Genomic DNA, 144179 nt, shown 5'->3' on the forward strand with positions numbered 1-144179 from the left:
GAATCCGTAGAGAGCATAGCCAGGCAACTTGATCCTGCAAATTCGGATTATTTCCTGCAGCGTTGGTTTTACCCCATGTTCAATCGTCTCCTACTTCGGTCCAGACAGAGTAGATCAAACAACATAACAAGTTCTGAAGCTCCTAGTTGTAAGGGACTACGTGGATCACCAGATCAAGTGCAGAAGACTGTTATTAAGCTAACGCGTATGCTGATGATTAATGAATTACGTCATTACAAATACTCATTGCTGGCACACCTTTATATTCCTTTCGCTAATCAGCTTTTCATCTCTTACGCACGCCTTTGTCCCATTAGCATTACCCTCAATGTTTGATTTTATGCGATCTAGTGTCTTACATCTATGATAGGAGTCAGAATTCGAGCATTAAATTCGATATCCCTTGCTCCTCGACAACTATTCAGCTTTTCCACTCGTGTCTTCTAGGATGGTAATGTGTCGAGTCACGGTGTAATACCTCGTTGATCTACTGATGACGTCACTAGCTCAGTTCTCGTTTTCTTCAGATTCCTATATTCCCCCATTGAAGAAACTAGAAACTATTTCGTATGGATTTAGTGGAGTCACTACCCCTTCCCCCTCCCCCCCCCCCCTCCTCCACCCACCCCCCCCCCACACCCCCCCCCACACCCCCCCCCCCCCACACCCCAGCCTTCTTCTCACAGTCCATTTACCCGCAATCGTTGATAATGACTTTAGACTCAACCATGCTTTGTTTTAATCGTTCCCAATCATTTATCTCTTTTTTCGGCAACCTATATCACCCTGCACTACTTCTTGTGATCCTTTACTGGTCCTTTATTACTCATATCGCCGCAATATCGACCGCTTGTATCGACCACTTGTATCCACCACTTAGGCATTGCAATCTTTCGACTTTTCTCTCCACTTCAAAAAGACAATTTGAAAGAAATAAGACAAAGGAAGAGAACAAGCAGAATTCAAACACACAACAGTATGAATATCAAGCAACCCCTTATACCACCCTTATCGCCCTGTTCTGCAGACGATGAACTCCAAATTTTGCTGTTTTCGAAACATCTCCCTATCAGAATTGGAAAAGTCCCCCACTTGCCAACAATATCACGGCAAGTATGCTGACCATGCATGACGTGATTGGACTCTATTCCCATGCACCGTAAAACGCTCTTACATAGCAAGCCCATTTAAACTCCTACATGTTGAGGGCCTGCCATTTCCCTATTGGTAGAAAACAACCTAGCTAGGAGGGAGTTGTCTCTACGACAAACGATTCGACCATGACAGGTCAGGGTATGCTTGCTTCGTATGTGGATAAAGGACAGGAGCAGAATTCTAGGAAACCCTAGCCATAATTTATCCCATGTCACGTGACTGTTCCCTTGGATCGGGCCAATCACTGATCTGTATGAGCGGGCAATAAATCAGTCAAACGCCAGCGTCCAAAGCCCGTCGTCAGTGACAACCCTGACATTGACACTGAACGCGTGAAGTCTACGGGATTTGAACACGGTGAATGTGTGCAGACAGTGCAATGTACATGTACATGTACATGTGAACGCGTGTTCGAAAGTGGCCAATCTCAGCTTTTCTTTTTCTTTCCTTTCAAGTGTTGCTGCACACCAGGGCGACTTTTCTCCTTTAGTTTTGATTCTTTCAGGTTATAGTCTTCAGTAATGTTAGGCTGAGAGTGATTAATCCATTATGGCATGGTTGTTTGGGCAATGATGGATTTGCATTCAATGTACTGAGGCAGTCTGCGGGATCGGAGCATTCTGCTTACCTGCAATGTGAGTTTCTTCATCTTCTTTCAAGGCTGCCGGAAGGACTGATATTTGGGTCATTGAATCGGAAGTAACAGTCAGCATGCGTTTGTTAACTGGGTTTTATCTTATTTATCTACGAGGAGCGCGAATTACCTTCGAAAATTCTTTCCCATTCCTAGCAATTACACGCATCCATGGTTGGCGTGACAAGTGACTAACAAACCTTGCGGGTCATTGGAGAGTCTGCTGAGTTATAACCCCGTTGGACTTGTACTTGCAAAGGCTCATTACTCTCGCTGATAGGTACCTTTTACGGGACCTTCAGTGCCGTTAATTATCTTCTGATGTCCCACAAAAGACTTGTGCATGACTCTGGCCATTTATGCGTGGGAGAATCATGGCAGACAGTCTCGCCGGAAAGATGATACCGGTCGATACTTCCACAAGTGTTATAAACCGTCAGAAAAATGCAATACCGCCTCCGTTCGTATGGTAGAAACGACACATTCATTCTGGCATCTACTTTTCGCCCTTTGACTGCTACAGGGAGGTGCACCAGCGCACAAAGGATCAGCAAAAAACGTGTCATTTGTTACTGAGAACAGCATACTGAAAACAGCATCACAAGTCGGGAATCAATTCTCCAACTTTCATGATTGCAGGCAATCCTATAGGATTGAAATTAGAAAAAAACTCTTCTAGGATGAAGAATTCAAGTAACATAGCGCTGCTTGGTGCTATGATTATGAGCGCAAATCGATTCCTGCTACAGTCGGGGCAAAAAAAATCCGGCCAATGCTATGCTAAGCTACCGGTACTTCTGAAGTAGCTGTATGGTGCATGGACCGCACTGGACTCCACTGCAGCAGCAGGCTAGGCAGAGTCACGCAGCACAGACTGCTCAGTGCTATGCTGGTACTGTAAATGCATGCCTGCCACCATGTTGTCTGATGATTGGTTTTTGCCGTGAGACTCTGAGTTACAACAAAAAGTAGCCCTATTAATTTTATATCCTTTTGTGTTCCTCTTGCGTACTACCCTCTGCCCATTCCGGGCATTTAAGCACTATTGCAGGTTAAGGCGCACAGCCTCTGTGCATGCCACCAATGCACTATGCCACCTACTGACTGTATGAAGAACCGCCGGTGAACGCGTACCGTACAGGTGCCACAAGTGCATTGTATCCATGGCATTGGCCGTTTTTCTTTAGCGACGACTGTGTATACATTGTAGATCCTTCCGAGCACACTATAGCCAGTATAGGTCAGAAGAGCAGCACATGAATGTACATTTCGAGTTAAACAAGGGAACACATACAGCATGACAGCATGACTCCTCAGGAAGGAGTGCGCGTTGGTCAGCCTCTGTGTCTGCTAGCAATTCAGGGTCCTATCATCCAGTGAAGAGTAAGTCGAGCAGATCCATCTACGAGTCCCTAGCTTGGACACAATCATCAGTTTTAATTCGTGTAAGCTCGTGTCAAAGGAGCCTTGTTAGCGTGAAAACCAGCTGCGATGTAAACTACGCAAAGCCAGGGAAATACCATTGGTTGGCCAAAAGAGCAACGCGCTCAACTTTTAGACCGATCGCAAGAAATTGCATCTGTACAGATGTTGAAACTGCTCCTCTTGTGAATGTCTGTCCATTATTGACCTCTATACTGTGCTGTCTGGTTATTCCTGAGCTCTATGAAGTACTGATAACGAGCGAGTAGACCACTGTGTACCTGAAGTTATGATTTTGCTTTTGTCCATGCTGATTATTGGTTTGCCCGTATTGGGCGGGAGTGTTGCACAGCAAAGCGATGATACAAGTGTGTCTGCCGGTACTAACGTCGAGCGTTTAAGATCCCTGGTGGAGCACAATGTCCGATGGTCAGTGAGCTCTGGAAAGTCACACGCAGTGGTAGATAGTTTGGACGTTTGCAGCGTTACCCCAGCACATCCCAACAACATCTACTGTACGTTTCCCAACCTATTGACTCATAACGTCTGTCTGATCTACGGGACATACCTATCTGCTGTACAAACGCTTGGAACGTGGAGAACGCTTTCAGCTCAACAAAAAAAGGAAGGCTTCATTCTCTATTTTGCCTTTACTCTTCTTGCGCCAAAATTCGCATATCTGCAGTCACTTAAATGCGAAGGAGTTATTCCAAGTCAGTATCTTACTATACAAGCTGCTTTCAAGCGCATAGCTCGTAGTATTCTGTCCATTTGTCCTGAAGACAGTGAAGTGAGAAAATCACACAGCCAAGTGTCAGCTACGCTAGCACCCCAGCTTTCAAGAATCCCTGATGAGAGCTGTTACACGATAACTGTACCTGAAGAGCTCATTCTCTTAAAGCATCTTGCCTTAGGAATGTCTCGAATCTCCAATCTCATAGACTCGAAGGGCATAATGCGTTTTAACGCGCAAAGCGACTTTGTACCTTTGCCATGTTGGGAAACTGATTTGCTGGCAGCCGAGAATCTATACTACCAGCCACTGCAGTGGGATGTTGATGCTGACTGCATAGCAGTGTTAAGGAGCACCATCACGCATATTCTTCGTGCAGTGTGGAAGGCATTTCATCTTTTACTAGTTCCAGTGAAAATGCCTGTTGCTTTGTCGTGGCTCGGTCCCAAAATATTTGCTTTCATTGATTCCTTATTGGGAATATCCTTTCAACTTGATCTTGCAAATTCGGATTATTTCCTGCAACGTTGGTTTTACCCCATGTTCAATCGTCTCCTAGTTCGGTCCGGACAGAGTAGATCAAACAACATAACAAGTTCTGAAGCTCCTAGTTGTAAGGGACTACGTGGATCGCCAGATCAAGTGCAGAAGACTGTAATCAAACTGACGCGTATGCTGATGATCAATGAATTATGTCATCACAAATACTCATTGTCTGCACATATTTTTATTTCTCTCGCTAATCAGCTTTTTATTTCGTACGTGCGCCATTGTCCCATTGGAGCTTCCTTCAATATGTGATTCGTTGCGATCTATTTTCTAAAGTATGTCGGAGATGAGTGTCAGAAGTCGAGCGGTAAACTCGATCTCCCTTCCCCTTCGACAAGTATTCAACTTCCCCCACGCTGTTTTATAGATTTGCAATTTATCGAGTCACAGCATACCACTTCGTGCATGTATTGAAGTCGCTAGCCCAGTTTTCTTCTTCTTCATTTCCTCATTCGACTTCACAGTGACACGGGAAATATTTAAAATTTCGCATGTAAATTTACAAGTATTTAGTGCCCTCTCTTTTCCCATCGCAGGCAATTTATGCCCTAGCTTTTAATTCATTTTATGCACAAAAAAACGCGTTGTTTTACCCCCCCCCCCGCAAGCCGTCCGCGGCTTCGGTAAAAAATATGATTACAAATACATGCGATTGTTCAGTAAATAGATAATATACTAATCGGCCCGGATAGAAACCATCCCTGCCGAATTATCGGTAAGGCCCTCATCAGACTACGTACATAGAAAATCCAGTACAAAATCACATAAAACCTAAAAGGCAACATTTTTCCATGCCTGCATTCAGACTACACATTTTGCATGCAATATACAATTCTGCATACTTTCGCGTGTTTCCATGATACGACAAGTTGCGCACGGTCTGCTCATATTCAAATACACTGCTGCCAACAAATGACAGCGTGCAACAAAAATCTTTCCTTGCAAGGGCACACTTTCGGCCATAAACACTTTCGGCCATAACTCTTGAACGGCTGGTCAGATTGGAACACAATTTTCAGAGAATTTGCAGCTAATCATGCTCTTTCAACTGACGTAGCACTCAATACGAATTTACAAATTCGATGTTTCAGCGAATTGTTGGGTAGTCTGCCACCTTAAGGTAGCAGCCTCCCCATAAATTTCATATGGCATTCAATTGACCGTAAATTTGGTGTCTCTAAATGGATTTGAGTCAAATTTTCACCACACACTCCTGCCACTATGGACATGATTTAGTGCCACGGTGTGCGAGGCAGCCAGGAGCCAAAAAATGCATTTACAATTTTTTAAACATTTACGTACCCATTCTGTCCTTGCGCGGGATCCAAACCTAAAACAAGTCCAGAAGGAGCCATGGGTGGTGGGATAGGCCCCTCAACGTGGCCGTGGAATCTGTCACAACGGAACGAGTGGGCTTTCTCTCACAGACTCCCACAGACGCAAGTCAATTTTTGATTTTTTTAGGTTTAGCACGTGCTACGAGGTCGTACCTTTAGCCTAGTTCACATTCGACCCAACGCCGACGGTACGGGACGTGAGGGCTTGTCGGAAGGGCTGGGGTGAGCTGTAAGGGTTGGTTCATATATCGCCGGTACGCGCCGGGAGTCACCGGCGGTGGGCTTCTTGCAACCTCTCCCGGCGCATTGCGATTGTGTGAACCAGTGCAGTCGTAACAAAATCATACGGTAAAATATCGCAAGGGACCGCCGGCAAAGTTGGACAGTGTCCAACTCTTGCGATCTGCCCCGGCGCCGATCCCGTACGATTTTGACCAAAAGTGGTTTGTGAACCGTTCGCGCCGGTGATCGCCGGCTGCCGGGAGCCAGACTTTGTCAGAATATCAAACCAATACTTGTCCTAAATTTTCCTAAATTGAAGCTAGAGAAGAGGTCCGTTCGCCATTCTTGTAGTCGCTTCAAGGCGGCAAATAAGTCAGGATACCAGCCCGTCCTTCTCGGATGATCTGCTTGACCATTGTGCAACTTATGAGACAAATACAATTGAAACAAATATAAAATTATAATGGATACATTGGCAAGTTCTTGTGACTTCATCGACGTTTGCAAGCATAATTTCGACACAATCGCTTACTAGACTGCAATATAATGTGTAGAAGTAGTTTCATGATCTCCAGTAAAAGGTAGCACCGAGTGGCCATCACCGAAAGACCTTGAACTACAGAAGAAACATAGAATTCAAACTTCAATTGGCAAACCTGTCGTAGCATTTTGGCACATTCTCTACTACTTTGTAGTAGATTTGGTACTCGAACCGTAGGCGCAACGGATCGGGAGCTTGCTCACCGCCGATGTCTTGCGGCGCCGATTTTGCTTATGTGAACCAACCCTAAAATCCTGTACGATTCGTACGACACGACATGCAGCAGTCGTTGCGACGTTCAACGTCGAACGGCGCGAGTCATAAGGCACGGTTCGTGACGGGGTGACTTTCGGACCTAATTTCTCGTTTTTCGGGACTTCTTTTCAATTATTTCTCCTTGAAAGAAGCGGAATCAAGTTCGCAATACCAGTTTTTCATGAAGACCAAAAAATTAGCCCTGAAAGTTGTGGCATTCAAATAATAGCCCCAGGAAATGATAGAATAGTTCGTCTGTCACGCTTCTAAACTATCCCTAAATACAATAAGTGACATGAGATCTTATGTTGCTAAAATTCAACTCAAGTCGTGCTAGCCATTCTGTGAGTTATCATGGGAAGCGCAGTGTTCGAAATGCTAAAAATATCCAAGTACGAATCGGGAGTAGTCGGCGCACGACGCCGTCTCCTGTTCACACTCGAATTGCAGCCTTTTTGTACGCTTGCGTCCCCGTCTACGCCCGTCTACGGTATGAAAAGTTGGATCGATCCAACTCTTCCCGTCGCGTCTTTGTGGTCCACTTCACAACAATAACATACACAGAAGTCTCTGCTGTGAGCACGGTGGCTCGGCAATGGCTTTATTATTGATATTATTATATCTCCTTCCTGATTTTTTTTTCTTTTCTTTTCTTTTTTGAATTATTGTACGCATAGGGCCTGATATCATAAGAAAAATTAGCACAAGACACTGCTGCTACTATAGTCGCACAGCAAAACACACAGAAAACGACAAAATGTTACAATGAATGTAACAACACCCGTCCAAGCTAAAGGACCGACATCCCTGCCCCAGGACGGCATCTCGAACCCCCCACACACTCACCACACGGTCATCATCCAGCTTCAGTTCAATCACTGTATTCTTCCCCTGCAGACTCAACCCCCCTGTCACTAGCCATACAATCTGAAGCTGTATGTAACCATACAATGGCCCACGACGCACACACCACCCCTACGTTTTTTAACTAAAAAAGAAAAGCAGTCGTAACTGCAACAGCCACATGGCCAATAAGAAAAACCAATACGATAATATATCGATAAACACACACCCAGAAGTCAGGGGTGGGAGGGTGGGATACAAACTGCACCAACGAAAAGCCACTGCGAAGTGACAGGAATGCGGTCCAGCACAACATTTTTGCGGACGCAAAAAGTTGTGGGGAAATCCCAAAATCGGTGCGATTTTGCATGAGCCCAAATGTTCAGGTTACCCACAAAGACACAAGATTTCCAACTCTCTTTGGCCGTTGGAAAGCGTACCTTCCCGATCTGTACGGTAGTACGGTTGCGGTCCCGTTCCTGGTGTTCACATTGGACGCCGTCAGACCGTCCCGTCGCTTCCCGTCGATCCTTACGTCGCGTCCCGTCGCGCCCCGTCGAATGTGAACTAGGCTTTTGATACAAAATCCAGTGCCGGGCCCTCCACAGCAAGCCATTTCCACAGCGCTGCACACCAAATCCAGGATATCCTCAAAAATCGGCAAAAACTATCACTCACGTTCCACTACTGCCTAGTACTGAATCCTACCTGACTTCTTGATACGACTCAAACTTGCCAAATTAACTAAATCAACGCCAACTACAAAAATGTACATATGTAATGTACATGTATCTGCAACCTCACGAGGGTTCTGGCAAAAGCTGCTGCTGCGTGCATTTGCAAGGGCACATTTTCGGCCATAACTCTTGAACGGCTGGTCAGATCGAGACAAAATTTTCAGAGATTTTGCAGCTATTCATGCTCTTTCACCTGATGTAGCACTCGATATGAATTTACAAATTCGATTTTTCAGCGAAGTTTTCGGTAGGCTGCTACCAAGGTAGCAGCATACCCATAAATTTCATATGGCGTTCAATTGACCGTAACTTTGTTGTCTCTCAATAGATTTGAGTGTGTGGTGAAATTTTCACCACACACTCCTGCCACTATGCTGGCCCTCTGGACATGATTTAAATGTTCTTGCGCCTCACTGCAAGGCATTCCAGGCCGGATGGAGAGCTAATGATTATTATTTTATAGAAAAGAATAGAACCAAGGAACTATAAGTAACACTATGATGTCCACTAAAGCCACCATTTTCTAAACCATCAGCTGGTGCAATAACATTGCACAACACTGACCGACAGTTCTGGCGCTCAACCACTATCTGGCTATGAACTTTAGCACTCAAAAGCCCTTCAACTTGGAATATTCTAAGTTATTATGATAACATAGGAGGTGAAAGTGAGCGCAATCAAAACAAGCACACGCTGATAGGCTCAGTTGTGAAGGACGTTGGTGGATGTACATGCGTGTCGATGACGATACTGGCAAGACCATTTGACATTACGTTCAAACGACGTTTCGACACAAGGCAACATACCACACAACCAGCGCGGCTCTAAATATTCAAAGATCAGATGGAGGGGAAGCTAAGCGAACATGAACTATGAAAGTGTCGTGCAATGTTATCGCATGATCTGATTGTCAAGAACTGGTGATTTTATTGGACATAATAGCGTATCTTGTAGATCCTTTGTCTTTTCTTCACTATAAACAAAACATGTGTATATACTTAGAGAGAATTGCGGCAACTAGACAGCCTGCTCGACGCAGCGTTTCAAAATGCGACTGGCATTCCGTAAAGCAAGTACCTATTGTCTTTCCTTATTCTTTTCGAGCTGGTTATGTGAATATAGTAAAAAAAAAAAAAAAAAAAAAAAAAAAAACCTATCTAAGCGTCATTCTGAGCGTCGCGTATATGCGACGCTGGCGTGCAGAGGGTTAACCCGAGGTCTGTCCACGGGTTGGAACCGTGTGCCAAAGTGTAACCGGCTACTGCGGGTTGAGGAAAAGAATGTTCTGTATTCGTTTTGCACAGGGTTATTATGATGTAAAGGTGTCAACTAGATAAGCAAGGCACCTATCTAAGCGTCATTCTGAGCGTCGCGTATATGCGACGCTGGCGTGCAAAGGGTTAACCCGAGGTCTGTCCACGGGTTGGAACCGTGTGCCAGAGTGTAACCGGCTACTGCGGGTTGAGGAAAAGAATGTTCTGTATTCGTTTTGCACAGGGTTATTATGATGTAAAGGTGTCAACTAGATAGGCGGGATGGTAGGTTATAGGCCGAAGGGCCGTGGATAGAGGGGGTAGGAGTGTGAATAGCAGGTAAAACTGTTACACAAAGATCCTGCAAAGCGTATCTTCTGGAAGAGGTAAAAGCGCACACATGCTCCATACTCTGGTGTGGCTATTGTCTTGCACCGGAGACTCCATCGTGCCCGAATGTTACTGAGGAATTAATGTTCTTGGTCGCCAGCGGTGAAATCCCAAATCTTCCCAGGATTGGATTTAGCTAGAACCTGGTGAAACGACGAACTCGTATATTAACCCTCCTGTGTGTCTCTTGGGTAACCAGTTGAGTGCAGTGTTGGGTGCCCTGTTGGGGGCCCTAATGTTCAACCTACTGTCACCATTTCACTGCAACTCTTAGCAGTGATACACACGAACAGTCGTCGGCTATACCACGTACGGCGATTGTTTCCAAACTTTCCCTACTGGCGCCCTACTGGGAGAAAAATGGAAAACAATCGTTGTACGCGATGAAGTGGATGTTTAATGAAATGATCTCATTGTTAAATTGGAGCTTCAAAGTTTTTGAAAAAACTGTTCTCTAGTAATACTGATTTCACTTTCAACCGAATGCCCTCCATGACTTGTCCGTGAAGCATACCTGCCACGCATCGCACTGTGCCGACAGCAGAACAAGCCACACTAAAAAGTCCAGGTATCCTGCGTGGCTTACACCACATACCATTGACTCTTTGGTATTCGAAAGAAAACGGTTTACCGAAAGCAAAGAGAGTCGACGAAAAGAGCTTTTACTACGAGTAAGCGAGCGGTGTATGTGACCACAAACGAAACTTTAAAGATGCGTTATGAATGGGAAAATGGCAGCAGGGAGAATAGAGACGACTCTTATGATTGGCGTTACCCAACTGGATTTGACTTAGCCCACGATCGAAACCGGAAACATTGACTAGAATATTTTACCCACACAGATGGTGCTGTTGAACACCTTTGCTTGCTGTTCAGTATTATTCAGTGAGTACACGATTATTGTTGTACCGGGATTCGACACAGGGTGTGCGTGGGGCAACATCAACGCTGCCAAACTTATCTTGCCGGCCTTCTGCAGGTTTCTGCTTCGGAACCAAGGCAGCTCAGAGGTGATGAAGCGTCACGCGTAAGGGTCATGGACACGAGAGAGAGGATGCCAAGGAAGGATGGTACGCACATTCTACATCCCAACAGCACAAAAATAGACCGAACTATAAATGAACATGACGGATATGACCTGCGCGGAGAATCTCCGTAGAAAAATACTCTGCTAAGCCAGTGGCCAGTGGAAACTTTAAACTGTCACCAAGCACGTACGATATCCGAATGTGTCGCTCACTCTCATAAGTATGCGTCCTCGTCTTCTGCTGGCTTGAGCAGTTTCTACGCAAATTTTCGAATGAAAACCAAATGAAATGTTAGCATGAGAAGCTCTATATGTTACAACCTGCTCTACGACATGAGGTACGGATTCCAGGGCAATTACTTGTACTGTGAAGTAAAGTGTAGGAAGTGCATCGAGTCGACAACGCACTGGTGATTTGTGTAGTACACCGTATTCAATACTGAGGGTTCCGCACATTTCCTTTGAAGCCCCCCCCCCCGCCTGCCATTCTGTTTCTATTGTTTTCTTATGCACTAAGCATATGGGGGGCTATTGATACGCTCATTGAGTCTCCATTGCAACCCGAAAAAAAGTGTAATTTCCAAATTTCTTCTACTGCAGTGGATGCTTAGGAAACGAGCTACTAAAGGCTGTATGCAGAATAGCTGCACTAGTCTGGCTGCAACGAACAGTCTATTTCGCAGCACTGTATCTACACGGTCACGTTTTTCGTACTTTTCGGGTTACAGATAGTCCCAACCCCTTACTGGTCGCAGCGCATAGCTCTTTCGTTTGCCTGCTCATCTTGTATTGTAATCTCAGGGCCTACTAGTGAAGAATTCAAGAGCGAACCAGTGTCTGCTCCAGCGCCGGGTGAGCTGGGTAATCCACCCGGTTGGGCGGCGCTTGGACCCGGTTGAAAATATAGCACCAGGTCACCTGCGACCCGGTTGGTACTTTACACTTACGAACTCCGAAAGGACTGACTACATGGCTTGTATTATTATTATTATATTATTATTTTATAATAGCTATAAAGAGAACAAATTCTGCTGTCATCGCCACACTACAACAAAGTCATGAAGGTTTACCAAAATCGATTTTCTTGTCACAATCATCAGTGGAAAGCCGTGACTGAAGAATAACCATGCCAAATCAATAATTTATATACATTCAATAATGTGTTACGAGAACAAAACAAAGTGCTAAAAATAGAATGAGGGAAGGTGAGACAAAGACCTAGACGATCAACGGCTAATTATTCAATGAATTATTACAGTACTGGATGTCAAGCACCGGCGAAGACACTGGGAACAGAAGATTTAGCAACAACAGGAACAACAACAATGACAACAACAACAATGGTAACAAATTACCATCAAGATCAAAGGAGGAGTCAACGAACAGAGGTTCAGCAACGTGAAGCGAGCCTGGGACCGATCGGTGGTGATGAGGAGAATGACACGGAGGACGACACTGAGGACGAGTTGGAAGATGAGACGGGGGACGAGGTTGCGGTTGGTGGAGACGAGGAATCGGATGGTGATTGTGATCGTAAGAAGTCTGCCGTTTTTCTTCATCTGATGTCTCACCCTAAGTGTCTGCAGGTGTATGATGATTTTAGTTTTTCTGTTCTTTGTCGTGCACGGTACGCTAGTCAGTTGAAAGTACTTGAGGCTGTTTGTATTCGTTTGCATAAGCCTGATCTTTGTAAGCAGAAGAAACATGTAGTTGCGTTAAGATTGTTTTCGTAGGTGCACAGCATGATTGTTTGTCTCACTACACAGTTCTAGCGTTGTAATTAGTTCCTCACCCCTGTTGCACTTAGCTCTCACTTTACTTCTATTGTCTCACCTTCCCTCATTCTATTTTTAGCACTTTGTTTTGTTCTCGTAACACATTATTGAATGTATATAAATTATTGATTTGGCATGGTTATTCTTCAGTCACGGCTTTCCACTGATGATTGTGACAAGAAAATCGATTTTGGTAAACCTTCATGACTTTGTTGTAGTGTGGCGATGACAGCAGAATTTGTTCTCTTTATAGCTATTATAAAATTGTTGTCTCCGCGTCGATTATTTACATATTATTATTTATTCTTCTTTTACTAGGGAATTCCCAACAGGCGTCGGCGCCTTTTTACAGGGAACCCTAGGTATAATTTGATGGATGAGCGAAATTCAGCTGGTGAACTAGACATGCGGCAAGCCGGTGGAAGTGTATTCCACCTGGCAGCGCCCAAATAAGAAATTGCACTAAAGCCATATCGGGTGTTAGCGGGGGGCAGAACAAGAGCAGCAGAGACTTGGCCACGGGTGGTGGCTGCAGTGCGAGCACCATGGGCGCGCAAGGTAAAGCGGTCTCGCAGAAGAGGACTAGCAAGTCCATTCAGGCAGCGGTAAACAAATACATAGGTTTTGAAGTTGAGGCGTTTCTCAAGGGCGTACAAGTTAGTATGACTGTATAGAAGAGTGGTGGGAGTCATTCTATCCAACGAAAATATTCTCTTTAATGCTACGCGGCTGGCAGTAAGAAGCTTGTCATATAGGGTTTGTGATAAGCAATGAATATATGCAGTGCTGCCAAACTCAAATGTGGACTGAATGATCGATAAATAGAACAGTCGTTTGCCAAAAATGCTGATATTCTGCTTTGCATGGACAAATGCTCCGACCTTCCTATTGACAGTTGCACATACTGCATCCACTTGGGTTGAGAAAGACAGATGTTCGTCAACCAGTATTCCTAAGTACCGAGCGTAAGCAGATGGGGCTATGAAAGTGCCCCGGCAGTTGACTGCGGTGCCAGGTGGCAGCTCCTTGCCCGGTCGCCTGAGCAGGACAAACTGAGTCTTGGACGGGTTTAACACCAGTCCCTTCTGATCTAGGTAGCGATCCAGAGCGGCAAGGTCAGCACTCAGCTGGGTTGTGATGATCTGGATGGACTTGTGCCTGATATAGAGTGTGATATCATCGGCATAAAGTTGATTCAGTATGTGTCAGATAATTCTTCTTCTTTCGTAATTTTCTAATTCCTGTCCTCTCTTTTCTAAATGCAGCTTATCCATTCGCCTATTTGTCATTGAGCCTAGTTCCCATTTATTGTCCGAATTAAAATAAACCAACCAACCAGTTAAAGCATGTGACGTGGCTGGTGAGACAGCGCCAGGTACCTATCCAAATAATAAATTCTACTCCTACCACTACTACCGGTACTACTACATGTGAACCCGGCTCCGACCCGGTTGTAATGGTTGCGCCAGGTACAGGTGTACCCAGCTGTCCTACAATCCTAGAGCAGACACTGCGAACGGCGATGTTTATGGAAATATGTACCTGTCAGTATCTTGAAACTCGGGTATTGAGCCAATAATAAAAGTAGAAAGGAAAAGGACAAATGGAAACGAGTTAGGAGTAACTCTCCACCACTGTTTTCGTTGCGCTTGCCTTCCCCTCTTTGGTCTTTCCATAACCTTGAACCTTCCAAGTTGGAAGGCTGTCGGTTAGCGCTACGGAGATGTGTTGAAGCTAGGTGTCAGGACGTCGAATGTCTCAGTACTCTGTCAGTTTTGTGCCTAGTTGTTGCACTTTCTGACTGTATAATAGTATCTAGTTACAGTGGTGGAGAGTTACTATTAACTGGTTTCCACATGTCCTCTTCCTTTCTACTGTCAGTATCTGTTATTAATTTACAATAAAAAATGAGGAACAAGGAACTACAGGTTACGCTATACCGGTAATGTCCACTAACACTACCAGTTACGTCATGCGATAACATTGCACGACACTGACCAATGGTACTGACATTCTACCACTAACTGGCAATCAGCTGTAGCAAAAAGTGGATGCGCACTCCAATAGACATCCAGCTTGGAAGGTTATCAGTAAGAAATAACATGGAAGAGGAAGGTGAGCGCAACCAAGACAAACACAAGCCGAAAGTCTCAGCTGTGAAGGACATTGCCGGATTGACATGTATTGTATTTTACCGGTTGTAAGTCGACCCCGGTTATAAGTCGACCCCGTATCTGGAGGTCTCAATTCTGCATTTTAGAGTTTTCACCCATCGAAGCATTACTAACCACTCCCTGCCACTAACACATCAACAAATCAGGTAAACACTCCTTATTGGAGGGTATACCGTCCCAATCCTTTAAAAAATGCCATTAACCCCTGCACCCGTCAACATGCAAGCACCTCCAAGTGCACCCGCACGCCCAGCTTGGGCACTCGTGCACTCATGCAGACAGACACAAGCGCACACATGCACGCACACGCCACTGGTGTACCCATGCTCTGACACGCAGACACCCGCACAACGTACAGCTCACTATGGCGTGCACAAACATACAATAGACACATTGGGTTGGGGGTTGCCATGATTTCTTTCGGACAATTCAAATATTCAAGAATATGCTCTTTGATAATAATTGATTGAGTAAAGATGCATGCCTGAAACTAGCATCCGCCCGCCAAGGGCGCCCAAATGGCCATCGCGGCCCGCCGCGGGCTAAACTAGCATACTGCCCACCGAGGGCGATCGAATGGCTTAACTAGCCTACTGCCCACTGCCCACCGAGGGCGCGCAAATGGCCGCCGAGGCCAGCAAACTTTACCTGATGTATATTTAGTGTATCTCCGTATGTAAGCGTACGGCATCTGTTGCATAAAAGCTGCTGCTGCTGATTTCAAGGGATTTATAGCAACGACAAAAGCGAGAAGAAGAAGAAGTATTCAACCTCCAGGTGTGCACCGGAGAGAAAATCCTATTTATTTGCCGGCTCTTCTTCAAGGGATTTATAGCAACGACAAAAAACGAGAAGAAGAAGTATTCAACCTCCAGGTGTGCACTGGAGAGAAAATTCTATTTATTTGCCGGCTCTTCTTTTACTAATAATTATATCCCAGGTGTGTACCTGAGAGAAGAAGAATAAAAATTAACTATTGTTGAAAAAAAATGAAAAAAAAGTAACCTGTCACAGTGGTGGGATTCGAACCCACGCCTCCGGAGAGACTGGACGTTTTATAGCCATGTACTGGGCTACACGGCGGCGGGTTTCGCCCGACCACTAGTGATAGCGTACACTGAAAGCAGAACTATACTATTGGTCCTTATGTATGCAGGTGCCAAATGACACCGTTGGGCTGTTCTAGAAGTACTGAAAGTGCTGGCCGTTCTAGGGCTATGTGAAGGAATTGAATGTGCTGAGTGTGAAGTATGGTGCAGGGTTGATTCGTGAGACAGCTCATCAATAAGTAAAGTGTGTGATGTTGTGCTAGTTACACGTGTACAATGTTCTGTAATAGCATTTCAGATTATTATTATTATTGTAGCCTGTCAGATACGTAGTGGGAGCAGCAATGGTGAGAGAGGGCAGGAAATATATTCACCGTGCACCATGTTACACATGAACCTTACATCCTTCTTGTTACTCCGATACCTGTAAACCTTCAAGCTCATAAAATATCTGCTGAAACGAGGGCCGAGTACGTGGTTCGTCGCTCATGCATTTCTCAGCCAGGTGACGGTACGGGTAGGGAGTGGTGGGAGGAAAGACTGGCGTGTTTCCATCCATGATCTCTTGATGGATGTCCTCCGGGAACTTCAAATGTGCGTAGGGAAGTTGACGAGTAGATATCTCCCACAGAACTACGCCATAACTATAAAAGAAAGAGACCATACGAAAACCCAGCACACGAACATGCAAACACACACACACACACACACACACACACACACACACACACACACACACACACACACACACACACACACACAAACACGCATACACACATAGGGGAACAACGACACACAAATCCTCGACCACTGTTCTGGTGTTCCAGAAATATGGAGTATTGGAGTATTTTTAATGGAAAAGGTTCATCAGACGTTTTACGTTCTCCAGAGTAACGACAAAATAGGCACTCGATTTTCCTGGCAATACTTACTCTGCAATGCCCAATAATATTACTTGTATATTATAGTACACACACTCTTCAGCCTCTAGAATCGGCCACACCCTCGTGCAGAAGACATGTAAGTATATACAGGAGAACTCGAACTCGGTACAAATCAGTACGCTATTCTTAATAGGCAGGCATAGGGGGATGGTCTAAGATAATGATTGAGAAACAGAGGGTACCAGGTCTAAATCCTGCTTGGAAGCGGAAGGATTTTTTTCCAGTTGTGCTGTGACCCACAATTAATTAGAAACTGGTGACCTGGCACGAGGGAAACATGGATGCAGTGAATGGGATTTTTGGGGTTTGATTACATTGTGGTGGGTCTGATCTACTCACCTCCCACCGCTTAGGAGCTGCATCTGCGCCTTGACCCAAGAGGGTGGTGGAGTTCCTGCGGATGTGGAAAACTCTCCCTTTGGCCGAGACTCACGCGAACCGTGAAATGATTAATTTTTTTCTCGTGGGTCTGGCGATTTTTTCTCTTTTCAGGCAGTTCACTTCCCCAACTGATCCTTTTATGTTTATATTCTAAAATAACCTGCTTGAAGACGAAAAACTCATCACGGAAATGAATCCAACAGACTTCGAGCTCTTCACCACAAATCATCAAAAACCAGGACTCAGAAATCCACGAACAAACGTCGCGTCCTCTTCAGCTCACATACAAGCAACCTGCAGAACCAGTTTTAATGTATCTCCTAAAAACTATGCTAGTACCTTTTAATATTCACAGGTTTGAGGGAAAGACATAAACAGGTACACAAACGGGAGAAGTGTGAAGAAAAGTGGACCGTCACCACCAGGATTCGAACTAGGGACCCTCGCTTGCAGCCAGCAATGTTCTAACCACTGAGCACAGGTGACCTTTTAATAAATTTAGAAAGAAACGGATGTTACAAAAATAATATTTCTTATTGCTGTTTGTGCTGGGCATAAACTATCGATAACATGTAACAATTTGGTTATTTCTTTTAAAGTTAAATCCTTGGCTATCCACCCGAATGCTACCTTTTTATACCTTCTTCTGTAATAATACAATTAGGTAAAACGGAATTAGTTTGGATGTGTTCGTTGAGTTCAAGCACCGCTTGGTAATTGGATTGGACAAACATAATCTAAGATCACATCAACTTACCTATACACATCTGATTTTTCCGTGTAACTGTTCTCAGACAGTGTCTCTGGAGCTCTCCATCTGTCAGTTCCAACACGGCACGTCATTCCAACTCGTGATGGCAGCTGTGAGGCCGTGAAACAGTGATGTAGAGTACTGTCTGAGTCTTCTGTCCTCATTGTATCCTGACAATGATGATCATTACGAGATTGCGATTGTCTCTCATTGCGCGGAAGTGGACAGGCCGTATCACTATCCCTTTGGTGTATTGTAAGATGTGAAAGGTTCTGGGATTCAGAATCCCTAGATTGAATCAGTGCCTCTTTTTCGCTGTTGCCTGCTGATGCATGATCGTGAAGAACGCTTTCTGCCTGAGCGTTGGGTTGGCCACCGGTAGTGGATTGCTGCCCTGATTGCGAACGATCTTCGCTTTCCATAAGGTTAAGATATCTGGTGAATTCCAAGTCTCCGATTTTCACCACCCACTTGTTACTGACGAAGAGGTTTGGACTCTTTAGATCACGGTGAATCTGTGGAGGATTAGAGCTATGCAGATATCGCATACCACGAGCGATGTCCAGAGCAAACCGGAGCATATCCTCTTGTTCCAGTTGGACACGTGGATTATGCAGATTATCGTAGAGGGAACCTCGTCGCAAGTACTCCATAACCAAGAATGGGCACTTGTCCGCTGTGTCCTGCCCTGCTCCAATAAAGAGGACAATATTAGGGTGGCATACAGATCGCAGTGTCTCAGCCTCCTCCAAGAAGGTGTCAAAAGGCGATGTACGCCATCGCGTTCGATTGAAGCACTTGGGAAGTTTCTTGACTACAACATCTATGTCACTGAGCTTTGCAACATACACCTTGCTGTAGGTCCCCGATGCCAGTCGTTTGTTGATTTTTAAGTCCCTCCATTGAATTCGCGCTCCCCGATTCAGTTCTGCAAGTTTCCTCAGGGACCTTTGGAGACGAATATGTTGAAGTTGCAACTCTCTTTCCGTAATCCTCAAGTCGCGACGCTTTCGAATGAACTTCACGAAGAACGCAATGCACAAAGAAAGTACGAAGAAAAATATAACCGCCGCCATCTGAGAAAGGTAGACGGTCGGTGTGCGGCAGTTGTCGGCAGGCAGGTATCCAAACTTGCAGTTGCAATACTTCTTGTCATCTCTATCCAGCTTGCATGTACCGTGGCCATTGCAGTAGCTGTCCATACATATAGTATCGCATTTCCAGGCTCCAATACCTTGTGTCGTTAAATCACCAGGACATCTCGTACAGTTCACAACAATACTTGATGAGTAGTACCCTATAGGACAGGGCTCACAGGAACGGTGTTCCGAGTATCCATAGCCCAATGGACAATTTTCCAACCTGTTCAATGTCAGAAAGGTTAAGCTTTGTCTTGCCTGAATTTGATCAAAGGGATCGTATTCACGCCCACCTGAGAAGACAAAGTCATCGATCACATGTTGGCCAAAGATGGTGAAGTTGAAAAAGTGTAAAACCTCAACTGTGGTTTTCGCTTCCTGGCCACGGAATTGAAAAAGGAATGCATCATTCGTGGGTCGCAGACGTTTTGAAACCGTTCCGTAAGCAAAAAAACCGCCTAGTAGTAAAAATGAATTGTTCAAGTAGGAAGACAAAGAATGGAAGAACCGCAAGGGAATTTGTTGCGACAAAGGAATCTTGCGGAGATGAATGAAAGAAAGGCTCTTAATCGACATCACCAACACGTGATCAGTCATTGCCAACCTATCTCCAACGTCACGTGTGCGGTTGATGCTTCTTGGACTTTCTTCATATCCTACGTTTTGGCCACCAAACAGAATGATGTCATCACCATACGTAGTTGCTGAATGACCGTACTGACGCGGCAATTTCTCACCGAAAACATTATCAGTCAGTTGGGTCCAAGCACCCGAGCATGACTGCTCACCCGTCATCTGAAGTATCCAAAAGTCGTTGTGAACATGTGTCTGGTTTTTCCCACCCTGTATCACCAGATGTGTGCTCTTGTGTCTCCATGCCACATGGTCTTCTCGCGGCATTGGTTTGGGCTGGGATTGATGTGTTGTAAGGCGTCGCCAGTAGACTGTGGAATCTCGAGCTTGGCTATCAACCTGGATATACAAACACCAAGTAGAACTAAGGTACTCGTAGCTTTTGTGTATTCTCTGTGAACCTCCAAAGAGAATTCCCATGAATGGCTGTACGGATGTGAATGTGCAACCCCATCGATTATAGAGCAAAGGCGATGGTGAGGGATACTTGGCGATCACTGTTGATTTTCCTAATCGGTCGTATAAAAGGTGCCAAACAACAATGGGGGATGGTCTCTGCGAAGGAGTAAAGTGAATATCATAACGGGATGTTGTTCTTTCTGGACAGTTCGAACCAATGAAAATGTATATTGAAATGTTTTGGGAAAGGGGTAAGGACAGAGGACGTGCTGTACTGCACCCCTGGAAACCTGAAAAATAACTTCGAACATCAATATATGGCTTCGGCGTAATCGATAGCTGAGACGTGTTCGGTTGACAATTGACGCACTGATGCAAGGTGAAACTTGTCGTGCTTCTTATTCTTTGAAACACGATGTGGAATTCGTCGGTCTGGTCGGACCACAATGAAAACCAAGGGATGTCGTGCGGATAGTTCTCGATATATATGTCTGTAAGTTTCCCTTTAGCTTCGCAGTGAACTGGGTCATTGTCTTGGGTTGGCAGTGCGCATATGTACAGGATAAACGGACCATGCGGAACAGAGTATGCCACAATCAGTGATCTGAAGGCGCTGAAATAAGCAGCCTGTAAGGTATTGAAAAACTCCCTCATCATACTCCTATCGCCCGCAGTAGAGTAGGTAGATGGAAAATTGGATTTCAGTTCGATCCATGTGCCTTGTTCAATATTGAAGATCCAGAAATCGTTCAACATTCGTACCTTGATTATTTGAGAAGATCCATGTGCTTCCACTCCACCGAACAGCAATAACTGGGAATCACTTATAGATATTAGAGTTGGGCTTGCTCGGGGGCTTGGAGAGCTAGTACCGTTATTTGCTAACTGATGCTCCGATTTTATCCACTTTACTGGTACCGATGGGTCTGATATGTCGATTGTGACCTGGAAGATATCCGTGGAGAAGCGAACACATTCACTGTCGCTGAAGGTATTACAATGTGATCCTCCGTATGATATGAGTGTGAACATGGACGAAGATGTATTGGTCGGGATAGTAACAAAACCAGGTGAGAATGCCCATGGAACGTTCTCGCCAGTTGTGGAGAGTACACTGGTGATGGTTGTAATACCATTGTAAAGAACGATGAACTTGGAGCATTGACCCGCCCCAAAACCATAGAAGACTAAGATTCGCCGATCCGGTGATGTTGTCACACTGGGCTGAATCGTCTGCTGACAAAGACATCTAGGGTGGCCACCTGGTAAAGTAGCCAAAAACGTTTTGAAATTCCAGCTCTGCAATGTAGTTTCGGTTGAAAAGTAAGAACCAAATATGGTACAGAGTGAAACGTTGTCGGTATCCAAAACAAATTCCACAACACGTTCCAGGGGCTCGTTGTGGACGTTATCCTTGATAAGTACAGTGGTTCGCGGACTGAAAGCTAGTCTCAGTGGAACGTCGCCATAAGGATAGGACGGATAGATCCTACTGCTAAGGCTTTCACTGGCATCTGCAGTAAGTGATTCAAGGGGTTCAGGTAGTGGGACAAAGTCTAGTTCGATAGAGGTCACCGCTACCCAAGACGCCAGCGAAATGCAGATGATTGTTATCCGTCCGTCCATACCTGAATCCGCCTTCTCTCTTTCCAAGCTGGTTTCACGTTCAGAAGTGCAGATCCACCGTGAATGTAGAGCATAGAATAATATGCTCCTCAGTTCCACAGCTTGAGAAGGAGATTCTCTTACGATTGGCACGACTGAAGCAATAGGGAACCAGAATTGACTGGTCCTTTTGTGAAAACTTATGATATGTGCTGAGAAGATTGGAGACTCGCTAGAACACTATTGCAGGACTCTTAGCTGGCTTTGACCCTAGAATACAAGGAAAACAGAGCAGAAAATCCTTATCGCTGTTGCTGTGCGAACCAGCTCCTCGTCTCGTACACTCATTGAAATGCTGCATGCTGTGTATTTCACGGTACGTTCAAATTTGATAGATTAGACCTACTAGACTGCGATAGAGATTTCGTGGAACAGGCGGCGAAGCCTGAATCCACGCCATCTGTTCTCGTCTGGCGCTTATTTCAGACTGTTGACAATAATAAAATGACCCCAGTTCTGTGGTACGTGTTCAGTACAGTATTTCTCCTGAAAACGAATAGATTGTAATCAACAAACGCCAGGAGTAACAGATGGAGGTCGCCTGGCACCATCTGTTGTCGTTATAGACGCGACGGGAGGCGATTTACACGACGGCAGTGCATCCCGCTGGAAAGAGAAGGCCCCGAGAGCTTGCCGTGATACGGGAAAAAGGAAAATCGATTCATATGACACACGTACAGTACGTCAGTACAACACCGTCCACGGAATGCAGCGGTATGCATGCGTGAAACATTTCACCATCGGTCAGCCAACACTGATCCTGATGCCTGGCCCGACCTGCGGGTTAAGGGATTCTGGGCCGATAGCCGCAATGCACTGTTCCATACAAGGGTGTTTTATCCCCACGCGTCTAGCTATCGGTCCAAGTCCTGAACGGCCAATGTAGTACAGCGCTTTCAAAGCAGCTGACGCCCGCAGCCACGGCCACAACTCGACATCAAGCCAACACCAGGCTCATTCTGCCGCTGGCCAGGACGAATATGCGCTCGCCGACCGTTCTTCCGTGGACCTGCGCTGAACACTCTGCCAGCCAGTGTTCGTTCCTGCAAAGCCGTGGCCGATTTCGCAGCAGCCGTGCACCCGTACACTCTCAGGCCATACACGTTTTTAGAGAAGAGAAACAGTGATATGCACACACACACACATACACACACACACTCACTTGTACTGTACTGTACTTGTTGCTCACTGCCAAAACTGGTCACGTGAGTCCCACCGGGAGAGGGGAGAGAGACTCAAAAGGAATCTTGGAAAGATGACTCAATTGGTTATTGAACCGCCCAACGGCCGACACCACCTGAAATCCCTAAAACTCTGGGTGGACTTGAAAATGATTCCACTTATGGGCTCACCACACCTCAGTAAGTGGGTGATGACAAGGTGCAGAGAAAGGATTGACGGCATCAGGTATCCGTCCCGTGATCCAACTGCAGTTACCCTGCAGTCACACACACACACACACACACACACACACACACACACACACACACACACACACACACACACACACACACACACACACACACACACACACACACACACACACACACACACACACGCACGCACAAGGACAGTATGTATAGGTATTTTAACGAACGATCTTTTCCTGTTAGCTCTGCTTGTCCAGTACATGAGATACAACGTCTTTCTTGTTGTTTTTCCTTCTACATGTAGCTGCTTGCAGCATGGAAAACGACAGTACCATGGCCTTTTCAGATTTTCATTGTACCTATTTGTAGTACCTCCCGGGATCAGTATTTCCACTTGAAATAATATTCACCGAAATGCCTCATTCTTAGCATTCCTTTATTCGCTTCCATGTAATTGGGCGTATTGCCCGTTTGGGTTTGCGAATTCAAATAACATAAAACAACAACACCAACAACAACAAGTCCCTCCCCTGCCTCTGCCCAAGGTTTGAAGGCGAGAAGAAGCGTGCTTACGGTGAACGTGTCAATGAAGTCGAGCATGGCTCCTTCACACCGTTAGTCTTCTCCTCCTGTAGTGGGATGGGCTCGGAAGCAGCCGTGGTAGTCAAGAGGCTGGTGCACGGCTTGGCCACCAAACGCAACGCTGCCTATAGCCGGGTTGTAGCTTGGATGCGGTGCTGCTTGGTATTTACTCTTGCCAGGTTTGCGATCCATTGCGTCCGCGGATCACGCTCTGGTCGCCGTCGTCACTTCGACCTCGCGCCTGTCGACCTCGTCCAGGCTGAAGCGAGTGTGGCTCGACATTAGACAGCCATTTACCTCCATTCTACCTGTTGTATAAGTACTTTCCGGCGTGTACTTACCGCCATATTGCCAGGTGCGTGTTTATCACCTTAGTTATGGATAAAATACTCAGGACGGCATGCATCCCCCCCCCCCCCTCCCGGCTCCCGGCTCCCGGCTCCCTCATGGCACCGGAAACATACTAGGATAAGCGGCGAGACACGTTCACGCCAAAATATGAGCATATGAGGTATGTATAATATTACCTGAAGCCGAGTGAATTTGGACGAATATTCACTAGCATACAAACCGAGGCGAAGCCGAGGCTTGTACATGTATAACTAATGAATATTCGCCCATATTCACGAGGCTGAAGGTAATGTTAGACTTATACCTCTCCATATTCACCCTCTAGTCCCTAAAACCGAACAAACGAGTCCTGTTGGTCATGCATGCACATGTTCGCAGAACTAACGTAAGTCGTTGTTGCTTCAGTATAGTAAACCGACTGGCGTGTTCTTGCATGAATCGGAGGGTGGCGTGTTCAGAATCTTGTTCAATCGATCGTGTACACGTACTGGTGCATGTGGCATGGGAGGTGACGACCTTGGAGAACACGTTCGTGCCAATCACCATGGAGAACACGCTCGTGCAGCTTTGTGGCGGGCGCCACACGCGAAGATTTGACCAATCCGAGAGAGGTTTCGTTTCACGCTAAGATTTGACCAATCCGCGATCATCGCGCCAATTCGGGAGTCGGTTTATAAACAGCGAGCCAAGCGGTTCTACCCTCACTTCTTCTCTTTTCAGGCAGCGCTTCGGAGCTGTTGTGTGCCCTAGGAATATTCTACGCTAACATCCGTGAACAGGGCTGTTCTGAGTACAAACGAATTCCTGGCTTGCCGCTTGATCCGCAATTATCGGGCCATTGACATGTTGAGCCTCCAAAACCTTGTTTGCTCGCTGGAATGCTCCGTCTGTGAAGATGCTCACTGTTGGTTGATGGCTTGTCTGACATATCCAAACTCACATATCCAAACTCACCTATCCAAACTCACCTATCCAAACTCGCACATCCAAACTCACATATCCAAACTCACCTATCCAAACTCACATATCCAAACTCACATATCCAAACTCACCTATCCAAACTCAAATATCGAAACTCACATATCCAAACTCACAAAGCCGGCCACGACCGTCCAACCGCTCGCGGGTCCATTTTATGGAACACCCTGCCATCCGACGTGCGTGGTATTACCCAGTACCACCAGTTCAAACAAGCCTGCCTCCCGTTCTGTCTTGCTAGCAGTAGCACCCACTTCTGAACACTACAGGAATCTTTGAACGTTTGCGGTACTCCACAGTACCAGTCATGTGTTGTTTACCACCTCCCCGTTGTTGTATTCTAACGTTAACGTTATTCATTGACTGAGCGTTCTTTGCTTTGTACTACACCCTGCTATCGTGTTAGGCTATTTCCTACAATATTTTACTGTTTCCATTCGCTTCCATGTAATTGGGCGACACCGCCCGTTTGGTTCTGCGAATTCAAATAAAAATGTACCTACCTACCTACCTACATATCCAAACTCACATATCCAAACTCACATATCCAAACTCACATATCCAAACTCACATATCCAAACTCACATATCCAAACTCACATATCCAAACTCACATATCCAAACTCACATATCCAAACTCACATATCCAAACTCACCTATCCAAACTCACATATCCAAACTCACATATCCAAACTCACATATCCAAACCCACATATCCAAACTCACATATCCAAACTCAACTATCCAAACTCACATATCCAAACTCACATATCCAAACTCACATATCCAAACCCACATATCCAAACCCACATATCCAAACTCACCTACCCAAACCCACCTATCCAAACGAGTACAGTCTTTGAGTTGTAGACGTCCACCCACTACTGTACATGGACTCAAGTACTCGAATTACACGCTCGTGACTGATATCTACCTGCTGTCAGAATATGCTGCTTATCGCGTCTATAACGAAAACAGATGGAATCAGTTGACCTCCATCTGTTACTCGTGGCGTTTGTTGACTACAATCTTTTCGTTTTCAGGGCACGTACATGTACTGAACATGTACTGTAGAACTGGGGCCATTGCATTATTGTCAATGGTCTGAAACAAACACCAGAACAGAACATATGGCGTGGATTCAGGCTTTTCCACCTGTCCCGCGAAATCACCATCGCATTATGTCTAATCCAAGCGATCAAATTTGACCGTTCCGTACCCTGCAAAGCATGCAAGACACTTCAAGGAGCGTGAGAGACGGTCAGCTGGTTCGCACAACAACAGCGAGAAGAGTGTTCCCCTCTGTTCTCCTTGTATCCTAGGTGCAAAACTAGAGTCTTGCAATAGTGTTCTAGCAAGTCACCAATCTTCTCAGCACTTATCATTGTTCCTCTCTAAAGACCCGATGAGTTCTGCTTCATTATAGCTTCAGTCGTGCCAATCGTTAGACAATCCGCTTCCCTAGCCGGGGATTTGAAGACTACCTTAGTGCTCTTCAATCACGGTGCATCTTCATTTCTACCCGTGAAACCAGATTGGAAAGATAGATTCAGGTATGGACGCACGGATTACAAACTGTTTGCTTGGAATCTTCTGCATTTGGTTGACATCTTGGGTTGCTGTGATCTCGGGCGAAGTAGACGTTGTCTCGCTACCTGCACCCCTTTCAACACTAACTGCAGACGCCAGTGAAAGCCTTAGCAGTAGGATCTATATGTCCTATCCTTATGGCGACGTTCCACTGAGACTAGCTTTCAGTCCACGAACCACTGTACTTATCAAGGATAACGTCCACAACGAGCCCCTCGAACGTGTTGTGTTATTTGTTTTGGATACCGAAAATGTTTCACAATGTATAATAATGGGTTCTTACTTTTCAACCGAAACTACATTGCAGAGCTGGAATTTCAAAACGTTTTTGGCTACTTTACCAGGTGGGTACCCTAGATGTCTTTGCCAGCAGACGATTCAGCCCAGTGTGACAACATCACCAGATCGGCGAATCTTAGTCTTCTATGGTTTTGGGGCGGGTCAATGCTCCAAGTTCATCGTTCTTTACAATGGTATTACAACCATCACCAGTGTACTAACCACAACAGGCGAGGACGTTCCATGGGCATTATCACCTGGTCTTGTTACCATACCGATCAATACGTCATCGTCGATGTTCACACTCATATCATACGGAGGATCACATTGTAACAACTTCAGCGACAGTGAATGTGTTCGCTTCTCCACGGATATCTTCCAGATCACAATCGACATATCGGACACATCGGTACCAGCACAGTGGATAAAATCGGAGCATCAGAGAGAATATAACGGTACTAGCTCTCCTAGCCCCAGAGCAAACCCCGCTCTAATATCTATAAATGATTGCCAGTTATTGATGTTCGGTGGAGTGGAAGCACATGGATCTTCCCAACTCATCCAGATGCGAATGTTGAAAGATTTCTGGATTTTTAATATTGAACAAGGGAAATGGCTAGAACTGCCATCCAATTTTCCAACGATTTACTCTCCTGTGGGCGATATGAGGATGATGAGGGAGTTCTTTAATAACGTGCAGGTTGCTTATTTCAGCGCCTTCCGAACACTGATTGTGGCATACTCTGTTCCGCATGGTCCGTTTATCTTGTATCTGTGTGCAGTACCAACCCAAGACATTGACCGAGTTCACTGCGAAGCGAAAGGGAAACTTTCAGAATTGTTGATAGAGAACTATCCATACGACATCCCTTGGTTTTCATTGTTGTCTAGCCCAACCGACGAATTCCACATCGTGTTTCAAAGAATAAGAAGCACCAAAAGTTTTGCCTTGAAGCCATGCGCCCATTACAAACCCAACAGGTCCCAGCTATCGATTACGGGAAAGCCAGATGTTGATGTTCGAAGTCATTTTCCAGGCTTCCAGGGGTGCAGTTCAGCACGTCCTTTGTCTATACCCTTTTCCCAAAGTATTTCAATATACATTTTTATTGGTTCGAACTGTCCAGAGAGAAGAACAGCCAATTCTCATATTCGCTTTACTACTTGGCAGAGACCATCCCCTATTGTTGTTTGGCACCTTCTATACGACCGTTTCGGAAAATCAACAATAGTTGCCAAGCATCCTTCACCATCGCCTCTGCTTTATACTCGCTGGGGCTTCACATTCACATCCGTCCAGCCATTCATGGGAATTCTCTATGGGGGTTCACAGTTAATAAACAAAAGTTATCATTACCCTAGTTCTAATTGGTGTTTGTATATCCAGGTTGATAGTAAAGCTCGAGATTCCACAGTCCACTGGCGACGCCTTACGACACATCCATCCCAGCCCAAACCTATGCCGCGAGAAGACCATGTGGCATTCAGGCACAAGAGGGCACACTTCATGATACAAGGTGGAAATAACCGGACACAGGTTTACAGCGACTTATGGCTACTGCAGATGACAGATGAACAGTCGTGCTCGGGTACGTGGACCCAACTGACTGATAATGTTTTCGGCGAGAAACTGCCTCGTCAGTACGGTCATTCAGCCACTACGTATGGTGACGACATCATTCTGTTTGGTGGGAACTATGTATTCAGTGAAGAAAGTCCAAGAGGCATCAATAACACAAATGACATTGGAGATGGTTTGGCAATGACTGATCACGTGTTGTTGATGTCGATGAAAAACCTTTCTTTCATTCTTCTCCGCAAAATTCCTTTGTCACAGCCAGTTCCCATGCGCTTCTACCATTCTTTGTCTTCGTACATGAACAATTCATTTTTACTACTAGGCGGATTTTTTGCTGACAGACCGGGTTCATTGTCTCGTGGAGACACGAGCGCTGCATTTCTTTTTCAATTTCGTGAAGTCGGAGCGATCTCTACAGTTAGAGTTATACACTTTTTCAATTTCGGCATCTATGGCCAACATGTGATCGATGACCTTGTCTTCTCAGGTGGACTTGGTTACGCTCCCTTTGGTATATATCGGGCAAAACAAAGTTTATATTTTCTGACATTGAACAGTTTGGAAAATTGTCCTTTGGGCTATGGATACTCGGAACACCGTTCCTGTGAGCCCTGTCCTGTAGGGTACTACTCGTCAGCTATTGTTGTGAACTGTACGAGATGTCCTGGTGATTTGACGACGCAAGGTATTGGAGCCTGGAAATGCGATACCATATGTATGGACGGCTACTGCCATGGCCACGGTACATGCAAGCTGGATAGAGATGACAAGAAGTATTGCGACTGCAAGTTTGGATACCTGCCGTCCGACAACTGCCGAACACCCGTAGTCTACCTTTCTCAAATGGCAGCCGTTATATTTTCCTTCGTACTTTCTTTGTGCGTTGCGTTCCTCGTGAATTTCATTCGAAAGCGTCGCGACTTGATGAATACAGAAAAGGAGTTGCAAATCCAACATGTTCATCTCCAAAGGTCCCTGAGGAAACTTGCAGAACTGAACCGTGGAGCGAGAATGCAATGGAGGGACTTAATAATCAGCAAAAAACTAGCATCTGGGAATTACAGTAAGGTGTATCTGGCAAAGCTCAGTGACATGGATGTTGTAGTCAAGAAACTTCCCAAGTGTTTCAATCAAACGCGTTGGCGCGCATCGCCCTTTGACACCTTCTTAGAAGAGGCTGAGATACTGCGATCAATGTGCCACCCAAATATTGTACTCTTTCTTGGAGCAGGCCAGGACACAGCGGACAATTGCCCATTCTTGGTTATGGAGTACTTACGACGAGGTTCCCTCTACGACAATCTGCATGATCCAAAAGTCCAACTGGAACAAGAGGATATGCTTCGGTTTGCTCTTGACATCGCTCGTGGTATGCGATATCTGCATAGCTCTAATCCTCCACAGATTCACCGTGATCTAAAGAGTCCAAATCTATTGGTCAGTGACAAGTGGGTGGTGAAAGTCGGAGACGTAGAGTTCACGAGATATCTTGCACTCCTGGAAAGTGAAGATCGCCCGCAATCAGTGCAGGAATCCACTAGTGGAACTCAACGCAATGCTCCTGGGGCGTTGGTCCAACACCAGCATGTAACAATGGCAGACAGTGGTGAAAGGGAAACACTGTTTCAATCACCGGTTCCTGATTGTCAAAGCCCCTCACATGCAATACCTCAGAGCGGTAGCGGTGTGGAAAGTCCACTTCTGTGCGATGAGAAAGAGTCGCCATCTGCAAATTCATTATCTGCAAAGGCTAATCATGGTTTGGATACCATGAGAACAGACGACGCCAGGAGTCCTCCACATCACTGTTTCACGGCCTCACAGCTGCCATCACGACATGGAATGACGTGTGGTGTTGGAACTGACAGATGGAGAGCTCCAGAGACACTGACTGAAAACAGCTACACGGAAAAATCGGATGTTTACAGGTAAGTGTACAGTTCAGGTTGGTGTGTGTGTGAGTTCTTTCTTTGCAGTTAAAATTGTTATGCACTTCCAGGGCATTGAATTTTTCAACTTTCTTTTGATATTGGCATGATTACTGGATTTTATGCTGACCTTTAATACAAACTTCCAGTCAACTGCCCCATCATGCAGGTGGTTTATACTGGGCATATAAACCTCATACCTCACACAAACCCCATAATAGACCACCACCATACAAACTCCTTTTTAGAAACAGGAAGAAGTTGGCGGTCAGTTTGTATGAAGGTCAGCATAAGTATGATACATATCAATAAGCAAGAAACCAAGGCGAATACGTACAACGAGAAACCGCTGAAAGTATGACATAGCATAATCGCCGAATATCTCAATACTCTTCGTCAGTTTTGTGCCATTTTGTCGCACTCGCTGACTGTATAAGATCTGGTTACGTTGGTGGACAGTTAGTCATAATTCGTAACATTTTGTCCTCCTTTTTTCACCATAATGTAACAAGATGTTGTTTTCTTGGTTTTTTTGTCGATGCAGTATACTTTAGTGAATGCACTCGCATCGTGGTATGACATTCTGGTTGTTTTTGACGAGGTTTTCGTTCGGAAAATAGCCAAGTGTTTACTTCTTGATAGTGTGCCGCTGTCCTGTTTTTCGTTCAAAACAAACAACGTAAAGCCACAGTAGGCAGAAAACACAACACAAACCAATCTTCCTCTATCGATTTCTTTTACTTTGGTGTTATGATTCGTCTCATGAACGCTTTCGTTGAAACACATCTAACATACTGGGCACTAGATTTCTAGCCAGGTAGTTGTTTATCGATATATGAAATGAACGGATATTCCTGTACGTGTGAGTGCATTTGTGTGGGTGCTTAAGTATGTGTGTGTGTTGCGTGGTTGTTTTCGTCCCTCCCTTCATATTGGTCTCTACACACTGATTATGGTAAAGTGAAATTAAAAATAATAGTTTGTATGTATTTGTGTACTTGTTTGTCGTATGTTCTTTTTCTCTCGTAGTTACGGGGTGGTTCTGTGGGAGATATCTACTCGTCAACTTCCCTACGCACATTTGAATTTCCCGGAGGACATTCATCAAGAGATCATGGATGGAAACACGCCAGTCTTTCCTCCCACCACTCCCTACCAGTATCGTCACCTGGCTGAGAAATGCATGAGCGACGAACCATGTGACCGGCCCTCGTTCCAGCAGATAATTCATCATATTGAAGGTCTACAATTATCAGCGTGACAAAATAATGTTGAGGTTTATGTCTAAAAGTAGTAGTCCAATGGCTTCCAAAAAGAAACAATGTCTTTCGGTTCGCGTTTATCTTGATTGCGCTCACCTTCCTCTTCTATTGTCATCTCCAACTTATAACCTTCCACACTTTGTGCTGCAGCTGATTTCCAGTTAGGCGTAGAACGTGTGTCGTGCAATGTTATCACATGAGAACGTCAGTACCGTTGGTCAGTGTCGTGCAATGTTATCACATGAGCTGATTTTAAAGTAACCGATAGTGTAAGTGGACATTACCGGTATAGCGTGACTTGTAGTTCCTTCTTCCTCATTTCTTCTTATAAATTTAATAACAGGTACTGACAGGTACATATTTTCATAAACATCGCCGTTCGCTCTTGAATTCATCAGTAGTAGGCCCTGGGATGACAATACAAGATGAGCAGGTAGACGAAAGAGCTATGCGCTGCGACCAGTGATGGGCTGTGACTGCCTGTTACCGGGAAAGTTCGAAAAACGTGATAGTGTAGATACAGTACTGAGAAATTGAATGTTTGTAGCAGCCAGACTAGTTAGGCATAGAGCAAATTTGGAAATTACGCTTTTGTCGGATTGAAATGGAGAATGAATGAGCGTATGAATAGCACCCAATATCGTTTCGTGGACTCGTAGGTCTCTGCATGAGAATTGCCAGTTCGCATCTGACAGAGATGCCTCGCAATCACACTGTCTATCTACTGCTTACAAAGCTGCATAATGCCGTTCACTTTTTCATTATATTTTATTTTACAATGTACTATTATTATTTTTGTTCGGCAACGCAGATGATGATGATGATGATGATGATTAGTGCATAAGACAAAAATACAAACAGAACGGAAGGCGGAGAGGTTTCAAGGGAAATGTGCGGAACCCTCAGTATGGAATACGGCGCACAACACAAATCACCAGTGCGTTATCGACTCGATGCACTTCCACCAATTTACTTCACAGCACAAGTAATTCCCCTGGAATCCTTACCTCATGTCGTAGTGCAGGTTGTAACATAACGAGCTTCTTATGCTTACACTTCATTTGGTTTTCATTCAGAAATTGGCGTAAAAACGGCTCAAGTCAGCAGAAGACGAGGACGCATATTTATAAGAGTTAGCGCCACATTCGAATATTGTAGGTGCTTGGTGACAGTTGAATGTTTCCATTGGCCACTGGCTTAGCAGAGTATTCTTATACGGAGATTCTTCGCGTAGGTCGTATCCGTCATTTTCAGTTCTAGTTCGGTCTATTTTTGTGCTGTAGGGATGTAGGATTTGCGTACCATCCTTCCTTGGCATCCTCTCTCTCGTGTCCATGACGCTTACGCGTGACACTTCACCTCCTCTGAGCTGCCTTGGTTCCAAAGCAGAAATCTGCAGAAGGCCGGCAAGATAAGCCTGGCAGCGTTGATGTTGCCCCACGCACACCCTGTGTCGAATCCCGGTACAACAATAACATTGTACTCACATAATAATCCTTAACAGCAAGCAAGGGTTTTCGACAGCACCATCTGTGTGGGTAAAATATTCTAGTCAATGTTCCGGTTTCGATCGTGGGCTAAGTCAAATCCAGTTAGGTAACGCCAATCATAAGAGTCGTCTCTATTCTCCCTGCTGCCATTTTCCCATTCATAACGCATCTTTAAAATTTCGTTTGTGGTCACATACACCGCTCGCTTACTCGTAGTAAAAGCTCCCTTTCGTCGACTACCTTTGCTTTCGGTAAACCGTTTTCTTTCGAATACCAAAGAGTCAATGGCACGTGGTGATAGCCACGCAGGATACCTGGAATTTTTAGTGTGGCTTGTTCTGCTGTCGGCACAGTGCGATGCGTGGCAGGTATGCTTCACGGACAAGTCTTGGATGGAATTCGGTTGTAAGTGAAATCAGTATTACTAGAGAACAGTGTTTTCACAAACTCTGAAGCTCCAATTTAACCATGTGATCATTTCATTACACATCCACTACACCGCGTACAACGATTGTTTTCCTATTTTCTTCCAGTAGAGCGTTATCAGGGAAAGTTTGGAAACAATCGCCGTACGTGGTATAGCCAACGACTGTTCGTTTGTAATACTGCTAAGAGTTGCAGTGAAACGGTGACAGTAGGTTTAACATTAGGGCCCCCAACAGGGCACCCAACAGTGCACTCAACGGGTTACCCAAGAGCCACACAGGAGGTTTGAGAGTTCGTTGTTGCACCAGGTTCTCGCTAAATCCAATCCTCGGACGATTCGGGATTTCACCGCTGGCGACCAAGAACATTCATTCCTCAGTAACATTCGGGCACGATGGGGCTGAAGGACAATAGCCATACCAGAGTATGGAGCATGTGGGCGCTTTCATCTCCTCCAGAAGATACGCGATGCAGGATCTTTGACACACGGTTCCTACCCGTGGACAAACCTCGTGTTAACCCTTTTGCATTCCAGCGTCGCGTCTACGCAACGCTCAGAATGGCGCTGAGATAGGTACCGTGCTTTATGGAGTGCCAATCGCACTTTGAAACGCTGCGTCGAGCAGGCAGTCTAGTTGCCGCAATTCTCTCTAAACTATGTACTCATATTTTGTTTATAGTGAAGAAAAGACCAAGGAACTACAAGTTACGCTATAATGTCCAATAACACAACCAGCTCTTGACAATCAGATCATGCGATAACATTGCACGACACTTTCATGGTTCATGTTTGCTTAGCTTCCCCTCCATCTGATCTTTGAACCTTTAGAGCCGCGCAGGTTGTGTGGTATGTTGCCTTGTGCCGAAACGTCGTTTGAACGTAATGTCAAATGGTCTTGCCAGTATCGTCATCGACACGCATGTACATCCCGATCCGCCAACGTCCTTCACAACTGAGCCTATCAGCGTGTGCTTGTTTTGGTTGCGCTCCCTTTCACCTCCTATGTTTAATCATAATAACTTAGAATCTTCCAATTTGAAGGGCTTTTGAGTGCTAGAGATCATAGCCAGCTAGTGGTTGAGCGTCAGCACTGTCGGTCAGTGTTGTGCAATGTTATCGCACCAGCTGATTGTTTAGTAACTGGTGGCTTTAGGGGACATCATAGCGTTACTTGTAATTCCTTAGTTCTTTTCTTTTCTATAAATAATCATTGGCTCTCCATCCAAGGATATATTTTGTCCTTTGATGGAACAGCCTCTTTTACGGGCAAGCAAGCACGCAATACATCAAAATTCGATTAGGATGAAAAAAGAGGAAAATGAACACAAAGGGCACTGGAACTCAACTACCTATTCTTCCGGGTCCAACAGGTCAGGGTGGCAGGTTCGCTGTCCCAACCGCTCGAAGTATGTTCCGGTGTGCCACAGGGCTCAATACTTGGTCCTCTTCTCTTCTTGCTTTATGTAAGTGACTTAACTCGCGTTCCAAATACCTCCCTGTACGCCGATGATACTACTCTTGTGGCATCTGAACTTTCTCTGCCCATGGCATGTAATTCTTTGCAATCGGAAATTCGCTCAGTGGTTGAATGGATGCGTCTCTGGAAACTTCGACCTAATGCTGGAAAGACTGTCCTATTGTGCATTCCACCTCATTCGCGTTCTGATCTTTCCTACATTGACCAGAACCTATTCCACTTCCCTGACAACCGGACGCCTATCTCAATTATTAGCCACCACAAACACCTTGGAATCATCTTTGACTCAGGCATGAGTTGGTCCCACCATCCGGAGTATCTTGAGCGCCGGACAAGTTCGGCTGTTGGTGTTCTATACAGTCACATGAGCCTTTTACCACTAGTATGTCGTCGGAGTTTCTACGCCTCCTATATCTTACCCATAATTTTATACTGTAGCATTGTGTGGTGCAGTGCTGGAGCAGGAATACTTACGCGGCTTGAACTAATGCATCGCAGGATGCTGAGAGCGATATTTCGCTTCCCACTTGACACCCCATTAACAATTCTGTATTCCCAATACAAAACCTGTCCTTTACAAACCATAATTAACCGACTCTGCTGTAGATCTATACATCACATTAAACTGCTGAAGGCCCCAATGCATATTCAAGATGAGCTTTAATAACTGGTTTAACTCCGAGTTACTCCTCTTCGTCAAGTCGTAATAAACTAAGATTCCCTATTTCCAGAAATAACTCAATGAGTCGCTCGCCTGTTTTCATTAGCTATTGTCTCTGGGACTCGCTTCCCCAAAACTGAAATCATGTGAAAACAGTTCTGCCTTTGTTCGTGATCTCTCGGACCATTTTCCGTCAACCTAATAATACAACTTGATTTGCAGTCCAATCTCTTCTTTTTTGTTGTTGTTGTTGTTCTGATTTGCACTTGTTTTTCTTTCTTCTTCTTTTTTTGCCATGGCTGGCTATAATCGACCTCACCTACTCCTTGATTGGCCTTGGCCATGAGTGCGTGCGTATTAATAATAATACGTTGGGGACAGTTTAGCTTGTTGGAGCTCTGGTTGCTGACCGCCCTTGGGCTTGCAACTCGCTTCAATATTCTTTCAATTTTAGCCCCTTTCTCTCGCTCTCTCTCTCTCTCTCTCACTCTCTCTCTCTCTCTCTCTTCATTGTGTAATCCGTATTGTCTTTCCTAGTTCCCAAGTCTGTGTCCTAAGCGTATGCCACCTCGTCGAAAATGGAGCGGTATTGATAACCGAGAAGCCCTGGAGTGCCACTTCAAAGCCATCTGGCCAGATAAGCTCGGATACAGGAAACGGCAGCTTGCTAATTGGACAGAGCGGCGACCAAACGATGCTATAACCGAGCAGTGTCTTGCTGGCCAGATATCCCTTATTAGCCGAAAGTATCTCTCTCTGGTCGAACAAGAAGCCATTGCTCAGCAGCTCGTGGAGCGAGGGGAGCTTCCTAGCGCGTTTCTACAACGTTACCACGCAACGAATCACCAGGGAGAACCGGAGCCCTGCGGGTCCAGCGCTGCTGGCGCTACTACTAGTACTAGTGCTGGCACTACGCGCACTGATGATGCCCAGGCGGATCCTCGAGCCGCTGACACTGGTACTGGTGCTGGTGCTGGTGCTGGTGGTGCTGTCAATGATGTACATGTGCCTCCACCCAACTTTGACGGTGAGTCAACTGTCACTGGATCAACGTGTGAACACGTTCCTGCCTTGCATGCTGATGCACTTGGCGCTGCGGACGGTGGATCTGGTGGTGTGTCGTGCACTGCGGAGAGCCCTTGCACAGACTGCAGAGCACAGACTAATCGTAGCTTATCTGCTTGCCTAGCTAATGCATGTAGTGCTGGTATCATTGACTCTAATGACAAGCAGCTCGTGTGGGCGGTCAAGCATATCTGTGTATGTATCAAGGCTGCTGGGGTGGAAGACACTGGTAGGGTCCTTGGTGGGCTGGTAGCCAGTGTACAGCGTTTGGGTGTTGATGAGAGGCCAAAGCTTGCAGTCCCCAGAAAAATCCCATACCTCCGTCTTTCAGCTACTGTCGCAAAAATCAACTGTGGCATCCGTCAGCTGGTTGCTGCTAGTGAGTTTGACCTGTCCATAGAGTTCTTGAATCATGTTGCGTATGCTGCTGCTGTTCTCACCCTACTGGTTTGTGGTATCCCGCCGGTTCCGGCAGCGCGCATGAGTTCGCCGCAGCCGGAGGTTCCGGGTTGGCAACGCCGGTTACAGCGAAAGGTTGACGCCCTTCGGAAGGATGTCTCTAGACTGACAAGCTACCTGGCATCTGACAACCCGCAAATGTACGAGCGCTACCCTGTGGGAACTCGGCACGCTGCTGCTTCACTTCTAGGAACAAAGAAATTGGAACTTCTGGCCCTTGCGGGTCGAATGCGCAGATACAAAGCTGATATGAAACGAAAGCAGGAGAATCAGTTATTTCGCTACAATGAACGTCAATTCTATCGTAACCTGTGTGCCAAGAAGGATAGTGACCCCGAGAACCGTCCATGTATGGATCAATTGGAGCAGTTCTGGAGAGACATTTGGTCTCACCCTTACCCTGTGCGTCGTCAGGCCTGGATCCAGCGTGAAGGCACGTACGCAGAGGCCATCCATGCCCAGGAATCTGCTGTCATTACTGCTGACCTTATGTCTGCTGCGACCTCCAAGATGCCACACTGGCGTGCTCCTGGTTGTGACCAGATCCCACCATTCTGGATTAAAAAATTTACTGCTCTCCATCCAGCTCTACTTCGAAATTTCCAGCTGCTTCTGGATGGTGAGCTGGATGCCCCAGCATGGTTTTCACTGGGCCAGACGGTCATGATCCCAAAGAAAGGAGACCTAACCCAGCCGCAGAATTGGCGACCAATCACCTGTCTGCCAGCCATGTACAAGCTATTCACCTCCGTGATTGGTGAGTTGATGTGGATCCATATCCAGACCAATGACATTCTGGCCCATGAACAAACTGGCTGTACTCGTAACCGAGGAGGCTGCACTGACCAGCTGCTGATCAATGCTATGATTACCCAGGATGCTAGGCGTCATCACCGCACCTTGGCAATGGCTTGGTTGGATTTTAGGAAAGCGTTCGACAGCCTATCGCAGGAGTGGCTAGTCGAAGTCACACGTCTGTACAAATTCCACCCCAAGATCACTTCGCTCTTGTCTGTGCTCTCATCGCAGTGGCGTACCCGGCTGCGCTTGGGAGCTGACATGAGTGAGGCAATACCGATCCGGCGAGGCATTTTCCAAGGTGACTCGTTATCCCCTCTGCTCTTCTGTCTTGGATTGAATCCAATATCAGGTGAACTCAGCAGAAGTGGCTTTGGATATGCGTGCGGACTTCAGCGGACAACAACCGTATCCCACTTATGGTACATGGATGATGTGAAGCTGATGGCCGCAACCAGTAAGCAGCTTAACTCAATGATCAACATAGTATCGTGCGTTGGGAAATCCATTGGAATGGAGCTTTCTCCAGCAAAGTGTGCTAAGCTTGTGTGCCCACATGGTGCTGTTGATCCAGATCAGCCAGCAACTGTCACAGTAGATCAAGCCTCCAGCATTGCCTCCTTGGCGGACGGCTCCGTGTATGCCTACCTTGGCATAAGGGAGTGTTTTGGCATGGCGGAACAGTCTGTTAAGGTGGCCACCACCAAAGAGTTCAGGAGGCGATTGCGGCTGGTGACCCACACATCTCTCAACGCCTGCAACCTCTCTCGTGCTATTAACTCTTATGTCATCCCAGTGCTGTCGTATGGCTTGTGTATTGTGCCATGGACGAAGGATGCCATTGCAACCTTCGACAGGAATGTCCGAAGTGCGCTCCGCGCAGTGGGAGCACACCACCCACGATCTTCCACCATCCGCTTTCACCTGCCGAGATCTGAGGGCGGCCGAGGGATTGTATCGGTTGAGCACCTGCTGGAGAGGAAATACATCCGCCTGTCTAGGTATCTCCAGGCGCACTCTGACCTGCCGCTGATTGCTGCGCTGCATGCTCATCATGAAAATCTTCCGCCTACAAAGTCGATCATCTCCCGGGCGGCCACGGCAATGGAGCACTTCAACATCCTGGACATTGGCAGAGGAGTGGCGGTGTATTGGACATGCCTCTCTCATTCAACTTCTTAAAGTCTCCAACATTGCGTCCATCCACTGAGTCATCCGTATTTGCTGCTCAGGATCAGGTGGTTAATACCAGGAACTACCAAAGATCGGTTATTGGCGACACTTCCGTGGTGGACGTGTGCCGTTTGTGTGGAGGTCCGGGGGAGACTGTTGACCATATTTTGGCATGCTGCCCCGTGTTGGCACGGACGGCATACATTACTCGCCATAATCGTCTTGCCGCTATAGTCCACCGGGCACTCTGTCATCGCTACAGACTGGTATCTCCTGCTCCCCCTGGCCACTTGCCACACTACGTCGAGGATAGTGAAGGCCGTAAGTTAATGTGGGAAATGCCAATCCCTACAGATAGGATGGTTGGAGCAAATCGGCCGGATCTTGTGTGGGACGATGGCAAGTCAGTCCAACTTATTGATGTCAGTGTGCCACTGGATCATAGAGTAACACTAAAACATGCTGAAAAGAGAGCGAAGTACTTGCCCCTCGCAGTGGAAATTGGGCAGATTTGGCAGCGAGAGGCAGTGTCCGTAGTGCCCATCATAGTTGGTGCTCTTGGTGGCCTGACGAAGGAAGCGGCTACCTCAATTAAGCAGCTATGTGGAGAAGAGCGGCACCTTCATGAACTGCAGCAGGCTGCTATCCTTGGCTCGATGGCCATTCTAAGATCTGTTTTGGGTGCAGCATAGGGCTCTTCGCTGTCCCTGGTGGGCTTTTTATGCTCTGTATGTTATTGTATTCGTTTTAGTTTGTAACACTGTGGTATTTCTGTGGGTATTCGTATTTGATCTTTCTGTGGGTGCGCATTGGAGGTTGTGCCCAGTGATGAGCTTTGCCGGCCTGAATTTTTCGCCAACTTCTGATGCTCCCCTTTCTGCAATACCTGTTGCCATGATACCTCTGAGCTTTAATGCCTGTGATGGTACATGCGCCTTTCTCCCTTCCTCTCTCTCTACCTTACTTTTTTCCATATATTATTCCGTGCTGCTTACCTTTGGCTATGATAAGTCCGGTGAGTTAGTGTAATACCTCCAATTTTTATTTTTATTTTCAATTTGGAGTGGAATAAAGACTCATAATAATAATTCAAACAGTAGTTTGGAGGCGGTGGGAAAACAGTTTCGTAATAAGTATTCGCATGCAACGACGCAAATCCACACAATTCAGTAGACACTTCTTTTCTAGCAAACGAAGGGAAAGAAAACGTTTGATAGAAAAGAAGTGTCTACTGAATTGTGTGGATTTGCGTCGTTGCATGCGAATACTTATTACGAAATAATAATAATAATAATAATAATAATAATAATAATAATAATAAGGAAGGAGGAGGCCACCCGGTTCCTGAAGCTGCTCGGAACTAAGCTCTCCACCAAGCTCTCGCAGCCTTATCCCCTCGTGATGGGAAAGCTGCGGACGGACCTGGCTTTCAGCCTTGTCCGCGACTCCGTCCTGATGGTTCGCCGTGCATTCCGTGCACCTGGTCTGGCGACGGATGTGGATGCTGTTTCTGTGGAGGCCCGCATTCCCGCCACTACGTGACGCTAAGTCCTCCTGGGGTTTGCCGCTCTCCGGTCCTCTTTCATCCCGTTCTCCCCTCTTTTTTGGGGATTCTTTGTACTTCGTCTTTCTTGTTTTTCTTGGTCCTTTGTTTTTTGTAGGACAGATTTTTGGTGTGCTGATTTCGGTCGTTGTTGTGTCTGACTCTATTCCCAATATCTAATTCTGTGGTTGGTTCTCCAACTCATTGGGTTTTGTAGTTTCCATCATGAGTTTGATTCCATCGTGAGTTTGATTCCATCGTGAGTTTGATTCCATCGTGAGTTTTGGTTCTATTTGCTATTTTTCGTTCCATTTTTGAGCTCATATTTTATTTTCCTGATTTCTTCTCCAGTGTATGTTGTATTGCATTTTAATACATTGTGTTAATTTTTGCCCGTAAAAGAGGCTTGCACTTCAAATAATAATAATAATAATAATAATAATTGTAGAAGAGAAAAGGACATATCGATACGAGTTAAGAGTAACTCTCCATCACCACAATAATAATAATAATAATAATATGAAAAGGAACGCAAAGCGCAGTGGAACACGTGGAACACAATGAGCATGGTACCACCAATCGGAGAAGACCTCGTCGAGAAAATGACCAAAAACCCAAACAAACAAGAACAATAGATGTGGTGAGAACAAACAATAAAAAACAGGAAATTAAGATACCGTACACTGTTTGTTCTTTTGATGGTGTTTCCCAGCCTACAACGCAACGCTGGGAAGCCATTATCAGCAGTGCTTCGACCCAGCTGATCGAGCCACTCCGGATGAGGTCCCGTTCATAACGCCTGTCCACCACACAACACTGATTCTTATGACCGAGGTGAGCATACAGGATAAGAAATAATAATAACATGCACATGAGTCCACTCTCGCGTTCGCACTCTCAACAAATGAACATGTACATGTAAATGTGCATTTACATGTTATCGCCAAAGCCCGTTGAGTTGTAAGATTTCAAAAGAAGAATTCTTTTACATGTACATTATACTGGTAGAAGGTAAGCGGTTCTTCTCATTTGCTTTGAGTTTTTTTCATTTGCTTTGAGTTCCTTACATTTGGAAATTGTTTTGGATTTTAGTTGCATTTCTATCATTAATAAAGATGAGTTTTGCCCGTACAAGAGGCTTGAAAAAAAGAAAGAAAAAACGAAGGTAAGCGGTAGGATGTGACGGTTTCAAAGTCAGCTAACATTGAGTACACCATCACCAATGGTGGGGTTTGTGAAAGAACCTCTTGCTGTTGTGATAAGTGTATATGGTCGGGCACAGAGCGCAACGGTGCAATGGTGCTGTGGTCAATGTAAGCAGAATAATCATGCTGTCTATCCATAGTTAAAGCTGAATGAGGATTTATTTCTAATTTTTAAAATTTAAAATTTTGTGATTTGGAGTTTACTCTGCTCCAATGGATTAGAAATGCCCACTGCGGTTAATAAGCGAATCAGGGAAATGATGTTGCCCCCAAAGGCAAAAAAACGGGAAAATTGAAGGAGTTCATGTATAACCAAGGACGAAGGACGTTTGTGTGTATATTTATGCATTAATGTTTCTGGGGAAAACTGCTTAAATAATACGTGCGGGTACGGCACGAACAAATTTAATTTCAGGAAAAGGTAACCAAATGACTTTGTTGTGGTCTCGTTGCTTCTGGTTTCGTTTCCTAGGTCGGCGAAAGCGTATCACTTGCAGGGGACGTTCAACCTCCAAACGTACAACACCCGAATTCCTTCCTGCTGACCCATGAGCCATTGAAAGACACGGTGGTCACCAGTGAATACTGTAAGTGCGTTCTTGGTGCATAGGTGCACGCGCTTTCGCCGCTGTACGTGTAGTGTGTACTTTTAAAAAATGTCAATCAGGTTTGTCAGCCTGTGCTCCTGCGAAACTAAGACAGCTTTTACAGAGGCGCAATGCTGCATGCTCCTCCATTCGAATTCGTCGTGGCCTCTCACCTTCGCGATATGACGCCTGTGTGTGCTACATAATTATTATGCTCAATACTACACGATAGAGAGAGAGGGGGGGGGGGGGAGCTGTGTTGCAACTGCGAGTTTCACGCAGTCACGATCATCAGGCAACTACCTGACTACTTGAAACTCGGAGTTGCAACACAGCTTCCCCTGTTTAATTTGGAAGGCTAAGCCCTATACTATTATGGGTATTGAGCACTCTTCGGCCAGTGCAGCACGCTACATGAACATGCTTATTCCTATACAAACCGAAAATTCACCTTCAGTACCAGTACCAGTTGTGTTAGTATCGCTGAAACCGTTCAAGAAGTGCTGATGTCGTCTTCTACGCGACCCACCAAAACAGCACAGACGTAAGGAGTTGGTTACTCCCAGACTGGAGCCCATGCGTAACATCAGTTGGCGGGAAAAGCGCATGCTCCAGCGGGCAGCAATCAAATTCCTTGTAACAGTAGACCGGCTCTGGAATTTGTAAAAGTTTTGATACCGGGGGGTGTACCCAGTGTGCTGACAGCGCTCAACACCATGGCGGAGGCAAAGTGTAATACAGAACAGAACAACAAGGACAATCAAGGCTTGTTTGCTGCGACTTCAAGTTTCATGCTCTGTTGCCTGATGATTGCAAGAGCAAGAAACTTGAAGTCGCTGCAAACATGCGTTGCTTGTCCTTGTTGTTCTGTTCTGTAAACGTTTTGATAGTACCAGCCTTGACAGAACTTCGTTCATTCGCGCCGTCGGCATAGTTATTTTAAAAACTAAATGGACGATTAATCGTTTGATTCGGGATAAACAATCAATAAAAGAAATGAGACTCGAGTGGAGATCCGAGGGTTAATTTCGAACAAGAGCTACAAGTTACGCCATAATATCTACTAGCACCACCAGACACTTTACAGTCAGCTCATGCGATAGCATTACACTGCACGGGCCAACGGTACTGACGTTCCTCCTCCTCCTTATGTCATTTCTGTAACTTAGAACCCTCGGAGCAGGAAGGCTGTTGGAGTGCGCATCCAAGATGTGCTACAGCTGATTGCCAGTCAGTATAGAACGCCAGAAGCGCTGGTCAGTGTCGTGCAGTGTAATCGCAGGAGCTGATCGTAAAGTAACTGGTGGTGTTTGTGGATATTACCGTACTGGCAATATTATATGGTCGCAGTGAGGCCATGAAGCGTTACATTGGCACATGTTTACCGCACGCAGGGCGTTACATGCAAAGTCTCACAGGAGCCGTTACACAGGTTTCTATATTGCCGCAGTCCCTTTTTTTTGCGATTGCAGGACTTCCTGCTGCGTCCAGTTTTGAACTTTTCACCACGCGGTACACGTGCTTTCACAGTTTTCAGCCGTTTTTGCAATGAAAAGATCGCCGCACCCCGCCGGACGCGCGTTACGAATGCAACGAAATTTGTCGCACTAGCCTGGTCACGCGTTACGCATCACCCCCTGCGTTACGCGTTACGCGGCAACATATATTGCCAGTACGGTATAGCGTAACTTGTAGCTCTTTCGTTCTTCTCATAGAATTTAAAAAAAAAGGATTAGAATTTTGCCGTTTGCGCTACATTGAACGATAATTGTAGGCAGCCCAAAATATTCCCTCGGTGTGGTATCTTTTCCGCGATAGGTTCTGTTTACGGGAGAAGGAAAAATTTAAGATTTGAGCCAGAGCACGCCAAAATATGACCACAGACCAAAAATTCGATTTTCAGTTTTTTGTTCAAAAATTAATTAACACACCTAATGTTCACTGTCTGAAAGTTTTGGATTGATCCGACATGTCTAAGTGTTGCTACAATGGTATTATATGCAGCACTGTTGAAATGGTGAAATTCTATGTACAGCAATGGGATTGTCATTTTGCACACAATTGATATGCCCCTTGGTTCATCCTTTCCGGGTCAGTTCCTCTGTCCAGGGTCTTATAGAATGAGCTGACAGGTACTCAGCCACATCCAAATTGTCTATAGGCAGCTGAGCTAGGTGTCCGAAATACCCCCTGTTTGAAGCACCACTGGAGAACCGCCAGCGAAAACACAGTCAACATCTGTAGATGGCCGAAGAAGTTGGCACTCGATGTCCTCTCCATCACACTCCACCTGTACTTTCAGATAGACAGTATACTGCTGCACACAGTGTTCCTCAACATACTCGACGTCGCACTCATATTCCCCACACCAAAGCCCATCTGCACACGGTTTTCTCCGCTCACCAGAGAGTACTGCTTTCGCTGCATACTGCTCATGCTAGCGATGTTCCGCATAAGGGTCCTCAAATTATCGACTTGAGCAAGTTCAGGGAGCAGCAGAGTCCAGTGATTGTTTTTACACTTGCAACCAATACTGGCATTGTCCCGGATATGTGCAGCGATGTCCATTCTGGCCAAATCATCGGCCGACTCACCTCCCAAGTCAGTGTCGATGCCAATCGCTTGCCAGGTTGTCATCAGAGTAGAATTCCTCGTCATTGCAGATCGTGGGACTACCAGCATCAAATCTTTTTACGCTCGATGAAAGTGTCGCCCTCAAATGACTCGTCGCTGTAGCCATCATCGTCTTCCTTCTGTTTCCGACTCGAATCCTCAAAATATTTTATCCTGCGCATGGAGTGCGATGATGTCGTCTTCTTCCGCTCCGCAGTACATTACTACTACTAGGCTCTTCTGTCGATACATCGATGACGATCAGTTTTAGGCGACTCAGCGCAACATGGAATACAAACTCTAACAAATAAACTTACTTGCAACAAAGAATTGCATCCGGAACAGTCCAGTCGACCGAGGAGAACAACAACAGCGACTCGCGTTGGACTGCACTTCGTATTTTTTGCCGCGGAATTCAAATCGCGATTATCTCGACTTTTTCAAAAAAAGCTGTGGTCATGTTTTAGCGCGCTCGGGCTCATTTCAACTAATACTTGGGTGACAGCACAAGCCGAACGTTGTGTCAGAAAAGGAAATCCTACTCAGGTCTCGTACAATAAAAATTGGCACGGTACACGCCGACTGTCAAAATTAGGTGAGCGCTAACCATGTCTAATACACAAGAGAGAGATTTGAAGCTTTGTTACAACTCTGAGTTTCACGTATTGCTATGATCATCAGGCAAACCACTTGACTAGCCATGTCTAATACAAATTGCACAACGCCGTGGAAAAATAACACGCAACTTTCATAAACTTTTTCCATAGTTTACCCAAAAGTAAAAAAGCAACTATAAGAGGCTAGAGAAGGCTCTTCGCCTGAGATTCACGGAAAAACATTTTCAAATTTCATCTCCATCTTGCCGATAAACTCAAAAATGCATTGAAAATGTAGTCAAAATTACCCCTAAAAAGAGTTATGCCGCCCCAGCCATTTTAATTTAGCCACATTTTGCCAACCTCAATGAACATAGAATGGCTTTTGACTGCTCGTTCTACTAGTCGCATTCAAATTTCGGCGGTAATGAGCCGATACTGTCATGTAGAAATCGTAATAATTATAGTACTTCTGAAGTACTAGTAGAACCTAGATGGCGAGCGGAGGAAAACATTTGCAACATGGAAATTCTGGGCACACGTTATGCGATCGAGTCCTCCTACTAAACCAAACCAGCTAGATTGTGCACGTCTGACTGTTCAAAATCTGATGTAGTTGGAGGACTCGATCGCATAACTTGTGCCCACAATGTCCCATGTTACAATTACTATAACCTACTTGTAAAGGTAAAAGCGGAGAAAAGGTGCTCATATCGTACGCACATGTCCCTTCTCCTTTATGAAAATAATTCTGTCCTCATATTATTAGAGAGGTTAAGATGCACTTTATTTCTGACGTGATATCAAAGTTCAGCTCTTATTTGGCTCGCGAGTCGAAAAACAACGCAGCTCACGTAGAAATTTGGAGTTCCACGCCCAATATGACGTGAAATTGCGCGTCACGTCGGAAAAAAATGCGCCTCTTTTAAAACCTCTCTATTGCCTTGAAAACACAGTTAGAGAACTGGTGCGTGTTGTCAGTTTTGTGTGTCTCCTGGCTTGACTAGCTGTCCTTTTCATGTTGCGGTGTTGTCTTCAGGTATTCTCCTGCTCATCGACTGCCAATCAGTTGATCCGTCTGAGCTTGATCGACATGAAATGGATCTGATCGTCACCCAGCTAGGTGATACGGAAGGAGGAAACACAGCAACAACATTACCACTCAGTGTAGATATCTACTGTAACCAAACAGGGAGCACACTTCCGGCAACAGTTTCTACGGAGAACTGCATTGCTCCAGCGATCAGCAAGCAAGCGCAGGAGAATGCCATTCGACTGTCAACCACCCAATCCACCAGAACCACTGGCTTGGACTCCAGCCATCCTGACAGTCCCCTGCAGTTCGCAGCTACGACGGGAACCACTACGACGTTCTCCAATGCAGCCGTTTTGCCCTGCTATAGCGCCATTTTCTACACGTCTATTGCTGCGTCCTATTGCATTGTTCTTTTCCATTGAAAGCTGCTGTTGGCTTATCTTCACCCCTTCATTCCTCCTTCGCCCATCCCCTTCTCTTCCCGATAATTGGTGCTCTTCGGCATCGCTTCCCTCAATGATCGACAATTGGACCCCCACACCTCTGTTAAGTCCATCAACACCGACAATGACAAGTTTTAGTTTATAGTTTCTCCATACCGTGATCCATGAACATCACCTCTTATCATCTGTCTCATTGTAAATAGTTCCCCCTTAAACACACATCCATTCTCGTTCTCTCGGCTCTCAAGCATCTTCTATTCATAACAACATGAAGCCTCTTGTACGGTAAAATAATTTGCAGATCGGCATGCAAACTTGCGTGGGTGAGCAGTGTATACTTCTATAGCCAGTATCCAAACATCAGATTCACGCCAATGGCGTCCATATTCTCCGTATAGAGGTTATGCATTTGATGTCATGGTGGCATTGGTGGGTGACTAGCAGATTCCCTCATGGCCGCTGAATGCGGCATGAGTCGGTGGTATACCTCACAACTCACCCCACGCTAGCCCCATGTACCGTATTTTCCCGAGTATAGTGCGCACTTTAGATGTGTCCCCTTATTTCTATTTATCGCCGTGGTTGACAATCACCCACTCTCGTAACATTGGCCGGTGTTTCCGCCGAGTCTTGAGATGTTGTAATAAATAATAAATAATGTGCTATTTTAGGCCCTAATTCGCATGTGCGCACTATGCTCCGAATATGAAATGCATGTACTTCAATGAAGATTGAAGTGCGCACCCCCAATGAAGATTGGGGGTGCGCGTTATACAAAGGTGCGCACTATACTCCGGAAAATACGGTATGAGTTTTGTATCTTGTAAAAAAATTGCTGAATTCCTTTATACTCAATCTGCGGACAGCATGCTGTTTCGTGAATTCCTTCATGGTAGCCAAGTATATGGTGCGAGTCTCTCGCTTCAGCTTGTGCATCGCTGCTAAAAAAATATTAATTCGACGGGTTCGCGTACCGGGCAGGTCAAGAACAAGGAGTCGTACAACTCCCTGGTCAAGGCCCACCTTTCCGCTTCTGTGGGACGCCACCACCACATGATCAGACGTCAGATGCGGCTCCTAAACGTTGGGGATGGATAGATCAGATCCACCAACCAGAGGCCAAAGGCCAAAATCCCATTTGCCACATCCATGTTTTACTCATGCCAGACCACGAGTTCCCAATAAACTGTGGGTCGCAGCACGTCTGGAAAAAATCCTTCCGCTTCCAAACAGGACTTGAACCTGGTACCTCTCGTTTCTCAATCATGGTCTTAGACCAACCCACTGTGCCTGCCTGCATCGCTGATTCGCTGCGCCACAGCTTCCAAAAACATCTGAAATAATGATGCTATCGCATCACCTCTAGTCCTTCAAATTGTTTGAAAGCCTGCCATTGTATAATACCATTAGTCGATAAATCAGTTTCCAGGCTGTTCGGGAAGGTGCGAGTCCTACTTTCAAGCACGGACTTCTAGAACATTTCAGTAGTTAATAATAATAATGTTCTCCATTGTTTTAACTGGAAAACTTAGCCAGTTATAAATGTAAAAAGATGAGAAAACACGTGAGAACGAGTTATGCAGCAACTATCCACGACCGTAATAAGATGATAGAGAGTCAGAACGTGCGGTAATGAGGCACAAAAATGACAGGCTACTGAGACATTCAGCAACTTGAGACTAAGGGCGCGTTCGAATTGTCTTCATCAACTGTTCTAACACATTTTATAAAGATATCAGTTGAAGTGTCCCATTAGAACGGTTTCTATCATTTTAGAGTTTTTCAGTGGAATTGTCATGGCGATGATGACGTCCGATCAGATCGACCATCTCCACGTATTGCGTGACGTAGCTATTCCAAACTCTTCGAAACTAATCCACCTTCCCATCGGATGAGTTTCGAGGAGCTTCGTTTTTCTGAAGAGGCCAATAAGGCTACCTCTTCAGAAAAACGAAGCTCTTCGAAAAGTCAAAGAGTGACAATTCGAACGTGCCCTTAGCTCTAACACATCGCCAGTGCGCAAACCAACAGCCTTCCAACTAGGAAGGTTCATGGTTACGTAGGACTGAAGACAGGTAGGTGAGCGTGGCGAAAATGTGCACAAGCTAAGAGCCACGGCAGCAAAGAATGCCGACTGTTACAGGACCATGACGAGACCAATAACATCACAATGCGCTCCAAGTTAGACTAACTACAATTCGAAGAAGCAAAGCAACACACCACCCAACTTGGGTGGGTAAGCAATATCAGAGATAAATGAAGGGGAAAGCTTGGCGAAAACGAAATGTACAAAAACGGACGCCAATATTTCACGGTACTACTCATGCATGGCACGTGGACGAGCTTACTACTGTCACAAGTACTAGTAGTTCCAAACGATGTAAGTTTAGCGGTGTTGTTAGTGACGGCTCATCAGGTGTGCAACATTTTAACTCGGATACTGAGCCATTGATGAATTTAACAAAGAGAAGGAAACACATGAGACCGAGTTATGCAGCAACTATGCACGACTGTAACAAGATGATAACGAGTCTGAGCGGGCGATAATAGGGCACAAAACTGACAGGCTGCTGAGACATTCAGTGACCTGAGACCTAGCTCCAACACATCTCCAGGTAAGACCCACCCAAGTTGGGTGGTGTGTTGCTTTGCTGCTTCGAATTGTAGTTACACTGGGGATGTGTTAGAGCTAGGTCTCAAATCGCTGAAAGTCTCAGTAGCCCGTCATTTTGTGCCCTATTCTCGCACTTTCGGACTCGTTATCATCTTGTTACAGTCGCTATCGCTATTACTATACCAAATATTATTAACAAGCAATGGCTGAGCTTTTGGGAGATGTCCTGTAATGGCTGCTATAATAGTGAGGTTTTGCATTCCGAATTTCGGTTCGGCGTTCTTCGGTCATTTGTCGAACATCAAAATGTCGAATTTTCGCACCAACGTTTGTTTTGCAAGTCGAAAATGATGTGTTTTCATTTCGTGAGCCCCAGCATCAGCAACGTCCGGTCCCGTGCTCCTTTTCTTGCTTATTCCAACGAACTTTGATCGCCCAAAGAGTCGAGGGCCAAACCTGCCTCCTCAGTCGCCTCAGAAAAACCAACTCCATGGCCAAGTCAAATGTTATGCGTGTCGCCATAGTCTTTTCAGCCACACAGATGACGGTGAGAACACTCCAGGCGAAAGAGAGTCGACAGGCAGTGGAGAGGAGCAATCAGAGGTAGCTGACGATGCTATGTCGCCAAAGACGCCTGCCAAGCGATGCCGAGATAAGAAACCTCTTTGAATAAATCACTCGCTAGCCCTCTTCTACAAGAAAAATGCATCCGAAAAATATTTTCGGCAAAGTGAGCTTTTTCCGAACAAACACTCCGAATCTTCGTGTGCATTTTCGACCTCGCTCCCGCGTGCCGAATCTTTTTGCCGAATTTCGGAATGCAAAACCTCACTAATATCTGCCCTTGTTTTTCGGATGACATTTCATGCTCCTTCTCAAAAAGGATCTGATTATGCATTCACTCAGCACGGCCACGCCAGTGAGACGTGGGACGTGTACAGACAGTGCATGCTGCGCAATGAAATCCAGTGGCGTCACTCCGTCGAGTAGATCTACGCGCCTGGAGTTGCGCAGCCCTAGACCTGCGAACACCGTGCAGCGATATGGTGCAAGCTTTACTTCTGACGCGACTGGATTTCATTGAGCAGAACTGCACTACAAAGCTACATGTAGTAAGTAACCTGTACGGACGACAACGCAACTGACGACCCTGCGCATGAGATTTCTAGCAACACATTTGCGTTCACACCCGTCCGGCCGGGGCTTCATTCATAACACTGACTATAAAAAAGTGGTTCATTTTGAGAAAGACTTTGAAAACAGTCGGTCGCTAAAACTAGTAAAAGGGTTTAGAGATTGGTGCTTTAGAAGCGGGTACAGACTCTCTGCAGTCGAAATGTGGTGGTCTCTGCAAATCCTTGCGCTATGGACATTCTCGGGGTGCGTGAGCTCCGTGCAAGTGCCGAAGCGAAAGAACATTTTGTTTCTCGCTATCGATGGTGAGTCGAACAAACCCTTGTGTGATTCTCGTCTTATCATCCCATTCATTCATGACGGGTTCTCCCAGCTTCTCCGTGAATGTCTGAGGCTTTCCATTGACTCGTGATTGCCGTCGACATGCAGTGGCGTGCACCGAGTCTTGAAAAGGGGGCTTCTAGAGTTACTAATTTTTTTCTGGAGACCCACTGTATATTTATGTATTTGTGCACATGCGCATCCCCCGAACATCCCGTCGGAGATAACGGCGAGGGCTAGGGAGGAGGCTAGGGGGGAGGGGGGACTCAAGATCAGGGGTGCAGGGCGCCAATGAACACTGGTGCTGATGAGATGCGGGGCTCGTCCGACTGCTAATGCTATCATCAGATCATGCTGGCACAAACGCGTCTGAAAGGGCACCAGGTACAGGTGTAGAAAGGACAGAAATAAGAGTAATGAGGAATGGAGGGAGGGGACGATGTTACATGGAAATGTTGGTACATGTATAACCCGTAACAGGATAAAACGGGTATGGGTTACCTTTTACATACCAGCAGGTCAGCTGCATAATGCCGTTTATTTTTATTTTTTTAAACTTTTTACTATTATTATTTTTTCGGCAACGTAGATGGTGATGATGATGATGAGGTCGTCCACATGTATTAAAGGAGGCGAAATCGCCTGTTTGTGGTGCGACGTTAAATAAACTTCTACAACAACAACAACTTCAAAAAGTAAATGTACTCATATACATAATACTCATAAAAAGGACACACTTCAGGCTCATTGCAAACATCTTGAAAGTTTTTGTCTTCACAAGTATACTTTCAAGCCTTCTCGTCAGGTGAAATACAGGCAAGGGAAAATGAACAGGAACAGTGGATTAAATACAGTAAGAAGGTGGTAAAACAGCACAAAAAAGAAGATAGCTAAAGTAAACAGCGAAAATTGCAATAATGACACAAAGGTGCAAATGCGAGAAAACTCAATAAGCGTGACATGTAGTGCGACAACAAGAGACAACCACTGGACATACATGTAACTAATGTTTGTAATGAGCCTGAAGTGTGTCCTTTTTATGAGTATTATCGCATTTTTGTCTCAGAGGAAACTGTTTACTCATATACATGTTTGTCATATTGAACCCGTAAAGGTTTGATAGGCCTAGCCGCCCGGGCTACATGTATACACTAAAGTCTATAAGTATAACACTATGTCTATGATACTTCACTACAAGAAGTGGTCCACTCCATGCAGGCATGTTTGTTTCATCAAAATACTGCTTACATTCGACGTATCTTTCTTTCTGTTCTTATGACGAAGTTTTCGGCATGTATTGGCAATGTTCCACATGATTTCAATATAGAGTTTTGGACTTTGCTTCGATGGAAGCTCGCGGGAGAAAAGCGAAGCCCCGCGTCCTTGAGTCGCGGCCGGAGCAGCGCTTCGTTCTGAAGAAGCGCAAGTGGATCATGGACGCACATTTTTACGTCTTCCAGTCGACAACGTTTTTGACGAACATGTCTGCTGCGCACATGAGCGAGAACGAAAGGCTGTCATCATTATTTGAGTCAACAGTTAGAAGGAGATCTCGTCAATTATATCCTTGAACTAACTTGCATCGTGCGTGCTTCACTCAAATTTCGAGACGAAACGGATTTCTTGAACGTCATCGCCAATCCAGGAGCGAACCAGAGCTAGAGATCGATCTCTCTGTGGCTACTCTCCACTGAAGAAAGAGAGAATAATGTATTTTGAACTGCATGCAAAGCAACTCTCTCTCACTTTGAAATAAGGACATAGTCACTGTACTGTAAACCGCCCGTCGATCGACGCGTATGCAGGATAACCAATCCAGTTCGAGCGTAGGCACTCTTTTCCTTTGGCAAGATTGCCCGAAAAAAGGTGGTTTCCAGACACCAAAAAACTCATACGGTGCATGCGCCTGACATGTAACACAATTTATGCTGAACGTCTATCTTACTGGCAAATCGCCCTGACGCAGGTCACCAGGTCAAGGGTTTTCGTGACCGTTGCGTGCAAAATAGTCGACTGGAGCGAGCCGTACTCCAGGGCCTAAGAGAAGGGGGGATGGAGCATGGCAAGGGGGGGGGCACACCCTGTATGGCCACTTGATTCTCCTATCTCTATCCCAGGATAGATCCAAAGCAGTAGGAGCAATGCTGACAGAAATGGACAAATTTCTCAAAATAATACGTGCCTGGCCACACAACACTCTCTATAATGTATGGTTCTGGCAAAGAGCGCACCATCTCACCACCACTATCAGTTTTCACCTTGTGGATTCAAGGCTGATGGTTTAAGATTACAGGGAAACCTGTCTAAGGGGATCCCTCAAGGGACGAGAAAAAGTGGTTGCCGTGGCCAGGTGGTCTTCTTATCCAGTTTCAGTGGGTCACGTGACCATATCCACATGGGATACATCATTTTGATCAGTGTATCACAGTGCACACACCTATGCTACTCTACCACGACTCATGTGCCTGGGGTTCTCAAACCTGTCAAGTGTCGTGCATACGCCATGTATATCTACACTTCCTGGACTGATGTGTAGATCTACCATGCATGGTGCGCCATGCAATGCGTACATTAATTTTACATGTACTAGCACTGTGCAATGCGGTCGCGGGTGGGTGGTCGTCGGTCGCGTTGAGCGAGTGGTCGCCTTATCCGAGCGGTTTTGAAAGTGAATGCGTCCGTGACAAGGAAAAGAGGTCGTCATGGTCGAGTGGTCGCCATATCCGAGTGGTCGCCATATCCGAGTGGTCGCCATATCCGAGTGGTCGTCATTACAGCTTTTACTGTTCCAATAAGGTCCTTTCTTCTTTTAAACACCAGTATTAGAAGTCCGAAAATAAGTACCGTACCAAAATAAGTCCACACCCCCTTCATTCTTTTGACTCTGTTGAAGTCAAGTTGAGCCCGTTAAACGTACTGCCCGAAGTAAGTACCAGTACTGTTCTCACATGTAACAACGGGTCTAGTTGTATTTCCTATGCCTGATTTGCTATATCTCCGTCTGCCTGTAGACCTGCGACCGAGCCTCGGTAGCTATGGCGTCAAGGAGGTCATTTCGCCAAACATTGATCAGCTTGCAGCCAAATCCATGCAATTCAACAGAGCTTACTGCCAGGTTGCGCTCTGTTCACCATCAAGGTACAGAAAATACCTTTTATTCCCGTAGCTATGCAAAAGACGTTACTTCAGTAACGTTAGGCGCTAGCCAGGGTCCACACAGCTTTAATTCCTGTAGCTATGCAAATGACGTTATTTCAGTAACGCCTGGCGCCAGCCAGGTCCACAGCTTTAATTCCGTGTGTTTCTGTGTTTGTTCTGTCGGTATGCCTGGCGCTCTCCCGTACCTGTCCCGTACCGTACCATCAAAGACAGCTGGCCACAATATTCAAATAGGTCTTTCAAATGCAAGATCATAACGTGGAACAACTTGGAAGAATGAGTATGTATGCGGTGTGTATCGGGGGAACGCATGCAGGACGATAGTGCGGGTTCGAATCCTAGGTTATGTCGTGAAAAAAATAGGAAAAAATAAAAATTTATAACATCCCTATGCTGTTTTGCCTAGGTGATCAGGGTAGTAGACGGTGATGAGCTAGGCAAGAAAAGCATAGCATAGGGCTCTGAGCTTCCAAGCTCTCTCGTTGATACCTGTTTGGGCGGCTGATGTTGCTGGTGCCGCTGCTGCTTTGGTGTGGTTCCTGTTCCTATTTTGGTGATTGTTGTTGTTGTCTTTCTTCCTGGTCAAGTTGATTTTGATGTTGTTGTTCCTGCTGGTTTTGCTGTTGTTGGTCGTGGTACATGGAATGATTTCGCCAGTGGTGTGTCGGTTTCCCAGAACATACTATAATGCGACTGTTGTGCCTATGTGTATGGTTATTTGTGTGTGTGTGTCTGTGTGTCTGTGTGTGTCTGTGTGTGTGTGTGTGTCTGTGTGTGTGTGTGTGCACGCGAGTGCATGCGTGTGTGCGCACATAACTATTATGTGTATGTGATCATGTCGGTCTGTGTAAGTATGTGGATGTGTCTTGTGTGCGTGGGTGCATGTATGCGGAACTGCAACTAGGACTTCTCTGTTGACGGGACGCCGCCCTGACACTACTCATGTCTGGCTAATCGACAATGATGAGTACTGGAGGAATCAGGTCAACGCAACCACCATTCCACAGTATTTCAAGGAGAATGGCGTAAGTGGTCAAATGCCTTTGCGGATAAACTCATATCTTTCTTATCAGGACGTCCAAGTAAATGATACCAGCACACCGTCGATGAGGTCTGGTTCATTGTTTGAAACTTCTGAGCAATGCCTAGACCAGGACTGCGGGGATAAGCGACATCTGTCATCGAGGCATGCTCCAGAGAAAGGAGCAGGCTAGCAACAAATCGTTCACATGACGTTACTCTTGTGCCTAGAGCCGACGTCATGTGCCTCAATGTTTCCCCCTTCATTTTAGTGAATGCCTTCATTGGCTTACTTACGGACCGAATTGAAGGAACACATATCGGTAAAGTCTTCCGTTCCACAGGACACCAGGGTATGACCAATGCACTGAATGCACTGGCACGTGCAAGAAGCCGCCTCACAGATCAAGGGAGGTGCTCCAGTCTGCTGGTTGCATTAAGTCCTGTGGCGTGCCCAGAGCTTTGCGTTTTTCTTCGTTACAGTTGCTACTGGAGAAATGCAGTCAGGTGGTGTCTGGGTCACCAGGACTGCTCCTTGTGGGAGCAAATCTTCTGCAGGAGGTGTGATGAATACGCTGCTCTTCTTGGACATTTTCCATTTGTGATAGTGGTACTCTGATGTTTTCACAGTTGAATAAGCCTCTTATACGGCCGATCACAGAATATGATATCACTGGCCTGACACGGCAACTAAGGAAAAAGAAAAAGAAAACAAACAAACAAATTTAAAGAAAAAGAAAATGAAACCTTTTTCCGGGCACGTCTGGGTACCAGTCACCATTTTTGACCAGTCTAGAGTCTCAAGTGATTATTATTGGCTTTTCAAAAACAAAGTTCCCTGAAAAACTATTGTTTGGCATAAAAATGTTTACTTGCATACAGCTAGTTTGTATGTTCTGTGATTCTTTGATTAGAGAGTTTTACTGTAAAAGGAAAACCACGCTAGGAATTGTTTGTACAAGACCTGGCAAGTGCTGGGGAAACTCGAGCTAGTCATGCTGAACCATAACAGCGGTTGCTTTCAGGTCTTTGTGAAGTTCTGTGGGTCAGAGATTCCGTTGAACTTAATACACCGCCACATCCTTTATTTTTTTTGTGAAAGTACCGTATATTCTGGATTATACGCGGCACCTTAGTCACTAGTAATTCGCCCAAAACGTTCGGTGCGCATTACACTACAATAGTCAAATTAATGGTGATAAACAGGGTACATGCCTGTGTTTGTTGACAAAAATCCAAGTGCCACTTATGCTCCAGTACGGCTTTTACTCCAGAAAATACTGTGACCGAATATCATGTGTTTTTCTGTCGTGCCTGCCTTCTCCTGTTCTGCACTCAGTACATCTCGATTGGGATGGGCAAGATATTTCATCCGGGCGCACCGAGTGGCAATGATGACGTAGCACACTCCTGGAGTCCCGAAGGCCTGCCATATTACCACTGTAAGTCACTCACTCATGGTTGTTACCTTCCTCACTCAGTGACCAAAGCTGAATAATGGCACCGTCGGGACGTAGCAGCTGCGAGACTTGCTGCAAGCTGAGTGCAAGTGAAGTTGCCGCACTTTTTTCTTCTTCTTTTTCACGGTTCGCGTGAGACTCGGTTTCTCTATATAGATGCCGAGTTTTCCGCATCCGTAGGAACGCCCCCACCCTTCAAGAATCAAGGCGCAGATGCAGCTCCGCACTGATTTAGAAAATGAAATTTTTCCTGATATGCTTTATACAGCTAATACATGGTAGATGCCTGTATTTCGGGACAAATACACCGAGTTAGGCTTGTGCTCTGGTAAGGCTTATACTCCAGACGGTGTGATTACTGTGTGCTTCCACGTATCAACCTAGTTTTAGTTTGCATACGGACACTATGGCAAGAGCACTTTATATTGATCTGCTCCACGTGATTTTCCATCTCAATCCCTCAAGCCTTTGAACGTGCCACTCTAGACCACAGTTTCCTAATTCTGCAGCCAGAGTAAGCAGGCTCCTAACCGGACTGAACTTATTTTGGGCCTTTCCCAGGAAATCTTCACAATGGTTGGGTACTGTTCCGTGTGCACGCCTATTCTTGCATGTTGCGACTGGGATAAGTGATGTTCATAATCATCTGTCTACCTGTATGCTTTTCGTGCATTTCTGCAGCTCCCGTGGAGCATCAGTATGGACCGAACAATCATACACGTAAGAGTCGAGTAGTGGGTTCTATAAGTTGCCATGGCGACAATTTCTTAAAGGGGAAGTTAAGGCAAAAATTAAAATTTCACCAGTTGTAGTCTTCGGGGTGCTGAGTCGAATGGTCTTGGTCCGAGAAAGCTGAGACGCTCCCTTCCTACTTGAATCCCAATCGAACTCGCACACTTCCACCGAAACTGGGTGATTGCGCCCTACTAGATGGGGATTTGTATGCAAAATGTCACTAAAAGCGCCATTTCGTTCTTATAAAAGCACGGATGACCGCGATTGGCCCATATGTTGTAGTCTTTTGGACGCTGAGTCGATTGGTTTTGGTCCGAAAAGGCTGCGATGCAGCGTTCCTCCTTTATTCCCAATCGAACATGGTTGAACAAGCGGTCACGTGCTCCTGCGTACACCAGTCACCTGGTCACCGCGCCTGCAGGGTACAACTTACTAGCCTGTTTGACCTTTTTTGGGTGTAGTCCTGTCACTCGAGTTGAACTCGAGTTGAACCTTGGTGTGAAAGTTGTCGCCTGCTGGCGTGGTGACCAGGTGATTTTGGCACCCAGGAGAACGTGACCGCTTGTTCAACCATGTTCGATTGGGAATAAAGGAGGAACGCTGCATCGCAGCCTTTTCGGACCAAAACCAATCGACTCAGCGTCCAAAAGACTACAACATATGGGCCAATCGCGGTCATCCGTGCTTTTATAAGAACGAAATGGCGCTTTTAGTGACATTTTGCATACAAATCCCCATCTAGTAGGGCGCAGTCACCCAGTTTCGGTGGAAGTGCGCGAGTTCGATTGGGATTAAAGTAGGAAGGGAGCGTCTCAGCTTTCTCGGACCAAGACCATTCGACTCAGCACCCCGAAGACTACAACTGGTGAAATTTAAATTTTTGCAAATCGCAACTTTCGCAACTTTCTTCATTTTTGCGAACTATTTCGCAACTTTTCCGCAACCTTGGCGCAATTGATTCCATGACATGGGGTCAAAAGGTCAAGTCACCTACTCACCTACTACATATCGGACAAATGCATCCTCGTACTCGCTCATTTCTCGCCTGCCTTCAGACTGATTTCAGAGAAACAGTAGATCAACGGTAGTTATGATAATGTGCATTCCCTTTCCCTTGCACTGGAAAGATGTAGATCACAGCAGGAAGGGGTGTAGATCTATGAGTTTGCTGTCGCTGCACTTGTGCTATTTCTGCTCCCTATTTGTAGGTTTTTGCACAAGAACTCTCCAATTTTAGGTTGCCATATTAGCAACCTTTGAGCTTTTTCTGCAAATATGGATGCGATTTCAGCAACTAGCACTTGTTTTGGCACGGTTGCGAAAAGCATAAGGTGCGACAAATTATGGCATCTTTGGGAAAGGGCTACTTGAGAAAAGCAGCTTTAAATTCCTCAAGCATCTGATACCGAAATACTTTTTATGAAAAATCGCCTAAATGCCGATCATGAAACATTACAAGTATTAGAATATTTGTAACGTGTCATGATCGGCATTTAAGCGATTTTGCATAAATGTGTGAAGTTTCGGATAATGGCCCGAGGCAGGGACAGTTCTGGCGGTGATAGTCTTCATCCAGACGGGAAAACCAAACCCTAACACATCAGCCTCTTTTCCTTTTCATCCCGTCACCCAAATGGAAGATCAGGTAGTTGTTGTGCCTTGTGAAGGAATCCATGTTAGCTTGTTCTTGTTTGAACCGATGTAGGGCTGAAGGCAGGCTTCATCTAGAATCACAGGTGTGGAATTGTGTTTTTGTTCCGCACAGAGTCAGGAATTTTGCTGCTCCGCTAAACCTAACCAATGGGATCGATGCTGCCCAACAGCTAACCTTACACTGTCTGTATCGTGTGCACTATCCCTGTTTCTTAGGTATGTGGTGGGCGTTTGAAGGGTTTGAGGACAACCAGCTACCGGACGGTCAGATTGCTGACAATGCACTCAACGTTCTCGAGCAGTTGAGGACGAATGAGACCGAGCATGGAGAGGAACGACCATTCTTTCTAGCTGTTGGCTTTCACAAACCAGTAAGTGGTGTGGTGGGTGGGGGGGGGGGGGGGAGGGGAGAGGGAGGGTTTTTTATGAGTGGAGGGGGGGGGGGACGCGTCTATAATAATTATGTGTGTGTGTGCGCACCTCTGTGTGTGTTTAGGCGTGTTTCGTTAAGACTCTTGTCTGCTGTCATTGCGATAAGATAAAACTGGTTGCTGTATATCCAGCGCATTTTTAGATTTTGTGTACTGGCGACGAGCTCACATGGTGATGGTGGTGTGTGTGTGTGTGTGTTTGTGTATGCGTTCATCAGTTTTTTGGATTACACAATCACATGTATCTGGTGATAGTTTTGATCGGTTTCATTCAGATTCAAATCCGCTATCACCAGTTAAAATTTACCCTTTCAGCGCCAAGGGGGTCAGAAAAATTCAATTTTTTCTGATTTGAGCCGAACTCCAATTTTTCATAGCTCAGCTGTATATCCACGGATCTTTACAAACGATGGTTTCTGGAAAGATATAATGGCCAGGCAGACAGCTGTGAGCAGAAAATGCAGCGAAAATAGTCTTCCTCGCGAGGGCGCCTGAGCGAAGTCCGTTTTCTGCATTTTCGTAGCATCTGCACTTTCTCACGCGCGCGATCGATCGCAGTGCAGTCATCTTGCGACGCACGAAATTCAGACAAAGTTGGCCCGAAAGCCACTGAAAATCTCGATGTTTTGATACTCAATACGCATGGGTTGCCGCGAAAGAAATAGAGAAACCCCCGATGCGCATACGTCATGTTTTCTACGCGCGACAATTGTTTGTCCGAGCGCGCGCACTTCAGGCTTCGCCCTGACGATATCTATCCCCACAGACACAAAGCGATGTGATAAGTCGATAGCCAAGGTCTTCCTGAATACGTAGAGTGGTCGTTTGTAACTCTCCTGTGTGTAGAAGTGGAGATACGAATTTATTTGTACACCCATACCCATTCTGGGCGACTAAAGTCGCCCGTGGCACTGAGAGGGTTAAGGGAGAATCTGGTGGTGCCAGCAATGCAGATTTGTACGCGTCTCTTGCGACAAGCGCATACGTAGTAGATGGTACATGGAAAATGTGTAAGGGCGTGTATGTGTATATGTGTATGTGTGTATGTTCTTCTTCATAGCATGTGCCGTTCTATGCGCCAAAGAAGTACTTCGACATGTATCCACCTCAGCCAAAAATCAGCTTACCCGTGAACCCAAACCCTCCCAGCAATCTGCCGTACGTTGCTTGGACAACTTGGGCTTCGTTGTTCAACTGGGACGACATACAGGCTATGTTCAAGGGCCGAGAGGATTGCATCACAAACTACACAATCGCCTACAAAGAGGAGTGCCGTATGCCGAACGATGATATACAGGGTATGCGTAGAGGGTAAGTCCTGACGTGCGTGTGATCCCTGTCCAGGGACTTTCCCTACAACTGTGGAAAAGGTGAACCGAATGACTAGCCGGACAGTCCCCGCCCCCCCCCCCCCCCATCCCTGCCCATCAAACCTTTGGTATGTTAAATCGAAAATGCCATGGCCACTCTCCAGGCAGCTCCAAACAGTCAGATATGACATGTAAGGTTGTAACCGCCAATCAATGTGTGTATATGTCTGTGTGGGTGGTTGTTTTTGGGTGTCTGTGAGAGTGTGCATGAAAATATACGTGCGTGTGGGAGGTGTGTGGGTGGATGGGGTGTACGTTTGTACGTATGCATGCGTGAGTATACATTTCATGCTAGCGTTTGAGCCCGTTTGTATGTCGACAGGTTACTAAGTTCATAAAGTCCTTCGGCTAGCAGCTTTTTGTGAAGCTTGAGGTGGTTCAAGCTGTATCCATTTACATTGCAAGTTGGCTTTCGTAGAACCCCGTGGCGCCACCCACTGGGTGCATCATTTGGACACTAACAATGCTGCTCAGTTGAATCTGATAACATGACATTGTGGCAAATTTGTGCCCGGCACGCAGGTCATATCCCTGAATTATCAAGTCTTGGACTGCAAAGCGCCCCAGTGCATAGTTTTCTTACACGATCAAACTTCCTGCAGCTGCACTGCATATTTCACAGCCGGGGCAATTCAGTTGATGATTTGATTGTATTGACAAGAGTTTGCAGCAACCTTGCCTTGAAGATGGTTTAGGGTGTTCTTTAGTGTGATTCTGTAGTTTAGGTTACGGTGTTGTGCATGATTTGATGTTATGACCTGGATGCCCTGTTGATCTGGCATTGGCTTTGTTCCTACAGATACTATGCAGCCATGACATACACCGATGCACAAGTCGGGAAAGTGATGTCGAAGCTGACCGAGCTTGGCTATGCTGATGACACTATTGTTGTGCTGTGGGGTGATCATGGCTGGCAACTGGTGCGTACCGTGTTTGAAACCCTATACAGCCAACTTTGTGAATAACGATCCTAGATTGTGCTTGAAAACATTGTCTCTCTCGCGAGTTGTCGTTATTTGTGAGGTTGAACGTATTCTGTGAATTGTTCACTTAGGGTTGAAGATTGTGTTGTTCGCCTTGAGTTTGCTGTTATACCCAATGTCGTAATCCAGGAGCAAGGGGGGGGGGGGGGGCATGACTGAACTTCAACCTGCATGGTAATATCCTGTTCAACACAGTGAAGCTAACTTAAGGCGAACGCTTAACCGACAAGATGTGGTCATTGTGTACAGGGGTTCTCTTAGATACACCCATCTGACTGGAATAAGAAAAGAACCGTTGGTCTTAGTTGCCCTCGTCCACTGGGGCAGACAGTTTCCTTGACATGTTTTACTGTCTTTCTCGGAACATCGCATGTCCAGTTTTGATATCTGTCTTCAGTCAAACCAGTCGAGGAAACCATGTCTTCCAGACAAGTACATGTTCGGTATGACCATAATTGTAGTCCAGATTACCACGTGCTGTAGACCACCGTGTGTTCCATGGCATGTTCAACCATGCAAAGGACAGTCTTTCCTTTTCGTATTGGTATGTGTGTGTGTGTATATGTGTGTGTATGTCTCTCTCTGTCTCTGTCTCTGTGTGTGTGTGTGTCTCTCTCTCTTTCTGTGTGGATGTGCGTGTTTGTGTGTGCGTGCGTGTATGTGTGTGTGTACGCGTGTCTGTGTTTGTGTGTGCGTGTGTGTGTGTGTTTTCATGCAGGGTGAACATGGAGAGTTTGGCAAGTTTACGGTGGGCTCTGATCACAAGTTTGACTTGTTCTTTTTCCTGTTAGGACTCTCTCGCCAACTGGATGCTTTGCAATAATTCTTAACTCGCAGCTACTGCACGTCTGCAATTTTTTGGCCCATTCAAATTTCGGCCTCCCAGGGCTGAAACCCATTTCGGCCGCATCAAAAATTAGGGCTCCTCTGGGACTGTTGGTTGCCCTCTCAGAGTGGTTGCCTTGACACTTTAACTGTGGTGGTGAAGCAGTGTTGTCAGATATATTCAAAACCTGCCTGCGCTGTCACCCGTATCCTACTGTTTGGGAGTGTGATTTCATTTTTTTTCAATGTACATATCGCATGGATATACATTGATACCTGTCTAAGACGACTGCTCAAGGGACCTTCAAAACGTGGTCCCTGTTAACCAGCTGTCCCCTTATCCAGGGTCTTTTGACTGGAAATAGCATCCCTTGGTCCTGACTTTAGTAGTCTTCTAAGGCAGGTGGTCACCTTATCAGAGTGGTCACCTTGACAGATTCTCCTGTATGAAATCGTCTTACTTCTTCCGTTAACAAAAACTTCGTGATGGATTTTTGAGGGGCTGATTTGGGCACAAACTGCCGTGAAATGAGTCACAATCACTTTCTTGGCCTTCCCTGGCATGCCATGAAAGAGGTACGATGCAAGGAAAGCAACCTTTCACAACAAGCCGAGCAGAATCGATGGTTGCGCTGTGGAAACATAGGTGATGACAGTCATGGCGAGCGAAACTGAAATACTACTTCTCCAAGGGGATATTGCGCTGCTTGGCCTCTCTACCATTTTAGCACTAAGTAAGTTGGAGAGTGATAGAGAGCGATAAAACGGACCAGCGAGCCCACACAATGAGCGAGTGAACAAGGAGCTGCTTCGATCAATGAAAATAATTCTGAACTCAAGTTCTTGTTAGACCTGCGCAAAGCCCAGATTCGAATGCTGATCACCATGCATTCTTTCAGAAGTCTGTAGTCTGATGCGAGTCTCGGGGCTAAAGAAAGTCAACTGGACTTGCTAGCCGCTGCCGTTCAGTGCTGGCAGGGGTATCCGTTAGAGAAAATGGTATCAGTTTGGCTGTGCCTTTACTCCTCGTTTCGCGTAACCAGGGAGTCGTAAAATATTTTTCACGACTCCCTGGTGGAAACGAGTAATCGCCAACGCGGCGGATCACGCAGCTTGAAAGCCAACTTATTTGAACGACGGCGACATCAAGGTCAGCGAAGTGTGATCAAAGAAGCCGAGGCAAGGCTGAAACAAGCTGAACAACGACTCGAGAGAGATGACGACTCGCGTGCAGCAGATGACGACAGCGACGCAGGTCAAAAATGAGTCGAGCGAAAGCGACACAAACTAAACTCTCTGCTCATTCCGCCAACAGTTTCTCTTGTAAAGACGCTGTATATAGGCTGAATCACCTTCGTCCAGGGATTTGGAGTTGATAAAAACTGTTCCCGACCTGTCCTAAGTGTTATCATATCCATCAAAATCCATCATGAAGTTTTTGTTAACCCTTTCAGCCCTGACCGGAAAATCACCTCCCACTGGGCCAAAAATGGCAATTTTTGAAAATGCATATTCTGGTCCAAAATTGATTGGAGATGTTGGGTATGGACATATGCACTGTGAATCCAAAGACATTTTGTAGGATTTCATTGTACGAGACTCATAATACCATATTTAGATATGCGACTTTCGGCGATTTTTCCTCGAAATTCATTCAATTTAGGCAATTGACGACAAAGATCAGACAAGCAATGGCAAGCAGTGCTATAACTGGTCAGTGTTGACTTCAGAATGGAGAAATGTCATATAACATGCTTAATATGATCCTGGTGTTCTACGGCAACCTAGACTAGAGTACAGCAACTCGTTTTATACGGCGCTTGCATCATATGCGACTTCGCGATCCAGAATGGGTCTTTCTTTTTCTTGGGCGCCTCGTAAAGCTTGAATCCTCCAGCAGCCCTACCTACTTCAAGACAAAACCATATGATGGACAGTGAGGATGCCGAGTAACTGGAGTAGCAACCACAGCAACTGCATCAGCTATAATAGCAGCCGGTGCAGTGGCAGCGGTTGCCTCACTGTGCTCGGCACATCCCAGGGTGATTCATCTCTGGCCGCACGCGTATGTACGTACGCGGCACAGGTAAAGTCATATTGATGGAGAATGCAATGCTGCTCATTCTCTGATTTAGACACTCACTGGCAAGACAATCCAGCTATCAAAATAGTCTGAAGCATTCCCTAAACAGCCGAGTGCATACTGCGTACCGGTGTACGTACGCCGCATGAAAATTCAAGAAACAATCGGCTGCGCAATTTCTGATAGTGGTTCAAAATTGCACAATTGTTGACTATTCTGGATTATTCTGGATTCATATTAGATAGCAATCTCCATCTTGTAGGTGCCTGGCTCTGTACTCAACATACAATATTTACATGTATGCACATCTCTATTGTGATCTGCATGCATGTCTGACCAGTACACTTGACTTCAAATTCAAATATTTTCAAAAATCTGACCTTCAAATTTGATCGCAGTTTACTTGAGGAACTTCAGCAAACGGGCTCACGACAGATAGCTCCTGCTCAGAACACCATGCCTAGGTGTCAGAGACTTCAGCATCGCTTTCCAAATCTCTTTGGTCTCCAGCATCCCCTGCGTCCGAGTCAGCTGCGATCTTTTTGAATAGCAGCAAATTCGTAATCCTCAGAAAACGACTCCGACACAATTTCGCTGTCTCCAGAATCATCCTCAGAGTCATTACCCGCCTCACACTGCTTCACAGGACTCCTTCCATCGACACAGAGTAGTTGAGCTACTTACCTTGCCGAGAAACAGCAGGGCAAGATGACGAAAACGAACTTTGAGCAAAACAATTTATTTGAACGATATGCCAAAAATACGCACTCCAAACTCGATGCTCGCGGCTGTTCTGCTGTGCAGACTGGCCACATACGCTGCGTACACGTCGATCAGGGTCTTCAGCCCACTGAGGAACAGTTCCAGGCCCCACTGATGTTGAGGCATCAGTACAAACGCGACGTACACTGAGGACGTATATATACGTCGTCAGTGGGGCAGGTGCACACCTCATGACGTATATATACGTCGACAGTGGTGAAAGGGTTAACGGAGGAAGTAGTTATGTTCCGACGGGTATGTTCTCACCAATCCATGCAAGTAGATGGATCAAGTAGAACTGATGCGGTGTGAATTCCTCTAGTACCCATGTGCCCAGCAGGGATTAATGCCTTCCAGTAGGTTTTCCTGAGTGCAAAGCTCAGGGTTCTTCTCGTGTCCTCTAGACGGCGACCATGAATTAGTTGGTTGTCAGTTAGTTGACGGAAAGTGCGAGCTCTAGTTTTCAGAGCAGCCACCATCATCTCTGCAGATATGACATCATAGGTTGAAAGAAATATATTCGAATAACCGACAAGGAGACAAGGAGACAACAGTCGTAAAATAGCGATAAAAACAACTGTTTATGAGTGCACAATTAGCTTTATTTATCGCTTTAGAAACATTTTTGTTCAGTTTTTCTCATAGGCTGTTCCCTCTTGCTTTTTTCTCTTTTGTATCTTTTTTCGGCAGAACTTTGAGGATGCCACACGAGTTCCGTTTTTGCTGCACGTACCCGGGGTAACGGAGAGCGGTATGCATAGCGATGCACTGGTGGAACTGATTGACATCTACCCGACTTTGACGGATCTTGCCGGATTGCCGCAGCCTGAATTGTGTCCTACACATTCGCATGTAAGATACAATGTTTCGTTTGTTTTTGCATGTGGGGGAAGGGGGTGTGGGATGCTCGAATGTGTGTGTGTGGGTGCGGGCGTGGTTGGGTGTGTTTATGTGTCCATCTGTGTGAGTGTGTGTATGCGTACATTTGCTTGAAGTGATGCGCTCAGTGCTCCTTTTTTGGCCTTTCCCATATTAGTATGCAACCATGGTGTTTACTCTTCGCAACGTGCACTCAAAACCTTTTAAAAGCAAGTGCCAGCAGGTAAAGTGACGGCCCATAAATAAATTCGTGCTAGCAACAAGTTAAATCTCTCCCTTTCCTGCAATCAACTGCAGCCCAAATATTGCACTGATGAATGTGCTTGATTCAGCATGGACAGCAACAACATCTCCCCACTAGCAGCAAGTCAATTGAAAAGGTTTGTTTATGCTGCGAAGTTTCACCCGCCCGAACATTGTTGCTAATTCGACCAATGAAATACATACCGACCAGCAAGTCTGCTTGAATATCATATCTTGTAATACTTTTCGGATTCAACGCACTGCTTCTTAGCATTTCCTCAACCACTACTCGGAGCATTTATATCTTATTTTCCTTTGCTGCAGAACATCTCCGTGTGTGTGGAGGGAATCAGTGCAGCACCGTTGTTGAAAGATCCCAAGCAGCAGTGGAAGAAGGTTAGATATCCTATTTGACTTGTGCACTTTTATCACCTCCTTTACATTCAACATTTCTCGGTGATAATGTGCGAAATAGTGGTAGCGACTAGTGTGAATGAAGACATTTTTGTAGGGTATCAATCTGCTCTGAAAGCGTGTAAACCTTGCGTGTCTAGAATGTAGGTGCTTTTGTGCTTATGCTTCCTCGTACGTACGAGCATACTGATGCTTGTGTTGATGTAGTTGTCTGAGAGCATGTGGGTGAACACCCTGACCGGTGTGTGTGTGTGAGTGAGTGAGTTTGTGTGTATGTATGTGTGTGTGTGTGTGTGTGTGTGCGCTTGGTACAGTAGAGGTTGGTTGCATTTTTGAGTGCTCTGACCTCAAGTCGTTTGTGTCACGTAACACAGCCCTGTCCGTGTGGTGTAGACCAGGGCAGGGCTGTGGTGACCTCCGCCAGTGGCCTTGCAAGCTACTGCGGAGTTGTTGTTGCGCACTCACTGCACAAGTAGTCGGAAAGTTCATTTTGAGAATTTCGAAAATTTGAATTTGGAATGGTGAGGAGGACGACGACGAAGTCCAACCAGACAGAGAGGAGAAAGGAAGGAAGTGGTGGTGGTGGACGTGGAGCTGCTCTCGCTTTCGCGACGTGGAATGTTCGTTCCCTTGTCGAGGACTCTGGAGACGAGCGGATCTGCAGAAAGCGGCAAAATAATAATTTGTCGATCGATCGTAAATTGGATTTCTTGGTCGCGGAGCTTCTGAGATATGTTGCTATCGCTGCGATCCAAGAGACAAAGTGGTTCGAGTCCGATGTCTGGAGAGCTGATGGATATACGTTCTTGCACTCAGGTCGTCGTCTACCAAATGGCGATGGTCCTGCGCGTAGGAACGAAGGTGTTGGAATTATGCTGAACCCAGGGATGACGGAAGCTTGGAGACGTGCTGGTGAGCAGTGGACCGCCGTAAGTTCGAGATTGGTTGTGGCCCGTCTCAAGCTCGCGGAGGCGGGGGAACTTCGAGTGCATGGCGAATGGCAGAGAAGGAATGATTTGTATGTGACAGTTGTGAGTGCGTACGCACCAACCAGTAAAGCTACTGCACCCGTCAAAGATCATTTCTTCACAGATTTGCAGAGGGTGGTCGATGGTGTGCCAGCCAGTGATGTTCTGTTGCTGCTTGGTGACTTCAATGCTAGAGTTGGCAGCAGCAATGACGCAGGAGACGAATGGAGGGCTGTGTTGGGGAGATACGGTCACGGTGCGCGGAATGATGCTGGTGAGCGGCTTCTGATGTGGTGTGCTACCAACGGGCTGTCTGTAATGAACACCCATTTCCAGAAACCTGCGTCGAGGCGTGGGACCTGGATGCACCCAGCTACGAAGCAAACCCATCTCATAGATTTTATCATCATGAGGCAGCCACACCGTCGCTTTTGTCTTGATGTCAGCGTAATGCGAGGTGCCAACTGTTGGACAGACCACCACATGGTTCGCAGCAGGATTCTACTTGATCGTCCATTGTGCCGCAGGCCTCGCCCTGTGCCGAAACCCGCACCTGTTGCTGTCGGAAAGCTGGGTGACCCGGCCGTTCGCAAGAGCTTTGCTGAACAAATTTCAGACAAGCTCCCTGATACTGCTGATGCGGACACTGCAGCTGACCAATGGCAAGCAGTGAAGGATATAATGTGCAGTACAGCAGAGGATGTCCTGGGACCACGGCAACGCAGGCAACCCGACTGGTTTAAGGCGAGTGAGACTGTGCTTCTTCCGCTGATTGATATCAAGAATTCCGCTGGAGATGTCATGTTGCAGAAGAACACCGCGTCTTCACGCAAGAACTTTCGTCAGACACAACGTGAGGTGGAGAAGGCTGTAAGGAGTGCCAAGGAAACTTGGATTGAAGACATCGCATCCCAAGCTGAAAATGCTGCTAACAATTGTTCTGTTCGTTGGGCTGCAGTCCGCAAGTTGCAGACGCTCCATCAAGGCCGCCGTCCAATGCAGCCGTCTGCTGTGTATTTGGAAGATGGCACGTTGAGTGATGGACCCGAGGCTGTCAGTGGAAGATGGCTGCAGCACTTTCAGGGTGTCCTGAACGTTGAGAGTGAGTTTGACGCAGCTGTGGTCGAGATGATGGCGGATCGCCCTGTTATTCCTGAGCTGGACCAGCCACCCACTGTTGCTGAGCTGGAGGCTGCACTGCGGACCATGAAAGCGGGTAAAGCTGGCGGTCAGTCGGGCATTCTACCGGACATGGTCTTACATGGTGGCAAAGACCTACACAGTCGCATCCTGACCATCATGCGTAAATCCTGGCTCGAAGGCACTGTAGTCGATGATTGGCGTGATGCAGTGGTTGTGCCCATCCCCAAGAAGGGAGATCTACACCACTGTGATAACTGGCGCGGCATCAGTCTGTTGGACGTTGTCGGCAAGCTGCTTGCCCGTATTCTGCAGGACCGCCTCAAAGCTATCGCTGAAAATGTCTTGCCAGACTCTCAGTGCGGCTTCAGAAAGGGACGTGGCTGCGTCGATATGGTGTACGTCGCACGGCAGTTGATGGAGAAGACGTTGGAGCATGATTCAGATGCATATGTCCTGTTCGTCGATCTGAGAAAGGCGTATGACAGTATCCCGCGTGCAGCGCTGTGGCAGGTTCTCCAAAAGCTTGGTGTTCCGCCGGCAATGCTCCGCATCATTCAGTCACTCCACAACGGCATGACTGCTTCTGTTCCCGTGGATGGCAAGCTGACTGACCCGATAACTGTGCGGAATGGATTGCGTCAGGGCTGCACTCTCGCACCAATGCTCTTCAATTTGTACTTCTCTGCCGTCGTTTCCAGTTGGAGGTCCAGTTGTCCGGACGCTGGCATATCCTTTCGATATAAAGTCGGGAGGAAGCTAGTAGGTGACCGAACGGCGAAGGGCAAGCTTCTGTCATCAACGGTCACAGAATCCCAGTTTGCTGACGACGCTGCACTCTACGCAACATCTCGGCCTGCCTTCGAAGCGATGACTTCCAGCTTCATCACATGCGCAAGCAGCTGGGGCCTGACGGTCAGTGTGAGAAAGACCAAGGGTATGGCTGTGGGTGAGTCTGCTGATCGCCGTGACGTTGTTGTTGGAGCAGACACGATTGAGGTGGTGGACCAATTCACCTACCTTGGCAGTGTGCTCTCCTCGGATGGTCTTGCCTGTGCTGATGTCCGCTCTCGCCTTGCGAAAGCCTCAGCTGTGTTCGGAGCCCTCAAAGCTCCTGTCTTTGATAACCAGACCCTGTCGCTTCGCAGCAAGAGGCGTGTCTATGAGGCTGTCGTCCTCACGACCCTCTTGTATGGTGCGGAGACGTGGACCACCAAGGGAGGCCACCTCCAGAAGCTAAACACGTTTCACCATCAGTGTGTTCGGTCCATTGTGGGTATCGGCCGTCGTCAACAGTGGGATGATCGGATCTCAACGGCCACATTAGCAGCTACATTCAGTGTTGACCCTGATATCACCCGCATCATCCGTCGCCACCGGCTTCGTTGGCTGGGTCACGTCGGCAGGATGGACGACTCACGCGCACCGAAGCAATTGCTGTTCGGCGAGCTGCCTGCCCCCCGTCCTCGTCACGGCCCGAAGAAGAGGTGGCGAGATGTGGTATCGACTGACCTGGCGGACCTCGGCGTGACCACCTGGCTTGAGAGTTGCCAAGATCGTCCCGGCTGGAGACGAGTTGCGAGTAGCACCCCACCGCCACGGCCCGCTCCTGATCCTCTTCTATGTGTCTGTGGACGCCCATTTCGTCGACCAGGAGACCTGAAACGACATGCCAAGTTCTGCGCTCGTGTTCTCACTTGAACTTTCCGACATTCGCTATCATTGCGTACGCAATGGGCAAGATCAAGGTCAAGGTCAAGGTGTGTGTGTGTGGGTGTGGGTGTGGGTGTGGGTGTGGGTGTGCATGTGTGTGTGTGTGTGTGTGTGTGTGTGTGTGTGTGTGTGTGTGTGCGTGTGTGTATGTGTGTGTGTGTTTGTGTGTGTGCGCGTGTGTATGTATAAATCTTTCGCTTTGGCTCAGCCACGCGGCAAAGATGGCCTTGTCACCCACCCCCCACACCCTCCCAGAGAGAGTGCACTTTGCGGACCTGCCACAGACCCACCCACCTCGTGGCCCGAAGTGGCGTTGGAGGGCTGTTGTGCAGCAGGATTTCCATGCAAGAGACCCACCTGAGGAGCACTGGTGCGACCTTGCACAGGACAGTGCGGAATAGAGGCAGTTGCACGAGGCCAATGCGGACGGCGGTGAAAGAATGTCGCTGCGTATGCGGTCGTGTCTTCTCCTGCCCTGTAGATTTGAAGAGACATTCCCGTTTCTGCTCTGTCTGACTCCGCTCTCTTCATGATTGTGGACGGGTGTTCAAGGTTCAAGATATGTGTGTGTGTGTGTGTGTGTGTGTGTGTGTGTGTGTGTGTGTGTGTGTGTGTGTGTGTGTGTGAGGTTGCGTGTGTGTGAGGTTGCGTGTGTGTGAGGTTGCGTGTGTGTGTCCATTTCTATCTGTGCTTCCATGTTCATCACAGGGTGCCTTCTCGCAGTACGCCCGGCCTAACAGTGGAATTTTCTACATTCCCGATCACAAGTACCCGAATCCACCCAGGGAGTCCGTCATGGGCTATTCTATACGAACTGACAAGGTATGTGGCATGGGGAAAGGGGAAGGAGGAATTGGAGGTGACTGGCACTATACGCACGTCATTCTCTCCTACCAATGCGCTGATTATCTGCTGATCCCGAGATCACTGGCCGGGCTATGATAAGCCTATCATCTGTACACTATCCCCCCCCCCCCCGCACACACACATACCCTTGTTTGGTGCCTGGAGCACCCGCTTCGCGGCCAGTTGGTGTTGTCAAGTGAAGTAATAAAACCTTAAATCTTTCCTGCCCGCCGCGGTTGTCCGATTGCAGAGTGCAAAGACTTACAATTCGGACCAGCCGCAATCAGTAAATTAATGTCTGCAGTACCCTGCAGTGGTAAAAGGGTTAATTAAGATGGAGCACTCAGAGTGGGAGCCTGGGGAGTGTCTCACTTCCAAGAATGACACAATTGTTTCAATCGAATCTCCAGTTTACTCTGTATTGATAGTAAGCACGGTTTTCTCAGGAATGACCGGTTTCTCATCTAGGAATAGTTTGGTAATTTAGAGACACTTTCCAACTAACTTCCTCGCTATGGTGTTGTGAATGTTGGCAAGGAGCGCAGTGTGGAGGTGGACAATTTGAAATATAGTTCCAACCAATAGGAATATTTGACTGACCACTGACACTTTTCAAGAGCAGCCGTTGTACAGTTTACCATCACATGAATTTGAGTGACAGTAGACTGCTATCAGCAGAATTCGTGTCGGTGTATGGTGCCTGTGTGTGTATGTGTGTGTGTGTGTGTGTGTGTGTGTGTGTTTGTGCATGTGTTTTCACTCTGTCCCCAGTGGCGCTTCACTGAGTGGGTTCGTTTCAATCGAACGCTGGCCATCGCAAACTGGACAGATGTCTGGGGCACCGAACTGTATGATCACTCGACTCCAACGACTAATTTCAATGATGAGAATGTGAACCGTGCGTACGATAAAGGCACAGAAGGAGTGATTGCACAGCTCAAGGACATGTTAGTGGCAGGTTGGAGAGACGCCCTGCCTCCTAACTACTCGGTTGATGACTAGACTCTAGTGTCTCTGACGGTCTTTTCTACATGTTCTTTCAAGTGTGCGTGCACGTGTGCGTGCATGTATGTGTGTGTGCTTGTGTGTGTGTGTGTGTGTGTTTGTTTGTGTGTGTTTGTGTGTGCATGTGGTTGAGTGTGTGTAGCCGTGTTTCCCATTGTGAGCGTGTCTGGTGGTGTGTGGCTGGGTGTGAGTGTGTGGCCAAGCATGTGTGTATGTGTCCATGCTCATTGTGGGTATAGGATTGTGCTATTTCTCTTGCCCATCTCTTTCTATCTATCTCCGTCTCTCCTTCTCTCTCTCTCTCTCCCTCCTTCTCTCTCTCTCTCTCTCTCTCTCTCTCTCTCTCTCTCTCTCTCTCTCTCTCTCTCTCTCTCTCTCTCTCTCTCTCTCTCTCTCTCTCTCTCTCTCTCTCTCTCTCTCTCTCTCTGTCTCTCTGTCTCTCTCTCTCTCTCTCTCTCTCTCTCTCTCTCTCTCTCTCTCTCTCTCTCTCTCTCTCTCTCTCTCTCTCTCTCTCTCTCTCTCTCTCTCTCTCTCTCTCTCTCTCTCTCTCTCTCTCTCTCTCTCTCTCTCTCTCTCTCTCTCTCTCTCTCTCTCTCCTTCTCACTCTCTATTGCTAGCGTCTGTGTGTCTACTCGTCAATGGGGTTTATGTTGGTCTACTTTAAATTACTCACCTTTCCCTTAGTCACCATGTTGCAAACAAGAAAATTGGCAAACTGGTATTAATTCGCTTGGCAGAACATCCTCATGTCATGCTTCTGCTTAGTAAGATACACCCGGGAAACAGACACATGCTGCGTGTTCCTTCCGACTCAGTGACCCAATTACCGGTCATGCCTGCAGCCCTTAATGTATTTGCAACTCACACTTCAGGTTACCAGTATGCTGCAAATCCGCAGCCTGCTTGAGTGCATTGCAATGCAAGTAGCCAACATCAAGTGTTCTCAATCTGCCAACGATCCCCAGGAAGGCTTGTTGGCGTTGATATTTCTGATGCAGGTGGCGAACCACAGCCATATGGATTGGAATGGGTAGAAGGCTCAGAAACGAGAGCTAACAAACAAGTCTAAACAGGAAACATTCGCAACTTCTGTTCTGCATCTGTCGCCTTGCAAGCTGCGAAACACGCTCTTACTTCGCTTGACTGAACATTGCACGGAAGCATGCTGATTTCAAGTGGTTTGTTTATGCCGATCCCACCAAACATTATTATTTTAATATCAGTGGATATACAGACTGTATCTAAATGAAACTCGAACTCCAAATTTCTAAATTTGCTGCAGGACGGTAGCTCTACCTTGCGCGGCAATATTAATAGAAACACAGCGCCTTGAAACATGCGTTAAATTGTCAACAAAACCTGGTTAATCAACCACACACTCTCTATTCTTGTGAACCCTTTAGAGCCTAAATTATTTCAAGAGACGCATGAAATTCACAAACTCACATTTTCATCTGACTGTAATTTCGATATCCTTTGGAGTATTCCAACAATCTCGGGCTCTATGGAAAGCTCTCTCCAAGACAAACACAGCCATACCCAGTTCGCAATTGATAGAGTCGTAGGAGTAACGCCGCAGCGCGATCTGAGCGCTCCAATGCCAGACCTGCGAGCGCGGTACTAAATTCTCAGCCATTTCAACAATATCGATCGCAGAACGGTCAATTTTTTTGCAGGAGAGAGCTTCAAAATGCAGCTTGAAAATGACGTATGCCAGTCGTGCACGCGTCGCCAGCGAGTCAGGGAAAATCCCTTGCTGGCGTTTCAAATTTTACGCCGCGCGAGCCGACTCGCCCACGCGAATTTCGTTCGAGTGTCATAACTCTGCGCCATGACCTCGGATCGTCTTCGGGTTTTTTTGAGCCGACAGCTGAGGCTTTTCTGATACGATTAGACCTTTCGTTTAAAAATAGACTGCAACATTTTTAATGGTGTTTCTAGTAGGTCTTGGCTGATAATGTTCACAAATTTAGCAGACTCTGCTCGAACATCAGTTGTGTTGGCCGCAACATACAAGAGTTTGGCCGGGTTTTTCTGGAATTTGGCTCCTCTCCGTTACACACATACCACGAAAGTATTAAGCCTGCCAGAAAAGGACCAAAATCTGCCATATCTTGGGCCTTCATTATCCACCAGGGCGTGCATGGTTTCATTCCATACCGGTTTTGTATATGTTTTCACTAAACAATTAGATGCATCTGTAAGCATATTTCTTTGGCCGAATCCAACAAAGACATGCATGAGAGGGGGGGGCATTATAGCAAAGTGTGGTTTTTGTTTAAAATGAAATATAATACAGGAGAAGGATTGGCTGAGATGGGAAGGGAGGGGACACTAAAATAAGCGAAGTTGTTTCAAAATATTTCCCGCTTGAGTACAAAGTCGAATGAGAAAGTGAAGAATATGAGAACTGGGCTAGTGAAGTCATCGATAGATGTACGAGGTGGTACACTGTGATTCAACAAATTTCAATTCGATAGAACATAGTGGGAAAGCTAAGAATTCTCCGGGAGCATGGGAGATCAGATTTACAGCTAGACTTCTGACTCTTATCTGGCTACACTACAAGTAGATTGCTTACGATCAAACATCGAGGGAAATGTCAATAGGACAAAGGCGTACGTAAGAGATGAAAAGCTGATTAGCGACAGAAATAAAAGCGTGTGCAACAAAAGAGTACTTGTGATGACGTAATTCATTTATCATCAGCATACTTGTCAGCTTGATTACAGTCTTCTGCACTTGATCTGGTGATCCACGTAGTCCCTTACAACTAGGAGCTTCAGAACTTGTTATGTTGTTTGATCTACTCTGTCTGGACCGAAGTAGGAGACGACTGAACATGGGGTAAAACCAACGCTGCATGAAATAATCCGAATTTGCAGGATCAAGTTGCCTGGCTATGCTCCACAAGGATTCCAAGAATGCAACAATTTTTGGATCAAGTTCAAAAAATTCGAAAGGTGATTTCCCTGAACCTAGTGTAGCATCAGAATCATAAATTAACATTTTCCACACTGCACGAAGAATATGCGTGACACTTCGCCTTAAAGGGGCACTCCGGCTTCATTTTCGACGCCGAGTTTTCGATGCCAAGACGAAGGTAGGTGAAAGAGAAGACCCCTCGAACAAGAACGAGTCTCCAGAAGCGATCGAGTCGAGCAGGAAGACGACTTTTGAATTTCGGCCGAGCGAGCGCTGATGACGTAATGAGGGATTAGCTTGCCAGTGGAAATGCATCTGCGCACATACATTTCACCCACTTTTTTGCCAATTTTCAATCGAAGAAGAGGTTGTTTGCTATGTTCTCCCAACGCCGTGAGCGATCCCGTCTTCTATACCCTTCCAGGTACCCTGAAGGTCCTCCAGAGGAGAATTTATCTCCATCAAAGCGTTGTTGATCCGCTAAATTCGTCTCGAGACATATTCACCCAGTGCAGTGCTGATAAATGTAGAATGTTGAATCTGTGATAATTGTCGACGATGGAGAGAGAGGCTGATAGCCGCTGTCGCAGGGAGAGTGAAGCTGCTGGAAGTAACAACAGGGAGCCCGTTTGTATCACCTGAACAACCAGACTTCAAAGCAGCTTGACCAAATCGGAGGGTGCCTCGTTGCTTATCGTGAATATTACACCGACATGAACTTACTACAAGTATACTGGTGAGTTTTTATCTTGTTTTGTTCGTATGCTAGTACCCTGGCCTGGAGTTCTCGTTAGCAAATTCCTATTCCCTGGCGTTTTCTAAACATTCCGTGTAGGACTGAATACGTGATCAAGTATTCCAATTTGGGTAGATGTGGAATTTGGACATGTATTATATTTAAAAAAAAATTTCCAAATAGAGCGTTTGTAGAGAAATGGTTGCCCAAATACAACAAAATTTATTCTGCAGTTCTACAACTAACTAATACTTGTACTGAAATCCAGTCGAAGTAAAAATGATTCTTCATGACAGTTGGGGTCAATGAAATCTGATCCAGGCATAACGAATGGTGACGCCTGCCACCCCGGGAACGAATGCCCATTTGGTGGGGGATACCAAAGTACTCGAAAGTAGTGCGTGTTTCAATGTGGCATGGAAGTTTTATATGATCTCTGGTCAATGCAACATACGATAGCCATCATGAATTGCAGGCCTCGAACGCAACTCCGACCAGAATTGGCAGTTCCCTAAGTTAGATGCTTTATAATTCCATGGCCCCAGCTGTAGTTATAGAGGGTTTTTTGCACATTATTCGTATAGTCGATAGGTTTATACTGATGGCCACAAACAACGGCAGTTCAAACTTCACTGATGTGTTCATGAGCTGAGAGATTTCTCTCCACTATTTCTGTTGTGCACACAGGTTTGTCCAATATGTATTGACCGTATTGGGTATGGTACCTGCTCTGAGAAGGGAATCGCTGGAGCCACAGTCCAACTATACAGGCTTTCAAGAAACAGAGAGGAGCCATCTTTGCAAGCTGATACCTGATGTGTACCGACAGAATTCTCACAAGATAGCTTACAGACTACGCCTGGTGTATACTTCATAGTACTCCTTCGACTACTGTCTAGAATCAAGTCGACTGAAGCAAGTTCAAACATCTCTGGCTTCAAACGAGCCGTCGATTAGACAAAAAAAACATTCTCTCATATACTAGAGCACTCTGACAACTCACGACCTATTCCTAACGATTGCCACCGCTTATAAATATGTAGAGTACTGATTGGAATGTGCTCACAATCTCAACAATCCAGTGCTATAATTATTTGAACTATGTGTTCCTTCCATAAATGTTGTATCCACATATAATCCACAGTGCTGCAAAGTTTCAGAGTTCTCAGGGTATCAAACAAAATTATTTCAAATACAGTGAAATAGTTCGTGGACATTATAGCGTAACTTGTAGTTCCCTGGTCCTTTTCTTTGCTATAAATTAATCCTTTGCTCTCTAGCCACCGGCGAGTCCAACAGTGAAATTGTTAGTTCATATTTATGTGGGGGGGGGGGGGTGAACATATTTCTTATTATAAGGGATCTGCAACTGTAATACCACAGTACAGTAGATAGCAAATATGTAGAAACAGAAATGCATGTTCCCATCATTGTACATGGACGGGCGCAGCAGGCCGAAGCTATCAGCCAGAACAGGATTTACAATCGCCTAGAGATACTTGAGCTATTCCAGTATTCTCCGTGAGCTGTCCCATTCCACAATGGTTCATGCCACCATTATTTCTGGTAGTATCCATGTGCATAATTCCAAGAACATCTCGGATTCTTCAGCAATTTGTGCCACGGCAAAAGACAACGCTTGACTCGGTCACTGGGGCTGTCCAACTTCGCATCACAAATGAACTTCAATTTCTCATCTGGTTCAAGTATATGTACTGCCATGACTTGACCATGCTTCATCCACAGCTGGGCGAAGATTGTGGCGTTGAATTCCATAGCGCACCTTCTTGCTGCCATGCAGGAATATGTTGAGAGAAGTGAACATATTTTTACTAAAAAAACAACAGCCACTGAAGAGGATAACAATAGCAATAGCCTTGGGTGAATTTCCTGCAGGTACACGTTGTTGGTAGGTCTACTGGTCGGTCTCCATATCGTCAAGTTCAGAAATCACCTGTACTACACATCTTGTAGAAGGGATCCTGATCGAAAAATTTTCTGATCATAAAATTCACTAAACTGAGGGCGAGACAAATAGTCAGTACTCCCCGATTCCGTCTAGCTGCTTTGATCAAGTGATGCTAACAAGCTCCCCGTTGTTACTTCCAGGAGCTTCACTTTCCCTGCGACAGCGGCTATCAACCTTTCTGTCCATCGTCGACAATTATCACAGATTCAACATTCTACATTTGTCAGCACTGCACTGGGTGAATATGTCTCGAGACGAATTTAGCGGATCCACAACGCTTTGCTGGAGATAAATTCTCCTCTGGAGGACCTTCAGGGTACCTGGAAGGGTATAGAAGACGGGATCGCTCACGACGTTGAGAGAACATAGAAAACAACCTCCTCTTCGATTGAAAATTGGCCAAAAAGTATGTGAAATGTATGTGCGCAGGTGCACTTCCACTGGCAAGCTAATCCCTCATTACGTCATCAGCGCTCGCTCGGCCGAAATTCAAAAGTCGTCTTCCTGCTCGACTCGATCGCTTCTGGAGACTCGTTCTTGTTCGAGGGGTCTTCTCTTTCACCAACCTTCGTCTTGGCATCGAAAACTCGGCGTCGAAAATGAAGCCGGAGTGCCCCTTTAACACTGCTATGCAGTCAGCATCAACATTCCACTGCAGTGGTTGGTAGTATAGCTTCTCGGCTGCCAGCAAATCAGTTTCCCAACATGCCAGAGGTATAGGGTGATCATATACACTAAAACGCAGCTCGCCCTTGGAATTTAGGAAATCAGAGATGCGAGACATTCCTAAGATAACATGCTTGATGGGAATGAGGAAAGCAGTGAAGAGGACACCGGGGTCCATAACATTGTGGCAGCTGTCATTTTGGAATCGTGCGGGTTGTGGAGTTGGCGTAGATGAAATTTGCTTATGTGAATTTCGCAGTTCACTGTCCGCAGGACACATCGATAGAATGTTGCGAGCTATATGCTTGCAAGCATCACGAATGGTGAGATTCTGAGTTTGGAGAACTCCTTTGCATCGAAGCCTCTGCAGATATGCAAATTTCGGCTTAAGAAGAGTAAAGGCAAGATACAGAATGAATCCTTCTTTCTTCTGCTTGGCTGAAACCATCGACAGAAATGTCGTTAAACTGAGACAGACGAACTGTGTCACTAGGTTGTCATACGTACAGTGGATGTTGTTGGGATGCGCTGGGACGACGTCGCACATGTCAAACATATTTACCATTGCGTGTGACTTGCTAGAGGTCACTGCTTGTCGCACATTGTGCTCCCTCAGTGATCCTACAAGCACTGTGCTGGTACCAGCAGACACACTCGCATCATTCCTTTGCAGTGCAACACTCCAGCCCAGTACGGGCAAACCAATCATCAGCAATGACAAAAGTAACATCATTACTTTAGGTGCACAGTGGTCAACTCGCTCGTTATCAATACCTCTTCGGCTTCAGGGTTCAGAAATAACCAGGCAGCACAGTATGGAGATCAGTAATGGACAGAAAAGAGGACCAGTTTCAACATCTCTACAGATGCAATTTCTTGCGATTGGTCCATAAGTTGAGCGTGTTGCTCTTTTGACGAATGATGTTTCCCTCCCTTTGCGTAGTTTACATCGCAACTGGTTTTCACGCTAAATATGTTCCTTTGACCGGAACTTACACGAATCAACTGTCATGATGATCGTGTCCCGGCTAGAGGATTCGTAGACGAATTTGCATGACTTACGCTGTGTTGAATGATAGAACCGTTGACTGCTAGCAGACACAGAGAATGACGAACGCGCACTTCTTCTGGGACAGTGATACTGTCATACGGCATATGCCCTGTTCCTCTACGATCATCGGTTTATTCTTATGCTGATCGTCTGACATATAAATAATGGCTATTATGTGTCTCGCAAGGCTGTTAGATGTAACATGATTCGATTTCCAGTTATAGTCATAGAACCATGCAGGGACATTCCTGAGTTTCTCATCTCTGGGAATATTTCAATTATAGAGGGTAATATTCAGCACTGAACAAGGGGGGGGGGGGGTAGGTGATCATAGCAAGAAAGAGAAAGGAAGTGGATGGATTTGATTTATACTTGGATTGTACCCAAAGGTCATAAAATTTGCAGAATGGATGCCCGAGTTCCGACATGTTACGTGTGGTGTTGTTTTCAACAGCAAATGCACCGTTTCTGCTGTTCCTTAGTGCTCTGGTGTACCTTCCCGCAGCAATCAAAGGTTAAATGTACTTCAAGTCGATGCCAGCATGCATGTGTGGTTTGCACCGTTCATACGGAGGCGGTGCTAAAACAATTTTGGCGGCTTCGAGCGCATGCATTATCACTTTGCATAAATATCGACCCCTTTCATATTTCCGGCGAGACCCTCTGTCATGATTCTTCCACGCATGATTGACCAGCGTTATGCACGAGTAGATTGTGTGAAATCAGAAGATACTTTATCGGCACTGTGCAGTTCCCGTAAAATACACCTCCCAGCGTGTAACATTCGTGAGCCGTGCTAGCACAAGTCCAATCGGGGTATAACTCAGCCGCTTCTACAATGCAAGCTCGGGTTGCTAGTAACTTGCCACACCCAAAATAGATGCGTGTGATTTCTAAGAAACGGAAGGAATTTCCCACGGTAATTCGGGATTCTGCTAGATGGATAAGATACACCCAGGAAACGCACGCATGATGATCATTCCTTCCGAATTAGTCACCCAAATATCAGTCGTCCCTGAATGTAGATACAACTCCCACGTAAGGTTATTAATATGATCCCATTGCGCAGAGAACCAGGCAGGCACAGTGGGTTGGTCAAAGACCATGATTGAGATACGAGAGGTACCTGGTTTAAGTCCAGCCTGGGAGCGGTTTTTCCAGCCGTGCTGCTACCCACAGTCAACTGGGAACTTGTGGCCAGGCACAAGGGGTACATGGATGCAGCTAATGGGGTCGTTCTTGGCACTTGTGCCAGTGGTTGTGAGACTTACCCTTTCACCCCTACCGTTAGGCGCTGCATCTGTCGCTAGGGTTTACCGGGTGTTAGCGGCCGTCGTGAGTTCCCTTCGGGAACGGACACGATAATTTACTTTTTTTTTATTGCGCAGAGACTGTTTCAATACATTGGGTGCAACTAACTACAATCAAGTACTCCCAAGCTGGCATCGATTATCATGATGGTTATCGACCCTCCCCGAGAGACACACACATCATAGCACCATAGAATGGTGTTGCATTTTTGTTGTTTTTGCCATGTGATTAAGCAATCACGAGTGAAACGAGGGTTGCCTGCTGCTCCTCGTTGCTAGTCTTGAAGAAGAAATAAAAAATCACGCCCATCTGCTGCTGCTAGCTGGCAATATTGATGCTGTCCCTGCGTTCGCCACCTCCAACTTCTGAGGTGCCTCGTGCTGTCGCACTACCAAACCTTGGTCCGCCCTGCGTTGATCCGGCATCGTACTCACGTACTCTGCTCATGCTGCCGTACTCTTGCGTTGTGGCCTCGTGGGTACGTCTTACGCTATTTGCGCTTGCCAAGTGCTTATGCGGCCCGCCTTACCTGGTGGGCTCTCGCGCCTTATTTCCCATATAAACATGGTGCTGTCTGTCATTGTGGACCGGGCGGCATCCGGGGACTTCGCCTCTTCCATACGTATTATGTTTGCATACTCGGTTAGTATAGTACTGTACCTTGGCTGAGGCTTAGTACGCGCGCTGGAGTCCTTTCGTGCCATGAAAGGAACTGCTTCCTAATTATAGTGATTAGGCGCCGTGAGCCCTGCTTGTAGTAAACATTGCATTAGTAGCGCTGATACCTTTATGCAAAGAATGGGGTAGTCTCGCCCGCGCATATGGGCGTATATACTAGTACTCGTACTGCGGTCTGGGCCTTCCCCTGTACGGCTGCCCGCCATTGCATGCCAGACACCCCCATTGTTGCACGCCTAGCCACGCGCGTGGCTTTTGCCTGCTGCTCGGTTGTCAGCGATAACTACGGTTTGCCGTACGCTGCAAACCTACATTTTGAGGGCGCGGCGGTGATGTAGTATCTCGCCAAGGATTCTATAGTAGATCTAGTGAGTCGAGCCAATGTCTCATGCAATTAGCCAGCCCCAGCTCTAGCCGTACTATTTATGCAATAACAAGAAGACTCAGAAACGAGTGCTTATAAACAAGTCTAACCAGGAAGAGGTTCGTCTGCAACTTGTGGTCTGCAGATTTTCCTCTGGCAGCTGCACGACATGCTCTTACTTCGCTTCACTGAACATTCCTTGGAAGCATGCTGAGTTCAAGTGGATTGTTCCTGCCGAACCCAACACCAGGATTTGATATGGGTCGATGTGCAGCCTGCACTTGTATGTAAATTTAAACAATCGCACTCTAGGTTTCCAAGTATTCCGGCAGCTGCATTTTGGTAGCTCTACTTCCTTGCAAATATCAATAGAAACACAGCGCCTTGAAACATGCGTCATATGCCCCAATATAACCATGTGAATCTTGCACCAACTCTCTATTGTTGTGTCATAGACTACAAATGGTATTTCTACTAGGTCATGGCAGATAATGGTCATAAATTGAGCAGAGTCTGCTCGAAAAACAGTGGAATTGGCAGAACCATGTATACGTTTGCCTTGGCTGTCTCGAATTTGGCTCCTGTCCGTTACACATATACCACGTACGAGTGAAGCTTACCAGAAAAATGTACAAAAACCTGCCAGTTCTTCTGCCTTACCGATAATTCGGCAGGGATGGTTTCTATCCGGGCCGAGTAGTATATCTATTTACTGAACCATCGCATGTATTTGTAATCATAGTTTTTACCGAAGCCGCGGACGGCTTGCGGGGGGGGGGGGGTAAACAACGGGTTTTTTTGTGCATAAAATGAATTAAAAGCTAGGGCATAAATTTCCTGCGATGGGAAAAGAGAGGGCACTAAATACTTGTACATTTACATGCGAAATTTTAAATATTTCCCGTGTCACTGTGAAGTCGAATGAGGAAATGAAGAAGAAGAAAACTGGGCTAGCGACTTCAATACATGCACGAGGTGGTACGCTGTGACTCGATAAATTGCAAATCTATAAAACAGCGTGGGGAAGTTGAATACTTGTCGAAGGGGAAGGGAGATCGAGTTTACCGCTCGACTTCTGACACTCATCTCCGACATACTTTAGAAAATAGATCGCAACGAATCACATATTGAAGGAAGCTCCAATGGGACAATGGCGCACGTACGAAATAAAAAGCTGATTAGCGAGAGAAATAAAAATATGTGCAGACAATGAGTATTTGTGATGACATAATTCATTGATCATCAGCATACGGGTCAGTTTGATTACAGTCTTCTGCACTTGATCTGGCGATCCACGTAGTCCCTTACAACTAGGAGCTTCAGAACTTGTTATGTTGTTTGATCTACTCTGTCTGGACCGAACTAGGAGACGATTGAACATGGGGTAAAACCAACGCTGCAGGAAATAATCCGAATTTGCAAGATCAAGTTGAAAGGATATTCCCAATAAGGAATCAATGAAAGCAAATATTTTGGGACCGAGCCACGACAAAGCAACAGGCATTTTCACTGGAACTAGTAAAAGATGAAATGCCTTCCACACTGCACGAAGAATATGCGTGATGGTGCTCCTTAACACTGCTATGCAGTCAGCATCAACATCCCACTGCAGTGGCTGGTAGTATAGATTTTCGGCTACCAGCAAATCAGTTTCCCAACATGGCAAAGGTACAAAGTCGCCTTGCGCGTTAAAACGCATTATGCCCTTCGAGTCTATGAGATTGGAGATTCGAGACATTCCTAAGGCAAGATGCTTTAAGAGAATGAGCTCTTCAGGTACAGTAATCGTGTAACAGCTCTCATCAGGGATTCTTGAAAGCTGGGGTGCTAGCGTAGCTGACACTTGGCTGTGTGATTTTCTCACTTCACTGTCTTCAGGAAAAATCGACAGAATACTACGAGCTATGCGCTTGAAAGCAGCTTTAATAGTAAGGTACTGACTTGGAATAACTCCTTCGCATTTAAGTGACTGCAGATATGCGAATTTTGGCGCAAGAAGAGTAAAGGCAAGATAGAGAATGAAGCCTTCCTTTTGTTGTTGAGCTGAAAGCGTTCTCCACGTTCCACGTGTTTTTACAGCAGATAGGTATGTCCCGTAGATCAGACAGACGTTATGAGTCAATAGGTTGGGAAACGTACAGTAGATGTTGTTGGGATGTGCTGGGGTAACGCTGCAAACGTCCAAACTATCTACCACTGCGTGTGACTTTCCAGAGCTCACTGACCATCGGATATTGTGCTCCACCAGGGATCTTAAACGCTCGGCGTTAGTACCGGCAGACACACTTGCATCATCGCTTTGCTGTGCAACACTCCCGCCCAATACGGGCAAACCAATCATCAGCATGGACAAAAGCAAAATCATAACTTCAGGTACACAGTGGTCTACTCGCTCGTTATCAGTACTTCATAGAGCTCAGGAATAACCAGACAGCACAGTATAGAGGTCAATAATGGACAGACATTCACAAGAGGAGCAGTTTCAACATCTGTACAGATGCAATTTCTTGCGATCGGTCTAAAAGTTGAGCGCGTTGCTCTTTTGACCAACCAATGGTATTTCTCTGCCTTTGCGTAGTTTACATCGCAGCTGGTTTTCACGCTAACAAGGCTCCTTTGACACGAGCTTACACGAATTAAAACTGATGATTGTGTCCAAGCTAGGGACTCGTAGATGGATCTGTTTGACTAACTCTTCACTGGATGATAGGACCCTGAATTGCTAGCAGACACAGAGGCTGACCAACGCGCACTCCTTCCTGAGGAGTCATGCTGTTATTTTGTATGTGTTACTTAGTTTTACTTGAAATGTACGTTTATCGGCTGCTCTTCTCACCTATCCTGGCTATAGTGTGCTCGGAAGGATCTACAATGTATACACAGTCGTCGCCAAAGAAAAACGGCCAAAGCCATGGATAGTACAGTGCACTTGTGGCACTGGTACGGTACGCGTTCACCAGCGGTTCTTCATACAGTCAGTAGGTGACATAGTGCATTGGTGGCATGCACAGAGGCTGTGCGCCTTAACCTGCAATAGTGCTTAGATGCCCGGAATGGGCAGAGGGTAGTACGCCAGAGGTACATAAAAGGAAATAAAATTAATAGGGCTCCTTTTTGTTGTAACTCAGAGTCTCATGGCAAAAACCAATCATCAGACAACATGGTGGCAGGCATGCATTTACAGTACCAGCATAGCACTGAGCAGTCTGTGCTGCGTGACTCTGCCTAGCCTGCTGCTGCAGTGGAGTCCAGTGCGGTCCATGCACCATACAGCTACTTCAGGAGTACCGATAGCTTAGCATAGCATTGGCCGGATTTTTTTGGCGACGACTGTAGCAGGAATCGATTTGCGCTCATAATCATAGCACCAAGCAGCGCTATGTTTCTTGAATTCTTCACCCTGGAAGAGTTTTTTCTAATTTCAATCCTATAGGATTGCCAGCAATCATGAAAGTTGGAGAATTGATTCCCGACTTGTGATGCTGTTTTCAGTAACATATGACACGTTTTTGCTGATCCTTTTTGCGCTGGTGCACCTCCCTGTAGCAGTCAAAGGCCGAAAAGTACATGCCAGAATGAATGTGTCGTTTCTAATTTTCGTCCGGAGGCGGGACTACATTTTTCTGACGGTTTATAACACTTGTGTAAGTATCGACCGGTGTCATATTTCCGGCGAGACTGTCTGCCATGATTCTCCCACGCGTGAATGGCCATAGTCATGCACAAGTATTATGTGTGACATCAGAAGATAATTAACGGCACTGAAGGTCCCGTAAAATGTACCTCTCAGCGAGAGTAATGAGCCTTGCAAGTACAAGTCCAACGCGTTTATAACTCAGCAGACTCTCCAATGACCCGCAAGGTTTGTTAGCAACTTGTCACTCCTACCATGGATGCGTGTAATTGCTAGGAATGGGAAAGAATTTTCGAAGGTAATTCGCGCTCATCGTAGATAAAAAAGATAAAACCCAGGTAACAAACGCACGCTGACTGTTCCTTCCGATTCAGTGACCCAAATAAGTCCTTCCGGCAGCCTTGAAAGAAGATGACATAAACTCACATTGCAGGTTAGCAGAATACTCCGATTCCGAAGACTGCTTCAGTACATTGAATTCAAATCCATTATTGCCCAAACAACCATGCCAGAATGGATTTATTACTCTCCGCCTAACATTACTGAAGACTATAACCTGAAAAAATCAAAACTAAAGGAGAAAAGTCGCCCTGGTGTGCAGCAACACTTGAAAGGAAAGAAAAAGAAAATCTGAGATTGGCGACTTTCGAACACGCGTTCACATGTACATGTACATGTACACTGCACTTTCTGCACACATTCACCGTGTTCAAATCCCGTAGACATCACTCGTCCAGTGTCACTGTCAAGGCTGTCACTGACGACGAGCTTTGGACGCTGGCGTTGGACTGATTTATTGCCCGCTCATACAGATCAGTGATTGGCCCGATCCAAGGGAACAGTCACGTGACAAGGGATAAATTATGGCTAGGGTTTCCTAGAATTCTGTTTCTGTCCTTTATCCACATACGAAGCAAGCAAACCCAGACCAGTCAACTTCGAGTCGTCTGTCGTAGAGACAGCTCCCTCCAGGGTGGTTTCTACCAATAGGAATATGGCCGGCCCTCAACATGTAGGAGTTAATTAAAATGGGCTTCCTATGTAAGGGTGTTGTCCCATGCATAGGAATAGAGTCCAATCACGTCATGCATGGTCAGCTTACTTGCCATGATATAGTTGGCAAGTGGGGGACCTATTCAATTCTGATAGGGAGATGTTTCGAAAACGGCAAAATTAGGAGGTCATCGTCCGCAGAATAGGGAGATAGGGTGGTATAGGGGGTTGCTTGATATTCATACTGTTGTGGGTCCGAATCCTGCTTGTTCTCTTCCTTTGGCTTCTTTCTTTCAAATTTTCCTTTTGAATGGGAGGAAAATTTTCTAAGTCACTCCAAAGTCGAAAGTTTGCAATGCCTAAGTGGTGGATAGGCGTGAGGGTTCTCCTCAACACTGCTATGCAGTCAGCATCAACATCCCACTGCAGTAGTTGGTAGTATAGCTTCTCGGCTGCTAGCAAATCAGTTTCCCAACATGCCAGAGGTATAGAGCGATCATGTACGCTAAAACGCCAATAGCCTTTGGAATCTATGAGATCAGAGATTCGAGTCATTCCTAAAATCAAATGCTTGAGGGGAGTGAAGAGCACATAAGAGCAGTTGTCATTAGATCCCAAACGATTAAAGCAGTTGTTATTTGGAAATCCCTTAGGCTCTGGTGGTGGAGTAGTTGAAATGTGGCTATGTGAACTTCGCACTTCAAGGCCACGAGGACAAATCGATAGAATGTTGCGTGCTGTGTGCTTGCAAACATCACGGCTGGGAAGATTCTGGGTTGGGAGAACTCCTTTGCATCGAAGCTTCTGCAGATATGCAAATTTCGGCATAAGAAGACTCGAGGCAAGATACAGAATGAAATTTTCTTTCTTTCGTCTTGCTGGAACCATCATGATCATCTTTAATAACACCAGGGATGTCGTGAAACTGAGGCAGACGTACTGTGTCTCTAGGTTGTCATACGTACAGTGGATGTTGTTTGGATGCGCTGGGGCGACGTTGCACATGTCAAACTGATCTACCACTGCGTGTGACTTTCCAGAATACACTGACCGTCGCGCATTGTGCTCCCGCAGTGATCCTAAACGCACTGTGTTGGTACCAGCAGACACACTTGCATCCTTCATTTGCTCTCCAACACTCCCACCCAGTACGGGCAAACCAATCATCAGCAATGACGAAAGTAAAATCATAACTTCTCGTACACAGTGGTCAACTTGCTCGTTATCAGTACTTCACAGAGCTCAGTAATAACCAGACAGCACAGTACAGAGATCAGTGATGGACAGACAAGAGAACCAGTTTCAACATCTCGGCAGATGCAATTTCTGGTGATTGGTCCATAAGTAGAGCGTGTTGCTGTTATTACCAATGATTATTTCTCTGGCTTTGCGTAGTTTACATCGCAGCTGGTTTTCACGCTAAAAATGTTCCTTTTACCGGAGCTTACACGTATTGGCTAATGATCGTGTCCCGGCTAGAGGACTCGTAGAAGGATTTGCATTACTTACGCTGTGTTGAATGTTAGAACCGTGGACGGGTAGCGAACATAGAGACTGAGGAACACGCACTCCTTCCTGTGCAGTCATATTATCATACGGCGTGTGGCCCGTTGCTTCGAATTCCGCTTATAGTCATAGAACCATGAAGGGACTTTCCTGAGTTCCTCATCTCTGAGGATATTAATTTTTTCAAATTTCAATCATGGAAGGTTGCATTCAGCATTGATCAAAGTTGGGGGGGGGGGGGGTACTGCAACATGGCAAGCAAGTGAAAGGAAGCTGATTGCAGGCAAAGATCATGAAATTTGCATAATGGATGCCCCAGTCAAGAAACTTTACGTGTGGTCTTGTTTTCATTTTTTTAAATACACCGTATCTGCTGATCCTTAGTGCGCTGGTGCACCCTCCTGCAGCAATCAAACGGTTAAACGTAGATGCCAGCATAAATGTGTGGTTTGGACAGTTTATACGGAGCCGGTGCTGAATTTTTCCGGCCACTTTGAGTGCATGAATTATCACTCTGCATAAGTATCGCCTGGATTCATATTTCCAGCGAGATCCTCTACCATGATTCTCCCACGCATGACTGGCCAGCGTCATGGACGAGTACATTGTGTGACATCAGTAGGTAATGAGCGGCACTGACGTTCCTGTATAATGTACCTCGAAGCGTGTAAGAGATATGAGCCGTGCAAGTACAAGTCCAACAGAGTTATAACTCGGCCACCTCTCTTATGACCTGCAGGGGTTGCTAGTGTGTTGCCACACCTACTACGGTTGCGTGTAGTTGTTAGGAAACGGAAGGAATTTCCGAAGGTAATTCGGGATTCTGCTAGATGGATAAGATACACCCAGGACACGCATGATGATTATTCCTTCCGAATTAGTCACCCAAATATCAGTCGTCCCTGAATGTAGATACAACTCCCATGTAAGGTTATTAGTATGATCCCATTGCGCAGAGACTGTTTCAGTGCATTGGGTGCAACTAGCTACAATCTAGTACTCCCAAGCTGGCATCGATTATCATGAAGGTGCCTCGTGCTGTCGCACTACCACACCTTGGTCCGCCCTGCGTTGATCCGGCATCGTACTCTCGTACTCTGCTCATGCTGCCGTACTCTTGCGTTGTGGCCTCGTGGGTACGTCTTACGCTATTTGCGCTTGCCACGTGTTTATGCCTTACCTGGTGGGCCCTCGCGCCTTATTTCCCATATAAACATGGTGGTGTCTGTCATTGTGGACCGGGCGGCATCCGGGGACTTTGCCTCTTCCATACGTATTTTGTTTGCTTCGCCAAACTGCCTGTTCTATCTTGCATACTCGGTTAGTATAGTACTGGACCTTGGCTGAGGCTTAGTACGCGCGCTTGAGTCCTTTCGCTTCCTAATTGTAGTGATTAGGCGCCATGAGCCCTGCTTGTAGTTAACATTGCACAGTAGCGCAGTAGCGCTGATACCTTTATGCAAAGAATGGGGTAGTCTCGCCCGCGTATATGGGCGTATATAGTACTCGTACTGCGGCCTGGGCTTTCCCCAGTACGGCTGCCCGCCATTGAATGCCAGACACAATTTTTTTTTATAAGATTGCATGCTTCACACTCTCATGTAATATTTCTTTCCTTTCTTCGTCTTTTTGCGAGAGCTTGGACAATCCACTTGTCCAGGCAAGAAGGCAGCAATGCCTGTTCATTCTGGCGAAGTAAAATAAAATATACCAACCAACCAACCAACACCTCCATTGTTGCACGCCTAGCCACGCGCGTTGCTTTTGCCTGCTGCTCGGTTGTCAGCGATAACTATGGTTTGCCGTACGCTGCAAACCTACATTTTGAGGGCGCGGTGGTGATGTAGTATCTCGCCAAGGATTCTATAGTAGATCTAGAGAGTCGAGCCAATGTCTCATGCAATTAGCCAGCCCCAGCTCTAGCCGTACTATTTCTGCAATAACAAGAAGACTCAGAAACGAGAGCTAATAAACAAGTCTAACCAGGAAGAGGTTCGTGTGCAACTTGTGTTCTGCAGATTTTCCTCTGGCAGCTGCACGACATCCTCTTACTTTGCTTCACTGACCATTCCACGGAAGAATGCTGAGTTCAAGTGGATTGTTCCTGCCGACCCCAACACCAGGATATGATATGGGTCGATGTGCAGCCTGCACTAGTACGTAAATGAAACTCGCACTCTAGGTTTCCAAATATTCCGGCAGCTGCATTTTGGTAGCTCTACTTCCTTGCAAATATCCATAGAAACACAGCGCGTTGAAACATGCGTCATATGTCCCAATATAACCGTGTGAATCTTGCACCAACTCTCTATTGTTGTGTCATAGACTACAAATGGTATTTCCACTAGGTTATGGCGGATAATGGCCATGAATTGAGCAGAGTCTGCTCGAAAAACAGTGGAATTGGCAGAACCATGTATACGTTTGCCTTGGCTGTCTCGAATTTGGCTCCTGTCCGTTACACATATACCTCGTACGAGTGAAGCTTACCAGAAACGTACAAACACCTGCCAGATCTTCTGCCCTAGGCCCTCTTCAGACTAGGTACAAAACAGCCTATAAGTCACATTTACATAGAAGTTTCCAAGACAACAACAAGAATCTGGCGGGAAGCCTAAAAAGCTGCCCAATCCTTTCAGGCAGGCGGCCAACCCTTGTACAAGGCAACTTTCCTGCATTTATCGTACTTTCACCAGGCAGTTGTACGAACTTTGTACCCGGGTACGACTGTCCGCTGCTTTCACACATCCCAGGCCCTTTGCAAAATTTCGTAGGGTCAAAGGTTAAAGTCCAAGAAATCACGTTAAAAACACGTATTGGGCTGCACGGCGGCGGACGAAGCCCGCGGCCGTGCAGCAGGACTTTTGCCAGCACCCTCGTGACGTTCCAGATATGTGGCTTGATTATTGTAGCTGACGTTGATTTAGCAACTTTGGCAAGTTTGAGTCGTGTCAAGAAGCCAGGTAGGACTCAGTACTAGGCAGCAGTGGAACGTGAGTGGCAGTCTTTGCCGATTTGTGAGGGTCTCCTGGATTTGGTGTGCAACGCTGGGGAAATGGCTTGCTGTGGAGGTCCCAGCACTGGATGTTGTATCAAAGGTAAGACCTCGTAGCACGCCCTAAACCTAAAAAAATTCAAAAATTGACTTTGGTCTGTGGGAGTCTGTGAAAGAACGCCCACTCGTTCCGTTGTGACAGATAGCAGGCCCACGTTGAGGGGCCCTACCCCACCACCCACGGCTGCTTCTGGACTTGTTTTAGGTTTCGATCTCGCGCACGGGCAGAATGGGTACGAAAATGTGAAAACATTGTAAATGCATTTGTTTGGCTCCTGTGTGGATCGCACACCGTGGCACTTTGCCAGAATTTTGAGTTTTTCCGGCCTGGAAAGCCTGTCAGTGAGGCGCAAGAACTTTTAAATCATGTCCAGACGGCCAGCATAGTGGCAGGAGTGTGTGGTCAAAATGTCACTCAAATCCATTTAGAGACACCAAAGTTACGGTCAATTGAATTCCATATGAAATTTATGGGTAGGCTGCTACCTTAAAAGATAGCGCTAGTGGCGCTAACTACTCACTGAGACAATGAATGTTACAAGAATCAGACAACAGTGGGGACCACGGTACTACAATGTCAAAACAGTGACAATTCTCGCACATACTTCTTTTGCACGCACAGCTCAGGCTTCAGCTTGGCAATGTTCACTGCCTCCAGCACAGCAAGGTGAGATTTGTTGTGCGCACTCGCTTGAATCGTGAAGTGAGAGTGGGTGCCATGGTTGCAGACTTAGGCAGGCTGGTGATGATGTCAGGTGACGGAGTATTGCTGAGTCCTTCTCATTATCGTCATTGTCCATCAGTGGTCCATTCCTGTGGTAACTGTTGTGCATCGCAGTGGAATGAAAGGCCTAGTGGAAAAAAGTATATGGCTTCTGTGCTTCATGTGCTGATTTGCTTTCCTCCAACCAAATATTTGGAAATTATTCCATTGTCCTTCTCCATTAAATTTTGATTTTCCTGTATTTCGCCAGACTATAAGGCTAGAAAGTCTACTAGGAAAGCTTACAACGCTCAAGACGTTCTTTAGCCGACTAGACCCTCCTTCACACAACCAACACCACTGTGAAGGAGGGTCTAGTCGGCTAAAGAGCGCAGTGTAATTGTGGAGGCGACTCAACATTTTCTTCAATGGCCGAGAGCTCTGCCGCACCCTGTAATAAGCTACACAACATTGGTATTATTGTTTTGACCAGGTGGTAATCAGGGAAATCAACTGAAACTCAACTTAACACCCATCTGTGAATGATTGATCGAAACAGCAACAAACCACTGATGATACTTTGTTGAACTCGTGGATATTGGAGTGGAATTAAACAGGAAGAACAACCAGTACAATCATAATTATAGCAATAAAAACTGCTTTATGGCAGTTTTCTAAAAAAGGTTATTGTGTTCTAGTCCATGGACCCCGTCTAAAAAGTAAGAAATTAACAAAACAAAAAAATGTGATAGCCGAAAATTAAAATTTCACACAAAACCTCATAATAATCACAACACTTGAGGATCAAAAGCGAGAAGACCTTTTCCCCTCGTGGTCCTCTTTCCTATTCATGCATGTTGGCGCAGTACTCGTACAAGTCACCCGTGAAGTGTCAGACCAAGATGAACTCTTGGTCACGTCAGACTAAACAAGTGTTGAAAGCAGTATATTTTTTAAACTAAGATCCTCAAGTGTTGTGATTATTGTGTTGTTTTGTGTGAAATTTTAATTTTTGGCTATCACATTTTCAAACAGTAGTTTGGAGGCAGTGGGAAAACAGTTTCGTAATAAGTATTCGCATGCAACGACGCAAATCCACACAATTCAGTAGACACTTCTTTTGTATCAAACGTTTTCTTTCCCTTCTCTTCAGGATAGTACAGGGAATGTTGTAAATTTGAAAAAACACATAACTATATAGAGAATGAAAGAAAGGAAAAAGTCAACACTTCAACATAGGTGTTAAGGGGGCAGCCTACCCAAAAATTTCATATGGCATTCAATTGACCATAACTTTGGTGTTTCTCAATGGATTTCAGTGAAATTTAGACCACACACTCCTGCCACTATGCTGGCCCTCAGGACAACATTTACAAGTTCTTGCGCCTCACTGACAGGCTTTCCAGGCCGGAAAAACTCAAATTTCCGGCATAGTGCCACGGTGTGCGAGCCACCCAGGAGCCAAACAAATGCATTTACAATTTTTTCACATTTTCGTGCTCATTCTGTTCGTGCGCGGGACCCAAACCTAGAACAAGTCCAGAAGCAGCCATGGGTGATGGGGTAGGGCCCCTCAACGAGGCCCTGGAATCTGTCACAACGGAACGAGTGGGCGTTCTCTCACACACTCCCACAGACCCAAGTCAATTATTGAATTTTTTTAGGTTTAGCACGTGCTACGAGGTCGTACCTTTGATACAACATCCAGTGCTGGGACCTCCACAGCAAGCCATTTCCACAGCGCTGCACACCAAATCCAGGATACCCTCAGAAACCGGCAAAGACTACCACTCACGTTTCACTACTGCCTAGTACTGAATCCTACCTGACTTCTTGACACGACTCAAACTTGCCAAAGTCACTAAATCAACGTCAACTACAATAATCAAGCCACATATCTGCAACGTCACGAGGGTGCTGGCAAAAGTCCTGCTGCACGGCGGCGGGCTTCGCCCGCCGCCGTGCAGCCCAATACGTGGCTCAAAACCTGATTTTTTGGACTTGGAGCAAAATTCTGCACACTTTCACGTGTTTTCATGATACGACAAGTGGCGCACAGTCTGCTCACATTCAAACACAGTGCTGCCAACAAATGACAGCATGCAACAAAAAAATCTTTCCTTGCAAGGGCACATTTTCGGCCATAACTCCTGAACGGCCGGTCAGATCGGGACACAATTTTCAGAGAATTTGCAGCTATTTATGCTCTTTCAACTGACGTAGCACTCAATATGAATTTACAAATTCGATTTTTCAGCGATTTTTTGGGTAGTCTGCCACCTTAAAATGATTAAAGTGTTAAAAACTCAAAAACAAACAGCTGTAAGTTGTAGACAAACACGTTGAACACATCAGGGAACACTTGTCACACTTTCACGAGGTGTGACACCAAACAACTGCAACGATAACACATTCTCCTTCTGTACACATAGTTCTGGATCTAGTTTACGAATATACAGAGCTTCTAACACAGCAAGATGTAACTTAGACCTTCCACGAGTCAAAATCGAAAAGATATCATCACTATACAACTTACGACAACTAGCACTGCCCGACAAATGATGCTTGATGGACGATGTCCGATCACTTAGCTCTGTCACCTTCGACGCCTGCCGTTGTTCTCTTCCGTTAGGCTTGTTTGGTTGGTTGCTTTGGTCCACACCTCCAACGTCCGTTGATTTCATGTCCGTTTTTGTTGATTTCATGGCCGTTTTCGTTTCACTTCTTGGTCTTCCTCGTTTCCTCTTGTTGATCGTTGTTGACACTTCCATTATCGACGTATGCAAATCCCCAGTACTCCGTCTCTTCACCTTGCTTCTGGTAACTCTTCCGGTGTCTATGAGCTCCAGTGTCACATTGGGTGGTTTTTGAGACGGTCTCCCTCGCTTCCTCACGCTAGTCTGAGATGGGCCAAGCTCCCCGCCCGTCGAGGCGGAGGCGCGCATGCGTACATCTACACTGGACGCAGACAAAGGTGTTCCAGTATCGGACTGCACAGCACATTTTGGAGGACGGCCACGACGAGGACGAGTACCACGAGCGTCAACAGGGACAAGACCTAACGGCACATGTTGACGGATGCGTGCGCCCAGGTGTTGAAGGGTTCTACCTACGTACCGATCTTCACATTCTCGGCACTGAAAAAAATAGATAAGGTTGCTTCTACTAAGGGTAGGTAGAACGTCCTTCTTCACACCGAACGCACGCGTCGTTCCAAATACTAAATACAATTTCACGCACGGGTAAGACGAACAGACTACATCCTGCATCCTGCATTAAAATTCACTGCAGAAGGTGAACGGGACGGTGTGATATCCTTCTTAGATATCAATATTACCCGCAACAACGACACCAAGAGTTTAGACATGACGGTTTACAGAAAACCCACCTTTACTGGCTTGTATATTCCATGGGGAAGCTACACACCAACGTAATCCAAAGTTCACCTTGTCAAAGCACTAGTCTATCGTGCCCATCGAATCTGCTCTCCTCACCTTCTTCAAGAAGAACTGAGGTGGCTCACATCAATTTTGACAAACAATGGATACCCCTCGTCACTACTAACAAAACTTATTAATAACAAACCAATCACGCAGGATCCGAAGCCATTTGGACCGGACAGGTGCCCCGTGGTACTCCGCTTACCCTGGGTGGGTGCTGGTTCTGCGCGCGTCGAGAAGGAGGTGCGCAACATTGTCTTTTCGTCTTACCCGTGCGTGAAATTGTATTTAGTATTTGGAACGACGCGTGCGTTCGGTGTGAAGAAGGACGTTCTACCTACCCTTAGTAGAAGCAACCTTATCTATTTTTTTCAGTGCCGAGAATGTGAAGATCGGTACGTAGGTGGAACCCTTCAACACCTGGGCGCAAGCATCTGTCAACATGTGCCGTTAGGTCTTGTCCCTGTTGACGCTCGTGGTACTCGTCCTCGTCGTGGCCGTCCTCCAAAATGTGCTGTGCAGTCCGATACTGGAACACCTTTGTCTGCGTTCAGTGTAGATGTACGCATGCGCGCCTACGCCTCGACGGGCGGGGAGCTTGGCCCATCTCAGACTAGCGTGAGGAAGCGAGGGACACCGTCTCGAAAACCACCCAATGTGACACTGGAGCTCATAGACACCGGAAGAGTTACCAGAAGCAAGGTGAAGAGACGGAGTACTGGGGATTTGAATACGTCGATAATGGAAGTGACAACAACGATCAACAAGAGGAAACGAGGAAGACCAAGAAGTGAAACGAAAACGGCCATGAAATCAACAAAAACGGACATGAAATCAACGGACGTTGGAGGTGTGGACCGAAGCAACCAACCAAACAAGCCTAACGGAAGAGAACAACGGCAGGCGTCGAAGGTGACAGAGCTAAGTGATCGGACATCGTCCATCAAGCGTCATTTGTCGGGCAGTGCTAGTTGTCGTAAGTTGTATAGTGATGATATCTTTTCGATTTTGACTCGTGGAAGGTCTAAGTTACATCTTGCTGTGTTAGAAGCTCTGTATATTCGTAAACTAGATCCAGAACTATGTGTACGGAAGGAGAATGTGTTATCGTTGCAGTTGTTTGGTGTCACACCTCGTGAAAGTGTGACAAGTGTTCCCTGATGTGTTCAACATGTTTGTCTACAACTTGCAGCTGTTTGTTTTTGAGTTTTTTAACACTTTAATCATTTTAACACCTATGTTGAAGTGTTGACTTTTTTCTTTCTTTTATTCTCTATATAGTTATGTGTTATTTCAAATTTACAACATTCCCTGTACTATCCTGAAGAGAAGGGAAAGAAAACGTTTGATAGAAAAGAAGTGTCTACTGAATTGTGTGGATTTGCGTCGTTGCATGCGGATACTTATTACGAAACTATCACATTTTGTTAATTTTTACTTTTTAGACGGGGTCCATGGACTAGAACACAATAACTTTTTTTAGAAAACTGCCATAAAGCAGTTTTATTGCTATAATTTCATTTGTTTTTTTAGCCAAGGATATTATTATAATAATTGTGTCACCAATGGAATGCCCTAAATGATGCCCTACATGTAGCGCTTCTACATGTGCATTATATCAAATTTAATACCGTATTATACGCATTGATGTGCAAGCCTTTTCTTGCAGAAAATGGCACTAGTCGACTAGACTTGCATATTCATGTTCTTCTGCAGGGGAATCATATTATGGGTAGTACTATAGTGGCGATGATACTTTTTTTATACGCAGGTCATTCTGTGGATGTTGCTGTTGCAGAATTTCATGACTCTGTCATAAAATTGTCTTGTCTTTCAGAAAATTCAGATGTCCACACCCTAAATCACATTTACTTGAGAATTGTAACCAGGTGCGTGCTGCAGATGTTTTTGTGGATTCTATGTTTATAATTGTAGTCATGGGTTGTCGTGATATGGTCATCTGGCATCAGATTGTATTGAAATCGTAATCCTGTTGATGTCGATAAAACTTTTGGAAGTACTTCAATGACTTCAAAGTGTTACAAGTCCACGATTGTCTAAAACAACACAGCAAAGTAGAAACCATAAACATGTATTAAAATGTAAACAAATACATTGTAGAGTCCGACACCTCGTTCCAACAACTACACTGATCATGAGGATATAAGGGGCAAGGATATATGGTTGGAGGTACTGAGGGATGAACAAGGCACTCCATAACAATAAAATGTTACACGACTTTGGGGAAGTATGAATGATATCCAGTCAAACCTCTTTAGGACGAACATCAAGGGACCGATGGTATTTGTTCTGTGAGTTTGTCTTAACCCTATTTTATTACGAGTGAATACAATTATTTCTCCAATAGAGACACGAATAGATTTCTTCTACAGCGAAAGATTCTAAGCCAGACCAAACCATTGACTCGTCTTGTATGAAACAAATGAGTCACTGAACCTTTCTTTAGCAACATGACGGCAACTGAAACAACAACAGAGAAAACACGATACATGTAAAGCACAATCTTGCAGGTACTAAACACAGATTGCAGATCGTAATTCTTGCTCTGCCGGCACGCAACTTTATATGGGGCAGTGCAATCTCGGCGCTACTCACAAATCAAACAGCCCAGACTCGAGTAAACAAATCGTACGCCGAGATTTTCACGAGACTGCACCCATTGGCTTGTTTTGTATGGAGCAAACAAGTCACTGAATGGATGAACCTCTCCATAATGGAGATTTTCCCTGATCAGTATGCGAATTTATTTTGCATACTCGGCCAATGCGTCATTGAACCTTCCCCTCCAGATTGGGAACTTCCAACGATGCTATGCCACTGCAAAATTCAGATTCTACCCTATGATCGGAGCACGGAATGCCGGAAGCAACCATGACCAGTGCCTTACTTGTAATGTACAATGAACATGAGTATTTCGACAACACATCTAAGCCTCAGCAGCAACATAAGCCTTACCGTCAAGAAGGTGAACTCGCGTTCTTCGCACACTGTTGGCAAGGGCAAAGAGGTGCGTCCATGGAGCTGTGAAGCCGAGACCTCTGGTCGGCGGAGCTTAATGGGCCCCACCACCACACTCCATCATTCACCCCAGTGTCTGGAGATATGTGGATTTTGTAGAAAAAAAAAAAAAAATACGAATGGATCTAAATCCGAATAAAATCAGCACACGTTTCCGTAAATGAAAAGGTGAGCATAAGCAAATGAATTGAAGGAAACTGGTCAACTCAGAGATCACCTGTCATTGAGTATTCCATAAATGGAGGCCTCGACAGCAGAAAACCTAAATTTAGAAAAGAGATCCTGTCAGCTTTTCCATTATTTATTGTATTCCACCTAAAATCAGCACACTTTTCGTAAATGAAAGAGTCAACACAAGCAAATGAATCAAAGGGAACTGGTCAACTTACCTGCCATTGAGTAATATTCCGTGAAAAGAGGTCTCAGCAGAGCCGAAGCGAAATAAGCCAGGACACGAAATATCCGAAACAGTTCATGCAAGAAGCAGTTCCAAAGAAGGAAGTTCCTCGCGCTTGCACATCCGAAAACGGACTGCACTGCATGCATGCAACACAATGTCTGCCGTGCACGTGCACAGCACGCGGCTACCACGCGTTGGTAGATCTAATACCGAGCACTTTACATAGAAACTAACGTAGCCTAAGTGAAATACCGAGCAGCTTACGTAGAAACTTACGTAGCATAGCGATGTCGTTTTTTCTGCCATGTGAACACAATAATAGAAAAGCTGACAGGATCGCTTTTCTAAATGTCCAGGCCCAGCGGCAAGTGCCTGCTCAGCCTGTCGACACTGGACAACAAACGAGTTCAACCGCCGCCTGTCACTGTAAGATGCGCGGTATACTCTGAAACAAGTGATGGCCCATCTAAGCAAACAAAACCATAATCTTGTGCGCAACAAGCCCATTACCCCTGAGTAGTTCAGTCCACTGTTCCGCTCTTCGAACAGCGAAGCTAAGGCCGCGGTCACACCAAACAAGCCGTTTCCCGCTTGCGCTGAAAGTGGCTTGTGCTGAATGGGGCGGTTGGTCACACCACTTCGCGAAATCGGCTGGATTTTTTTGTGTGCTAGAGTTTTTTTTCCTTCCCGCTCATTTTTGAATATGATTTTCTCTTGTTTTCCCGTCCGCCTTCTCCAGCACACTTCTTCAGTTTGTCCAAGATTCACGCTCTCTTTCTGGTATTTTTTTCATAGTGGTCTTATACTTGGTTTTTGTTTCAAACCAAAGCTCCAGTAGTCGCCGCTCCAGTGCTACTGTGTGTGTATGATGACCGACAAAAAGGCAAGGAGGGAAGTTTCACCAACAACGAAAGCCGGAAGGTGGCAGAACACGATGCAAGCGCTGCAAGATCATGCCAAGATGCGCTTTGAACGAGATTATTTTCCTGCCACTGCGCCAGAATGGCTGAAAGTGGCTGAATCCATTCAGCGCTCCCATTCAGCGCTTTGAAAACGGCTGACTGCTGAAAAAGGCTGAAGCCGAAAATTCAGCCGTTTCCGTAGCGACGATGACGTCAAAAAGCGCTTTTTTCCGCTGAATGGCTGAATCGCGCTTGGTGTGACCGCGGCCTAAGGATTATAGAAATAATAATTGCGTAGTCTCCGGTCCAGGGAAACCATCTACTACCACCTGCCTGTTGGTAGCGCGAGTTCCAAAATAACGCTGTCAGCCAGACCATTGCTATGGCCATAGGACGCCCCAGTCCCAAAGCCAGGAGTGCTATTTATGCAGGTTAGCCCCATCCCTCACACAAATAAGGCAACAAAGAGGCATCGTTGGATTGAGGAGTGCTGGTTTCGAAACAACTGGTTTGAAGCTCAAAGCAGAGCTGCTGTTAGCTCAAAGTAGAGCTGCTGTTAGCTCAGAGCAGAGTCACTGTTAGCTCAGAGCAGAGCTGATGTTGGCTCAAAGTAGAGCTGCTGTTAGCTCAACATAGAGCTGCAATGCTAAATGGATGTATTATAGCGCAAGGCAGAGCCGCAGCAAATAGATAGATAACACCAGTAAAGAGAGTGGACCCGATTAGTGGGTACGATAATTATAATGATGGTGTGAATAAGTTGAATAAGGAGGGATGGCGGGGAAAAAATTAACGCAAGGCAGAGCCGCAGCAAATAGATAGATAACACCAGTTATGAGAGTGGACCCGATTAGTGGGTACGATAATTATAATGATGGTGTGAATAAGTTGAATAAGGAGGGATGGTGGGGAGAAAATTAACGCAAGGCAGAGCCGCAGCAAATAGATAGATAACACCAGTTATGAGAGTGGACCCGATTAGTGGGTACGATAATTATAATGATGGTGTGAATAAGTTGAATAAGGAGGGATGGTGGGGAAAAAATTAACGCAAGGCAGAGCCGCAGCAAATAGATAGATAACACCAGTTATGAGAGTGGACCCGATTAGTGGGTACGATAATTATAATGATGGTGTGAATAAGTTGAATAAGGAGGGATGGTGGGGAAAAAATTAACGCAAGGCAGAGCCGCAGCAAATAGATAGATAACACCAGTTATGAGAGTGGACCCGATTAGTGGGTACGATAATTATAATGATGGTGTGAATAAGTTGAATAAGGAGGGATGGTGGGGAAAAAATTAACGCAAGGCAGAGCCGCAGCAAATAGATAGATAACACCAGTTATGAGAGTGGACCCGATTAGTGGGTACGATAATTATAATGATGGTGTGAATAAGTTGAATAAGGAGGGATGGTGGGGAAAAAATTAACGCAAGGCAGAGCCGCAGCAAATAGATAGATAACACCAGTTATGAGAGTTGACCCGATTAGTGGGTACGATAATTATAATGATGGTGTGAATAAGTTGAATAAGGAGGGATGGTGGGGAACAAACGCAGCTGAAGCACGATCCGTTGTCTAAAAGAACACAACAGGCAAGCAAGGTTTGTTTTTTCCTTTCAGCACAACGGACTGGGTGCCGTTTGTGATTACGCAGCGAAACAAAGCGCATGACGTTAGTCTTGAATGCAGTACAAAGCAATGCAGTGCAGTGTGTTCGCTAGTTCGGATTGTTGCTAACCAGTACTAGCACAGCTAGTATCCCATTAACCGGTTATTGTTGCCTGGCTAGCAGTCAACACAAGGGGTGCTCCCAATCTTCCAAGCACATGGCTGACACTTCCGTGTCAGCTGGCATTGGCAGCAAGGCATTGCTGCTACAGGTAATACAGGAAACAACAGTTGGAGATGTGGCTCGAGCTCGACATGGACGTGTGAAGACCGGTGACTGCGCGCAGAACCTGACTCCAGAAAGTGGTGAGAATCTGCTAACACAAAATATGAACAGAATAAAGAAAGCAAAGGAAAAAGAGAACAAAACCAACACAAAATTTAACTCGGATGGTGAGCCAATTAAATAATTGTGAAAAGAAGAAGGACAACATTTTACGAGGTATAACTAATGTCTCAGTACTCTTTGTCAGATTTATGCCATTTTGTCGCACTCGCTGACTGTATAAGATCTGGTTACGTTGGTGGACAGTTCGTCGTAACTCGAAACATGTTGTCCTTCTTCTTTTCACAAAACAACAACACAACACGGTATAACAACAGCAGACTTCTTTGCTGCCATCTTCAATAGGTCCGTCAAATGGTAGTATTAGGCTTTTCATTTGACCCGACGAGACCACACGACGCTTGCAGACCACAGCACGAACAGTTCACCAGCCACACTCCACGAAAGCAAGTAGTATTACTCCTGACAAGTCTTGTTTCGTTCCATAAAGTTGACGGGGAACTCATCAGAGGAGAAGCAGTTGTGGAATGAAGGGGTTAAGCTGAATAATGCTATTTTAGAGAGAAGATGCCGGCGCAAGGTGTAAACACTCAACTAACTCACATATGTGACAAATCAACACAAAAGGAATAGTGCAGAATGGAGGTGTTATGAACCCTACCAAACACAACAGTACTAAATCAATCACAATGAGAAGGATATGTATACAGGAATAGGTTGCGCTAATTTATACGTCACAAAGAGTACTGAGGTCATGACAGAGATAGGTGAAAAGCAGACGCCAAGTGAAAGCCCACAAATCATCACGGACGTCTAACGTCACATCTGAAGGTTGCTAACTGCACCAAACAAATACTTCACGAACCTCGATAATTGAAATTCAGCCAACGCTAGGAGAAAGGAAGGCTGCTGGGTTCGACATAGAACTGCGGGCTGCTGAGGCGACGTATCCATCCAGATATTGACTGCAGGGTTGGCGTCTAACGCTATACTCCGAGCAGCAGATCGCATCATTCCTCAGATCAATGGCAGGTTTCCTGGTCCAGGAGAAGTCATAAGTCGTTGTTGCCATCTTCAATAGGTCCGTCAAATAGTAGTAATAGGCTTTTCATTTGAAACGACGAGACCACACGACGCTTGCAGGCCATAGCACGAACAGTTCACCATCCACACTCCACGAAAGCAAGTAGTATTACTCCTGACAAGTCTTGTTTCGTTCCATAATCGAGGTTCGTGAAGTATTTGTATTCAATAACGAACCCGAAACTATCTACCCAACCAATTCATAATGCAATACCTGCGAAAAACAAAACAAAACAAAAAACAAAAACAAAAAACGGTGTCGGTGATGAAGCGCCGCTACCTGATCACCATGCAGAGACCACTCAAGCCGCTCTCCATAATGGCCAACTCCCTCATCGCATTAACTGGGCGATTAACTGCCCTGAGCAAAGCGAAGGACACGCGACACCGTACATAGGCCATCAGCTGGGCATATGGTCGACCCGCCCGAATATGCTGCTTATCACGTCTATAACGAGAACAGATGGAATCAGTTGACCTCCATCTGTTACTCGTGGCGTTTGTTGACCACAATCTTTTCGTTTTCAGGACGCGTACTTGTACTGAACATGTACCGTAGAACTGGGGCAATTGCATTATTGTCAATGGCCTAAACAAAGCGCCAGACCAGAACAGTTGGCGTGGATTCAGGCTTAGACGCCTGTCCCGCGAAATTACCATCGCAGTAGGTCTAGTCTAAGCGAGCGAATTTGAACGTACCGTGCAGTACAAAGCATGCAGCACATTTCAAGGAGTGTGTGAGACGGGTTGCTGGTTCGCACAGCAACGGCGAGAATGGTTTCCTGCTCTGTTCTCCTTTTATTCTAGGTGCAAAGCTAGCTAAGTGCCTTGAAACAGTGGACTAGCTCTCAAGTCGTCTCAGCTCTTATCATAGTTCGTCTCTAAAAGACCAGTGAGTTCTGGTTCCCTATTGCTTCAGTCGTGCCTATCGTAAGAAAAACCGCTTCCCTACATGGGGAACTGAAGAGCACATCAGTGCCCTACATTTACGTTGCATCTGCATTTCTGAACGTGAAACCAGCTCTGACAGGGAGGAGATAGATTCAGGTATGGACGTACGGATTTCAAAGTGTTTCCTTACAATGTTCTGCATTTCGCTAATGTCCTGGTTTGCTATGACCTCTGTCGGAGTATACGTTGTCGAGATACCTGAACCCCTTGAATCACGAACTGCAGATGCCAGTGAAAGCCTTAGCCGAATGATCTATCCGTCCTATCCTTATGGCGACGTTCCACTGAGATTAGCTTTCAGTCCGCGAACCACTGTACTTATCAAGGATAACGTCCACAACGAGCCCCTGGAACGTGTTGTGGAATTTGTTTTGGATACCGACAATGTTTCACTCTGTACCATATTGGGTTCTTACTTTTCAACCGAAACTACATTTCAAAGCTGGAATTTCAAAACTTTTTTGGCTACTTTACCAGGTGGCCACGCTGAATGTCTTTGTCAGCAGACGATTCAGCCCAGTGTAACGACAGTAGTAAGTGCGGGGCGGGTTCTGGCCCACTTTTTGACCTTTGACCTTTGGGCCAAATAAGGCACACTGTGTCGGTCGTGCTTGGTCTGGCCCCGGGACCCCCCAGAGTTTGACCTTTGACCCCTGGCATGCCATAAATGTGCCATAAAGGTTCTTTTCCGTGGCGAACGTGCACGTTCGGTGCATTCGCACCGGGGAGTAGTAAAATACGTACTATTCCCTGATTTGCACATCGTAGATGTGCATTGCATGCAGTGACATATTGCGCATGCGTGCATACGCACGCGGAGCTTGTGACCTTCAGTGGTCCTATGCGTGTGGAAAAGACGCAGTGCAACACAAGGTGTACTAGTACACGTGTCATTATACTACTCCCTGATTCGCACTTCGCAGATGTGCAGCAAACAAGTTAGTTCACGTGCCATGCACTCGTTTTATTCACACATCGTAGATGTGCACTGACAAGTTGCCCATACAGAGCATGCCCTTAAGAGAATGTTCAAATTCGGCCATATTATGAGCTCCAAGATCAGAATTCGGCTCAACATAGTACTTGAAGTCACCGTTCCCATTACGTCATGTACATTTTTTACATACACCCTGTTGAAGCACTGAAGCATCGGTTTTCGGCGAATTCAACATGCGAATTTTTGAAAATTCGGCGAAAAGATGGGTAATTTCTTCAAAACCACTGTTTTCGGCGAATTTTTCGCCCGGCCGATTAGGGAAATGCCTACTGTCCATGCAGGTCCATTAGATGCAAATTTCTATTTTGATCAGGATACAGTTAGAATCAACCGGCTCCGCCCGCGGTATCATGCATCAAAACAATTATTGAAGGGTGTCACAGTGAAGCAGTGTTGCTACGCACCGCAAATCCCCTCTGCACTGCACCGAATCTTTACTGGAGAATCCAGAGTGACCAGCAAAGAGTCACAACCCGCAGGTATCCAGTCACACTAAGGCATATCCACCATTCCCCACATATTCACTGTAACAAAACACAATACTGTTTACTATAATGCACTTTTATTTAAATGGACTTGGATGAGTCTGTAGAAGAGAACACAATGCACGCACACGCACGCATGCGCGGGCACACACACACACACACACATCTAGGTTATAGTGCTATACACATATCTAGGGTTTAGGAAGCACGAGAATGTGTCGAAGCACCCACACATACCCCTTCATGCAGTGTACTGCAGTAGCCCAACACATTACGACTGCACAGGACCATCACAAAACACATTACGACTGCTATAGCACAGGACCATCACAAAACACTACACACTGTTACTACACTACACACACAGTTACTACACTACGCCTGTTACAAGTACTTACAAATAATTTTGCAACAAATGGCACATCCCGAAGACGGCAGCTCCAGACCTTCATACATCATCATCTGTAAAACCAAACATGAGCGCACACAAACACTATTAGTGTCACGAATACGAAAGCAGGGTAAGACAAGAGGATACGAAACAAGTAAGTATCGCTATAACGAGGGGGGGGTAAATATACATGTAGACAGAGCAGTGCTTACTTACAGGGTCCTAATACGCTCCAAGGCGTCCCGGTAGTCGGACTGCAACAGCAGCCCGACCTGGCGACCCTCCCAGTAACGGGTTAGATGGGCCGCACCCGCCAGGTGGGCGACCACGGCTGGGCCTCCCACCAGCCTTTCTCCACTGTAAAAAAACGAAAGAAACCACAGAAAGCACAGTGTCATAGAGCTCTTTTGTTGGGGGAGAGAGCTAGGAGCACTGCACACTTACCATTTGTCACAATATATGATGAGAAAGAGGCGGCGCTTGACGCACCGCCTCAGGTGCTGAAACAGGGGTATTACCCCTGACATTCGAACGCTACAGTGACAAGTGAAAGCCATTTGGACTGTAATGATACTGAAGTGAAGGTGTGAACCGCAAAGCAAGACCTTTTACCTTCTTCCTGTCGAATTCGCTCCCCAGCTGCATACCGACATCATCCGCTAAAACCCAATCATACCAAGTAACGCAAAGGTCATCAGTTGACCTTTTGGACTTTTCAACTCTTATCCAAAACCACCAAGAGGAAAAAACCAGGATAAAGAAGACGTCAGTTGTAGAAGCGTTTGTGGAGGAGTTGTTACATTATTCTCAGTAAATAGATATGGCTGATACATTCGGTGTAGACTTGGACGACCGGTCGTGGTCTCTCACCACGGGTCCTTTACTAATAGAAAGGCGGACGCCAATAAGAACTGTTGTGGAGGTGGCAGATCAAAACGCGCAGCAAGAAATTTAGCACGTCGATGGTAGACTCCATCGGGAGGACGGACCAGCTCTTGTTGATAGTAGGGGAGTGTCCGCCTGGTGCTATGAAGGTCGCCTTCATCGCGTTAATGAACGGGCTTGGATAGGACGGGGTAGCATCGAGTACTACCTCAACGGTGCCCGTCATAGAGCCGGCGGTCCTGCAGTCAGTTATTGTGACGCCACATGCTGTATTCTACGGTGGTATCACCAAGGAAGGCTCCACAGGGAGAATGCGCCAGCGGTTATACACAGGGAAGGTAACAATCGTGTACGGGAGTGGTACCGATACAACCTTTGGCATAGGGAAGATGGACCTGCTTTCATCTCTCAGGAGGAGGAGGGTGTCTATCAGTGGTACCTCAACGGGGTGTATTACGGTGACCACCATCAAGACCAGGCAATACACCCCATGGAGCTGCAGTATATTAATGTAGTGCCTACTAAGGCAGACTCGTCAGCAATAAGTCATGAGTCCAGTTGTGTGATTTGTCAGGATGCCCTGGATCGTCCTCTATCCAAATTGAAGTGTGGTCATGAATTTCACTTCCACTGTATCAAGGAGTGGATCAGTTCTGCCCCCAGCCCAACTTGCCCAACCTGCCGCTACTCCATGACTGCTGAGGACTTGGTTGAGTTCTTGTAGTAATACATGACACAGCTGCATGTAGGCGACTAAGAATGACCAGTCATGTGCTACAGACGGATACGGACACGCCACCCTAAGTAGCCATGAGCGGCTCTTTGGACAAGGGCAACAAAGCACCCCGTGGGCGGCCAAGGTTGTCACTAGCCACAAGTCTGCTCGCTCAGTTGAATAAGCTGGGTGTGCCCATGAAGACCATGGAAGACCTTTCCAGGTGCCGGCAACAAGCAGAGGACAAGACAGACTGGAAGAAACTGTGCAGCTCGACACTCGAGGACAAATCAGTATCAGCAGCTACTACACCTTGCTGATGATGCTCACAAGACAGAAGTGGGAAAAACACTGAATTTCTTTATTTAGTGCTCAACTACGCGAAATGTGTTATTATTATTACACATGTTCAACTGTACTCAGTCTGGCTGACTGCCATTCTCTACCACACATTACCGGACACTGTTGTGGTTGTCGTCGTTATCGTCGTCGTCATTGTCGATGTTGTTGTCGGTTGTTGTCGTCGTTATTGTCGTCGTTGTTGATTTTGTTGGTGGCTGTTGCTGTCGGTTGTTGTCGGTTGTTGTCGTTTGCTGTTGGTTGTTTTTGGTTGTTGTTGATGTTGTTGTCGGTTGTTGTCGTCGTTATCGTCGTCGTTGTTGATGTTGTTGTCGGTTGTTGTCGTCGTTATCGTCGTCGTTGTTGATGTTGTTAATAGTTGTTGCTGTCGGTTGTTGGTTGTTATTGTTGATTGTTGTCGGTTGTTGTTGGCTGTTGGATGTTGTTGTCGGTTGTTGTCGGTTGTTGTTGGTTATTGTTGGTTGTTGTTGGTTGTTGTTGGTTGTTGTTGGGCGTTGTTGGTTGTTGTCGGTTGTTGTCAGGTGTTGTTGGTTGTTGTAGGTTGTTGTTGTCGGTTGTTGTCGGTTGTTGGGTGTTGTTGTCGGTTGTTGGGTGTTGTTGTCGGTTGTTGGGTGTTGTTGTCGGTTGTTGGGTGTTGTTGTCGGTTGTTGGGTGTTGTTGTTGGTTGGTGTTGGTTGGTGTTGGTTGTTGTTGGTTGTTGTCGGTTGTTGTCCGTTGTTGTTGGTTGTTGTTGGCTGTTGTTGTTGGTTGTTGTTTGTTGTTGTCGGTTGTTGGTTGTTGTTGTGTGTTGTTGTTGGTTGTAGTTGGTTGTTGTCAGTTGTTGTTGGTTGTTGGATGTTGTTGTCGGTTGTTGTCGGTTGTTGTCGGTTGTTGTTGGTTGTTGGTTGTTGTTGGCTGTTGTTGGTTGTTGTTGGTTGTTGTTGGTTGTTGTTGTTTGTTGTTATCGGTTGTTGGTTGTTGTTTTTTGTTGTTGTTGTTGGTTGTAGTTGGTTGTTGTCAGTTGTTGTTGGTTGTTGGATGTTGTTGTCGGTTGTTGTCGGTTGTTGTCAGTTGTTGTCGGTTGTTGTTGGTTGTTGTTGGCTGTTTTAGGTTGTTGTTGGTTGTTGTCGGTTGTTGTCGGTTGTTGTGTTTTAATCGTTATTTTGTTCATTATCCAGGAGGATGTTGCTATGATCCAGTACCATTTTTTCACATAATATATGAGACAAGTTTGTGTAACGTTAGTGTGACGTGGGGTATGCTGATTGGATGTGAGGTGGTGAGAGTATGCTGATTGGCCGATGACAATTAGTGGAAGGGATAACGTAATGCGCTGCTTGTGCAGCGTAACCAAACACATGGTCTGTGGGAAACACCCTAGTAAAATAAATAAAATAATAAGAACATGAATTGCCACCGGCACTTGAGAGACTCGAGCCCCGCCACCTTGTTCAAATCGGACTTGGTAGCTTCATACTGGAACTTAATCTTCTTCTTTTTGAGGTATGACCGTACAAAACGCGCTTGGATTTTTTCATTTTATTTTATTTTTTTATTTTTTTCATTGCAACTTTTTTAGCAGATAGCAACTTTTTTAGCAGACTCGTGAAACAACGGTGAATCTGGAACGAATAAATGGTCCATGTCAAAGGCATGACGAGTCTCGAAGTCTTCACATTCACGATGGAACCTTGTCATGATTGACGCATTCCTTGATGGTGCGCACATGAAATCACCCTGGCTCATCTTTTCCAACTCCATTCTTTTCACATCCTGCAACCCATACCCTACTAGTATCAGTGGGGATGCTAGAATCAGAAGAGGCAAGGCAGCACTCTTCCGTGGATGTATTACTCGACACAACACCACCCATACTTGTTTTCTAGAAGTTTTGACTATAATGATATATTGCAGCAGGAAGTAGTATACAGTCAAATAGGATAGGATAAGAATGAATGATCAACTGTCTGATAAAGAATGCAGTTCATTAAAGACTTATTGGAAGGTCTCTACCAGCTGATCGCCATGTTGGACGGCGACACTGCATAATGATATGAAGCTCTCAGTTAGCTGTTTCAGTTCCGTGGTAGAAAGTGTCATGTGTGCGTCCAGAGAACGATGAAAACATCTGGGGTCCACGTTGATGCAGACGATTGGAGAAACAGCAAGACGTACCTTCAACGCTTGCTCGTCAATGTCGAGGGAGACTGCCCCGGGGTAGATGAAAACATCTTGTTCCACATCCAGTTCGAACCAGCTGGTCGGGACTAGCTTGCTTTCACCGTTGATGTACACCCGACATTGACCGTAGGACGAACGTGATGGGTAGAAGTTGGTCTTGATCTTCTCCACACGTCCTCTTCGGAGAGTGTCACGGAGCGATGGACAAGTCTTGATCAAGTTCGTAATGATGAACTCAGTGGACTCATTCAGTTCGATGTAAACCTGTCCTTGAGCATCTTTGCGAGCTGTTGCCGTACTACCACAGGCTGGTAGAGCTCCTGAAGGGAAGTACATCTTATAACCAGGCTTGTAGAAGGATCTACCTGATGACTTGTAGGACAGTTGCATGTCCTCCTGAAACCCATCTACCACAATCTCTTTGTGGAGCTTGGTAGGAGCAGGTGACACATAGCGACGCTTAACCGGTACTGCCTTCGAAGAGAGCACAACTTGAGGAGGGTCAGCAGGAAGAGCGGAATTATTCCTCACCCGCCGCTCGTATAGGTTATCCATCTTCCAGGAAGCGAAGGGAGAACAACTCATCAGCACTGTATTCGATGAACGAATGACTCGACTACAGGACAACCACCCGTATTTATACAAGGCAGAGACGGAGGCGGGTTGAAGTGATAAAATATGTGTCAGCTAGGTCAACCAATCACCATCAAGCCCGCCAAAAACATTTGACCACTCAGCATTGAGCCCACCAAAAACATTTGACCAACCAGCATCAAACCCGCCAAAAGCATTTTGTCCAATCAGCGGCATGCCCACCAAAATCATATCTCATCTTAAAGATTCCTTACATGATACCGCCACTTTAGTGGAGTCGAACGTGTGCCAGTTCTGAATCACGTGATCAAGTGAATAGGTTTCCCAACAATAGGCATCAATCAATGATGCCATAAGAGATGTATCAGATGGAGATAAAATCAGCAAATTCGTACGCAACGTGGACAGTTGAGAAGAAGACACCATCCTGGTCGACTCCATGAGATGCAGTACATATGGGAGTGGAAAATGCTGAGGAAGAGGTTTCATGATTCGACTGAACCTCAACCATGATACATTGCTACGAGGTAAGTAGGAACGCAGTTTACGTAGTACATCCACATTCGTATCGTATACTATGCAGGATAATGCTATAGCATAGTTTATACTCTTGTACAAACAGGATTTTTTCATCGCAAGTATTTGCTCCCGAAGAGTGTGTACGCAAAGCTGATCGGATAAGAGTTCAGTTTTCGAAAGAAAATGCAAAAGATGACGATCCACACCGCTTAACCGCTCATGTACCGCGTAAGGCTTCTTCATCAAACTACATCTCCTATGCACATCATCTTCAGGGAAGTAAATCACCGCCATGACAAGTCCACACGAAGAACACACGTATCTTCCTTCATGTAAAACCTGATCAAGATGTTGACACTGTTTTTCCTCCCCGTATTACTCTTTTTCTTCTTCTTCTTCTTCTTCTTCTTCATCCTTCTCATGAAGTCTCCTTTCACGTACATAAGCAGGTAAGATCTTAAATTCAGAATCCATCTTCACTACTCACCAACATCCTCATTATGACACTATATCCAGCATGAAATCTACTTTATATAACCAATCCTATCCAGGGCAATTATCAGGTACAACCATTGGGGTAGAGGACCTCATACCCTCTCCAACACGTCGGAAAGGGTATGAGGTCCTCTACCCCAATGGTGGTACCTGATAATTGCCCTGGATAGGATTGGTTATATAAAGTAGATATCATGCTGGATATAGTGTCATAATGGGAATGTTGGTGAGGAGTGAAGATGGATTCTGAATTTAAGATCTTACCTGCTTATGTACGTGAAAGGAGACTTCAAGAGAAGGATGAAGAAGAAGAAGAAGAAAAAGAGCAATACGGGGAGGAAAAACAGTGTCAACATCTTGATCATGTTTTACATGAAGGAAGATACGTGTTTTCTTCGTGTGGACTTGTCATGGCGTTGATTTACTTCCCTGAAGATGATGTGCATAGGAGATGTAGTTTGATGAAGAAGCCTTACGCGGTACATGAGCGGTTAAGCGGTGTGGATCGTCATCTTTTGCATTTTCTTTCGAAAACTGAACTCTTATCCGATCAGCTTTGCGTACACACTCTTCGGGAGCAAATACTTGCGATGAAAAAATCCTGTTTGTACAAGAGTATAAACTATGCTATAGCATTATCCTGCATAGTATACGATACGAATGTGGATGTACTACGTAAACTGCGTTCCTACTTACCTCGTAGCAATGTATCATGGTCGAGGTTCAGTCGAATCATGAAACCTCTTCCTCAGCATTTTCCACTCCCATATGTACTGCATCTCATGGAGTCGACCAGGATGGTGTCTTCTTCTCAACTGTCCACGTTGCGTACGAATTTGCTGATTTTATCTCCATCTGATACATCTCTTATGGCATCATTGATTGATGCCTATTGTTGGGAAACCTATTCACTTGATCACGTGATTCAGAACTTGCACACGTTCGACTCCACTAAAGTGGCGGTATCATGTAAGGAATCTTTAAGATGAGATATGATTTTGGTGGGCATGCCGCTGATTGGACAAAATGCTTTTGGCGGGTTTGATGCTGGTTGGTCAAATGTTTTTGGTGGGCTCAATGCTGAGTGGTCAAATGTTTTTGGCGGGCTTGATGGTGATTGGTTGACCTAGCTGACACATATTTTATCACTTCAACCCGCCTCCGTCTCTGCCTTGTATAAATACGGGTGGTTGTCCTGTAGTCGAGTCATTCGTTCATCGAATACAGTGCTGATGAGTTGTTCTCCCTTCGCTTCCTGGAAGATGGATAACCTATACGAGCGGCGGGTGAGGAATAATTCCGCTCTTCCTGCTGACCCTCCTCAAGTTGTGCTCTCTTCGAAGGCAGTACCGGTTAAGCGTCGCTATGTGTCACCTGCTCCTACCAAGCTCCACAAAGAGATTGTGGTAGATGGGTTTCAGGAGGACATGCAACTGTCCTACAAGTCATCAGGTAGATCCTTCTACAAGCCTGGTTATAAGATGTACTTCCCTTCAGGAGCTCTACCAGCCTGTGGTAGTACGGCAACAGCTCGCAAAGATGCTCAAGGACAGGTTTACATCGAACTGAATGAGTCCACTGAGTTCATCATTACGAACTTGATCAAGACTTGTCCATCGCTCCGTGACACTCTCCGAAGAGGACGTGTGGAGAAGATCAAGACCAACTTCTACCCATCACGTTCGTCCTACGGTCAATGTCGGGTGTACATCAACGGTGAAAGCAAGCTAGTCCCGACCAGCTGGTTCGAACTGGATGTGGAACAAGATGTTTTCATCTACCCCGGGGCAGTCTCCCTCGACATTGACGAGCAAGCGTTGAAGGTACGTCTTGCTGTTTCTCCAATCGTCTGCATCAACGTGGACCCCAGATGTTTTCATCGTTCTCTGGACGCACACATGACACTTTCTACCACGGAACTGAAACAGCTAACTGAGAGCTTCATATCATTATGCAGTGTCGCCGTCCAACATGGCGATCAGCTGGTAGAGACCTTCCAATAAGTCTTTAATGAACTGCATTCTTTATCAGACAGTTGATCATTCATTCTTATCCTATCCTATTTGACTGTATACTACTTCCTGCTGCAATATATCATTATAGTCAAAACTTCTAGAAAACAAGTATGGGTGGTGTTGTGTCGAGTAATACATCCACGGAAGAGTGCTGCCTTGCCTCTTCTGATTCTAGCATCCCCACTGATACTAGTAGGGTATGGGTTGCAGGATGTGAAAAGAATGGAGTTGGAAAAGATGAGCCAGGGTGATTTCATGTGCGCACCATCAAGGAATGCGTCAATCATGACAAGGTTCCATCGTGAATGTGAAGACTTCGAGACTCGTCATGCCTTTGACATGGACCATTTATTCGTTCCAGATTCACCGTTGTTTCACGAGTCTGCTAAAAAAGTTGCTATCTGCTAAAAAAGTTGCAATGAAAAAAATAAAAAAATAAAATAAAATGAAAAAATCCAAGCGCGTTTTGTACGGTCATACCTCAAAAAGAAGAAGATTAAGTTCCAGTATGAAGCTACCAAGTCCGATTTGAACAAGGTGGCGGGGCTCGAGTCTCTCAAGTGCCGGTGGCAATTCATGTTCTTATTATTTTATTTATTTTACTAGGGTGTTTCCCACAGACCATGTGTTTGGTTACGCTGCACAAGCAGCGCATTACGTTATCCCTTCCACTAATTGTCATCGGCCAATCAGCATACTCTCACCACCTCACATCCAATCAGCATACCCCACGTCACACTAACGTTACACAAACTTGTCTCATATATTATGTGAAAAAATGGTACTGGATCATAGCAACATCCTCCTGGATAATGAACAAAATAACGATTAAAACACAACAACCGACAACAACCGACAACAACCAACAACAACCTAAAACAGCCAACAACAACCAACAACAACCGACAACAACCGACAACAACTGACAACAACCGACAACAACCGACAACAACATCCAACAACCAACAACAACTGACAACAACCAACTACAACCAACAACAACAACAAAAAACAACAACCAACAACCGATAACAACAAACAACAACAACCAACAACAACCAACAACAACCAACAACAGCCAACAACAACCAACAACCAACAACAACCGACAACAACCGACAACAACCGACAACAACATCCAACAACCAACAACAACTGACAACAACCAACTACAACCAACAACAACACACAACAACAACCAACAACCGACAACAACAAACAACAACCAACAACAACAGCCAACAACAACCAACAACAACGGACAACAACCGACAACAACCAACAACAACCAACACCAACCAACACCAACCAACAACAACACCCAACAACCGACAACAACACCCAACAACCGACAACAACACCCAACAACCGACAACAACACCCAACAACCGACAACAACACCCAACAACCGACAACAACCGACAACAACAACCTACAACAACCAACAACACCTGACAACAACCGACAACAACCAACAACGCCCAACAACAACCAACAACAACCAACAACAACCAACAATAACCAACAACAACCGACAACAACCGACAACAACATCCAACAGCCAACAACAACCGACAACAATCAACAATAACAACCAACAACCGACAGCAACAACTATTAACAACATCAACAACGACGACGATAACGACGACAACAACCGACAACAACATCAACAACGACGACGATAACGACGACAACAACCGACAACAACATCAACAACAACCAAAAACAACCAACAGCAAACGACAACAACCGACAACAACCGACAGCAACAGCCACCAACAAAATCAACAACGACGACAATAACGACGACAACAACCGACAACAACATCGACAATGACGACGACGATAACGACGACAACCACAACAGTGTCCGGTAATGTGTGGTAGAGAATGGCAGTCAGCCAGACTGAGTACAGTTGAACATGTGTAATAATAATAACACATTTCGCGTAGTTGAGCACTAAATAAAGAAATTCAGTGTTTTTCCCACTTCTGTCTTGTGAGCATCATCAGCAAGGTGTAGTAGCTGCTGATACTGATTTGTCCTCGAGTGTCGAGCTGCACAGTTTCTTCCAGTCTGTCTTGTCCTCTGCTTGTTGCCGGCACCTGGAAAGGTCTTCCATGGTCTTCATGGGCACACCCAGCTTATTCAACTGAGCGAGCAGACTTGTGGCTAGTGACAACCTTGGCCGCCCACGGGGTGCTTTGTTGCCCTTGTCCAAAGAGCCGCTCATGGCTACTTAGGGTGGCGTGTCCGTATCCGTCTGTAGCACATGACTGGTCATTCTTAGTCGCCTACATGCAGCTGTGTCATGTATTACTACAAGAACTCAACCAAGTCCTCAGCAGTCATGGAGTAGCGGCAGGTTGGGCAAGTTGGGCTGGGGGCAGAACTGATCCACTCCTTGATACAGTGGAAGTGAAATTCATGACCACACTTCAATTTGGATAGAGGACGATCCAGGGCATCCTGACAAATCACACAACTGGACTCATGACTTATTGCTGACGAGTCTGCCTTAGTAGGCACTACATTAATATACTGCAGCTCCATGGGGTGTATTGCCTGGTCTTGATGGTGGTCACCGTAATACACCCCGTTGAGGTACCACTGATAGACACCCTCCTCCTCCTGAGAGATGAAAGCAGGTCCATCTTCCCTATGCCAAAGGTTGTATCGGTACCACTCCCGTACACGATTGTTACCTTCCCTGTGTATAACCGCTGGCGCATTCTCCCTGTGGAGCCTTCCTTGGTGATACCACCGTAGAATACAGCATGTGGCGTCACAATAACTGACTGCAGGACCGCCGGCTCTATGACGGGCACCGTTGAGGTAGTACTCGATGCTACCCCGTCCTATCCAAGCCCGTTCATTAACGCGATGAAGGCGACCTTCATAGCACCAGGCGGACACTCCCCTACTATCAACAAGAGCTGGTCCGTCCTCCCGATGGAGTCTACCATCGACGTGCTAAATTTCTTGCTGCGCGTTTTGATCTGCCACCTCCACAACAGTTCTTATTGGCGTCCGCCTTTCTATTAGTAAAGGACCCGTGGTGAGAGACCACGACCGGTCGTCCAAGTCTACACCGAATGTATCAGCCATATCTATTTACTGAGAATAATGTAACAACTCCTCCACAAACGCTTCTACAACTGACGTCTTCTTTATCCTGGTTTTTTCCTCTTGGTGGTTTTGGATAAGAGTTGAAAAGTCCAAAAGGTCAACTGATGACCTTTGCGTTACTTGGTATGATTGGGTTTTAGCGGATGATGTCGGTATGCAGCTGGGGAGCGAATTCGACAGGAAGAAGGTAAAAGGTCTTGCTTTGCGGTTCACACCTTCACTTCAGTATCATTACAGTCCAAATGGCTTTCACTTGTCACTGTAGCGTTCGAATGTCAGGGGTAATACCCCTGTTTCAGCACCTGAGGCGGTGCGTCAAGCGCCGCCTCTTTCTCATCATATATTGTGACAAATGGTAAGTGTGCAGTGCTCCTAGCTCTCTCCCCCAACAAAAGAGCTCTATGACACTGTGCTTTCTGTGGTTTCTTTCGTTTTTTTACAGTGGAGAAAGGCTGGTGGGAGGCCCAGCCGTGGTCGCCCACCTGGCGGGTGCGGCCCATCTAACCCGTTACTGGGAGGGTCGCCAGGTCGGGCTGCTGTTGCAGTCCGACTACCGGGACGCCTTGGAGCGTATTAGGACCCTGTAAGTAAGCACTGCTCTGTCTACATGTATATTTACCCCCCCCCCTCGTTATAGCGATACTTACTTGTTTCGTATCCTCTTGTCTTACCCTGCTTTCGTATTCGTGACACTAATAGTGTTTGTGTGCGCTCATGTTTGGTTTTACAGATGATGATGTATGAAGGTCTGGAGCTGCCGTCTTCGGGATGTGCCATTTGTTGCAAAATTATTTGTAAGTACTTGTAACAGGCGTAGTGTAGTAACTGTGTGTGTAGTGTAGTAACAGTGTGTAGTGTTTTGTGATGGTCCTGTGCTATAGCAGTCGTAATGTGTTTTGTGATGGTCCTGTGCAGTCGTAATGTGTTGGGCTACTGCAGTACACTGCATGAAGGGGTATGTGTGGGTGCTTCGACACATTCTCGTGCTTCCTAAACCCTAGATATGTGTATAGCACTATAACCTAGATGTGTGTGTGTGTGTGTGTGCCCGCGCATGCGTGCGTGTGCGTGCATTGTGTTCTCTTCTACAGACTCATCCAAGTCCATTTAAATAAAAGTGCATTATAGTAAACAGTATTGTGTTTTGTTACAGTGAATATGTGGGGAATGGTGGATATGCCTTAGTGTGACTGGATACCTGCGGGTTGTGACTCTTTGCTGGTCACTCTGGATTCTCCAGTAAAGATTCGGTGCAGTGCAGAGGGGATTTGCGGTGCGTAGCAACACTGCTTCACTGTGACACCCTTCAATAATTGTTTTGATGCATGATACCGCGGGCGGAGCCGGTTGATTCTAACTGTATCCTGATCAAAATAGAAATTTGCATCTAATGGACCTGCATGGACAGTAGGCATTTCCCTAATCGGCCGGGCGAAAAATTCGCCGAAAACAGTGGTTTTGAAGAAATTACCCATCTTTTCGCCGAATTTTCAAAAATTCGCATGTTGAATTCGCCGAAAACCGATGCTTCAGTGCTTCAACAGGGTGTATGTAAAAAATGTACATGACGTAATGGGAACGGTGACTTCAAGTACTATGTTGAGCCGAATTCTGATCTTGGAGCTCATAATATGGCCGAATTTGAACATTCTCTTAAGGGCATGCTCTGTATGGGCAACTTGTCAGTGCACATCTACGATGTGTGAATAAAACGAGTGCATGGCACGTGAACTAACTTGTTTGCTGCACATCTACGAAGTGCGAATCAGGGAGTAGTATAATGACACGTGTACTAGTACACCTTGTGTTGCACTGCGTCTTTTCCACACGCATAGGACCACTGAAGGTCACAAGCTCCGCGTGCGTATGCACGCATGCGCAATATGTCACTGCATGCAATGCACATCTACGATGTGCAAATCAGGGAATAGTACGTATTTTACTACTCCCCGGTGCGAATGCACCGAACGTGCACGTTCGCCACGGAAAAGAACCTTTATGGCACATTTATGGCATGCCAGGGGTCAAAGGTCAAACTCTGGGGGGTCCCGGGGCCAGACCAAGCACGACCGACACAGTGTGCCTTATTTGGCCCAAAGGTCAAAGGTCAAAAAGTGGGCCAGAACCCGCCCCGCACTTACTACTAACGACATCACCAGATCGGCGCATCTTAGTCTTCTTTGGTTTTGGGGCGGGTCAATGCTCCAAGTTCATCGTTCTTTACAATGGTATTACAACCATCACCAGGGTACTATCCGCAATTGGTGAGAATATTCCATGGGCATTTTCACCTGGTCTTGTTACCATACCGACCAATACATCTTCGTCCATGTTCACACTCATATCATACGGAGGATCACATTGTAATAACTTCAGCGACGCGGAATGTGTCCGCTTCTCCACGGATATCTTCCAGGTCACAATCGACATATCAGACCCATCGGTACCAGTAAAGTGGATAAAATCGGAGCATCAGTTAGCAAATACCGGCACTAGCTCTCCAAGCCCCCGAGCAAACCCCACTCTAATATCTATAAGTGATTCCCAGTTATTGCTGTTCGGTGGAGTGGAAGCACATGGATATTCTCAACCCATCCAGGTACGAATGTTAAACGATTTCTGGATTTTCAATATTGAACAAGGTACATGGCTGGAACTCAAATCCAATTTTCCATCTATCTACTCTCCTGCGGGCGATATGAGTATGATGAGGGAGTTTTTGAATAACTTGCAAGTTGCTTATTTCAGCGCTTTTCGATCACTGATTGTGGCATACTCTTTTCCACATGGTCCGTTTATCCTGTACATATGCGCTCTGCCAACCCAAGACAAGGACCCAGTTCACTGCGAAGCTAAAGGGAAACTTACAGACCTATATATACAGAACTATCCGCACGACATCCCTTGGTTTTCATTGTTGTCTAGCCCAACCGACGAATTCCATATCGTCTTTCAAAGAATAAGAAGCACAAAAAGTTTCACCTTGCATCAGTGCGTCCAATGTCAATCCAACACGTCCCAGCTATCGATTACGCATAAGCCACATATTGATGTTCGAAGTCATTTTTCAGGCTTCCAGGGTTGCAAGACAGCACGTCCTTTGTCTATACCCCTTTCTCACAGCATTTCAATATACATTTTTATTGGTTCGAACTGTCCAGAAAGAATAACAGCTCGTTATGATATTCGCTTTACTCGTTCGCAGAGACCAACCCCTATTGTTGTTTGGCAACTTTTATACGATCGATTTGGAACTTCAACAATAGTCGCCAAGTATCCTTCATCATCGCCTCTGCTTTATAATCGAGGGGACTTCACATTCACATCCGTCCAGCCATTCATGGGAATTCTCTTTGGAGGTTCACGGTCAATAAACAAAAGCTACGATTACCCTAGTTCTACTTGGTGTTTGTATATCCAGGTTGATAGCCAAGCTCGAGATTCCACAGTCTACTGGCGACGCCTTACTGCATGTCAATCCAAGCCCACACCAATGCCTCGAGAAGACCATGTGGCATTCAGGCACAAGAGGGCACACTTGGTGATACACGGTGGGAGTGACCAGACACAGATATACAACGACTTATGGCTACTGAAGATGACAGATGAACAGTCGTGCTCCGGTACGTGGACCCAACTGACTGATAATGTTTTCGGTGAGAAACTGCCTCGTCGATATGGTCATTCAGCCACTAAGTATGGTGATGACATCATTCTGTTTGGTGGTTACAACGCATTCAATGAAGAAAGTCAAAAAAGCGTCGATAACACACGTGACAATGGAGATGGGTTAGCAATGACTGGTTACTTGTTGGTGATGTCGATCAAGAGCCTTTCTTTCATTCATCTCCGCAAGATTCCTTTGTCACAACAAGTTCAATTGCGCGTCTTCCATTCTTTGTCTCCTTACTTGAACAATTCATTTTTACTACTAGGCGGATTTTCATTGCGTCGCCGACCCACGAGTGCTGCATTTCTTTTTCAATTGTGGGGCCATGGAACTAAAATCACAGTTAAGGTTATACACTTTTTCAACGTCACCATCTATGGTCAACATGTGATCGATGACTTGGTCTTCTCAGGTGGCCTTGATTACGATCTCTATGATCAAAATCTACCAAGACAAAGCTTAACCTTTCTGACATTGAACAGTTTGGACCATTGTCCATTGGGCTATGGATACTCGGAACACCGTTCCTGTGAGCCCTGTCCTATAGGGTACTACTCGTCAGCTATTGTTGTGAACTGTACGAGATGTCCTGGTGATTTGACGACACAAGGTATTGGGGCCTGGAAATGCGATACCATATGTATGGACAGCTACTGCCATGGCCACGGTACATGCAAGCTGGATAGAGATGACAAGAAGTATTGCGACTGCAAGTTTGGATACCTGCCTTCCGACAACTGCCGCACACCCGTAGTCTACCTTTCTCAGATGGCAGCCGTTATATTTTCCTTCGTGCTTTCTTTGAGCATTGCGTTCCTAGTGAAGTTCATTCAAAAGCGTCGCGACTTGAGGAATACGGAGAAAGAGTTGCAAATCCAGCATTTTCGTCTCCAAAGGTCCCTGAGGAAACTTGGAGAACTGAACCGGGGAGCGCGAATTCAATGGAAAGACTTAACAATCAAGAAACGACTGGCATCGGGGACCTACAGCAAGGTGTATATTGCAAAGCTCAGTGACATGGATGTTGTAGTCAAGAAACTTCCCAAGCGCTTCAATCGAACGCGATGGCGTACATCGCCTTTTGACACCTTCTTAGAGGAGGCTGAGACACTGCGATCCGTGTGCCACCCAAATATTGTCCTCTTTCTTGGAGCAGGCCAGGACACAGCGGACAAGTGCCCATTCTTGGTTATGGAGTACTTACGACGAGGTTCCCTCTACGACAATCTGCATAATGCACGTGTCCAACTGGAACAAGAGGATATGCTCCGGTTTGCTCTGGACATCGCTCGTGGTATGCGATATCTGCATAGCTCCAATCCTCCACAGATTCACCGTGATCTAAAGAGTCCAAACCTCTTGGTCAGTGACAAGTGGGTGGTGAAAATCGGAGACTTGGAATTCACCAGATACCTTACCCTTATGGAGAGCGAAGATCGTTCGCAGTTAGGGCAGCAATCCACTAGCGATGCCCGACCCAACGCTCAGGCAGCAAGCGTTCTCCACGATCATTCAATAGCAGACAGCAGCGAAAACGAAAACCTGGTTCAACGTACGGTCTCTGAATGCCAGAATCTTTCACATCTACCAATACACCACAGCGGTAGTGATACGGCCAGTCCACTTCTGTGCGATGAGAGACAATCACCATCTGGAAATGATAATCATGGTCAGGATACCATGGTAGCTGACGACGCTGACAGTACTCCACATCACTGTTTCACGGCCTCACAGCTGCCATCACGAGTTGGAATGACGTGTGGTGTTGGAACTGACAGATGGAGAGCTCCGGAGACACTGTCTGAGAACAGTTACACGGAAAAATCAGATGTGTATAGGTAAGTTGATGTGGTCTTAGATTATGTTAGTCGAATTGTTGAGAATTGTTGCGGAGCAACGTCTAGGAAGTGTCCTCGCAATGGTGATGGTTGTGTGCAGGAGGGTCTAGTCGGCTAAAGAGCGCAGTGTAATGGTCGAGGTGACTCAACATTTTCTTGAATGGCCGAGAGCTCTGCCGCACCCTGTAATATTTTGTCGAATTAATTAATCAAAATGGTGCTTGAACCAAACGAACACGTCCAAACTGATTCTGCGTTTACCTAACTGTGTTATATAGAATAATGTATTCAAAGGTAGCACTCGGATGGATATCCAATGATTAAATTTAAAAAGAAATAATCACAATGTTACATGTTATCTGTAGTTCGTGTCCAGCGCAAACAGCAATAAGAAATTTATTGTTACACGTGTTTCTTTATAAATGTATTAAAGGGGAACTCCACGAAAAAATGAAACTTTGATAGCCTGTAGAGTTTCGGGCGCTGAGTCGAATGGTCTTGGTCCGAAGTCTCTACGAGAAAGCGTTCTTGAGATATTTCAATTCTAGCCACGCCCCATACCAATGCATGTGTGACGTCATTGTGGCATGGTGCGAAAATACTTGGATTTTGAATCTCACTTTCTTCAAGACGAAAGTCACTTCAGAAAGTAGTTTGCCAAGTCGCCTGAGCCGCTGCAATGCCAAATTGTTGTGTTGTTGGTTGTGCCAGTATCATATAATCCTCCTGGGGTTAGTTTTCTCAGATTCCCAAAGGATGGAGACCGGGCAAAGCGCCGAGATGTTGCAATGCGTCGTGAAATTTTCAAGCCTATTTTCACAGCACGAGCTATGTTTGCTCGCTGCATTTATGATCCAGAGGGACTTGAGAGCTGAGTTTTGACGAGTACGCCGTCCAGGAAAGCCCTCATCAGTGTACCAGTGCCCTCCGAACCGTGAGCCTCCAGCAAAGCGAACTTAACAAGCTGCAACTGAGAAAGCAGGGCGAGATACGTTCCATCAGGATCAGAAGAGTACATCACCCCATCAACTCCGACTGCAGCTAGCTGATGAACGATATTACCCCAGTAACTTTGCGCATACCAGTACTCAAACTGTGCACATCTGTCATCAACTGGGACGCAAACAGAAAGACCCCCAGCAAGTACGAAGGTTACAGAATTGTTTGCTTGCGATGTGCAGGCAGCATGCACGACGAACTGTCTCACCAATCCTGCCAAACTGAACCAGTGTAAGTTGATTGCGTGAATATGTCTCTATTTATAACAGCTACCCTACTTCTCGGCATGGTTGCATGAATATCATATCACTCAGAGCACTTGTTAGAAGTCTGGACAGCCTAGGAATAGTGCAGGTAAGGTGAAACAAAAATTTATTACACTCCGAGTTCCACGCTTGCGGGATCACCAGGTCAAAAAAATCTAATTTCGAGCAAGGAATGGGTTCTGGTTGTATGCGAAAGAAAAGTAAGTGAAGACCTATTGTGCAAGGAATACAGTGGGAACTACACATCTTATACACATGCACTCACACCTTCACCCACATGCGCGTGCGTGTGCGTGCACACACACAAACACAACAACACGCACACACGCACCCACATACTCAAACTCCATCGCACGCACGCTAGCCTAAGGATAGTACATATTATGCTGTAGTAGTGGTGTACTTAGTGAAATGACTATGTGTACATCTAATGACGCCGCCACTCCACGCCAGAAGACAACAAACATCTGCAGAACATTTTTGCTCCCGTCTCTTATGGGCAACACAGGGAATGAAACGAACAATGCAATTGAGAACAAGAGTCGTCCTGTACGGTGAAGTTTCCATTTTCCCATACAGCATTATATTGTCTTAGCAAGTGTATTTTCTCCACATTCTTTTTGCTATACAGGTATATCACAGTGTCATGCCAAACTACATTCTCAAACGCATTCGTTTCTCAATTCTGGGGATGATTGGACACGCACATCTCGCAGCTCTTGACGACGTCAATGTCAACCGTCGTCACAGCACAACCAAAAAAGACCGCGATAGGAAGGCATAAAGTCCAGTTCTCAAAGCATAAAGAAGACTGTGGCCAAATAGAAAATTATACGACAGAAAGAGCTATGAGTATGTTGACAAGCTCATGTGTGAAGTGGTAGCGGTTGCAAATGGCAACCTCGATGTTCCTGCCTTGGAAAAGCGTGTTTCCCTGCCAAATTCCAGGTGGAAGCCTCCTAGAAGGCTGAGGTGGTGCAGGACTTGGATATCTTTGCCTGATGGTATTCACAACGCAGGCTGGAAGACGACAACGAACGTGCTTGCCCAATTTGCCGTGTACATAGTGTGTATTGCCTGTGTGCCACATAGCGTAGAGATCTACACAAGCACAGAATGTCATATGGAATGTGTATGATGAGTGCTTGTACACATACCACATTGCTGTACCGTAATAATTATTATAGTCAAATACTCATTTACTCTACATATGCGCTGTATTCACCTACCGGTACCTACCTGCACTTTCAGTGCGCGCGCCATACTAATTTAGTGTCCACTGGTACAAAGATGGAGGGTCTTGTAGAATTTCCCATAATTGCTGATTTCAAATTGAATTCCAATGATCTGGGGGATGAATACGGATTAGGACGCGTTCGATTACCTACTAGTACAGAGATGTCTTGGTCAAAAAGTACAGATTTCTTACTCTCCTGCCAGAACTTGTGCATTATTTTGGTGTACGCTTTCTTGACCCCACGCTTGTACGTTGCATGCCATGGAACGAGTTCATTGACAAAGTCTATCGCTTGAAACGATAAAGAATGGGTTCGGGTGTGATCAAATGCACCCATGGTGCTCATAAACTGTGTGCAGTGCTCTCTTCACCAACAGAACACTACCATACTTTGCAGATCTTGTACCAATCCAAGGGAAAATGACAAAGACAAAATAATGTGTTTGAGTCATGCATGAAAACTTGTGATAACTACTAGCACTATAGTACAACGTTGTTCGTGCTATGCCTGACAACAATAAGTTACACAAAACATTACGCGCATCGATCCTCACAAGATAAGTCAAGACATACTCGGAGCAAAGGGAAATTTGTTTGTGTCATGCATGAAACTTGTGATAACTACCAGTACAATGTCTTTCTTGTGCGACACAACAATAAATTTCCCCCAAACAATAAGTGTATCGTGCTGATACGCGATCCTCACAAGACAAGTCGAGGCAAACTAATTGAGGCTTACCTAATGTCAAACTCTTCTATCACTGGCATTGGCGGCTTCTGCATGTCGAGATAACCTCGAAGAGCAGTGGTGGGCACAGCCTAATGCAAGGATACGATCTCGTAATCTGCGAGGTCCGCTACGCAAGAAACCTTTGGCCGTCTTGTCGACAGCGACGGCAGCATCCTACCAGCAAAATCATTCCCGCGGGCTGGGCATGGCTATACACTTTGTCCACGCTCGCACCAGTCCGAGTCCCAAACGAATCGAGATTCTGGTGGCCAAGCTACTCGTCTTCTGTCGGACGCAGCTGCTGAAGTATCTTCTTCCTCAACATTTGTTACACGCGATGGCAGCGCCTCAGCAGAGTATCTGAGCTCCCTGCCCCAACCATACGCGGCGGTGGGCTGTTGGTCGTCTTCATTGGCCTCAGCATCGCTGCCTTCATTGCTGGGGACAGAGGATTGTTCGGAATCGCCCATCTTCCCTTGAAATACCAACTAAAATTAGTGCTTGTAGATTGGCGAAGAGAAACGACTATGCCACAATGGCGTAGGCAGCCCGTGATGACGTAGCCAAATGGCCGCATGACGTCAGGGCGCGGCCCCCGTTTTGCAATTTCAAAGTGAAATATCTCAAGAACGCTTCGTCGTAGAGGCTTCGGACCAAGATCATTCGACTCAGCGGCCGAAACTCTACAGGCTATCAAAGTTTCATTTTCTCGTGGAGTTCCCCTTTAAAGGGGAAGTATACCCTAAAATCAAATTTTCACCAGTTGTAGTCTTCGGGGTGCTGAGTCGAATGGTCTTGGTCCGAGGAAGCTGAGACGCTCCCTTCCTCCTTTATTCCCAATCGAACTCGCGCACTTCCACCGAAACTGGGTGACTGCGCCCTACTAGATGGGGATTTGTATGCAAAATGTCACTAAAAGCGCCACTTCGTTCTTATAAAAGCACAGATGACCGCCATTGGCCCATATGTTGTAGTCTTTTGGACGATGAGTCGACTGGTTTTGGTCCGAAAAGGCTGCGATGCAGCGTTCCTCATTTATTCCCAATCGAACATGGTTGAACAAGCGGTCACGTGCTCCTGCGTACACCAGTCACCTGGTCACCGTGCCTGCAGGGTACAACTTACTAGCCTGTTTGACCTTTTTTGGGTGCAGTCCTGTCACTCGAGTTGAACCTTGGTGTGAAAGTTGTCGCCTGCTGGCGCGGTGACCAGGTGATTTGGGCACCCAGGAGCACGTGACCGCTTGTTCAAGCATGTTCGATTGGGAATAAAGGAGGAACGCTGCATCGCAGCCTTTTCGGACCAAAACCAGTCTACTCAGCGTCCTAAAGACTACAACATATGGGCCAATCGCGGTCATCCGTGCTTTTATAAGAACGACATAGCACTTTTAGTGAGATTTTGCATACAAATCCCCATCTAGTAGGGCGCAGTCACCCAGTTTCGGTGGAAGTGCGCGGGTTCGATTGGGAAAAAAGAAGGAAGGGAGCGTCGCAGCTTCCTCGGACCAAGACCATTCGACTCAGCACCCAGAAGACTACAACTGGTGAAAATTAGATTTTAGGGTATACTTCCCCTTTAAAAGGGCACCATAGCTCAGTGGTTAGAGCATCGCTGGCTACAAGCGAGGGTCCCTGGTTCCGGGCATGGTGGTGACACTCCATTTTTTTCCAGACTTTTCCCGTTCGTATTCCCGTTTGTGTCTTTCCCTCGAAGCAGGGAATATTAAAAGGTGCTAGAATAGTTTCTAGAAGATACAATGAAACTGGTTCTGGTTGCTTGTATGTGAGCTAAAGAGGATGCGGCGTTTGTTCCTGGATTTCTGAGTCCCAATTGGTGATGATCTGTGGTGAAGAGCTCGATGTTTGTGGTTTTCATTTCCGTGATACGTTTTGCGTCTTCAAGAAGGTTATTTGGAAAAATATATTAAAAAATAAAACATTTCACGGTGCGCGTGAGACTCGGCCAAAGGTGTCGTTGAGCAATATTATGTTCTTCTATGTGTGTGTGTTCGCGTATATTCGCGTGCTTGGTTTTCGTATGTTCTCTTTCTCCTGTAGTTATGGCGTAGTTCTGTGGGAGATATCTACTCGTCAACTTCCCTACGCACATTTGAAGTTCCCGGAGGACATCCATCAAGAGATCCTGGATGGAAACACGCCAGTCTTTCCTCCCACCACTCCCTACCCGTACCGTCACCTGGCTGAGAAATGCATGAGCGACGAACCACGTACTCGGCCCTCGTTCCAGCAGATATTTCATGAGCTTGAAGATTTACAGGTATCGGAGTAAGAATAAGCATGTGAAGTTGTTATCTAACATGGTATACGGTGAATGTATTTCCTTCCTCCTCTCACCATTGCTGCCCCCGCTACTTATCTGACAGGCTACAAATAATTTGATATACTATTACAGAACGTTGTACACGTGTAACTAGCACAATATCACAAATTTTACTTGTAGATGAGCTGTCTCACGAATCGGCCCTGCAGCACACTCCAAACACGGCACATTCAATTCCTTCACTTAGCAAGATGTTCGTTCTACCTGCAGCCTTCCTGTCAGCGGGAAACGCAGCAGCACGTGTAGGAGCGCACGGGACAGCCAGTGCAATAGTCCTCTGTAGCTGGCAGCAGAGTTTCCTATAGGACGGCCATCATTTTCAGAACTCCTAGAACGGCCAACTGGTGTCATTTGACACCTGCATACATTTCCATATCCAAGACCAGTATTATAGTTTTATTCCCGGAGCTATGCAGAAGACGTTACTTCAGTAACGTCCGGCGCTAGCCCGGGTCCACACAGCTTTAATTTGGTATTTCGCGAAGTGAAAGTAGGGTGCGGTTTGACATTTTGTGCTCCGAGGATTAGCCTCGAGGTGCGTCTCTCTACAGAACTACCCCTCCCCATTATTGCTTAGAACTAATAGAAGAGACCAACAGTACCAATGGCGACAAACGAAGGCATGGACCTGGCTTTGGCTGGCTATGAGGAGCTCATCAAGATCGGTGAGCAAATGTCTGTGGATAAAGCCTCGAGCCTCTCCCGGCCGGATCTGGTGAGCGAGCTGAGGAAGCGTGGAGTGGGCGTGTTGGCGCAGAGTTCGCTACCCACATCGGAGCTCCAACTTGCAATTGTAAGCCTTACTGACTCAATTAGCTGCATGTCACAGGAAATTGTCTCCTTCAAGAGACAGGATAGAGCCGACAAAATCCTGAGTCTGGAATTAGAAGTGCAACAACTCAGGCGGGAAGTTCAGGGGCTCCAACAACCGGAAATCTGTGTACACCCTCTCGTACAGGAAGCACAGCAAAATTTGGCAATGTCCGGCGGGAAGTTGTACAGCACCGCCGTAGGAGACTTGAATCCCCCACGTGCACGCACCCATATTTCCTCTGGTCCTATGCAGTACACACAGGGTAGTACGGGTTCTAGTACTCACCATATGACCCCCGCTCACACCACCTCCAGCCATTTGTCGCAGCCTGTTTTGTCAATGCATGGCACCAGACCACACCCACCTGAGCAATCCAACCCAGGGTCGAGTGATGCAGGTGCAGAGTGGTCGGAAGTCACACGCCGTAGGGTTACGTCACGCTACGTGAAACCACAGCCCAGGGCAGCCGACCCGCGTGTGCTAACAGGGCCTGAACGTACAAAGAAGCTTGTTCTGTACGTTGGAAATGTCAGTCCGGGTTGCAGGGCAGAGTCAATAACAGCGTGGTGCAAGGCCCGCCAAGTTGACGTACTGAACTGTTCGATTTCTGAAAACACGTACCTGGGTACTTGCCATGCTCGCGTAACCGTGGCAGCATCGGACGAGGACAAAGTTCTCGACTCCAAATTCTGGCCGGCCACCATCCAGCACACAGTGCGAAAGTGGCGCTTTGCTGATGCCCAAGGTAACAAGTCGTCTTCTACTTCGCGGCGAGGCAGTGATGATCAATCCTGAACTGTCATGCTAACAAACCAACATACACAACGATGCAGCAACAACGACTAAATCCCAACGCCCCTGTATTCACCCCACGATCGAAACTAGCCCGCCCGCTCTACCCCGCTCAGCCCTCCTCTGGCCGACCCGCACACATTGCATGTCCAGCGCTAAATCCATCAGCGTTCCCTTTTTTTCCCTAAATCCCAGCGTGATTTAACCCTAGTATCTCTGAATTGTCGCTCTGTTGTCAACAAGTTGTCTGAGCTCTGCGTTATTTCCGAATGTGCTAAGCCTGACATGTGTTGTTTTCTTTATTTGAATTCGCTAAAACCAAACGGACAGAACTGTCCAGTGACAAGGGAGCGAATGATGAGCGTCATAATCACTATGCATCAAAACATCTCAGGACAAAATGAGACAGACTATATTAAGAGAGGGTCTGCACAACACTTTTACATAAAGGGGAGTACGAGAACAAACGCCAGAGATATTTTTGTCCACCAAAAACACAGAGAGAGAGAGAGAGAGAGAGAGAGAGAGAGAGAGAGAGAGAGAGAGAGAGAGAGAGAGAGAGAGAGAGAGAGAGAGAGAGAGAGAGAGAGAGAGAGAGAGAGAGAGAGAGAGAGAGAGAGAGAGAGAGAGAGAGAGAGAGAGAGAGAGAGAGAGAGAGAGAGAGAGAGAGAGAGAGAGAGAGAGAGAGAGAGAGAGAGAGAGAGAGAGAGAGAGAGAGAGAGAGAGAGAGAGAGAGAGAGAGAGAGAGAGAGAGAGAGAGAGAGAGAGAGAGAGAGAGAGAGAGAGAGAGAGAGAGAGAGAGAGAGAGAGAGAGAGAGAGAGAGAGAGAGAGAGAGAGAGAGAGAGAGAGAGAGAGAGAGAGAGAGAGAGAGAGAGAGAGAGAAAGAGAGAGAGAGAGAGAGAGAGAGAGAGAGAGAGAGAGAGAGAGAGAAGAGAGAGAGAGGACATAATCTGCCTAACAGAGACTTGGCTTCTGTCCCTCGAACCCGCTCTCAACTGTCAGGCTATATGTGCATCCGCAGAGATCGACCTCCGGAAGACAATCGGTCAAGCACGGTGTTGCCGTACTTGTCCGTTCGGACTCCTTTCCGTACGTCTCCCCTCGTGCCGACCTTCAACGCCCTGGCTGCGAGTCTGTGTGGCTTGAACTTGGCTCCCCCTCTACTCAATCTCAGAATCCCATCTTACTATGCTGCATGTATCGACCACCCTCACAGAGCACAATGCAATTGTCGTACTTTTGTGACATGTTTGTTGAGGCATTACAGTCAGTCTGTTTAGATTCTTATGATCTGCTAGTGACTGGCGATTTCAACGCCCACAACTCAAGCTGGTGTCCCACCGATTCTACCTCGAAGGCTGGTGATCTCCTTAGCACAGTATTTGCTGCTCTTGGGCTCCACCAGATGGTTGACTTCCCCACTCATTCCTCGCCTAATGGCTCTGTTTCGTGTCTGGACTTGGTGATCACCAACCGACCACGCCTCGTGCGCTCAATTGATCAAGCACCTCCCTTGGGTATGTCTGACCATATACAGATTGTTTGCACTTTATGTTACGCCCCTATTTCGAACTACTTCCCCAACTCTGCCACTGGTCCTCCCTCTTCACTGTATCGCTTCAAACAAGTACCTTCGCACCTTTGGCAATTAATCAACGCTGATTTAGCTGGCTACAACTGGTCCTCTCTTCCTCTCTGAACTCGTACACTGATGTTAATGACGCACTTCATCACTTTGATTGTGAGCTCCAGTCCGCCTTCCGTCGGCACCTCACTTCATTCGGAGCCACCCACACTGTGACATCTCCACGACCCCGCATGCAATCTCCACCATGGGTTACTGCTGAGCTCAGGTCTGCTGTAAAACGCAAGCGTGATCTATATAGTGTGTACAAAAAATATCCGACAGCAGTAAATCATGCAGCTTATAACCGACAAAGGAATGCTGTAAAGCACCTGTCTCGGCAAGCACATCGTCAATATATACGCTCCATCCAAGCATCACTAACGTCACCGAATCGACCTACACTCTTTCAGTTTGAGCGAGCACAGCGGCACACTTCCGGCCGTGTCATGCCCCAAACGATGATAGCATCCGACGGTACGGTCGCCACGTCCCCCAAGAGCATAGCTGATGTTCTGAACACTCAGTTCACCTCATTTGGGCTACCTGATGATCCTTCGTGGCGCATTCCACCTTTGTCCCAGTCGCCTTTCATATCTGTTCCGTTCCGTACAATCACTGTCACTACGTTTCAAGTTCGGAAATATCTGAAGCGCCTGAAATGTGGAAAGTCTCCCGGCTCAGATGGGATCCCGAATGAAGTGCTGCAGTCTCTTGCATCATCAATAGCCTATCCTCTCGCCATTATATTTTTAATATGTCATTTCGAACTGGTACATTCCCACAGGATTGGAAATCCGCCATCGTGACACCGCTTTACAAGAATAAAGGCTCCCGTGCTTGCCCGGCAAACTACCGCCCCATCTCTCTGCTGCGCACAGTTTCCAAACTTTGTGAGCGTATTGTATTCGATTCCCTCTACCTGCACATCGCTCCGGCTCTCTCACCAGCTCAGTCGGGATTCTGCCGTGGTGACTCAACTCAATACCAGGTGACTCGACTTGTCCAAGACATAGCGACAAAGAGGAACTGTGGGGAGCACGTGGGAATGGTGTTTTTCGACTTGGCTAAGGCATTCGACACCGTTTGGCATCGTGGCTTACTTGCCAAGTTGAAGGTCACCTTCCGGGTGGAGGATGCTGCCTTGCGTTGGATATCCTCGTATCTGTCTGCTCGTTCTCAGGCTGTTCGCTTGTTCTATTTCTTGTCTGATCCCCTCCCTGTAACGTCTGGAGTGCCCCAAGGTTCCATTCTGGGTCCTTTGTTATTCTTGCTTTACGTTAATGACCTACCTTCAGTTGTCCCCGATGTTAGTTTGTATGCGGATGACACTGGCCTTATCTGTTCTGATTCCTCCCCTGCACAATTACTCCTTACCATGCAGCATCGCATCAACAGCACTGTCATGTGGATGCAAACGTGGAAACTCCAGCCCAATTTAGACAAGACAGAAGCCATGTATATTTCTTCATCCCATCCTGATCAACCATTATTCTTCCCTGACTCGACTATGCCTATCCGTGTTGTTACTCAGCAGAAACATCTAGGTGTGATGTTTGACTGCAAACTCTCTTGGGCTGCACATGTCAACTGTGTATGCAAGCGAACCAGTTCAGCCTTAGGGGTACTACAACCACATTGCACTCATTTGCCCATCCAGTGTAAACTATTATTTTATCAGTGCTATATTCTCCCTATATTCGACTATTGCGATACCGCTTGGTGTGGCCTTTCTGACACAACTCTGAGCCAATTAGAAGTCCACCATAGATTTATACTTAACATTCTTTACAACAAGGATCGATGTTTTCCTTCGGATGCCCTTTATCGACTTGCACACACTTCTCCTCTCTCCGTTCGTCATAAGCACCATCTCTGTACACTGGTTCATAAGATATTTCTTCATAAAACCCCTTCACACATGATGAAGTACAATTGGTTTTCGACAAGCTCAACCCGTAACGCGCTCACCCTGCCTCTTGTTAAGTCAGCCCAGTATCTAAAGTCCCCTTTGTTTTCCGGCTACTCTCATTGGTTATCATTACCATACGGTCTGAAAACTTGTTCTTCTATTGGTCAGTTTAAAGATCTACTATCACAACTGAACTAGACGCAATAATTATCATCGAAGAACATTCTCGAATACCTGGGTGATGCACGAATTTTGATAGTGCTCACTTCCGTTATTCGTTTTTCTTTGTAATTTTCCATTCATTTTCTGCTTTAATTCATATTTGCTTTGTTTTCCTAGCTTAGTATTGCCGTGGCTGGCTCAACGCCCTTGTCTCAGGGGATTCTGTCCCTGCATTAGCTATGCTTGTCACATGCTATGAGATTGTGTCTAATAATAATGATAATTTGTGTGTTTGTTTGTGTGTTTGTGTCACGCCTGGCGCTATCCCGTATCTGTCCCGTACCGTACCGTATCATCAAACACAGCTGGCCACAACCAGCTGGCCGCAATACTCAAATAGGGCTTTCAAACGCAAGATAAAGGCCTCTTTTACGGGCAAACAGAATACAATTGACAGTGGCATGGCGAATGATTAGAACACAACACCAAAAAATGAAAACAATTGTACGTGTGAAAAAACGCAAAAAACGAGAAACAAAAAAACAATAAACAAAAAAACAACAAAAAAAACAACAACAAAAAAAAACAAAAAAAACAGGAAAATACAAGGGCACTGTCCTGCCCACCATCGTCTCCAAAACCTCACAGCCGGCCCTCCGAGATTGCCAACTCTCGCAATGCATTCACAGGACGGTGATGTGACGATCGAGCACCGCGGATGCACATGATCGCCGACCGCAACAATGCAAACGCCAGTCGACACCGGACCTATGTCATTGTCTGGGCATACAACTTCGTGTCCCCACTCGAAATAAGGCCACACAGGCGCTTAACAAATCTGGAGCACTCTGGAGCACAACAACCGGCCGTGGTGAAAACTAGTGGAGTAAATGTCCCACGGTCCACATTGATGATGCGCTCAGCATACTGCAGCTTCTTCTTCCTCTCATGCTCCGCCAACAGTTTGTTGAAAGGTTTGGTGGCATAGGACGGAGCATCGGGATGAAAAACCCGGACATCCAGGAAAGCATTCTGTGCCCTGGTCCACAGCCCTCGAGCCCGGATATCAGCGCGAGCATCGTTGGCGGTGATAGTAGAGGCTGCCAGAAACACCTCTCCCGAAACCGGAGCAAGCTGAGGCTCGACAGCGACATCCGAGCAAACTTCAGTAAGTAAGTCGGCAAGAATATCGCGAACTTCATTGTGCCGAATGGTGGGGAAACCACCAGTAGGGCAACACATGGCATGGGCCGGACTAAACGGTTGGCCACAAGAGCAGGTAGTAGGCACATCAACCAATGCCCAGTCATACCGCAACGCCACCGCATCCCTGAAATCTCCCTTCGACAGATGATATCCGTGTTCTCTGATAGGCAGTGTGTTGAGCCAGCTAGAGACACCTCGGGAGGGCAAATGCTCCAAACGACGCGCCATATCCGCCGACGCCGACTGCCGCAGCTGGCGGAACTCAGCCTCACTTGCTGTGCCGCGTTGTCTGGCAAAATCCCTCTTAGCATTCATAGCATCTTGCCGAACACGTTCCGGTGCTTGCTTGGTCCATGATGTGTTGTTCTGTTGCAGAATTTCACTAACCTGGGCTGCTGTCATTGCTCTGGATGCGTCGCGCTCTGTCCCGCTCATGCTGTGAAAGTGTGGAATGGCCATTCCCCCGAAACGAGTCGGCATCCTGAGCATCACCAAATCCTCCGTGGTGAATGCATCTCGACCAGTTGCAGCCGGCAAGAACGCAGTTTCGATTACCTTGTCCAACGCTGATACTGCGTCCTCCGGAATGGGAACCGTACGAAAGAGGTAGACCCAACGACCCCGCAGGCCATGAGTCAAAGCTGCATAAGCCGCGTGAGGCTCTGTGCTGGCAAACTTTGCTAATGTGCGTAGCTCCTTGCACCAATCATCAACCCTCTCCCTCACTTGGCTGGCAACATCATCAGGCTCCCCGATGTATGAGCCCAGATATTTAGTGCTGCCGGTGACAATGCGGACACCGGTGCCTTCAAACAGATGTGAAGCCTCCTCCTCCAATCCGGGCTTCACGAGAAGTAGGGTTTTGTCCGGATTGGTGAAATATCCATACAGGCGACCGTGTTCCTGGATTGTTGTCCGCCAGTCTCGAATCGCTCTCATCCTGCCAGCACCACTGGAGTCGTCCGCATACCAAATCTGCTTAACGGCGTCGTGTTGCTGCTGCAAATGCCGAATGATGGGGAGTGTGGCCAATGCATAAAATGCCATGGACAGCGGGTCTCCCTGGGTAGTACCCTCCTTTGACGAAATCTCCCCACCACCAGCGACAAACACACGTGCCTCCGACTGATAGGAGTTTAGAAGAATGGTGGATAGTGCTGGACAGAGGCGCTGAACGTTATGCAGAGCTGCCTGTCGGTTTATGCTGTTGAATGCGTTACTGGCATCCACCAACAGCACTCCCTCAGTGGACGATTCGTTGTAAATGTCTTGCATGGCATGCACTGCTGCTTCAATGCCACCTGGTGATCCAGCGCATTTCTGAAGATGTCCGCAGGCTGCCTCCACGTCAGTGGAAGCAATGCGCAGAATAGCCTTCGATACTATCCGCCTAAGCACCTCGCCCACGCCAATAGGACGTACGCCAGGCTGCTTGTCAAGGGCAATCAGCCGGCAAGACAGAAACGGCACCAGGCCTTCAGCGGGAAGAACACGGGTAGCAAGAAGACGAGAGAGGTCAGCAATAGCCTGGCACAGACTGGTTGATGCCCCCTTAAAAGAGGAGCACATCCGCCGCCAACATGCTGAGTCCATCCCAGACGGACCTGCAGATCCCTCCGAGTGCATAGCCACGGATTTCAGAAACTCAGCAGTGAGGCCATCGAAATGTATGCCTTCAACACCGGGGGCATCCCCAGGCAGCATGGCTTCAGAAGGTGGTAGCCGAGCCTCCGGATGCTTGTCCAGTAATGCCTCTTTGACAGGAATAGAGGAACCATCCCGGAGAGGTACGGTATCGTTGGAGTGTGGCTGGTGAACTGTTCGTGCTGTGGTCTGCAAGCGTCGTGTGGTCTCGTTGGGTCAAATGAAAAACCTATTACTAGATCCACCACATTCGATCGACACAGTCAAGGACATATCTGGTCTTTTGCTAGAAGTGGACTATGTGGGGCTTCCTACTCTCACCATGCAAAACATATGCGCTCCAGATGGTCTACACTAGGCGGACCATTGATAATTCTTGCTAGCTCTACATTCTACGTCTACCGTCTTTGCATCTTCCAATGTAGTCTTTAAAAACAGAATGCAACCCGCGATTATTGGCAATGAAGTTAGGTTGTAGTTCACTACGATTTAGCAGAGTGGCTCCTACTGCAACTCTTTCTTCTCCAACGGTTTCTTGACCGGTAACACACTTATGGTGGAGTTATTAATTAACACGTTGGTATCACCTTCTGCGACATTCAGTGACGATACTTCTCATGTTCATTTTGCTACTCTTTCTTTTTCCCTCCCCTTACTTTTATTTATCGCGTGGTTGGCAATCACCCACTCTCTTAACATTGGCCGGTGTTTCCTCCGAGTCTTGAGATGTTGTAATAAATATATAAATATAGAATGAAGTAGAAGACACCACTCCAGCTGTACTTATGGTGATAAATATGGTGGTATAGACCGCCATATACCACCATATTTATCAACCATAAGTACTGCTGCAGTGGTGTCTTCTACTTCATTCTCCCGAGTCAAGCTCCGTATGAAGACATCCAAGAAGAAGATTGCCTGATGAGTCCAGCGGGGACGAAACGTACGTCGCAATCGAGCTATGTCGTTGCTGTGTCATCATCTATGTGCCATGTGCTACTTGATGTACCAGCCTGCTATGCCGGATACCGCCAGCCATGCATCGACCAGGCGCCAGGCGCAAACTGATGGTGGTAGTGGTGAGAAGGAGAGCTCTGTGCCAGAACTTTGCAGCCTAGAGAGCGTGTGTGGGCAGGCGTGTGTTTACCGCCATATTGCCAGGTGTGTCTTTACCACCATATTTATCAAAATATAAATATAAATATTCTGTTTCCCGTGCGTATTGTGCACCAGGCAGGCACAGTGGGTTGGTCAAAGACCATGATTGAGATACGAAAGGTACCTGGTTCAAGTCCTGCCTGGGAGCGGTTTTTCCAGCCGTGCTGCTACCCACAGTCAACTGGGAACTTGTGGCCAGGCACAAGGGGTACATGGATGCAGCTAATGGGGTCGTTTTCGGCACTTGTGCCAGTGGTTGTGAGACTTATCCACTAACCCCCACCGTTAGGCGCTGCATCTGCCGCTAGGATTTATCGGGTGTTAGCGGCCGTCGTGAGTTCCCTTCGGGAACGGACACGATAATAATTACTTTTTTTATTTTATTTCATTTTATAGGGCCCTGAGCTTCCAAGCTCTCTCGTTTTGGATATTTCAATTAATTTTTTATATTTTGAACTACCTAGCCCTGTTATTATTGCTGATTACGTACCTGTAGCATATTCTGTAACACGTGTAGTGTTAATAATCGACGTGGAGACAACAATTTTATAATAGCTATAAAGAGATCAAATTCTGCTGTCATCGCCACACTACAACAAAGTCATGAAGGTTTACCAAAATCGATTTTCTTGTCACAATCATCAGTGGAAAGCCGTGACTGAAGAGTAACCATGCTGAATCAATGATTTTAAAATATACATTCAATGATGTGTTACGAGAACAAAACAAAGTGCTAAAATAGAATGAGGGAAGGTGAGACAATAGAAGTGAAGTGAGAGCTAAGTGCAACAGGGGTGAGGAACTAATTACAACGCTAGAACTGTGTATTGAGACAAACAATCATGCTGTGCACCTACGAAAACAATCTTAACGCAACTACATGTTTCTTCTGCTTACAAAGATCAGGCTTATGCAAACGAATACAAACAGCCTTACTTTCAACTGACTAGCGTACCGTGCACGACAAAGAACAGAAAAACTAAAATCATCATACACCTGCAGACACTTAGGGTGAGACAACAGATGAAGAAAAACGGCAGACTTCTTACGATCACAATCACCATCCGATTCCTCGTCTCCACCAACCGCAACCTCGTCCTCCGTCTCATCTTCCAACTCGTCCTCAGTGTCGTCCCCCGTGTCATTCTCCTCATCCACACCGATCGGTCCCAGGCTCGCTTCATGTTGCTTACCCTCTGTTCGTTGACTCCTCCTTTGATCTTGATGGTAATTTGTTACCATTGTTGTTGTTGTTATTGTTGTTGTTCCTGTAGTTGTAGGTATCTTCTGTTCCCAGTGTCTTCGCCGGTGCTTGACATCCAGTACTGTAATAATTCATTGAATAATTAGCCGTTGATCGTCTAGGTCTTTGAATGTTGATCGTGTTGTTTTCTCTGTTGAATTCCGTTACCTTCAGCTTTCTTTCTCCTTGTTCCTGTTCAGTGCTTACCTCTTCCATATTCACCTGAGCCACCGACCCCACAGACCCAGCCCTAGCACCGCCGATGACAGGTGCAGGTGGCGGTTCCGGGGGAGGCAACGGCAACGACGGCGATGGGGGCATCACCTCATCGCAGCGTCCACTTTGGTCTTGAGCCAGATGTTCTTGTGGCGTACTCTCATGTGTTGTTATCGTGCATTGTGTTGTGGTGACGATGTGCACATTATCCATCTCCACGGTTCTCGATACGGGTAACGGAGGCACTATTGCCGACGACGGCAATTGTGCTAACGATGGCTGTGACCGAGGGTTCTTAGGTGGCCTGCCGCGTTTGGGCCGCAGCGCCCGTGCCGAGTCAGTCAGCATGTGCAGTGGGACGTGCTGCTTGATACGTGCGTTCAGATGTTGAAGAGTCCTACCAACGTACCGACTACCGCATTGTCGGCACTCAAATTGGTATACCAATTTAGATGCGAGTTGGGTTGGTAGGACATCCTTCCTCACCGTGAACGCACGTACAGTTGTGAAAACGGGTACAAAATGTACCGCGTAGTACGTTTGTTGTACAATTTTCCGGACCACGCGACTCATGGATAATGAGAGGTTACCTTTCCAAGGGAGAGAAAGATACGTGGGACATTTGTCCGGGCCAAAACGTATTTCCTTACTATGCAGCCTTTCGCTCATGAGCTCCTTCAAGAGATCGTCGGGATACCCGTTCTTGAGAAAAACTGACTTTAGGAAGTCCAGTTCCTCAGCTAGTTTGGAAGAGGAGCAAATACGCTTTGCTCGATCCACCAAGTTACGCACTAAATTCACCTTGTATTGGTACGAACAATACGAGTCAAACATTATGTACTGGCCTGTGAATGTAGGCTTTCTGTACACAGATGTTACTGTACCCTGACTAGACTTTTCCACAAGGACGTCTAGAAAGGGAAGTTTGTTCGCTTGTTCGTGTTCAAAAGTAAAACGTATGGAAGGATGTAGGTCATTTAGAATACCAAGAAAGATTTGGCTATCTTCAAGAGAATCAAACCAGGTGAAGGAATCATCAACAAAACGAACGTACAATGCTGGCCACAACTGTTCCGCAATCAGAGACTCGCAGTAACCAACGAACACATTCACTAACACTGGACCTAACGGAGAGCCCATCGCGACCCCATCAACCTGCCTATACATAGTGTCACTGAAGGAAAACTCCACACCAGTCGTCACGAGCAACATCAGTTCCCGGAACGCCGTCTCCGATATCCACGGCGTATCAACTTCATCATTTCGGTACAACACATCTAGGCAAATATTGATAGTCTCTTCTAACGGAACGTTCGTGAACAGACTTACAACATCAAACGAGCACATATGCGCGGAGGCCGGAACTGGGTGGGAGCGAAGGACGTCAATGAATTCGAAGGTGTCTTTAACTGTATGTTTACACTAGAACGTTTGCACGATGTCTAGCCAACCACACAACCATTTAGAGATATTATATTGCGGTGATGCGACCATGGATAATATGGGGCGCAACGGACAGTTCGGTTTATGTATTTTTGGAAGCCCATAGAGACGTGGTCGGACGGAACCAATGGGCCGCATTTTGAAGAACTCTTCCTCCGATGATTGTGACAAGAAAATCGATTTTGGTAAACCTTCATGACTTTGTTGTAGTGTGGCGATGACAGCAGAATTTGTTCTCTTTATAGCTATTACGTGTAGTGTTCCTCACTGTTTATTTCTATTGCATGATTTGCATCAGGAGATCCCCTCGACACTGGAGTCGACAGGCCATCGCCTCTGGGAGATCCTTAAGGGGGCAGCCTACCCATAAATTTCATATGGCATTCAATTGACCGTAACTTTAGTGTTTCTCAATGGATTTGAGTGAAATTTTGACCACACACTCCTGCCACTATGCTGGCCCTCCGGACATGATTTACTAGTTCTTGCGCCTCACTGACAGGCTTTCCAGGCCGGAAAACTTAATTTTCCGGCATAGTGCCACGGTGTACGAGCCACCCAGGAGGCAAACAAATGCATTTACAATTGTTTCAAATTTTCGTGCCCATTCTGTCCGTGCGCGGGACCCAAACCTAAAACAAGTCCAGAAGCAGCCATGGGTGGTGGGGTAGGGCCCCTCAACGTGGCCCTGGAATCTGTGACAACCGAACGAGTGGGCGTTCTCTCACAGACTCCCACAGACACAAGTCAATTTTTGAATTTGTTTAGGTTTAGTAGGCGCTACGAGGTCGTACCTTTGATACAACATCCAGTGATGGGACCTCCCTAGCAAACCATTTCCACAGCGCTGCACACCAAATCCCGGATACCCTCAAAAATCGGCAAAGACTGCCTAGTACTAAATCCTATCTGACTTCTTGACACGACTCAAAGTAAACTTGCCAAAAATACCAAATCAACGTCAACTACAAATAATCAAGCCACATGTCTGCAACGTCACGAGGGTGCTGGAAAAAATCCCGCCGTGCAGCCCAATACGTGGCTAAAAACGTGATTTTTTTGTAGATATTCGAGCTCAACACTACACAATACAATGGCCATGATAATCATGAAAATGATACTCCTACAGATCGGGATGTGACTGGCCTCCAATCCAAGTGCTGCCAAAACGGCAAAAGACTGGAAGTATTTTTCAAATCACAAGATTGTGCTGAGCGCTCGAGTGCGGCGAACACGGCCAAACGCCATGTTTTCCTTGGTAACATGACGTCAGCCACATTATCACCATGGTGAGTTGCAGCGCTGATCTTGAAGTACGGCGGCACCAGAAAAGTGTCCTTAATCCACCTGCAGACATACACTGTCACAGCGGCAACAGAGCCATCTCCCGGTAGTACACTCACCTAGTTGCCTTCGAGGACCAGGGCACTCTCGACCAGCTCGCCACACCGGGGAGCATTGCTGACGGTGAGGTAACAAGTACCGGGTCTCCGGTGGAGGTCGGTTTGCAGCTCCTTCTTCATATCAGGGAGTGTCCAGCCAGGATAAATGCTTCCGTAATAGCCAGATGTGGCGTCTTCCAGTCTCAGGGGAAGTGTGTCACTGGCCATCGGAGCTCGAAATTCTCAAACTGTCTCTCAACACAAAATCGGCCAGCATCCTGGGGAAGCCGATACAGAGACGTGAACGACATTATCGGATGGTACTGGAAAAAATACCTGGAGAGAGGTGCCCCACAGGGGGCGTTGAGACAGGTGCATTGGCCGATCCCTTAGCAGGGCCTTCGCGATGAGGCAAGTCTACACCCGGAGGCTGGCAGGGACATTCAACACTACCATGTTCATGTGGATCCCTCCAGACTCAGCAGGCACCAGGCAGCCACCCAGGTCACGATTAGACGCCGTGAAAGATTTCTTATTACTCTCACCCCCAAGCCGAAATGGTAGTAGCCGACTGGCCGAAATAAAATCAAAAAGATTTCTCAGGAACTTGAAAGCGACTTTCCAGTTCTTACACAATGAACTGAACTAGCGGCAACAGACGCAGCGAGCGGGGTAGAGGAGGTAGGAAACATGCCAAAACAACTGGTACTTGTATTTTCCGCTGAATACACTGGGTGCTAGCCAGGGTCAGGATACGCAAACTGACCTATTTCGGGCACACATGCCGCCCATCTGGCTGCGAGCTTGTACGTGACGTGATGTTTGGTGTCGTGGATGGTAAGAGAAAGCGTGGTCGTCCGAAGATTTCCTTTGCTGACAACATCGTTTCGTGGACTGGTATGTCTCTGCATGAGAATTGCCAGTTGGCATCTGACAGAGATGCCTGGCAGTCGCACTGTGCATCTACTGCTTACACAGCTGCATAATGCCGTTTATTATTATTTTTAAAATTTTACTTTTATTATTTTTTTCGGCAACGCAGATGATGATGATGATGATGATGATGATGACACTGGGTGCCCATTTCAATCTAGGGAATGACGGGGGAATAGGCTTCATCCGTCTTCTCGGACAACATGGAGGCAATGCGCTTGGAAAGGATGAAACTCACATATCCAAACACACATCATCCAAACGAGTACAGTCTACTTCATTATGTGAACGTTCTGCACCCGCTACGGTCTGCAGCCTGACAGCCTGCCGCTGACTTGTGTATGTGGTGCTGCAATGACAATCGACCATGCGATGATGTGTCCGGAGTGTGAGGAGTCTACCCCATGGCTCACCACAACGAGATCCGGGACTTGTTGGCTGGCGCGATGCGTGAGGTGGTCCGGGATGTTGAGGTAGAACCGCCTCTGATACTATATGGTGGTAAGCTGCTCCAAGGCAGGACAGCCAATCGCTCGGCAGGGGCCCGCCTGGACATCCGGGCTTGTGGCTTCTGGACGAGACAGCAGGATGTCTGTTTTGATATCCGGATGACACACCCAAAGGCAAGCATGCTGTCGCGTCGGGAAGTCATCAGCCAGCTCCGAACCCATGAACAGATGAAGAAGCGCTAGTACCGAGAGCCAGTGACAGCAGAGGACGAAGGTACATTTACACCTCTAGTTTTCTCTACCTCGGGCATGATTGGCAGAAAGTGTTCAATGACCCTGAAGACACTAGCATGCCTGATTGCGGAAAACAACGTCTACCTTAAACTATCTGCCATCATGGGTCACCTCCGCTGCAGGCTATCATTCTGCCTTATGCGATGGGCAGCCACCTGTTTGCGTGGTTCGAGATCATCGCACCGCCGCAACAGGATGAACTTCACGACTCTGTGCTGCCTGAGGCCAGGTTGAACGTCATGGTACCTCACAGACATTTGCCAAAGGGTATACCATGATAGTGAATTTTTGAGCTTCTTAGACATTGTATTGCATTGATGCTCCATCCACATTGGTATATTTGTGTTTCACGTCTCCATTTCAAGTTTCCTAATAAAGATTGTGTCAAGTAAGTGAATTGTAGACTTTTATTATTATTTTCTTGTCCTTCGCTTTCTTGTTATTTGGCAAC

General features: G+C 46.3%; 5 protein-coding genes and 2 long non-coding RNA genes across 8 annotated transcripts; 5 read left to right on the plus strand and 2 right to left on the minus strand.

The window, feature by feature from the left end:
* Positions 1 to 15309: 15309 nt before the first annotated feature.
* Positions 15310 to 22201, minus strand: LOC135826249 (uncharacterized). Its single transcript, XM_065338878.1, has 2 exons — positions 18179 to 22201; positions 15310 to 16740 (listed from the first exon to the last, which is right to left on the minus strand). Exons 1-2 carry the CDS (start codon positions 21967 to 21969, stop codon positions 16509 to 16511), a joined length of 4023 nt encoding a protein of 1340 aa, XP_065194950.1. The 5' UTR covers positions 21970 to 22201; the 3' UTR covers positions 15310 to 16508.
* A 4310-nt stretch (positions 22202 to 26511) lies between these two features.
* Positions 26512 to 32573, plus strand: LOC135826156 (uncharacterized). The gene is made up of 2 exons (XM_065338793.1): positions 26512 to 30664; positions 31694 to 32573. Exons 1-2 carry the CDS (start codon positions 26844 to 26846, stop codon positions 31923 to 31925), a joined length of 4053 nt encoding a protein of 1350 aa, XP_065194865.1. The 5' UTR covers positions 26512 to 26843; the 3' UTR covers positions 31926 to 32573.
* A 920-nt stretch (positions 32574 to 33493) lies between these two features.
* On the plus strand, positions 33494 to 47735 carry LOC135825926 (uncharacterized). Its single transcript, XM_065338564.1, has 4 exons — positions 33494 to 33821; positions 41732 to 41853; positions 42697 to 42811; positions 47060 to 47735. Exons 1-4 carry the CDS (start codon positions 33701 to 33703, stop codon positions 47476 to 47478), a joined length of 777 nt encoding a protein of 258 aa, XP_065194636.1. The 5' UTR covers positions 33494 to 33700; the 3' UTR covers positions 47479 to 47735.
* Positions 47736 to 51267: 3532 nt separating this feature from the next.
* Positions 51268 to 78197, plus strand: LOC135825652 (iduronate 2-sulfatase-like). Of its 2 annotated transcripts, XM_065338268.1 has the most exons (14): positions 51396 to 51552; positions 54580 to 54706; positions 55632 to 55752; positions 57087 to 57189; positions 57889 to 57927; positions 59812 to 59966; positions 61087 to 61337; positions 62196 to 62316; positions 63098 to 63127; positions 66740 to 66901; positions 67496 to 67567; positions 72115 to 72228; positions 73024 to 76918; positions 77606 to 78197. In XM_065338268.1, exons 1-13 carry the CDS (start codon positions 51450 to 51452, stop codon positions 73252 to 73254), a joined length of 1629 nt encoding a protein of 542 aa, XP_065194340.1. In that variant the 5' UTR covers positions 51396 to 51449; the 3' UTR covers positions 73255 to 76918; positions 77606 to 78197. The 2 variants fall into 2 exon arrangements, with proteins under 2 accessions (XP_065194341.1, XP_065194340.1); XM_065338269.1 differs by lacking the exon at positions 54580 to 54706 and having other exon boundaries at positions 51268 to 51552.
* A 27974-nt stretch (positions 78198 to 106171) lies between these two features.
* LOC135825558 (uncharacterized) lies at positions 106172 to 107065 on the minus strand. The gene is made up of 4 exons (XR_010555078.1): positions 106941 to 107065; positions 106713 to 106853; positions 106504 to 106567; positions 106172 to 106206 (listed from the first exon to the last, which is right to left on the minus strand). It is a non-coding gene; the product is annotated as an uncharacterized LOC135825558 (long non-coding RNA).
* A 10537-nt stretch (positions 107066 to 117602) lies between these two features.
* Positions 117603 to 118498, plus strand: LOC135825579 (uncharacterized). Its single transcript, XR_010555089.1, has 4 exons — positions 117603 to 117727; positions 117815 to 117955; positions 118103 to 118166; positions 118464 to 118498. It is a non-coding gene; the product is annotated as an uncharacterized LOC135825579 (long non-coding RNA).
* Positions 118499 to 119573: 1075 nt separating this feature from the next.
* Positions 119574 to 128414, plus strand: LOC135826338 (uncharacterized). The gene is made up of 2 exons (XM_065338953.1): positions 119574 to 122880; positions 128173 to 128414. The coding sequence occupies exons 1-2, from the start codon at positions 119702 to 119704 to the stop codon at positions 128402 to 128404; spliced, it is 3411 nt and encodes a 1136-aa protein (XP_065195025.1). The 5' UTR covers positions 119574 to 119701; the 3' UTR covers positions 128405 to 128414.
* Positions 128415 to 144179: the final 15765 nt, after the last annotated feature.

This window comes from Sycon ciliatum, chromosome 10 (genome assembly GCF_964019385.1).
Source record: "Sycon ciliatum chromosome 10, ocSycCili1.1, whole genome shotgun sequence".
Taxonomy (NCBI): Eukaryota; Metazoa; Porifera; class Calcarea; order Leucosolenida; family Sycettidae; genus Sycon; species Sycon ciliatum.

Bases quoted from the DNA above. Each gene is read 5' to 3' on its own strand.
- LOC135826249 (XM_065338878.1), bottom strand. From the start codon at position 21,969: ATGGACGGACGGATAACAATCATCTGCATTTCGCTGGCGTCTTGGGTA. The intron at 16,741-18,178 runs GTAAGTTGATGT...TTTCTTTTATAG, and splicing joins GAAAAATCAGATGTGTATAG to TTATGGCGTAGTTCTGTGGG.
- LOC135826156 (XM_065338793.1), top strand. From the start codon at position 26,844: ATGGACGCACGGATTACAAACTGTTTGCTTGGAATCTTCTGCATTTGG. The intron at 30,665-31,693 runs GTAAGTGTACAG...TTTCTCTCGTAG, and splicing joins GAAAAATCGGATGTTTACAG to TTACGGGGTGGTTCTGTGGG.
- LOC135825926 (XM_065338564.1), top strand. From the start codon at position 33,701: ATGGCACGTGGTGATAGCCACGCAGGATACCTGGAATTTTTAGTGTGG. The intron at 33,822-41,731 runs GTAAGTGAAATC...GGTGTTTCCCAG, and splicing joins GTCTTGGATGGAATTCGGTT to CCTACAACGCAACGCTGGGA. The intron at 41,854-42,696 runs GTGAGCATACAG...TTCGTTTCCTAG, and splicing joins CACTGATTCTTATGACCGAG to GTCGGCGAAAGCGTATCACT.
- LOC135825652 (XM_065338268.1), top strand. From the start codon at position 51,450: ATGTGGTGGTCTCTGCAAATCCTTGCGCTATGGACATTCTCGGGGTGC. The intron at 61,338-62,195 runs GTAAGTCCTGAC...TTGTTCCTACAG, and splicing joins ATACAGGGTATGCGTAGAGG to ATACTATGCAGCCATGACAT. The intron at 63,128-66,739 runs GTGGGCTCTGAT...TTTTTTCGGCAG, and splicing joins GAGAGTTTGGCAAGTTTACG to AACTTTGAGGATGCCACACG.
- LOC135826338 (XM_065338953.1), top strand. From the start codon at position 119,702: ATGTTCACACTCATATCATACGGAGGATCACATTGTAATAACTTCAGC. The intron at 122,881-128,172 runs GTAAGTTGATGT...TTTCTCCTGTAG, and splicing joins GAAAAATCAGATGTGTATAG to TTATGGCGTAGTTCTGTGGG.